At 45.8% G+C, this 144,179-nt stretch overlaps 3 protein-coding genes and 1 pseudogene across 6 annotated transcripts; 1 reads left to right on the plus strand and 3 right to left on the minus strand.

Annotated features, from left to right (window-relative positions):
* Positions 1–4,887: 4,887 nt before the first annotated feature.
* On the minus strand, positions 4,888–92,200 carry APOD (apolipoprotein D). Of its 4 annotated transcripts, none has more exons than XM_060150344.1 (7): positions 92,049–92,200; positions 18,460–18,634; positions 18,220–18,324; positions 14,769–14,921; positions 10,667–10,788; positions 7,063–7,151; positions 4,888–5,384 (listed from the first exon to the last, which is right to left on the minus strand). In XM_060150344.1, the coding sequence occupies exons 4-7, from the start codon at positions 14,892–14,894 to the stop codon at positions 5,149–5,151; spliced, it is 573 nt and encodes a 190-aa protein (XP_060006327.1). In that variant the 5' UTR covers positions 14,895–14,921; positions 18,220–18,324; positions 18,460–18,634; positions 92,049–92,200; the 3' UTR covers positions 4,888–5,148. The 4 variants fall into 4 exon arrangements, with proteins under 4 accessions (XP_060006327.1, XP_060006328.1, XP_060006325.1 ...); XM_060150345.1 differs by having other exon boundaries at positions 18,220–18,335; XM_060150342.1 differs by lacking the exon at positions 18,220–18,324.
* LOC132520552 (ubiquitin-conjugating enzyme E2 L3-like) lies at positions 32,982–34,248 on the minus strand (annotated as a pseudogene).
* LOC132520553 (small integral membrane protein 29-like) lies at positions 67,902–68,705 on the minus strand. Its single transcript, XM_060149286.1, has one exon. The coding sequence runs from the start codon at positions 68,592–68,594 to the stop codon at positions 68,274–68,276; it is 321 nt and encodes a 106-aa protein (XP_060005269.1). The 5' UTR covers positions 68,595–68,705; the 3' UTR covers positions 67,902–68,273.
* On the plus strand, positions 86,521–120,470 carry BDH1 (3-hydroxybutyrate dehydrogenase 1). Its single transcript, XM_060149035.1, is given in 12 exon segments — positions 86,521–86,636; positions 86,853–86,932; positions 87,152–87,307; positions 93,305–93,431; positions 101,658–101,709; positions 101,712–101,732; positions 102,415–102,525; positions 102,626–102,799; positions 118,475–118,507; positions 118,509–118,624; positions 119,980–120,361; positions 120,363–120,470. Coding segments are annotated over 12 exon segments (1,476 nt in total).
* Positions 120,471–144,179: the final 23,709 nt, after the last annotated feature.

The raw sequence follows: 144,179 nt of genomic DNA on the forward strand, positions 1-144,179 counted from the left end.
CTCTGTGTGTAGGCCCTGACCTCACCAGTCCTGCTCTGACCAGGCTGCAGGCAAGGAATGAACATGTGCTTAGTCACAGCTGAACTGTGCTGATGAAGGAATGGGCACCTGCTTTTTCCAGTACTGCCCATTCTGGCTAGGGAGCTCCTGAGCCCATTTGTCACCTTCTGGGGACAGAGCAGATTCACAGATCACTGGCAGCTCTTTTGACCTGGGAAGGGTTGGAGACAGAAGGTTTGGATTAAAAGCAGGTGAAGCTGGTGACTGCCTATGTAATATGACTGGAATTTTTCTCCTCTGACCTGTCCTCACCTCAATGCCTGAAATTCTACTGCTAGAAGTTAGCATCCAATCCACTCAGTTTTTGAAAGTTTTTTTGTTTTTTAGTCTTCAGGTCTCTGAAGGCTAAATTTTGGGGGGAGGGGTCACTCTCTAAACATTTTAATTTAACATCTTAAAAGAGACTCACAAATTTGTAGTAATTTGTTACAGCAGCTACAGCAAACTAATATAATTACCAATGCAATGGAAGCTACCTATGTTACTGTATCCAATTGCAATTCCCTCTCTCCACCCTCTGGAGGTAACCTTGAATTTGGTGTTTAATATTCTCTGAATTCCGTTATACTTTTATTGCATACGTATGTATCCTGGAATAATATGCCATTTTATATAGAGAGTCATACCAGGACTTCCGTGGTGGCGCAGTGGTTAAGAATCCGCCTGCCAATGCAGGGGATATGGGTTCGATCCCTGGTCTGGGAAGATCTTACATGCCGTGGAGCAACTAAGCCCGTGTGCCACAACTACTGAGCCTGTGCGCCACAACTACCGAAGCCCACACACCTAGAGCCCGTGCTCTGCAACAAGAGAAGGCACCGCAGTGAGAAGCCCGTGCACTGCAATGAAGAGTAGTCCCCACTCGCCGCAACTAGAGAAAGCCCGCATGCAGCAACAAAGACCTAACGCAGCCAAAGATAAATAAATTTTTTAAAAAAGATAAAAAATAATAATTCAATGAGCTATCACTCCCCTGGGTCTCTGAAGAGGCTGAAGAGTTGACTTAAGTTTGGCATTCTTATACTTGAAATATAATTAGTAGCCTAGGAAAATTCAGGAAAGTTAAATATAATACTTCCAATGCATTTATAGAACATAACGTGTGAGACCTTTCTGGACTCTACTCTTATTACACTGCATTTCCGTTACACCTGAGATGGTGGTTTGATTTGTGAATATAGGACCTGTGATTAAAGCAATTTTTATTTACTACCAACAAGGCCCTCTGTACACTTCTAGGAGGCATGAAGGGAGATAAGTAATTTAGAAAGTTTTTGTTTACACAGTTGTCTAAATGTTGTGTTCTTTTATTTAAAAGTTTCCCCCCAGAGCAATCACTTTCATCTTGATGATTATGAGAAACTATTAACATTATGAATATTTGTTAAATATGGCCAACTTTTATGCTAAAATCAATATTTTGACTAAATATCAAATATGAGATGAAAATAGGTTCATCAGATCTAAGGTTTTCCAGCAGAGCAAGGTGAACTGAACTAGTTGGGAGTGCTGAGAGGTGATGTGGTGGAAAGCACACTAGGATGGGATCCAAGGACAGTCCCTGCTTCAGTCGACTTAGCCGCGTCCTCCAGCATCCCCTCCCCTCCCGCTGTTTCCTCACCTGCGCGTTATGTCATTAAAAGAACTAGATGTCATTAAAAGAACTGCCTCTAAGGACTCTTCCAGGTCAATCATTTATAGTTCTGTGCATTATAGTTTTGTACAAGATTAATTAAGTAAATTTTTTTCTACAAAGGAAGGGATACCTATACCTTTATAGAGAAAAGAAACCATAAACTTAAAAGACATAAGCAACTCTTTGAATTGTTTTGTTTCCTAATCCTTATCAATGTATACACACACACACGTACACACACTTTGTTTTTTAATCAATACGTGTATCTTTTTTCATACTATACATTATTTGGATGTATACATTTTTCCATAGGGATTAAACACATACTACTCACATAACTGAGGTAATTATTGGAAGAAGCCTGTTTCTTTGGGGTTTGACACTCGACTTGCTAGAGGGCCAGGCTGAACTAGGAGGAAGTTTTAGGGTCTAAAGTTTTAGGGCCTACATGACAAACACCAACAGCAAAAATAAAAAAGGAAAATAAATCATTCAGTAATGCCACCATTCTAACATATTAATTGCTTTCATTTCTCTGTTCACTTTTAGTCCTTGATTTTATGCCATCATTTTATGTAACTACAAGTACAACTTGGTACAATGCTGCCTTCTTTTTTTCACTCAAAAAGTGAACACTTTTGTCTTAGGGCTATTTGAGTTTGCAAGGAACATTTACTCAGGCAAGTCAAATTACCTCAAGAAAAAGGGGTGTGTGTGTGTGTGTGTGTCTGTGTGTGTCTGTGTGTGTGTCTGTGTGTGTGTGAGCCTAATCTTAAAGAAATCCAAACTCAGGAACCTAAGACAGCTAAGCTCCACAGGAACTGGAGCTAGGACACAGACAGCAGTCAGCTACTGAAGCTGCTGGTGGGACCTTGGGTGGGGTCTGGGCTTATCTTTGCACTTCTGTTCTGCACTCTCATAACTTCAGTTGTGCATCACCAAAAATGGCCACCCCAAACTACACGACCTTATGATTATGACTTACAGAGTTTTCAATTATCCTTTCTCTAGATCTCTTAAAGTCAGATTCTGATTAGATTGGCCTAATTTATCTTTTTCATCCAGGTAGGCCACAAAAATCAGAGGTTTCTGTTCAGCCTGTGGATTGGCTGTCATTAGCACTGGTGGACACACCTTGGTCTTATCGGATGTGGCTGGGTAAGCAGAGCACATGTTCCAGACTCTATCTCTGCAGGCAGCAAGGCCACATGCGGGACCCCTCCTCTTCCTCTCCTCCTCCACCTTTTTCCACCCCCCCCTACACACACACAGGTGGTAAGTGTGGGTGGGCAGGCACAGCTCCCATGTGGCCTTGTAGTCTTCATAACTATGAATTTTAATGAGTACACCACATTACAACAAGTGGATGTTCCATAATTCATGATCTCATTCCTCTGTTTTAGTTTTAGTTTAGCTCCTTTTAGTTTGGGGGCTGCTACGAGTAAAAGTATGATGAACATTTTTGTACATATATCTTCCCTTTCATCTGGATAATATAAAATAATCTTTAAATTACATAGATTAAATGATATTCTCTGAGCACTTGCAGGATATAAAACGTAACCTTGTATTTTTTGTTGTTGTTTAAGAAATGTCTGTACCTGCTAGAGATTTATCCTTAGGTAAGCTAACAGGCAAAATAATCGGATGTGCTCTTTAGGATTTGCTTCAAAACACTCTATGAAAAAAAATGGGGGTGGGTGGGAGATAGCTGAAGCAAGATTGGTGAGATGTTGATGACTGTTGGAGCTGATGATGGGTACATAGGCACAGGGGGATTTACTACTGTCTCTATTTGCTGTTTGCTTCCCATTTCCCTTCTCTTGCTCTCCCTTCTGGATTTTTTGTTGTTTTTCCCCATGTTTCCTCTAGATACGTGGTGCCCCCATGCTATCCTCTGAATTCCCCCCATTTTCTGAGGTTCAATCACCCCTGATACCTACACTGTAAAGGTGCAAAATGTAGCCATGTTCATTGTTTTAGATGCTACCAGACAGCTGTTAAGAGGAACACAATCATAGCTTGTCTTGTACCATGAGTTAAGAGAGAGGTAAGCAGCTTAACACTCTTGGGAAGAACTGTATGTTAGAGGAGGAGCCAGGTACCCTCTGGCGGGGTGGGCAGTGTGATAAAGCACAGATGCAACAGCAGGCCGAGCTTGTGGGAAGAGGCTCTTCTTCAATACCTACCTCTCCATCACCGCCTTTTTGTCCAGTGGTTTTCAGCCTTTAGGAATTGCAAATAGCAAGCTACATTTTGAGGTCATATTTATTTAGTAAGATGAAAATTATACATATTAAGTGTCTTGGAAATTTTATAACCTTTAATATAAAGCAGTGAAGCGTCTCAAGTGCTCAAGGAAATATTTTATACTCATGCTGAAAACGCAAAAAGCTAATCAAATGGCTTCATCTTCTATTCATTTCCCAAAACATTAGTGGATTACAAATGTTATGTGACCTAAGAGTAATCGCAGGGTGATGATTCTGAGATTGTTCTGATTTTAATAGTAAAATGTAAAAAAAAACAACAACAACAAACTCCTGGTGGTTCCTGACTCCTTGAAGCTGGGACACTCTGAGATGTGACTGTATAACCTTGTGGGTACCTATGCCTGGCAGGGGTTGAGACCTTCTCAGAGCTCCCATGGCTCCCTCCACATGCCTCTGCCTATGGACCCCTCAGCTTGGATTAAAATTGTGTCTTTACTTGTCAATCTCCCTCCCTAGTCTGTGAGCTTCTGTGGGAGGAGACGGAGTCTGTATTTTTCAATGCCTGGAATGCAGTTGGGTCCCAGTAAATATCAGTTGAATAAAAGACCCAAAAATTATTTTCTTAAAAAAATTCCCATAGCTTCACCCTCATAGATTCTCTTCTTCCTTGCACAGACCCAAGATGGTCCCATTCTTCACCTGACTCTGAAGACCTCCTGATAAGAAAGTAAATGCGTCCAGGAAACTGCCTGTCAGAGACTCAAAAACTCCAAATGATTCCCCGCTATGGACTGCCTACTGCAGGATGGGGCCACCTGGATTCAGGTCACCTGGTATGTGCCTTTGCCATCAGCTTTCCCTTTCTAGAAACAAGATTGTTACCTTTAAATTGTTCAGTGCTTTTTTTTTTTTCAACATAACTGCTTAAGGATTTCCAAACATAAGCTTAGAATTAAAAACTCCCATTAATTAGTCCAATTTGTAGTCTACTGTGAGCACAGCAGGTCAGCAGCAAATTTATTATCAGGCTTGCAAGGTAACAGGATGGTGCATGGCTAAGTGTTTGGGCCAACTTGCCTTGAGTTCCTCTCCACTAGCTTCTGCTGTCACATTTCCCTTCTGGTATTTGTAATAGTTTGCTGTGGTGGTTTGGTTTGTCTTTATGAGGGGGGTGGTGTAGGGGAAAAGCAAAGCAAAGGAAGGAACATGGAGTGAATGCAGCCTCCCTTTAGAGCCTGGTTATAGGAACTCGGGGCAGTTCACCTGATCTGTGACAGCTATTTTCTCAATGTCAATGTCATTAGAGGTCAGGATATCTTTGAGATAGGTCACTGTTTCTGGAGGGAGATAAGGGTTTCTTCCCAAGATCCAAACATGATCCATGTGAAAAAGCCAGATGATTGTGGTACAGGAGTACACGAGGGCGTAGTTCTCATAGTCGGTGGCCAGGACCCAGTATGGAGCTGATGGCATGACTGAAAACCAGAGAAAGACAGTATTAGGAGGGACCAGGTGAAGAGAAACCTTCACCTCTAGGACCCTGGAAGCCAGGCTCTGGGGTTCTAATTCTTCTACATCAGTGGTTCTTAATTGTGACTTCACATGGGAATCCTACGGGAACTTTGAAAAACACCAGGCCCGCCTCCCCTCACCCTGACTCCCCAATTCTGAACTGGAGGCTATTGGTACTTTTGAAAGCTCCCCAGTGATTCCAGTGTGCAGCCAGAGTTCAGAGTCATAATTCTGGATCCCCCCTCTTCCCTGATTGCAGGTTGGTACCTGGAAGTCCATAATACCTGGGAGGTTTGGCTGTACCCCCGGACCAACAGGCGGCTCTAGTGCGTATGGAACCACCACTTAGCTAAACAGAGTCAAGAATGTAAGGTCAGGGGCCCCAGGCTTTCCAAGTTTGTACCACTTCCTCTAGAACCCACCTACGGAAGGAGGTAGGGGCTAATGTTGGTCTGCTTGTTTTTCTTCTTGTGCGAACTTTGAAAATCCCACCACTCTTAAGAATACGGTAAATCAGGTGGTCACAGGTTATGATTCACTGATTGACATCTGTATAGTGTTGAAAGCTCAACATTGAAATGGTCCTTAAGAGAGAAGGAGGATTGACTTTCCCCATCTGAATCCAGAAACTTCCTCTGTGAACGTGACCTCCACAGCCAAGCTCCATTTTGTCAGCTCCATCTTAGGCCTGCGGTCCTACCCTCTCCCTTTTTTTGTGAGTCTGAGCTTTAGCTTACTCACAAGGAATACACCCAAGCCAGATTAGTTCCCTATAAACTTCATCTGACATGAAAACTGGACGAATGCCTTTTGCTGACACAGGTGGTTAATGGTCACGAGACCCCCTGGGGTGAGAGTGCAGGGAGGAAAACCCCTCAGTTCCTGTCAATGTGGACATACTTCTCTTTAGTAGTCATTCTATTTTTAGCTTTGGCTCCTTTAAGTGCCCCTGTACCCCTTTTGGCGGAATGCAGTGCAGCTGTGAATGCCTCTGAGGGTCGTCCACCTGATTCTACCCACACTAGTTCTTTATGGAGTTGTCCGCTTTGTTTCCAGTCTCAAAGTTCCTTTTCAGTTCAGAGGATATTATTCAGTAACTCCACTTCCAAACACCAAGGAAAACTCACTGCCCAGCTTGTTAAAGTTAAGGGGAAGGTGGACCCAAATGAAACTCCAACAATTTGGCTAGACAATGGCAGACAGAGCCAGGACTCCAACTTACCTTCACTCTTATCATCACTTACCTCCAAGATTTCTCACATGTTAGTTGTTCTGCTAATAACTACTAATTTTTCAGTTATTAGTTTCCTCTGGGAAACAAGACTGGCTTGGGTCTCCTACGGCTCATGCCCAGTGGCCTCCAATCTGTACTTCCTCTATTGACACACTTACTGTAGTTTTATAGTAAGCCACACTGACATGTAAGCTTCTCAGGGACGAGGGCCAGCTCTGTCTTGCTCATCTTTGCATCTCCAGGGCCTAGCTCAGCGCATGGCAGGTAGGAGGTACTCAACGAATAATTATGCATTGAATCAATATGGGTGACACTCAGATGTGATGGGAGTGCTCGGACCCAGGGCTCTAGTCTTCCGTTTGCATATCTCCTGTCCCTGACACCTCCTGCGAGAAGTGTATACTTACACCAGAAAAACTTAACTGCCAACTTGGCAGGCTCCGTGATGTTCTCCTGGGTGGCTTCACCTTCAATTTGATTCACAGTTCCATCAGCTCTGCAATGAGTTAAAAACAAAAACCAAAAAACCTGAACTCATGAAAAGCCCCAAATCAAGGAAAAGCAAGATTTGTGACACCAACAATCATGGTGGCCAACACTGCAATTTCTGGGTAGGAGGTTCTTGAAAACAGGTTGGATCCTAATTCCATTCCCTCCCCTTTGCTTTCTTGCTGTCTCTGAGACAGAGCAGAGGAAGACAGCTTTTGGGTGATAAGAATCAACAATTGCAATGCCCCAGGACTGGATAATATGTGAGGCCCTGGTATTTCAACACTGTTTTTTGGAGTGTATGTAGTAGCCTGCAAGGCCATTTGCTGCTCCTGGGCTCCAAACCAAGAGGGAGGAAAAGGGAAGGGAAAAACAAGCAAATAAAACAACCCAACACAGAACAAAGATTCGCTTCTTTAAAAATGAGAAAGGGGGGCTTCCCTGGTGGCGCAGTGGTTGAGAGTCCGCCTGCCGATGCAGGGGACACGGGTTCGTGCCCCGGTCCGGGAGGATCCCACATGCCGCGGAGCGGCTGGGCCCGTGAGCCATGGCTGCTGGGCCTGCGCGTCCGGAGCCTGTGCTCTGCGGCGAGAGAGGCCACAGCAGTGAGAGGCCCGCGTACCGCAAAAAAAAAAAAAAAAAAAAAAAAAAAAAAAAAAAATGAGAAAGGAAAAAATAAGGACTGACTGGATTACTGAAAATCATGTAAAACGTGGAATCTGGAGATCTGCCAAGTCTCCCCCTCTTTGGGCCTCAGTGATATCACGTGGCATCATTTGTCCCATAAAGGGGTTCATATGCCTGGGTTCATAGCTCTGAGACCCCATCCAGTTCAGCAAGCTTCTGATTGAGTGTGGGAGGTTCTGACGTAGGCCAGGTCAAAGCAGGCAGTGAGGAAACATTTACCTCACTTCAGGGATTCTACCAGGCATCCAGATCTCAGAGACATTAGATGTGAAGAAATGTGCATCTTACAATTAATGCCACCTTACAATTGCTAGTGTCGTTTCTTTTTTAGTGGTATATAAAATGGTGGTGTCTTAAAAGCGATGGTCTTTTTGCTTGGATGGATGAAATACTTTCACTCTTTTGAAGGGAGCTGGCCCCATTTCTGGATAACTTCCAATGACCTCCTGGATCTAAGGGAAAGACCTAGGGATTGAGGCCATGAAGGAGGGTGCTCTTCCTAGCAGGCCAACAGAGGAGTTTCCTGTTCATCAGTTCTCAGAGGGGCAGACAAACTAAAATTGGAGCAATGGCATGTGTTAGAAAGTCAGTAGGCTATGGTTAGTGGGGATGGATATCCTAGAAACCAGACAATAAGCAGCAGGTAAGGGGGTTGGGGGTGGGAAATGTTCTCTGATGCTCCTGGATTGCATAGTCTGTTTATCACTGAGTAGGGCTGGAGACCGTGCCCCGCTCTCACCTGGGAGTCAACCTGTAAGACGGAAGACGGTCCATTTCTATCTGCATGCAGTTGCTTAGCAACAAACCAGTCTCTTCCCAACAGACTTTCCCCCTTTTCACCGTCATTTATGTTTTGCTCCAGGACAGTTTTCAAAATACCAGTCTCTGATCATAAACTCACAATTTGTTCATAGGAAAAATGCATTTGTATTTTCAAGGGTAGCAACATATTAGCAATAATAGGTAATATTAAATGATTACCACATGCTAAACACTGTTCTAAGTGCTTTACACGTGTTACCCTATTTAATGTTCACACAGCCTTATGGATGGATGTACTATGATTATTGTCAATTTACAGAGGAGGAAACTGAGGCCTAGAAAATTACCATAACTAACCTAAGATCACATCATTAGTAAGTGGTAGAACCAGGATTTGAAACTGGGCACCTAACCCCTTCAGCTCCCAGCCCTGAGCCAGCTGCTTTGGCCCCAGCATTCTGACACTGGCTAAGGGTATTTTGCTCAGGCTCCCTGCCGTGCCCCCTGCTTGTTCTGCAGAATCTATATCATTTTCCTGACTAACAAACCTTTCTCCATATGCCTTTGCTCTTAAGTAGAAGTGACCCTAGAGGCAGAGTGACCTAATACTCTGGGTACAGTTAAAGAGGATTCCTGGCCAACTCAGAAGGAGAGCTGGGGGCATCTGATGGGTTTTGGGATCTGTGTCATTGACTCTTGACCTTAGAATGGGACAAAATATTTCAAATAAAGTCATTGTTACTTTGGAACCTATAAAATTCCTGTGAGACCTTCTGGGGGTCTGCATCTCAATTCCTGTAGCCCTTACTGGGCTCTGAAATGAGTGGGATTTTTCTTTAGAGTTGCTCAAGATTCTTACTTTATTTCTTTGGTTTATGCGGGGTCAGAGAGTCAGCCCACTGTACTGTGGCTCACAGGAAGCTTAATGGGTAATAGGATGGCCATGCAAAGCCTCTCTGAGCCCGAGTAACTTCTAGGCTGGGTGGTAGTTGTTTTCTTGCAGTTGAACACAGTTCTTAGACAACTTAGGAAACAGGAATGGCAACCATCCATGCCCCGCCTCTTTCATATATCTTCTGGTCTCTTCCCCATTTCACTTCTCCCTGGTGTTGAATCTCAACTTCATCACTTATAAGCTGTGTGACCCTTGGGCAAATTACGTTACCTCTCTGTACCTCATTTTCCTCATCCATAAAAAGAGGGTTAATAATAGTACCAACTTCAGGTTGCTACGGGGATTAAATGAATATCTATGCTCATTTACGTGTACATACATAAATAGATGTATATGTACACACATGTATATATACATACACATACAGAACAGTGCCTTGCATATAGGAAATGCTTAATTAATATTCGTTACCATTGTTTATTGTTACTCTTATCTTTGTTGATGGCAGGTAGGTAGGAGTTCTTCCTAGGTTTCTTTTTAAGTTTATATTTGCTTTCTAAAGTATGAATTTTGGGATCAAATATCAGTCTGTTAGAAGTAATAGAAAAATATCTTTCTGGAGGTTCTCCTGTTCACACAACCTAGAGTGTGACTATGTATCTGATTCTTGCTTAATAAGAAAAGGAGTTTTCTAAGAGTTAAAGCTGTCTGGAGATGGGATAAATTGTCATGGAAGATGTTGAGCTCCCAGTTTCTGGAAGGATTCAAGCTATGCTGGATGCCCTCAATCAGCAGATGATATAGAAAGTGCTTCTCTCTTGGTTTGGAGGTCAGACAAGAGGGTCCTTTGCTGTCCTTTGCTACCAGAGGGTCTGTTTTGCAATGAGAGCAGGAACCTTGCAGTTTGTGTTACCATTGAGTCCCTAGGACCTCTCACAGGGTGTGGGACACAATAAGGTGCTCAGCAAGTGGTCATGGAAATGAATGAGTGACTTCTAGTCCCTACCATCCTGCCTGCCAAAAGCTTTCCTCTCAGGACCTGTCCTGAGCAGGCAGCCCAGACCCAGCAATGTCTGCATCCTCCCCACACTAGACGGCAAGGACACCAGTCACCCCAGGACAGTCTCTGCAGGGCTCCCTCCCGGACGTGCGTTGCCTTTGAAAGCACAGCCTCTCACCTCAGCTCCTTGTTTATCACTTTGATGTTTCCGTTTTCCATTAGCGAGTAGTTGGCTTGGATGCAACTTCCCTTCTCAAAGCTCACTGGGATCTTCTCAATTTCATACCATCTTCCAAGATACTGCAGAGACAACGACAAGCGGAGCAAACCCTGTGGCTCTCTGGGGACCTGCAAACTCTTCCCCATTGTTGTCTTTCAGAGCAGAGCCCTTTCCTGGGGTAACCAGGCAAAATGGGCTGCATTGTTCCCAGCAGCCACTGAGCAAGATATTGACTCAAATGGTAATAAGTGAATCGGATGTGTGGGCATTGGTTGAATGCCACAGTCCATTCCTAAAGTGCTTTTTATTTAGCTATGCTTTCAGTGTCCCCTTCAGTCAAAATCTATCTGAAATTCTAAACTCCGTAAAAGGAAGGGATTGGTTTAGATGATGTAAGGTGCCAGCTCAAATATTTTATGATTCTCCAAGACGTCTTTGAATGGTGTGCAAAGTCAGATGTGTTTACTGTGGGGAGCTGGGTCTCCAGAGTTGGTTAAATTCTCCTCATATAACCCCACACAGGGAGTTGGTCACAAAGGCTTTTGGAAGGTGGTCAAGATTTAGAAGACCTGTATCATTCCTCCCCTGAGGGCTTGCTCTCTGTCCATAATTTCGGTGCACAGAGTCATCTTTAAAGGGAGTGAGCAACTGCACGGGTGAGGGTGAGGGGAGAGAGGCACACTCCTGCTTCCATACGTTGCTGGGCATAGAGACTGCTCTAATCTACAGCCTTCATGAGGGCAACTTGGCAGTATCTAGCAAAACTAAAACTACATATGCTCTGGCCCAACAATTTCACCTCTGAGAAGGTATCCTCCTGAAATTAAGAAACGATGTATGCATAAGGTTATTCATTGCAGTCCTATTTGTGATAATAAAAGACAGGAAATGGCCTAAGTGAGCATTAGTAGGGAACTGGGTAAATAAATGATGGTACATCCATACAATGGAATGTTATACACCCTCTTTTAAAAGAGCTATATGTAATTATCTCCAAGATACATTTAATGGAAAAAGAGCCAGGTGCAAAATAGTGTATATATTCAACTAACTTTTATGTAAAAGTGGGGGAAAAGGTTATTATATCAGTTCTCTATTGCTGCTGTAACAAATTAACACAAACTTAAAACACCACAAATTTATGGTCTCATAGTTTTGTACATCAGAAGTCTGACACGGGTCTCACTGGGTTAAAATCAAAGTGCTGGCAGTGCTACATTCCTTTCCAGAGGCTCTAGCGGAGAATCTGTCTTCTTGCCCTTTCCAGGTTCTAGAGGCCGTTTGCATTCCTTGGTTTGTGAATCCCTTCCTCCATCTTCAGAGGCAGCAAAAGTAGGTCAAATCCCTCTCACACTGCATCTCTTTCACTCTTCTTCCATCATCACATCTCTCTGACCACAGCTGGGTAAGGTTCTTTGCTTCTAATGATTAGATTGGACCCACCTGATAATGCAGGCTACTCTTGCCATCTCAAGCTCCATTACTTTAATCACATCTTCAAAATCCCCTTTTCCATGTAAAGAAACAATTTGCAGATTCTGGGGAATATGGCATGGACATCATTCTTCCTACTGTACTGCAGTTATGTATGTGCTTTTTTATATATGTACATATTATCTCCCAAAAGATACACCATAAGCTGTTTTTACTGGTTGCTACTGGGGAGGAAAACAGGCTGGGATATAGGGGTGGAAAGGATACATGTCCTTTTGCATCTTTAGAATTTTGAACCATGTGAATATATTTACCTAGTCAAAATACTGATTGAAATTATTTTAGAAATTTAAAAATGTATTACTCAACAAAACAAAATCAAAGAGATGCAGTCACCTTCAAAAAAGTCAAAATTTGAAATGAGAGCATACTGCAAATAGGTAGAAGTATTGCTTCGGTCACCTGGCTCTCTGCTAAAATATCTACCCACATTTAGGGCATAAATTTTCCACTCATTTGTTAAAGGACATCTTTCAATTAAAGTCACTGAACTTAACAGGCATTTAAAGCACTGAAGAATAAGTTTAAAGGTCAGCTGGTTTCATAGGCATTCTCAGAAAATCTCCATTATATACAATGCATTTAAAATAGTTCTATTATTGTTAAGGTGACTTTAATGCTCCATAATTAAAAACGAGGATACACGATTTTCCAGAAAGGAAGAAACTCAGAGGTGGAAGATTGTTTTTCATGTCATGTTCCCTCATGATCTCATAATATTTTTGTGAAGGTCTTTTTGTCTTTGGGGGTCTCCGTTTCTCTATCTCTATGAGGAGAATGCAATGTTTAAAGATAATTATGAAAAGGAAGAAGTAAAACTATCTCCATTTCCAGATGACAGGGTTTTATATATAGAAAATCCTAAGGAATACACACACACACACACAATTATTAGAACTAACAAATGAATTCAGCAAGGTTAAAGATACAAGAATTAATATATAGAAATAAAATGTATTTCTATTCTTACAATGACCAATCTGCAAATTAATTTAAGAAAATTCCATTTATAGTAGCATCAAAAGAATCAAATTCTTATGAAAAAATGTAACCAAAGAAGCGTAAAACATACTCTGAAAACTACAAAACATTGTTGAAGTAAATTAAAGGAGACGTAAGTAAATGGAAAGACATCCTATGTTCATGGATAGGAAGACTTAAAATTGTTAAGATGGCAATACTCTCCAAATGGACCGACAGATTTAATACAGTCTCTATCAAAATTCTAACTTGCTTCTTTGCAGAAATTGACAAAATGAGCCTAAAATTTATACGGAAATACAAAGGGCCCAGAATAGCCAGAAGAACAAAGTTGAAGAACTCATATATTCTGACGTCAAAACTTACTACAAAGCTACAGTAATCAAGACTATACTGTGCTGGTATAAGGATAGATATATAGATCAATAGAATAGAATTGAGGGTCCAAAAATCAACTCTTACACATATGGTCAATTGATTTTCAACAAGGGTGTCAAGACTATTCAATGGTGAAGAATAGTCTTCTTAACAAACCGTCCTGGAACAACTGGATATCCTCATGCCAAAGAAAGAAGTTTGACTCCTATATCACATGATATACAAAATTTAACTTAAAATGAATCAAAGACTTAAATGTAAGAACTACAACTGTAAATCACTTAGAAGAAAATATAGGAGTAAATCTTTATAACCTTAGACTAGGCAAATTTTTTTAGATAGGCCACCAAAAAGCACAAGCAACAAAAGAAAAAATAGATAAATTGGACATCATTAATATTAAAAAGTTTTGTGCTCAAAAGACACATCAATAAGGTGAAAAGACAATCCTTACCATAAATGGGGAGTTGATTCTATCAATATCTTTTTAGTGAAGGTAACAAGAAAGCCCGTTGGGGGAGTGCTGTCCTCTCCTGGGCTCTGTTTGCGTAACCTGTGGGGGTCCTGCACTCCTGGCTAGTTTTGAATCCTACTCTGCATTTACTGGCTGTGTGAACTGAGTGGGTTGCAAGCTCTCTGACGTTCAGCTTCTTCAGCTGTAGAGTGAGGATAATACTTCTGCAGCAGCTGCTGTCAATGCCCTGTCCCATGTCCTTTCAGCCCACCTCTGGGCTCACCTCCATCACAGCGGGCTTCCCATACACACTGCCAGCTTCCCACCTGGAGCCCCTGGGTCTCCTTCTCTGCCACAGGCTTGGCCAGTGCCATGGGAGCTCCCACTGCCCACCTACATCCGTCCGTGGGACAACCTGAGGCACATTCTACATATTTCCTCAGAGGATCCCCAGCAGGATTGAACCCCATTGTTCACAGAGTAACCTGCTCATGAACTCACGCTTTACTGCTTTCCTGCCTTCTCTGTCTGTTTCCCCGCATGCCCACTCAGGCTTCCTGGGATCATCTTCTAAAACATCTCTGCTCCCCAGTTCTTGTCTCAGGGTCTGCTTTGGGGGAGCTCCCAGTAAGATAAGTACCTACCCCAAGGCTTGCTGTGGCCATTAAAGCAGAAAAATAAAACCGAACCTGGTAGGATGCTTATGCAAACAGGAGACAGCAAAACAAGCGGGAGGTTAGCCTTTTACCGCACCTTATTCACGTCAAAGTTCTCCTGCACTGGAGGATTTGGGCATTTCCCGAGATGGAAAGCCTGTCCCTCAGCTGCTCCTAAGAGTCCAGCCAGGGCAGGAAGCAGCAGCAGCAGAGCTGGGACCATCTTGGAGCTGGGTGGCTGGAGGTGGACCTGGAATGGGGAGAACAAAGCGGCTGGAGGCACTCGGAGTCTCCTGAGGGGACAGAGTCCCTAGAGGAAAAGTTCTGGGCTGGCCGGTCCCTCTGTGCGCAGCCTCCCACTCAGCCCATCTGAGCCCGTCATCCCCCAGGGCCACCTCAGTCCTCAGTGTCACTGTGAGGCCCTCCACCCCTGTGAGCCTCTCTAGAAGCTTTTGTGCCACCATTTGAACACATTCTGCCTGGTATTAGAGTTTGTTGGATTTATTTTCCCAGCTCCCCCTGACCCTACACACCTAATTATGCATTTTTCAAGGACGGGCATCGTTTTCGATTCTCCCTGGACTCACCCACAGAACCTCGCAGTGCCAGGTGCAGTAGGTACTCATTGTATGAACAGAAACAATGTGTGTGTGTTGGGGATGGGTAGGCAAAGGGGTAGAGTGAAGCCATCAAGTGAACCATGAGAGAAAAAACCAAAAACAAACCATTCACTACATTTAGTGCCCTGTGAGATTCATCAAAGAAATGCCTCCCTGACTCCACTCCCCACCCTGCCCCCATCTGCTTGGCTGTTTACCAACCCAAGAGTAGGCCTGGGAACTTTTTTTTTTTTTTTGGTGGTATGCGGGCCTCTCACTGCTGTGGCCTCTCCCGTTGCGGAGCACAGGCTCCAGACGCACAGGCCCAGCCGCTCCGCGGCATGTGGGATCTTCCCGGACCGGGGCACGAACCCGTGTCCCCTGCATCGGCAGGCGGACTCTCAACCGCTGCGCCACCAGGGAAACCCTAGGCCTGGGAACTTTAACAGGGAGCAGCGTGCTGGGGACTCCAGGGTCACCCTGACTGGATATGAATTCTGGCTCTGCACATACTAAGTATAATAGTGTCCAATGGATGCTTTAGTTTCCTTGGCTATTAAGTGGGAATAATAATCATACCAACCTCATGAAGTTTCATGAGAATTAAATGAGAAAATATAAGGAGAGCATTTAGAGCAGTGTCTGACAGAGAAAATGCTCAATAAATGCTAGTTATTATTATGAAAAGCAGAAGCAAAATATTGTGTTTCCTGAATTTCTTTTTCTTTCTTCCTCCCTCCCTCCCTTCCTCCCTCCCTTCCTTCCTTCCTTCCTTTGACATGCTGTTGAGGGTATTTTTCATAGATGCTGTACATTTAACCAGAGAAGGACCAGTAGCTGACTTGTAATTGTGCAAAAAGCATTTGAGCCCAGCACCCTTGGGCGTGGAAGCTTCTTTGAGGAGGGGCAGTGGGCTGGGGTGAGGGCTGCAGCGCTGTTCACAGGGTAGGAGCCTGGGCTGCTCCCTGCTTCTTTCACTGACTTGCTCTCAGTCTGTTCTCCTCCTTGCAACTCCTTGCCTGTAGCTGCACGGGAGCTATTTCCAATGCTTTGCTTTGCCTTTCTGCCTGTGATGAAGAGTTCTGAATCAATGCAAGCAAGATGTTCTCAGATCTGAATATTTAAAAGGATGTGTCATAACAGGAATAATTATAACCACTTTCTTATGAATCTCTAAACCTCCAAATAACCTTTAATAATCAATAGCTTTTCTTCTGGAAGTTTTGTTGCCCGTTTTTCAAAAGAACAGTTACCTAATGAGTAAAAGCCGATGTGAGGTTGGGGGGAGGAAGGGTGGTCCCTGAGTCCCTGCCTTGAGCACGTCTGCTGTGGGGCAGACTCCACTTCCTGTCAGCCCCTACCACCAGGTAAACAACACTTGTCTTTTAACCTTTTGGGGGATGATGGATGCCAAAATCCAGCCTAAATCCACACAAATTTGCATTTCTTTCCAAGAGGTTCTTAGAACCACTGAAGTTCTGCTTTGGGCCCCTAGTAGGCTCCAAGCTCAGTGCCTTGCCCAGGAATTCTAAGCCCAGAGGATGGCCACACATTCTACACATTCTACAGGCACCCCCTCCCCCAAACAGGACAGGACCTTAGAGGTCATTTATCCAACCCCACCCCTCAGGTGTACAGATGGGAAAGTTGAGGCCCAGAAGGGGCAGAGCGCTGGGACTCGGGCCCCATCTCCACTTCTCCATTCTGTCCCAGCCCTGAGCCATGCTTCCATCTGTGCTCACCTTCGGTGGCTTCAATAAACACCCCTCTGTACCTGATAAATCTCATGTCACCACGTGACAGTCCCACCAAAAGTCAGTTCGCCGTCTTACTCTGACAAATATCTTGTTACAGAATGTTCTATTGTGGGCTGAAACATGTTCTTTAGCTCTGTAGGAGGATTTCAGAGCAAAACTAATTCCCCTTGCCTGCTACCCTTCCAAAGATGCCTCTTTATTGCAGTACTTTTATTCCTATGATGAAAACTTTTTGTGAGAGGAAGAGTCGATAACACCCATCCTTTTTTTGCAGTACCCCTTGCATTCTCCTTCACCCAGTGCTTACTGAGCACCTTCTGAGGGTAAATCACATTATTAACATATATCTATGAACTTGGGTACGCATGACTTATTTTTGCATTGTCTCCTAATACTAATGGGAAGACTGTCCTAACAAGGAGAGTTTAAATACTTTAAAAAAAAGATATAATTTAAATATTATTTTAACTAAATATTAAATAATTAAAAAATAATTCTACTAAGGTTATGGTGCATCCACACGGGGCCAGAATTGACTCGTGGACCACTGCTCACACTCACTGAGCTTCTCCAGGGAGGAGCCCTGGCTTCAGTATTTTATATGTGCATTGAATCTTCACAACACCCTAACTGGAAGTGTCCTGTGCCGACAATTCTCTGTGTACTCAGTGAGGTTACTTCCTGACAAGCGGTGAAGCCAGAACTTAGGTCAGGTTTCCTAAGAGTCTACACACCTGCATGTTAGCCTGGACCTGGTGCCTGGTCTCAAGGAGCTGCAGGATATTAAGGACTAGGCTTTTAGATTTCACGTGACCAAAAAAAAAATACATTTCCACAAGTAAATGGGTCTTAAAAACCATTTCGCTATCGAATCTAACAAGAAAACATATCTTCTGAAGAAAATATTTTTGTATTTTCTATTACTTTAATTTAATTTAATAATAATTAATTCTATTAATATTAAATGCATTTTCTATTCATAGTGCATTCCAATTCACTTTTCAGTCAATTGTACTGTAATGCACAGTGGATAACAACCCCCTGAGAGTTCATCTATCACAGTATTGGTGTATGGAACAATTCCTCATTGTCTCATATAGTATAGAGGGGGGTGCGTAGTGCCAGCAGAAGACTTTGAGGTGAGTCAGCACTGCGTTGGCACCCCAGTTCTGGCATTTGTTGGTGGTCTTACCTTAGGCCTGTTGCTTAGGATATCTGAACTTCAGTTTCCTCGTCTGAAAAATGGCACTAACAGTATCTTCTTTGTAAGGTTGTTTATGGAAAAATGAGACCAAGTCTGCAGAGCAACTGGCCAAAGGCCCTCAGCTGTGTTAGTTACAATTTTTAGCTGAAAAGGGGCAACGAAAACTCAAGACTGTCTCTATTTTAAGCATTATTTATTATAAATGAAAATTAATACCACAGTACATACCTTTTTTATCAAGATGAAAGCAGTTTCCACATGCAAAATCATCCAATTCGAGATGCCTTCTCTTGGTGACTGGCTTCTCCCAAGCTATTTTATAAGCTTCTCAGGTCATTGATGTTTAATTTTAATGCATGCCACACCCCCTCCAGTTCAGGAAGGCTGGCCTAAAAGCTTCGCTCTGTATGAAACACAAAGATGGGATGTTATGTTCATCTCCCTCCCCCAGTTTCCTTCACAGCTGCTCCCTGAAGAAGAAACGAGATATTGTTTGTGTGTGTGTGAGAGAGAGAGAGAGAAAGACAAAGTGCATTTCATTCAAAACATCTTTTTTGCTGTGTGGATTTTCTAATTTAACTTTCTCAGTCAGAATGCACTTTTAAGTTCCAGTAAGATGAGTTGCAACATGTGTTCAAACATCTGTTATTTATTTTTCATTTTTGTGTAAATGAAAAAGCAACAGTCACATTTCCTGAAAATGGAGCCTGAATTCCACCCATGTGGTCCCTGGCCTGGAACATGACGCAGGCAACAGAGAGAAGGTTAGCAAACAGGGTTGGCTTTCTGTGTGATCCTGGGCAAGCCACCCACTTCTCTGAGCTTCAGTCTCCCCACTGTGAAGGATAGACTGTCATTTCTGTCCCCGCCAGAGTTGGGTCTGTAGGGGCTAAAAGCTGAGAACACCAAAGGTGTCTTCTGCAGCTCCTCTCTCTTGAGTCTGGGATGACTCTCCCAGCTACATATTCTAGGCAGCCCGTTCTGCTTGGGGTGGGAGTGGGGACGGGGAGCAGATTTAAGCCCAGGGGCACTTTTGGTTGGGCCTCGTCTCTCTCTGTGGAATGAACAGCTTTGGAAAGACTCTTAGGCGTTGGATTCTGTGCCTTTGTGATAGGCAGAAGGTTTTTAAATTTTATTTTATTGAAGTATAGTTGATTTACAATGTTGTGTTAATTTCTGCTGTACAGCAAATTGGCTCAGTTATAAAAATATATATACTTTTTCATATTCTTTTCCATTATGGTTTATCATGGATATTGAATATAGTTTCCCCTGCTATACAGTAGGACTTTTTTTTTTTTTTTTTTTCCGGTACGCGGGCCTCTCACTGTTGTGGCCTCTCCCGTTGCGGAGCACAGGCTCCGGACGCACAGGCTCAGCGGCCATGGCTCACGGGCCCGGCCGCTCCGCTGCATGTGGGATCCTCCCGGACTGGGGCACGAACCCGCGTCCCCAGCATCAGCAGGCGGACTCTCAACCACTGCGCCACCAGGGAAGCCCCGGACCTTTTTGTTTATCCATCCTGTATATAATAGTTTGCATCTGCTAATCCTGAACTCCCAATCCTTCCCTCCCCCCACCTCCCCTCCTCCTTGGCAACCACAAGTCTGTTCTCTATGTCTGTGAGTCTATTTCTGTTTTGTAGATAAATTGGTATTTTAGATTCCACATATAAGTGATATCATATGGTATTTGTCTTTCTCTTTCTGACTTACTTCACTTAGTATGATAATCTCTGGGTCCATCCATGTTGCTGCCAATGGCAGTATTTCATTCTTTGTTATGGCTGAGTAATATTCCATTGTGTGTGTGTGTGTGTGTATATATATATATATATATATACCACACTGGCAGAAGGTGACACATAGATAAGACACTACTTTTGTACCAGACTTATATTCCTAAATAAAATTCATTCTCAAATTTGTAAGCAATAGAGAGAAATTTACAGCACTAGACCTTTAAACCTTATAACAACAGCAGCAAGAGTGAAACCTTAACATACCAAACTTTGAGAGCTCTTTCTTTGGGATGTTCTTTACCTTTTCAGGAAAAGAAGGAATTCTTCTTCCTGTTCAGGGCACTGACTCTGACTGTACTCCTGTAATGCTTTCCCCTCAGAACTCTGCGCGGCTCCCTCCTTCGTCCAGGTCTCTGATCTAATGTCCTTCCTTTAAATGCCTTCCTGACCTTTCAAAAATAGCACTCTTGTCACTATCATTTTACTTGGTTCATTATATCCTTACTATATCTTTACCTGAAATTATATCCTTTATTTATGTTTTTTCTTGCTTATGGTGTTTTCCCCACTGTGATCTAAGCTCCACAAGTACAGAGAATTTGTCTCATTTTCTTACTGCTGTACCCCTAGTGGCTAGAACACATCGTAAGTGCTCAGTAACTACTTATAAACTGAATGGAAGGGACCTATCTATTCAAAGAATTTACTGAGTATTCTAAGATATGCACAAGGACTAGAGGTAATATTCAAGAGACTTCTATTTGAATTGTTTTCTGGGGAAAGTACTGGCCTGTAACTATTACAATAAATTGTTGCACAGTTTTCCACAAAGCAATATTGCTAAATTTCCAAATGTGTAAGTTAAGATTGATATATTTATATATTTGAGTCCTCAGCATGAAATCAAGAACTGTGGAGCTGAAGGTACTCGTCTAGGAGTCATAGTGTGAGAAAAATCACATTATCTTTCTGGGTCTCAGTTTATTTTTTTCTGCAGGTGTTAGCAAACGATATAATTTAGGGAAATCCTCTTTTTATATGTTTCTGGAATGTAGAGACAAGCACAAGTTCTTAAGCATTATAAAACCAATCAGAATTGTGTTCTAAACAAGTCTTTATGTTTAAATTCCAAAAGAGTGCAATTTGTTGTAAACAATTAAAATAGTACCAAAATGTAGGCCTCAGAAAGTGTGTCTCATAATCCCATACCTCAGAGATTGTTACATTTGCACTTATTCTTCTCCATAGTCCTAGACAGATCCCAACATAATAACAATAATAGCAACTATATCCAGTGTACTGAAGCTTTCTTGTCTTTATGTAATAATGTATCTCTTGATATCAATTCACATAGATCTACTTCATTCTTTTACTTGCTGTAAAACCTTGTTTTTACATGACAGCACATTTCTTCAAGGGGATGGCCTGTGGTTTTATAGGGAAGTAGTTCTTTAGTTGGGTGATCTTTCATCATGTAGGTAATTGCCTCAGTGGTTTCACCATAAGACCCTCAGGGAAGATGAAATTGTTTTTGTGGACTTTTGTAGCAAGAAATAGAGAACTATCCCATCTTAAAAAAAAAAAAAAAAAAGTTTCCCAGATGGAAATCTCTCTGTTTATTAATACGTGGTTCTTTCAACTACCAGAGTCATCCTGTATGCCTTTCTAAAGTGATTTTTCTTTTGTCAAGTAAAATGAAGGGGAAACACAACTGTACTTTTCATGTGAAAACCCAGACTATGAGTTATCAATAGCAGGTATTCACTCTTTAAGACTCAGTTCAAAAGTTCCACTCTCTGGTTGTCTCCCTGAATTCTTGCCCACTCCATGCAGTGTTCATCACTCTCTACTTTGTGTTTCCACAGCACGTGTTACTTTGGTCTCAGGCCCATCACACCATGTCAAGCATCACCACTAGGTCCACCATCTCCTCCTGGAGACTGTCAGATCCTTCAGAGTAGGTTTGTCTTTTCGTCCCTGGTAAATTGCCTAATGCCTGGTAGGTAATAAGTGTTTACTAAATGTCACTGGATGATTGAGTGCTTAATTCTCATTATTTTGGGGGATGACCACATACTTCATGATTTATTCAGATGCCCTCTTTCCTCTCCTTCCTGCTCCTTTGTGGCCGTTTAGTTTATCACTAGGATCTGGAACCAGCTGAGAGTTGAAGGATGCCAAGCATCTGCTGAACAGCAAGAAAGCAATCAAACTGGTGAAAACTACAACTTGACATGGCATGGGGGGGGAACACGGAACTGGAAGGCGGGAGGCCTGGGTTCTTGTCCTAGCTCCGTTACTAACTCATTTATCCATTCATTCACTCTTTCGACAACAGATATCAAGCACTGCCATGTTCAGGCACTGTTCTAAGTCCTGCAGATGTAATGGTGAAGAAGAAAGACAAGGTCCTAGCCCTTGTGGGACTTACCAACCAGAACAGAGTCAGACACACAGAGAGGAAAACATATATGAGAGAACAGGGTGATGTGATAGGGAGTGACTGGGTGGGCTACTTCAGTTTTGTGGTCAGGAAGGGCCTCTCTGAGTACTGACATTTCAGTGAGATGTTAATGATGGAAAGGAAACAGTCATTCAAGGATCAGGGGGAAAAGCATTCCAGGAAGAACAGCCAGTGCAAAGGTCCTAGGGTGGGAATAGATTTCAGGTTTTCAAGGGACAGAAAGACCAGTATGGCTGGAGTGGAGAGATGAGGAGGAAAGTGATTCAAAGTGAGTTTGGAGAGGTAGGCAGAAGCCATGTTACATCTTGCTTTGAGGAATTTAGGTTTTATTTCAAGTACAATGGGAAGCCATGTACTTGTACATGTCTACAAGACAAGATTATTCAGTCTTCCCTGTCAAGTGTGGATTGTAGAATGGTTCCAGATGGATCAGCTGGGAAGCTATTGCAGTCATTCAGGTAATGGTGGCTTGGACCACAGTGACTGACTGTGATGAAAATGGAGAGAAGTACATGAATTTGGAATATGCTTTGGAGATAAAGTGGACAAGATTTGCTGATATATTGAATATAGATAATGAAGAAAAAAGGGAATCAAGACTGACTCCTAGATTTATAGGTTGAACAACTGGGTGAATGCTCACGCTAATGACTAAAACTAGGAAGCCTGAGGAAGGAACAAGTTTGGGAGGAAAACTCAAATTCTTTCATGGATAAATTATATCTGAGTTGCCTGTTAGACACCCATGTGGAAATGTGAAGATGGCAGTTGGATAGTCAAGTCAAGATTTGGGGAAAAGTCAGGGCTGGAGGCAGAGATTTTGGAATCATAAGCACATAGATCAGCGGTCCCCAACCTTTTTGGCACCAGGGACCAGTTTCCTGGAAGACAAGTTTTCCACGGACGGGAGGTTGGGGGGATGGTTCAGGCAGTAATATGAGTGATGGGGAGTGGTGGGGAGCTATGGGGAATGGTGGGGAGTGGTGGGGAGTGAGGGGGAGCGATGGGGAGTGGTGGGGAGCGATGGGGAACAGTGGGGAGCGGTGGGGAGCAATGGGGAGCGGTGGAGAGCAAGAGGGAGCGGTGGAGAGCGAGGGGGAGCGATGGGGAGTGGCAGATGAAGCTTTGCTCACTCACCTACCGCTCACCTCCTGCTGTGCGGGCCGGTTCCTAACAGGCTGCAGACCGGTAACGGTCCGAGACCCGGGGGTTGGGGATCCCAGAAGTAGATGGTCTTCAAAGTCATGGGACTCGATGGGGTTACAAAGGGAGAGCACACAGTAATGGGAGAAAAGGATGCTCAGGACAGATCCTTACTATGCTCTAACTTAGAGAGACTGACTAGAGGAGAATGAGCCAGTAAAGGAGACATAAGTAAAAGAGGACAGTGGGCTATCACAGAGCCAAGGGAGGAAAATGTTTTAAGAAGGAGGAAATAATCAACTTTTACTGAAAGTTCAAAGAAGATAACGAAGAAGCGGCCCCTGGATTTAGCAAATGGAGGTCACTGGTGACCTTGACAATAGTAGTCTCTGTGGATAATGGGAATAGAAGTCCAATTTGAGTGTGTTGAGGAAGGGAATTGGAAACAGCAACTCAGTTTTGAAGTTGAAGGAAAATAGAGAAATGAGTTTAGTAGCTGACAGGAGACATGGAGGTTGAGGAAGATGCTCAGGGCATGCACATGGGGCTGATCCAGTAGAGGAGGAATATTGACTCTGTAGGAGAGGTGGGTGGAGACTGCAAGAGCAATCCTGAGCAGGAGAGAGGGAGTGGGATCCAGAGCACAGGTGGAGAGGCTGGCTTTTGAGAGGAGCAAGGGTTCTGGGCCCATAGAAACAGGAGGGGATGCAGAGGGGAGGCAACCAGATTCAGGGAGGTATGTAGATCTGGTGGTAAGAAGATGTGGGGTTTTCTCTTTGTGTGACTGTGGTCAAGTCACTTATCTTGCTGAGATCTGTTGGAGAAACTCAACAATTCTGCTCTGATCATGGTAAATGGGTTTCCTTGAACACAGTCACTCTGCTAATGACACCTGCCTTAACACCTGCTTCATTTATTAAGGGACAGAGTGGGGAAGGGGTAGGGTTCAACCTAGGACTAATTGTAATCATAGCTCCTGACTATTTAACACTGCAACACCAGGTCCTGTATAGGTGTTTTCCATATATTAGCTCTAATTGTTACATACCCTGCAAGGCAGGCATTAGTACTAGTCCCATTAGAGGGATGAAAAAACTGAGGTGGGAAGATGTGGTCATGCAACTTTTCTAAAGTGATGAAGTGAGAATTTAAATCCTAACGTGTAACTCCAAAGCCATACTTTTAACCATTATGTTCTATTGGCCCAGCAATAGAAAGGGGTGAAAGGGTTCACTGAGAGATTGGCCAGGGGTTTAATACCTTCCAACCTTCTCAGCAGAGAAGGATGATACCAACTGCTTACTAATTCCTGAGAAATGCTGAGGCAAGCAGGAGGGCTGAGTTTTCTGCATCAGGCTCAGAAACTAGTGTTCCAGACTCCTTGACAAAGGCCACCTGAAAGCAGAGGAATTGAACCCGTACATCTAGTCCATCATCCAACACTGTCATCCAACAAATTCCAGGAGCTGGGACATCTGCTACCAGTTACCTCAGTCAACTTATTGTGGCTTTAAGCTTTTCCAGATGTTTGCTGGGAAACAATCTTTGTCCAGTTTTGTAATCCAATATAGACTGAGGCCAGTTCTTATGAAGATATATGGGGCTGGCAGGGCCACCTCCAAGCCTTCCAATGGGACCAAAATTCAGGATTTTTTTTTTAATTCAGGATTTTTTAATGCAGAAGCAGTAAGAGCTCTGTTTTGATTTTTTTAATTTTCTAAGATAATAAATAGATTGGTGGACAGAGCTCGGGTTCCGGAACAGGGCGATGGGGTTCTTGCCTCGGCTCTCTTACCTCTTAGCTGGGTGACTTTGGAGAGTTTCCTGAGCTTTCAATCCAGGGTTTGACTATCAGGTGTTTGTAATATGGAATCCATGGGTCTCCATGGGAGGTTGACAGAACCCCATTTCAATAAAATTGAACGCTTTTGCGATCCTGTTTTGTTTTACGCATTTATGGACATTTTTGCTGAGTTGTCAGTGAGTCCATGGCACAAAAAGGGTAGGAACTTGAGAGAGGATGTCTGGAGTCCCTGCTTGATTCGACATAATTTCCATGAACATACCTTCTGGGAGAGAAATTTCTTTAATGAAGTCCAACTGAGTGTGCAGGAGTGAAGGGCAGTTTCCCAATGCTGGTGAGAGAGGTCAATAAATAGGAGGTGATGGAGCATCACATTTGGGCTGGGGCCCAGGTGACAGAGGGAGAGAGCCAGACTCCAGGCTCTCACATGCTGTCTTCATCTGGGTAGAGGGGCTGAACCATCACACACTTAGACGTGTACTTGGGGCGCACCCCCGAGAGGCAGGAGCAGCCTGCAGACTTCGAGTCTCAGGTGCCACGTGCTGCCTCGAGTGAGAAGATAAGAGGGAGGGAGAGGGTGGCAGCAGGAGAACCATGACCTGGCCCATCCTTCTATCTCTGTGTTACTTTCGCTCCTGTAACACAGTTTCCGATAATAAAGTGATGGTAGAATAAATAGAGAGTTTTCACTGACTGATGAGCCAGCTCTCGGGTACTAGACACTTGTTATGCTGGGTACTCTACATATATTATCTCCTTCAAGCCAAGAGCAACCATGCAAGGTAGATATAATTATATCCATTTTGTGGAGCAGAGAACTTGCTCACAGGTTAGGACTTGCCCAACATGGTGCAGCGAGTGGCTGAACTGGGATTCGTAACCACTTCTGAATTCACCTTCTCGTGAATGGGAGCTATTGGCCAGTCTCTTGGTCCAAGGTAGTCCCTCTTACAATGGGACATGCCCCAATTTGAAGAACAGGATTTCTATGTCTCCATCTAAGTCTTTAAGAAAATGACCATTTGATTTATTGATTTATTATGTACTTTGTCAAAAGTGGTATTGTTGTACCGTGTCTAGAGTTTTGTGTTTGGCCTTGGAGCCTCCTTTTAAGTTTTCTGAAATACAAGTAGGTCCTCATTACAGCGATGAAGAGAGTATTACTGGATTTGAGAGCCACAGCATACTCCATTAAGAATGGCAAGTGGTTTTCCATGGGCTACATCTCCTGGAGGGAGCAAGTGGGTGTGGGGGAGAGGAGGTGACTGAGAACCACAGATTTCATTGGTTCCTGGATTTGGGTGGAGGCTGTATAGTAGATCTGTTACTGACTCGAGAATACATCAGTGCATCCCTTGGTCTTGCATGCTTTGCATGGGGTCTAAGAGCCTCTATTTTAGAATTATTGATGGAGTGAAATAGTATTCTTTTGTGCTTTCTTTCCCCCAAATATCTTGTGTTAGTGACTCTTCCTTAGTTCAGTGGTCCTTAACTCTGGTCACATATACCTGGGGTGCTTTTAATAAGACTGATTCCTGGGCCCTGTCTCCAAAGATTCTGACTTAATAGAGCTGTGTGAGGGCCTAGGCATCAGTAACTGTTAAAAGCTCTGCCAACATAGAAAACAAACTTATGTTACCAAAGGGGAAAGCAGGGGAGGAATAAATTAGGAGTTTGAGATTACCAGATACAAACGACCATATATAAAATAGATAAACAACAAGGTCCTACTGTGTAGCACAGGGAACTCTATTCGATATCCTGTAATAAACCATAATAGAAAAGAATATATATATCTATATCTGAATCACTTTGCTGTACACCACAAACTAACACAACATTGTAAATCAACTATACTTCAATTAAAAAAAAGAAAAGAAAAGCTCTGCCAATGATTTCAATGTGCAGGGAGGTGAGAACCACTGAGTCATTGTCTTGCTTGCCTTTGGCCATCCTGCTTGCGGCTCCCTTACCTGGAAGGCCTCCCTGCCCCCTTCACCTGGTCAACCCTTGCTGGTCCTCCAGGAACACTGAAACACTGGTTGGGCTCTGTGGCCTCCTCTGTGCTCCCAGGACTGTTTGCAAAATCTCTCTCTAACACATCCCCCAGTGTTCTAGTGTGTGGTTTGTCTCTCTTCCCTACAGGGCTGTACGTGGGAAGGGACGTGGCCTTATTTCTTTGAAGCTCCAGCTTCCAGCACGGTGCCTGGCACAAAGTAGGAGCTTGGTAAATGTTTGTTGAATAAGTAAGGGCATGAAAATATTTGGAGGGAAAGAATCAGAAATGTGGCCAGACATGTCTGGTCCTTTTCTGTTCTCTGGGGGCCCTGAAGACACATCAGGAGAGCTTAGGATGACTGTGTTTGGAGAGGTCTGAGGCTGCATGTGAATCTGACGTTCAGAAATACACGTATTCGGTTTTTAAAAAGGTCCCCCCCCGCACCTCATCATAGTATATACCACAACAAACACTGAAGTCTCAGGGGTTCAGCTCCAGCTACCCCATGTAGCCATCACTCAGCCCATAGCGTCTGCTCGGCTTATGAGTCAAGCTGCCTCTTTGTCCTTTACAGAGATGTTGGTTCTATCTCAGAGGAACAAAGAAAACATTCTGACTGTGAGAGAACGGCTTTCGGGGTTTTCCTGACGCAGCCCTGGAGAGAAGACACTTTTATTTCTATCTGTTCAGTGGGGATCGGTAGAGACACGGGTGTGTCCATGGCCTTCAATCATGACATTCACATAAAGACACGGCTGGCAGATCCTCCTTGGGGTGGGCACTCTGAGGTTTTCAGGTGGGATAGTCTGATCTTTAATGAAAATAGAGAGGGATGAGGAGGAGGAGAAAGCTCTTTCTATTAAGAACCTACCTAGGGCTTCCCTGGTAGCGCAGTGGTTGACAGTCCGCTTGCCAATGCAGGGGACACGGGTGCGTGCCCCGGTCCGGGAAGATCCCACATGCCGTGGAGCGGCTGGGCCCGTGAGCCATGGCTGCTGAGCCTGTGCGTCCGGAGCCTGTGCTCCGCAACAGGAGAGGCCACAACAGTGAGAGGCCTGCGTACCGCAAAAAACAAACAAACAAACAAAAAACCTACCCAGTGGCACTCAAATACTATTCCAGAGACTCTGTGTTAATTCGTCTACTCCTTACAGTAACCCCATGAAGTAGATATTGTCTTTATATTATTTTTACCTTTGAGTCACTTTTCTTCAATACCTACATACTCTGTCTCCAAATATTCTCCATCCAGCCTCCTAAATTTCTATTTCATCCCTTCTCTGTTTCCCCAGTGGCAATACCTTACCTCAGGCCGCCATCTAATTTGACGTGAGAAGGTGCAAGAGTCACTAAGCTCATACCGTATGTCACAACCATAGTGGGAGCTGCATTTGGACTTGGGTCTTGGAGTAAAGGGACCTCCTCTGTTGAGTCAATGATTCTGAGACTTACCAAGATTCCCTTGAGGTTTCTGACTAATCCCCTTAGACTTCCTTCTGTCTCCCCCACCCCAGGCCTAAATCTTTGACCTGTTCTCATAAATCAATAATTTATTAATTTAACAAATGTTTACGGAGCACTTCGCAAGGACTAGTCATTTTGCTAGGCACCAGGAAGATGAGATGTACAAGATCAAACCCCTGTCCTTGTGGACTTTGCTATTCTGGCTTCTTTCCCCTCTGAGTAGTTGCTCTGGTCACTTGTTTCTCAGCTTCCCTCACCTGGGGGATCAGTGACCTTTGTAGCAGAAGCTGAACATGGCCATTAACCAGACAAAATCCTGAAGACTCAGGATCTCTGCACCCTGCCGTGAGGGGCACTGGACAGCTCCATTCTGCCTGTCCAGGGGCTTCAAATTGTCTCTTACATTCCCCTCCCACAGCCATATCCACTTGAGAGATGGGCAAAGCTTAGGGACTCTTAGCATCTCAGGGCTCAGCCTTGCAGGTACCACTCTGGGTATCTTGGGACCACAGGGGACCCTAGTCTCCAGGGAAAGAAGCCTGTTGACCTGTCAGCCAGAAATCCTTTTATCTTTGGTATCATGAACTCTCAAGTAAACATGTCTTGTATACATTTTGCCCTAAATGATCCAATGTCTGCTTTCCTAGCACATTCTATGTCTTTGGACTGGGATGCTTTGATGTAGTTAGAATAACAAAAATTTAGGAAAACAAACTCAACTTTTAAAAGAAAAATATGTGAACAAAAGAGTTGGTTCATCAAATATGCTTCAAATAGGGAGATTTCAATCATGACCAGAAGGCCTGTGATTTTCTTAAAAGGGTCAAGGAAGGGCTCCCCTAAAGAAAGTCTGCTGGGTCTGAAGGAAGGTCCCACCTTACAACAACAAGGGATGAACACACACACTTTGCCTTTTTTCTCTACATTTGGCCTGAGATGATCTTCAGGTTGTCATAACTATTCCAGGTTGAGAATTTCACTTCATTGAGATTCACCCTAACTCACTCAAAAGAACCCAACAGATGGTCTAAAGATTTAGGCATCAATCTAATTCACCCCCTCCCCTTTTCTCCCACTAGCCAGGGCCCAGAGCTGTGGAATTTTCCAGAAGCTGGTGCTTCCAGTTGAGGGGAAGTGACTGGATTTTCCAGGACCTTCCCACTTCAGGAGGGTTATTTGAAAAGATATCCATGGCCTGCTTAGGGAATATTACAAGTTGTAGTGTGGGGATGTGCTTGGGCAGGGATGGGCTTCAACTGAGGCCCTGAGGGACTGAGTTTGAAACAGGGGAGAAGGAAAAATTTAAAAAAAAAACAACCAAAAAACAAAAAACCAAACAATGGTACAAAGGAAGCACTGTTCCCATGAACAGATGGAGTGGCGGGGTCAGCTGAGCCCAGGTCACTGTACCAGGCCTCCCATAGCATCTGTGCTGGGTTGGGAGGAAGCACATCTCTGGTCCAGGGACAGAGTGGGCCAGGGAAATGGCCCAGGGGATAAATGGCTACATTAGGACGTCGTGCAGAGCAGAGGGATACCCTTAGGACTTTAGATTGGGAAACTGGATAAGTGGAGGGGAATTTCTAGCTCTACTATAGGAGTCCTGCGGTGTAGACTGCCAAATAGAATAATGCAAGTGGCATAGTGAACATTCTGGCTTGAAATATACAGCTTAACTGCTACCTGTTCAGATGAACCAGATAACGCCAGATCTTCAAGTCCCACAGGGATCTGTGGACACAGGCACAGGAGGCTGCCTTTGGACTTGCAGCTGCTTCTAACATATGTGATACACGCAGACATGTAGTTATTCTGTATGCTCTTTAAGGCCTCTTCCTTTCCTGAGCATCTAAAATTTTAGAGACCTACAGCTAAACATGTTAGGGATGAGTCATGCTGTGAATGGTCACTGGGTGGACAGCAGAGGGAAGGAAGGATTCATGTGACCAACCTTGTCCTCCATGATACTAGACCCTACTCAGATCCCTGAGAGTGTCAGGGATGAGGGAGTTTGTAGTCTCCTCTCAATGATGTTGTAGCCAACAAAGGTTTATCCTATTTTGTCTTATTTCAATTTTGGTATCTTGACAGGCCATTACTATTTACAGCCAAGAATCAGTGAGAATCTCCATAACAGCTCAGTTAAAGAATCCTCTTCATGTTAGGACTTCTGGAAAGAGCACAGGTCTGTGAATCAAGACAGACGGGTTCTAGGCCCAGCTTTGTCATCAATCTGTGGCTGACTTTGGCAAGGAACTTCCTCTGCCCAGATCAAGGTTCATCCTTTCTTGCCACTAACATTCTATGACTGTGATTTGGTACCTAGTATAGGAAGAAGACAAGACCCCAGGCAGGTCAGGGGAGTCAGAAAAGGAAGTTGGGAGAAGGTTGTATTAGCTTAGGAACCATTAACATCGTTGGATCCCTACATAACTCTGCTTGCATCTTTAAGTCCACTGGCCTCACTCTACCTCCCAAACTGTCAGCTCTGATCAGGGCCTGTGGGCTTCCGCAGAAGCACCAAGACTCACTGGGTCCCCATTTCTTTTATGCACCCACCATGGGGGTAGAGAGTCAGAGAGATAGGCTGTAAGGTGAGAAAGGAGGCCATGTGGAGAGTGCAGCTGGGGAAGATGCTTCCATTTTGAAACCATTTGCTGCAGGCCCTCCAGCCTCAGCACCAGGAGAGGACTACAGTCATGGATGAATAGCTTATGCTGTTGTCTTAGATGAAACTGTTTATATGAAACAGGAAATGCAAACACAGGTTCTGTTTTTCTGCACTGCATTTCTCTGATGGGGATAATAATAGTTGTGCAACCCGGAGTGTGGTTATTAAACCCATCCTATGGTCACAAAGAAGCTGTGAGAAAGCCAACAGGCACAGACTCCCCAAGGCAGGATTTGGAGATTTTGCAAATTTCAAACTATTTTCCTGATGAACTGTAGTAACCCACCACGAAGACAGAAGAGATGGAGTCGAACTCCAAGTACATTTTGTCCTCACAGAGTTTGTTTTAACACCAGAAGAATTTCTTCTGTGTGTTTTTCTCATGGTCTTACCTCTATGAGCTTGTTTAGCACTCAGTCTAGTGGACACTTGGTGAATATGAAAGTCTCCAGCACAAAATAAGTGGCTGAGAATGGGAACATTCCAGGATTCCATGGGTTAATTTATTTGCAGGACCCAAATGGTCCGGTTGGTTCTTCCACCAAATTGAAGAACTGATTATTTGAGGAGGGTTTATCATAGATATATTAATTATATATCTATGTGATTGTGTGTGGCCGAGAGCTGAGGTCCTTGGACTCCGGGAGAAAGGCAGACTCTTTATGATAAGTCTCTAGTGGTCAGATCAGAACCAGCCTCGCGAAGTTAGTGAGAGCCCTGAGCTGATCTGGAGAGCGTAGAACGAAGTGCCTGGCTGATTTTGGACAAGCGTTCTTTGTGGGAAAAAGAGGTCACTCTCTCATCTAGTGCAAACCAAACTTGGGACACAGACACGTACATACAGCGTTCCTGCAATTCTCCCCGTCCAAGAGGACTGCTCCTTTCCCTTCCACATGCTTCTCAGGCAGCCAGTTTCCCTTTGCTGACTCTCCCTCTGTCTCCATCCTTCACACCCTTCCCAAGACTGCCCTTGATGCTCATTTCACCCACTTTTGCCTGGATACAAATCATGGGAGATGGCAGTGAGCTTGTCCTCAGTCCAAGCCTTCACTCCTCAGGAGGGCCCTGGGCCTTGCTTGGCTGAAGCACTGGGGATAAAATAAGGAAGAAGTCTGAGAGAAGAGGAGAAGCAGAGGAAGACCAGGACTGTGACCTGGGGACAGAAGTGAGTTTTCCTCTTATTGACTTACCTCTACCAAGAATTAGGGCAGGAGGAAACATAAAATTTAGCTCTCCAAAGTCTAGAATGATCTTAATCTCTTAATCTTACATATCCACTTTACTGAGGACATCTCTAGTGATTTGTTTGGAGATATTTGGGTGAAGAAACTTTGATACTTTTTTATTGTCAATGGGTTTTAACCTGCTACGAAAATAGGGATGAATCATAAAACTTGGTCCTCAAATATGCCCCAGTTATAATTTTTTTAAAAATAAATTTATTTTATTTTTGGCTGCGTTGGGTCTTTGTTGCTGCACGCGGACTTCTCATTGCAATGGCTTCACTTCTTGCAGAGCACGGGCTCTAGGTGTGTGGGCTTCAGTAGTTGTGGCATGTGGGCTCAGTAGTTATGGCTCGCAGGCTCAGTAGTTGTGGTACATGGGCTTAGTTGCTCTGTGGCATGTGGGATCTTCCTGGACCAGGGCTCGAACTCATGTCCCCTGCATTGGCAGGCAGATTCTTAACCACTGCGCCACCAGGGAAGCCCATGCCCTGGTTTTAATTTAAAGCCAAGTATTCAGTTCAGTTTTCTTTTCTGTTTTTTTTTTCATTATACCGCTTATTAGATCCATGACACAGTGGTAACCACATTTTTCATGTCCACTGACACCATTTATTGACATCTTTTCTTTTCTTTTTCTTAGAACATCTTAAAATTTTAATCCTATCTTTACAGGTTACCTAGACCACTTTTGATTATGAAAATTGTAGAAAATTAGTAACTGCCACAAGCGGATGCTGGGCAGTGGCCCATGTCAATCTTCCACAGAGTCCTGCTTCTTGGGATATCTGAATGCACTGCTCAGGGTCTCTGCTCACACGCTGGAATCAGCTGTGGCAGATTTTAGTCCACAGGTCGCTTTTCCCCATATTTCTCTGTAAACTCTTCAACGTTCTTACAGAATTTTTTACTGTCCTTGTGCTGGGGGGTTCATTTGGTTGGTTTTGGTTGCTGGCTTCCAGTTTTCAGCACTAATGACCAGCAGACAGACCTGCCCTTTTCATCCATGTTCCGGGTGATAGATCTTCGGTTTAAATGTGATCTTTGGTAGCTTGAATGGGTAGTCTGCTGGAAAGCTGATTTCGATTCGGAAGGCCCCCTTATCAATATGGAGGGTTGTCAGGAACCATAAGCCCTTGCCAGGTCAACCAAGTAGCTTCATCAACCTAGATGTAAAGGAATTTTTTCATCTCACATTTGAGGATGTCCTCAAGCCCCTTCATCAGCCTCCTGCTGGCTGCCATCTTCAATCTGCTGCTGGCACCTTGACGTCTTTTCTTTAATATTTAGGTCTGTAATTCTGCAGATACCACACATAATAAGTGGAAAGTTATCTCATTTTCTTTATTTCATTTTTGTGGACCAATAGAGAGTCTTTTAGTTTATATCAGGTATAAAGATCAGAGAAAGTCTAATTCAAGTTGAAAACCAACAACATTTGGCTGATCATAAACTTTCCCAGGGTGCGACATCTAGAGGAAATTCAGTACCAAGTACAAGTACCGTATTGTTGCTATATCACAGGTATCTCACATATCAATGATATTGTAGCTTAGAAGCAGCATCTACACTTTAAGTTGCTCATGCTGAGATGTAAGATGTTGCTGGCAATATTTATTTTGAAAACATACAAACAATAGTTCTCTTTTTCATTGCTCCAGTTCCCCTTAGTTATAGTACTTAAAAGTACTTTTGTACTGTTTTGTGTGTGTGATTATAGAAGTAATTCATGTTCAAAAAAAGTGGAAAACACAGGAAAGCACAAAGAAGAAAAGCATATGAAAGCCAGTAATTCCACCAGCCAGAGAGAACCATGGTTACCATTTGGTATTTCTGATATATAGGGATAGGGTTGTAGAAGAGTTATAGAGAGGAGGCACGTATCTTTTGAAACAAAAATGAGATCATATGAGGGGCAGGGAGACAAAAGGTGAAAGAGATGCTCCAATTGCATCAGAGTTCATGTGAGACCTTCCGACAGAGACCTGCCAACAGAGAAGTGGAATATTTGAGCTAAACCTTGAGCCCTCCCAGGACTAAGTTCTAGGAGCCTGCCTAAGGGTATAGCCTGGTTGTAATTGAATGACTCTGGCCCTGGGGTATCCATGGCCTGTCAGGTTTCACAGCAGGTCAAGGCCACTTCTAGGATTTACTCTGCTTTGTAGCTTCCCACCTGGACCTGGAGAAGGCTGTGAATAAAATGTTTCTAACTCACTTTTCCTCTCCCCTCTCATCCCCCTTAGCCAGGATTCTTGGCTCTTAGTAGCCAAGCTTCTCTATAACTGATATATTATTTATGATATTTGCTCCACTGTCACCACAACGATTTTATATTTTGCTCTCTTGAGATATGTTGCAAGAGAAGGAAATATGGTTTTGCCTTTGTTTCACGTCATGCCCATTTATGCTAAATGTATAAAATGGCTCCTCATGCATTTCCCACACCCTGTACCAAAGAAAAATTTTCATTCAGTTGTGTCTTCTAGTGACTCCACACAAGTCCTTTTGACGTTGGGCCAGAACCATTCAATATTCGTTCCACAAAATTTTCTCAAGCACCCACATGGGCCAGGTACCATTCCATGTATTGGGGATACAGCAATGAACGAAACCTGCAAAAATCCCATCCCTCACAGAGTGTTCATTCTGGTGAGACCAGATGGCCAAATGCCTCTTGCTGCCATGCCAGCTCATTCAATCATTCATTTGTTCAAGCATTCATTCATTCAAGCAGTCCTTCAACAAACAGTGAGTACCTACTATAGTGGCTTTGTAATGTGTTAACTTGGCTAGGCTACATCACACTTTCCTTTCCTTCATGTTTTTGGATAGGGTGGGCCACCAGGGGGATTCTCATGTGAGATTTGGAGGGTGGAAGTGAAGCAGCAGTCATTTTGTAGCTCACACATATGGTCGTCTATCTGCTGGCCCACCTCCTTTGCATGAAGCAGGGACCAGGCCCATATCTGCCCTCACCTCCCCTAGGTCCTCCCTCAGCTTCCCTGACCCCTGGGCAGCTGTGGGCATTTACACCCACGATGACAGGTGCCTTTGTTTGACCCGTCAGCTCTGTTAGCTCCTATGTACTCTGCTCCACTCTCCTAAGACTCAATCCTGACAAAGCTGGCATTGCTTACCCTCCACTCTACTTCACCCTGCATTTCACTTTTAATTAGCTAAGGAAATTTATTTAAATTTGTTAAACTTATTTAAAATTAATTAGCTAAGTGATATATCACTTATTATGTACATTCTACTTTATTTATCCATTCAACAAAAGTTCTAACAAGATTCTCCTACATGGCAGGCACTCTGCTAGGTGCTGGGGGTACATTGGAGAGCAGAACAGATGTGGTCTCTGCCCTCATGGAGCTTACAGCCCAGCAGGGGAGGACAAACCAAAAATTCAAGTAAACAAACAAAACTTGATTTTAAAAACGAGTGGGGCTGTATAAATAGAGAAAGGTGAGCCAGGGTGGACAGGAGGGTAGGACCTATTCCAGATAAGATAGATAGGGAAGGCCTTTGTATCCAGATGCATTTTTAAATATTAGAAAGTCAAAAGGATATGGACCCATCAAGAAAGCAGTTTTTGTTAGAAGTGTTCATCCGTTTGAAAAATACTCCACAGTGGTTAAATTTCTTAAGAAGAAATATGAATAGAGATGGAAAGCTAGCAGTTTGAGAGAACCAGGTTCAGGAGGAAAGAGACAGTCATACAAGTTCACTGGGAGAACAGGGGATGGTGAGTCATCTTTTTCCTTCCTTTTGATCTGATGTTGAAAGGGGGAAGTATATGGAAAGGAAGTCCTTCATTCTAACAGAGACGATTTACTAAGAATGAGTTACTGAGAGTGAGTCCAGGCTGTACCATCAGAAACCTCTCCATTAAGATAGTAGTCAGGGGAAGGGATGGGACACAAGGTGGACCCTGAGAGAATATGCAGCACGTGCTCGCGACAGACAACTGGGGTGTGTGTGTGTGTGTGTGTGTGTGTGTGTGTGTGTGTGTGTGTGTGTGTGTGTGTGTGTGTGTGTGTGTTGTGATATGATGCACTTTCTCCTTCACAGAAAATCTTCTACATTAGTCCATTCTGAGGAAACAAGTGTGGTGATGGCTCTGCATTTTCTTTGACGCTGCCCGGGAACCCAGGATGAAGCCACTCAGACTGGCTGTGAACACTAGGTACGACCTGAGCTGGAAATGCTCCCCAGTTAGAGTCAGTTCCCTGGTCAGGGGTTCCCAGTGATCCTGGAATAAGTCACATCTGTCACCAGAGGGTAAGGGTCATGACTTTAATCCTTTTGTGTTCCCTCAGCATGCTGAGCAATGTGCTATGCCCCCAGCAGGAGAATCAGTACTTATTGATGCCTTTATACAAAAGCTTCCCACCTGAGCCAAGTCAACTTTTAAAGCTTTTAGGGGCTTCCCTGGTGGCACAGTGGTTAAGAATCCGCCTGCCAACGCAGGGGACACGGGTTCGAGCCCTGGTCCGGGAAGATCCCACATGCCGCGGAGCAGCTAAGCCCATGCGCTACAACTATTGAGCCTGTGCTCTAGAGCCCGTAAGCCAAACTACTGAGCCTGCGTGCCACAACTACTGAAGCCCGCGTGCCCAGAGCCTGTGCTCCACAACAAGAGGAGCCACCGCAATGAGAAGCCCGCACATCGCAACGAAGAGTAGCCCCTGCTCGCCGCAACTAGAGAAAGCCCCACGCAGCAACAAAGACCCAACACAGCCAAAAATAAATAAATAAATAAATAAATTTTAGGGGAAAAAAAAAAAGCTTTTAAAGGTTTGGGCCTGAAGTGTGGACTCAAGACACAGAGACCCCAGCAGGGAACTAGTGGTCTTCTAATGTTTCTCATGATGTTTCCAGGTCAAGTTACTGGTTTTGGATCCAGAGGAATGATGCTCCTCATGTTTGGAATTCTACAGAGGAGAGGAAGAACTCAAACAAAAAGCTAGGAGAGGAGCCAATGTGATGAGGAAGAGATTAAAGCCCCTTTCTTCTCAAATGAGGACATTGCTTTCAAAACAAGGATGAACACTGTGTTGGGAAATTTCAAGTTCTCCTTACTGTTTTGCTCTCAGGGCAATTTTAGTAAATAAAGCCCCACTGTTATTCATTGGATTTTCCAGATTGGCTTTAAGCTCCTTTAGCTTGGTGGTGGCAGGCTGATAGGTTATAAAGAAAACACAGCAAGAGAAATCCAGGTTAAAATATTTATTTAAGTTAGCCTCTGCGTATCTTTCCATATACTCTATTATTTCTGAACTCACTTTACCTATATGTCCTCAAAATACCCATGAATATCCACTCCTTCCTAGATGGCATTACATTTCATTTTAGATTTTAAAAAAGAAGAAAAGTGCCTTGTCCTGGAGCCTGACATTTTCTTCATGGGTCAGAATACCCAGAGTTTCTGTGCTTCATTAACACCAGGGAGACTAAGCACCAAACATTCCACAGATTTCTGTTATAAAGGTTCTTACAAACATGGACCTGTGCAAAGGCTCAGTTGTCACCTCTAAAGACAATGGTGTTCCTCAGCCTTACTGTCTGGCCCTGATTAGCACATATGACATAAATAGTATAGCCTCTGGTGGGACCTTGTCACAAAATTCACTCACCTTGGCTATTAGTGGCCTTTACCTGACATAAAACAAATGACCTGTCACTGATCAAGTGAACAAAAGAAATCATAAAAATTCAAGCAAAAGGGGAAAAAATATATGCACACACGTAAAGTTTTAACCTAAGGTCACCCAGCCTAAAGCTCTCAGCCAGAAAATGTGTCTCCATCTTTCCTCCCACAAGGCATTACTGGGTGGAAAACACATAAGCATCATCAGCTGAGTGTGCCCTGGGATAGCTGTCTCACAGTTCTGATAGAGGAACAACAGCCTGAGACCCCATCTCCAGCACCAGGCATGCCTGTGACCTGGCTTCCATCTTGCACTCAGAGGCCAAGGCCTGGATTCATCACCCCTCACTGCAGCAGGAGCTCGAGGAGGTTGTGCTCAAAATTCAATATTTATTGCTTGAAGCACTTTTAAAGTCCTTTGCTATCCAAAGCCTTTCCCTTGAGCCTTGGAGAGGATTACAAAGTAATGCTTTCTTCCTTCACCTTATTTCTTAGGAAATTGCCTTCAGACCTGCCAAAGTCACAAAGAGATGCAGGATTTCATTGGTGTCTTCATACATGGAACATTTGGTCATCCCTCATGATTTTTTCCACTCCTATTTCCTGAAGAGAAAACAGAAGCTCTGGGAAAGAGGGGCTACCTGCCTCTGGTCTCTTGGCTGCCCTGGTAGGAAGAGTCCAAGTGACGGTTCCAGGAATGAGGCTGGGACTGTGGGCAGATCCATACCTGTTGCTTCACCTTCTCATTTCACAGTGTGTGGCCCGCTGTCAGGTGAGGGCCACACTCCTTCTGTCCAGGTGCTTTGCCTTCACCTTGTTTTGTTACCACATTTTCCCTTATTTTCTGCCTTTCTTCCATCCATATATCATAAATCCATTCACTATCCATCCATCCACCCATCCTTTTACCCATTCTTCCCAAACTGATGACTTCCTATGTGCCAGGCTTTGTGCTAGACGCTGACTCTGAAGAGGAGTGAGAATGATTCCTGCCCCCAATCTTGTGGGAGAGGCATATGTAAATATGTTATACATATTTAGCATATGTAAATAACTCTAATATGGTGCAGAGGTTGAGGTGTGCATAAGACCAAGGGACTGCCTGCATGCAAAGGAGAAGCATCACCTCCAGCTGTCACCTCCTGAGGTGGACTTTCTGTCAAAATGGCCCCTCTGATCCCACCTCCTGGTGTTCACGCCCTTGTGTGATCCCCTCCCGTTGAGTGTGGGTAGAACTTATGACTTGCTTGATTCTACCATAAGACAAAGGTGACAGGATGTGGGTGACTATGTGTATGTAATTACATTATTCTGTTACATAAAATTGTAGTGCCCATCTTGCTGGAGTTTCTGTCTCCCTTGCTATAGCTTTGAGGAAGCAAGTGACCACGTTGGGGAATCCCACGTGCCAAGAAACTTAGCTTTAGGAGCTAAGAACAGCCTCTGGCCAACAGCCAACAAGAAACTGAAGCTCTGTGTCACGTAGCTGCAGGAACTGGGCTCTGCCAACAACCTGAGGGAACTTTGGAATTGGACCTTTCCTCAGCAGAGCCTCAGGTGAGACTCAGCCCCAGCTGACACCCTTTTCTTTTTTTAAATTGAAGTATAGTTGATTTACAATGTTGTGTTAATTGCTGCCGTACAGCCAAGTGACTCAGTTATACCAGCTGACACCCTGATTACAGTTTTAAAAGACCCTAAACAGCAGATCCAGATAAGCTTTGCTGGGATTCCTGACGCACAGCAACTGTGAGATAAAACACGTGTGTTGTTTTAAACCCCTAAGTTTGTGGTAATTTGTTATGCAACACTAGAAAACTACCATACCTCCTGAGGAGCAGCTATCAGAAATGTAAAGTTCTGGGAAGGGGCTGACAGCTGGGGGAATGTCTCCAGCTCCCATGTTCATCCATTCAGCAAATATTTATCGAGCATTTATGATGCACGATGCACTGGTTTAGATACATTAGTAAACGGAAGAAAATCCCTGGGACTTCCCTGGTGGCGCAGTGGTTGGGAATCCGCCTGCCAAAGCAGGGGACATGGGTTCGAGCCCTGGTTGGGGAAGATCCCACATGCCGCGGAGCAACTAAGCCTGTGCGCCGCAACTACTCAGCCTGTGCTCTAGAGCCCGCGAGCCACAACTGCTGATGCCCGTGTGCCTGGAGCTGGTGCTCTGCAACAAGAGAGGCCACTGCAGTGAGAAGCCTGCACACCATGACGAGGAGTGGCCCCCACTCACTGCCACTAGAGAAGGCCCATGCGCACCAACGAAGACCCAATGCAGCCAGAAATAAATTAATTAATTAATTTTTTAAAAAAAGAAAGAAAATCCCCGCTCTCATGAAGCTTATATTCTAGTCAAGGAATAAAAACATTAAATTAATAAATAAATTGTATATAACATGTTATTAGGTGATGAGTACTATAGAAAGGATAGAGGGGCTGGGGATGCCAGGGGGTGGGTTGAAGTTTTTCATAGGGTCACTGGGGTAGGCCTCACTGAAAGGGCAAAAGCTGGAAAGAGGTGAGGAAATATTACACAAGAAACTCCAGGCATCCTCCACATGTACAACTTCAAGCACGGATTCAAGGTCTAATCCTGCCCTGGGGGTTCATGCAGGTCATAACTGCCCTTTTCAACCTCCTTTCTCACCACTACTCCTCCATGCCCAGGTCCACCCTGCATCCTCACTTCCCAACCCTCTGCCATTCCCCAAACCCACCTACCAAGAATCCTCACTCCTCATTCTGTTCCCACAACAAAATGCTTCTCCTCCCTGGTCACCTCAGTGGTCGCCTCCCCCGAAGCCTCTCCCGGTGCTCCCACCTCACCCTCAGAACAAAGTGCGCCCCTCCTCCACGTTCCCTCCAGCTTTGCTTGTGACTTATTGTGAGCTTTCTACTTTCCACACTTGTTACAGCTGGTGGCCTTTGTCTCTTGGAGAGACTGTGGAATGCAGGGACCTGGACTTGTTATCACTGAGTTTCCAGGCTCGGGCATATTACAGGTGGGATTTGTTGAAAAAAAAAAATTAGCTGGAGATCAGTCCTCTGTGGGTTTTTTTCTCTTTCCGTCTACCTCTCGCCCGACTCCCTCACTATCTGTCTTTCTCTGCACATCTCTTTCTGCATTTCTAAGTGTCTTTTTCTGTTTCTCAGTCTGTCTTGGCTTCTCTCTCACACACATGTAGACACATGCACATGGACACTCGCACAACCATTATGCAGAAGTTTCTTTTGAGCATCTTGTTTTCCCACGGCACCAGGGAGACAGGTGGGAAGGAAATGAGAGTGGGATGGGGTAGAATTGGGGTGGAGGAAGAACCTTTGCTTCAAGGAAAAACCTGAAGTATACAACGGGCCACTCTTAAATATAGGTTAAAATAACCACATTACTACCCACACATCCACCTACGGAGGAAACTCATTCCTCTTATCTTCACTTTGCCCAGGGTTTCTCAACAGTGGCACTATTGATTTTTTGGATCAGATAATTCTAACATGGAGCATGTCCTGTGGTTTAGCAGCATCTCTGGCCTCTAACCGCCAGTAGCAGCCCCCAGTCATGACAATCAAAAATACCTCAAGATGTTGCCAACTGTCCTTCGGGGGCAACCCCTTCCCCCTTCCTCCATTGAGAACTGCTGATGTAGCCCTTTTCTCTGATGTCACTCATGTGCAATCTCTCAGGCAGCCCCCTAAGCATATCATTTCTACAAGGTGCAATAGAACAGCAACCTGAGCCTGTTCTCATCCTTCCCTAAGCCCTGGGTCTGGCCCTCTGGGATCCAGCACTGGCCCTGTGGGGGCCTCTGGTAGCTTACAGGGCACCTTTGTGCTGCCCCTTTTGGGAAGAGCCATCTCCAAGTCAGGACACTCAGCTTGGATTTCAGTCCCCATTCACAAGTTCTACTGGCCCTTTATGTGCAGTGCACCAACTGCACAACTGTATACTGTGGCCCTGTACAAACATTACCCTTCTGCTACTAAACACTGGAGTGGCTCCCAATGAGATATTCTTCTGAAACCAGGACAGCCCTTTTCTTCTTGAATGTATCCATAGCTGAGGTGATGTGCATCAATGGGGGTGAGGTGTAGAGATGCACATTTTTTGCTTCTTAAAGCATCAGATTTTCCTTGCTAAATGTAGTACCTCGAGTAGTAAAATGTGGCCACCTGTGCAGGAGATGAGATCAGACTAGAAGGAGAAGGAGACTATACTGTGGGTAGAACTCAGAGAATATCCAGGATGAAAATACAGTCTACAGATGACCAGAGAAAACGATGACCCACACTTGCAAAACAGTTTCTGAGATGATGTGTGACAGGATCCCAGGGACTCTCAAAGGGAAATCTGACTACCCTTTTGACCTTACAAGAATCTACCCCTGAAGGGTTTATGTAGCTTGATCCTGACGCTGCTTAACTTGTGCAGTCAGCCTGCAGTGGTCTAAGCACTGGCATTTTAGTATAATACCTAAAATGTTGTTTATAATTGTTAAAGTACGTAGAGGAGGTTTATATCATTTTTTATTTGGCTTGTTACTGAGAGAGTATTTGGACAGAGTATTATTCGTTTTCCAAATTCTACTTTTGAGCCTACTTCTTCCACAGCATAGGCCTGACCTGCCTCACAGAATTGCACACATGTTCAAGACAGAGCCTTGGACTCTAAAACAGATAATTCATGTAGCCACATCTGTCTTTCCCAGAGAGGAGAAAGACGGAATAATGATGACTTTCCAATGTTATTAGCAAGGAGCAAACATCTTGAGAAAGGAATGGTTTCCCTTCTTGAGTACAGAGCCCCAAATATGATGTCTAAAAAGTCTGGCTGTTGCATTACTTGTTGCAATTAAAAAGAAAACAAACACTGTAGGAGCAAAAGCCCTACTGATGGAGGCTTCCTCCTGAAATTCAGGCACCTGCTTGTTCATGATACCACTCACCATGTAAGTCAATGACTGGGGGAAAGAATTAGTTTGCCTCTGATTACATCTGATTGCCATCAGTGATGACAATAAACAAGGCAGAAGGACCAAATGATACTTGTGGGAAGCTCAGAAAAGGGCCTGGGAAACACTTTCAACTGAGGATACACAAGAGAAGAAAATCAACTGGGAGTCACATAGATAACAGGCACACTGACTTAATTCAGTCATCAGAACAGTACAAAGTAAAATAACAAAGCAATATCACTTTTTACCTATTAGACTGGCAGATGTTAGAAAGCTGAATAATGCCAAACGTTGCGGAGCTGTGGGTTAGAGGAAACCTGAGCTGCTGGTGGGAGGGGCCACGTGCAGCTATTCTGGAGAGAGTCAGGATTCAGTCAAATCATATTCTGGCCAAAAGCCTAGAAGAAAACGTAGGCCAAAATCTTCATGAGCCTTGGTTAGATAAATTTTTTTAGAACAGAAAACATATGGGCCATAAAAGAGAAATTACCAACTGGACTTCATCAATTTTAAAAAAATTTACTCTTCAAAAGACATTGTCAAGCAGGACTGGGGGAAACAGAGACTCCACTCCTGGAGGGCACACACAAAGTAGTGTGCGCAGTGCGACCCAGGGGAAGGAGTGCTGACCCCAGGGGAGACTGAACCAGACCTACCTGCTAGTGTTGGAGGATCTCCTGCAGAGGCGGGGGGTGGCCGTGGCTCACTGTGGGGACAAGGACACTGGCAGCAGAAGTTCTGGGAAGTACTCCTTGGTGTGAGCCCTCCCAGAGTCTGCCATTAGCCCCACCAAAGAGTCCAGGTAGGCCCCAGTGTTGGCTTGCCTCAGGCCAAACAAACAACAGGGAGGGAACCCAGCCCCACCCATCAGCAGTCAAGTGGATTAAAGTTTTACTGAGCTCTGCCCACCAGAGCAACAGTCAGCTCTACCCACCACCAGTCCCTCCCATCAGGAAACTTACACAAGCCTCTTAGACAGCCTCACCCACCAGAGGGCAGACAGCAGAAGCAAGAAGAACTACAATTCTGCAGCCTGTGGAACAAAAACCACGTTCACAGAAAGACAGACAAGATGAAAAGGCAGAGGGCTATGTACCAGATGAAAGAACAAGATAAAACCCCAGAAAAACAACTAAATGAAGTGGAGATAGGAAACCTTCCAGAAAAAGAATTCAGAATAATGATAGTGAAGATGATCCAGGACCTTGGAAAAAGAATGGAGGCAAACATCGAGAAGATGCAAGAAATGTTTAACAAAGACATAGTAGAATTAAAGAACAAACAAACAGAGATGAACAATACAATAACTGAAATGAAAACTACACTAGAAGGAATCAATAGCAGAATAACTGAGGCAGAAGTACGGATAAGTGACCTGGAAGACAGAATGGTGGAATTCACTGCTGAACAGAATAAAGAAAAAAGAATGAAAAGAAATGAAGAGAGCCTAAGAGACCTCTGGGACAACATTAAACGCAACAATATTTGCATTATAGGGGTCCCAGAAGGAGAAGAGAGAGAGAAAGGACCAGAGAAAATATTTGCAGAGATTATAGTTGAAAACTTCCCTAACATGGGAAAGGAAATAGCCACCCAAGTCTAAGAAATGCAGCGAGTCCCATACAGGATAAACCCAAGGAGAAACACACCAAGACACATAGTAATCAAATTGGCAAAAATTAAAGACAAAGAAAAATTATTGAAAGCAGCAAGGGAAAAATGACAAATAACATACAAGGGAACTCCCATAAGGTTAACAGCTGATTTCTCAGCAGAAACTCTACAAGCCAGAAGGGAGTGACATAATATACTTAAAGTGATGAAAGGGAAGAACCTACAACCAAGATGACTCTACCCAGCAAGGATCTCATTCAGATTCAATGGAGAAATCAAAAGCTTTACAGACAAGCAAAAGCTAAGAGAATTCAGCACCACCAAACCAGCTCTGCAAAAAATGCTAAAGGAACTTCTCTAAGTGGGAAACACAAGAGAAGAAAAGGACCTACAAAAACAAACCAAAACAATTAAGAAAATGGTCATAGGAACATACATATCCATAATTACCTTAAATGTGAATGGATTAAATGCTCCAACCAAAAGACACAGGCTCACTGAATGGATACAAAAAACAAGACCCGTATATATGCTGTCTACAAGAGACCCACTTCAGACCTAGGGACACATACAGACTGAAAGTGAGGGCATGGAAAAAGATATTCCATGCAAATGGAAATCAAAAGAAAGCTGGAGTAGCAATACTCATATCAGATAAAATAGACTTTAAAGTAAAGAATGTTACAAGAGACAAGGAAGGACACTACATAATGAACAAGGGATCAATCCAAGAAGAAGATATAACAATTATAAATATATATGCACCCAACATAGGAGCACCTCAATACATAAGGCAACTGCTAACATCTATAAAAGAGGAAATCGATAGTAACACAATAATAGTGGGGGACTTTAACACCTCACTTAAACCAATGGACAGATCATCCAAAATGAAAATAGATAAGGAAACAGAAGCTTTAAATGACACAATAGACCAGATAGATTTAATTGATATTTATAGGACATTGCATCCAAAAACAGCAGATTACACTTTCTTCTCAAGTGCGCATGGAACATTCTCCAGGATAGATTACATCTTGGGTCACAAATCAAGCCTCAGTAAATTTAAGAAAACTGAAATCATATCAAGCATCTTTTCTGACCACAACACTATGAGATTAGAAATGAATTACAGGGGAAAAAATGTAAAAAACACAAACACATGGAGGCTAAACACTACGTTACTAAATAATCAAGAGATCACTTAAGAAATCAAAGAGGAAATCAGAAAATACCTAGAGACAAATGACAATGAAAACACAATCCAAAACCTATGGGATGCAGCAAAAGCAGTTCTAAGAGGGAAGTTTATAGTTATACAAGCCTACCTAAAGAAACAAGAAAAATCTCAAATAAACAATCTAACCTTACACCAAAAGGAACTAGAGAAAGAAGAACAAACAAAACCCAAAGTTAGCAGAAGGAAAGAAATCATAAAGATCAGAGCAGAAATAAATGAAATAGAAAAAAGAAAACAATAGCAAAGATCAATAAAACTAAAAGCTGGTTCTTTGAGAAGATAAACAAAATTGGTAAACCATTAGCCAGACTCATCAAGAAAAAGAGGGAGAGGACTCATATCAATAAAATTAGAAATGAAAAAGGAGAAGTTACAACAGACACCACAGAAATACAAAGCATCCTAAGAGACTACTACCAGCAACTCTATGCCAATAAAATGGACAACCTGGAAGAAATGGACAAATTCTTCGAAAGGTATAACCTTCCAAGACTGAACCAGGAAGAAATAGAAAATATGAACAGACTAATCACAAGTAATGAAATTGAAACTGTGATTAAAAATCTTCCAACAAACAAAAGTCCAGGACCACATGGCTTCACAGGTGAATTCTATCAAACATTTTGAGAGGAGCTAACACCCATCCTTCTCAAACTCTTCCAGAAAATTGCAGAGCAAGGAACACTCCCAAACTCATTCTATGAGGCCATCATCACCCTGATACCAAAACCAGAAAAAGATACTACAGAAAAAGAAAATTACAGACCAATATCACTGATGAATATAGATGCAAAAATCCTCAACAAAATACTAGCAAACAGAATCCAACAACACATTAAAAGGATCATACACCATGATCAAGTGGGATTTATCCCAGGGATGCAAAGATTCTTCAATATACACAAATCAATCAATGTGATACACCATATTAACAAATTGAAGAATAAAAACCATATGATCATCTCAATAGATGCAGAAAAAGCTTTTGACAAAATTCAACACCCATTTATGATAAAAACTCTCCAGAAAGTGGGCATAGAGGGAACCTACCTCAACATAAGAAAGGCCATATACAACAAACCCACAGCAAACATCATTCTCAATGGTGAAAAACTGAAAGCATTTCCTCTAAGATCAGGAACAAGACAAGGATATCCACTCTCACCGCTATTATTCAACATAGTTTTGGAAGTCCTAGCCTCGGCAATCAGAGAAGAAAAAGAAATAAAAGGAATACAAGTTGGAAAAGAAGAAGTAAAACTGTCACTGTTTGCAGATGACATGATACTATACACAGAGAATCCTAAAGATGCCACCAGAAAACTACTAGAGCTAATCAATGAATTTGGTAAAGTTGCAGGATACAAAATTAATACACAGAAATCTCTTGCATTCCTATACACTAATGATGAAAAATCTGAAAGAGAAATTAAGGAAACATTCCCATTTACCATTGCAACAAAAAGAAATACCTAGGAATAAACCTTCCTAGGGAGACAAAAGACCTGTATGCAGAAAACTATAAGACACTGATGAAAGAAATTAAAGATGATACAAACAGATGGAGAGATATACCAGGTTCTTGGATTGGAAGAATCAATATTGTGAAAATGACGCTACTACCCAAAGCAATCTACAGATTCAATGCAATCCCTATCAAATTACCAATGGCATTTTTTTTTTTTACAGAACTAGAACAAAAACTCTTAAAATTTGTATGGAGACACAAAAGACCCCGAATAGCCAAAGCAGTCTTGAGGGAAAAAAACGGAGCTGGAGGAATCAGACTCCCTGACTTCAGACTATACTACAAAGCTACAGTAATCAAGACAATATGGTACTGGCACAAAAACAGAAATATAGATCAATGGAACAAGATAGAAAGCCCAGAAGTAAACCCACGCATCTATGGTCAACTAATCTATGACAAAGGAGGCAAGGATATACAATGGAGAAAAGACAGTCTTTTAAACAAGTGGTGCTGGGAAAACTGGACAGCTACTTGTAAAAGAATGAAATTAGAACACTCCCTAACACCATACACAAAAATAAACTCAAAATGGATTAGAGACCTAAATGTAAGACTGGACACTGTAAAACTCTTAGAGGAAAACATAGGAAGAATACTCTTTGACATAAATCACAGCAAGATCTTTTTTGATCCACCTCCTAGAGTAATGGAACTAAAAACAAAAATAAACAAATTGGACCTAATGAAACTTAAAAGCTTTTGCACAGCAAAGGAAACCATAAACAAGATGAAAAGACAACCCTCAGAATGGGAGAAAATATTTGCAAACGAATCAACGGACAAAGGATTAATCTCCGAAATATATAAACAGCTCATTCAGCTCAATATTAAAAAAACAAACAACCCAGTCCAAAAATGAGCAGAAGACCTAAATAGACATTTCTCCAAAGAAGACATACAGATGGCCAAGAAGTACATGAAAAGCTGCTTAATAATAATTAGTGAATTATTAGAGAAATGCAACTCAAAACTACAATGAGGTATCACCTCACACCGGTTAGAATGGGCATCATCAGAAAATCTACAAACAACAAATGCTGGAGAGGGTGTGGGGAAAAGGGAACCCTCTTGCACTGTTGATGGGAATGTAAACTGATACAGTCACTATGGAGAACAGTATGGAGGTTCCTTAAATAACTAAAAATAGAATTACCAGACGATCCAGCAATCCCACTACTGGGCATATACCCAGAGAAAACCACAATTCAAAAAGACACATGCACCCCAATGTTCATTGCAGCACTATTTACAATAGCCAGGTCATGGAAGCAACCTAAATGCCCATCGACAGACAAATGGATAAAGAAGGTATGGTACATATATACAATGGAATATTACTCAGCCATAAAAAGGAACAAAATTGGGTCATTTGTTGAGACGTGGATGGATCTAGAGACTGTCATACAGAGTGATGTAAGTAAGAAAGAGAAAAACAAATATTGTATATTAACGCATATATGTGGAACCTAGAAAAATGGTACAGATGAACCGGTTTGCAGGGCAGGAATAGAGACACAGATGTAGAGAACAAACGTATTGACACCAAGGGGGGAAAGCTGCGGAGGGGTGGTGGTGGTGGTGGGATGAATTGGGCGATTGGGATTGACATGTATACACTGATGTGTACAAAACTGATGACTAATAAGAACCTGCTGTATAAAAATAAAATTAAATTAAATTTTAAACTTTAAAAAAAAAAGAACAAAAAAAAAAAGACATTGTCAAGAAAATGAAAGACAAGCCACAGATTGGGAGGTAAATATTTGCAAATATATCTGATGAAGTTCTTATATGCTTTATACATAAAGAACTCTTACAATTTAGTAAGAAGAAGACAAACAACTCGATTAAAGAAATGGACAAAAGAATGAACAGACACCTCATCAAAAAAGTTATATGAACAGCTAATAAGCATGTTCAACATCATTAGTCATTAGGAAAATACAAAGTAAAACTGAAATGAGATGTCACCATAGACCCACTAGAATGGTTAAAATTAAAAAGACTTACCATACAAAGTGTTAGTGAGGATGTGGAACAACAGAACGCCCCGGATATTGCTGGTGGGAGTGCAAAATAGCACAGCCACTTTGGAGAGCACTTTGACAGTTTCTCATAAAGTTAAATACACACATATCATATGACCCAGCAATTCCACACCGAGGTATTTACCCAATGGAAATAAAAACATATGTCCACATAAAGACCTGCTACATGAATGTTCACAGCAGCTTTATTCTTACTGACTCAAAGTGGAAACAACTCTAATATCCATCAACTGGTGAACAGATGAATATCTATGTGGTGAATACTTCAAACTGTGATAAATCCATACAGTGGGATACTACTCAGTAACAAAAAGGAACGAACTACAGATACATACAAGAACAGATGAATCTAGGGGCTTCCCTGGTGGCGCAGTGGTTGAGAGTCCGCCTCTCAATGCAGGGGATGTGGGTTCGATCCCTGGCCAGGCAACTAAATCCCACATGCATGTTGCAACTAAGAGTTCACATGCCACAACTAAGGAGTCCGTGAGCCGCAACTAAGGAGCACATGTGCTGCAACTAAGGAGCCCATGAGGCACAACTAGGGAGCCCACCTGCCACAACTAAAACCTGGCGCAACCAAAAAAAAAAGCTTTAAAAAAAAAAAAGAATAGAAACTCCTAGAAGATATGACGATAGAATAATATTCATTATTGTTACCTTTTGGAATATCAGCACTAAAAAATAAATGTTGTAATAGTTTTACAACTATAGGCTCATATAAATTTGAATTTGTAAGGATCTCAGCAGCAGAAAGGATCTTGTAGGTTACCTAGCCAACCTCTGACACAGAGCAAGAATGCCCTCTACAGCATCCCCAGAGCCTGGAAGATCAGCTGCTCATCCTTATCACTGCTGGGCAAGGCATCCAGAGTCCCACAGCTGTGGCTCTGAGGGTGAGTGGGATCTGCCCCTCTCCCTCCCAGCTTCTACCCCACTTCCTCCTGTGGGACCACACGGGGTATGGAGGATGCTTTCTGCCCCACTTGAGATATTTGAAGACTGGGGTCCTATGATCCTTTGAATCATCTCTATTCCAAGTTAAACATTTCCTGTTCCTTTAACTTTCCTCACACTAGAAAGTTCCTGAGCCCTCCAGCATCCAACCCACCCCCCCTCCACACCCCTTGGGCTCTGATTTGTCAGTGTTCCCTGGGGCATGTGGTGCCACCATATGGCAGAATTGAGAGACTGATCCTGTGTCTAGTTTGGGGCGCACTGCTTTTATTAGTGCAGCCTAACCTTCATTTAAAGCTCTCCCAACCCCTGTTGACAAAGGGCTTTTCAAGTTGTGAAATATATCAGGTATATAAGAAGCATTGAGTAAAATAATCACTTAATAACCCACCCCTCTGCTTTGGCAATATACTATGATGCTACATTTGCTGCAGACTTCAAAAGTCACCTTTTAAGCCACACTTACATCAGATATTACAGCTACAATTGAAGCCTCACCCCTTTCACACTCCCTTCCCTGTCTCCCCTAGAGAAACCATTATCAGAACTCTGAGTTTAAATCAACTATATTTCAATAAAAATGAAAAAAAGAACTCTGTGATTAATCCTTCCCATGTATGCTTTCATATGGTTAAATGTATGAATCAACAGTACTTAGCATTGTTTTACACGTTTTCAGCTTCAAATAAATTGTGACACACTGTATGTATTTTTCTATACCTTAAGTTTTTGAGATTTGATTCATTTTAACTGTGATTCAGCAATCCATTGAATTTTCTAAAATGTGTTTATTCATGCCCCTGTCCGACGGGCATTTAGGTCGTTTCCATTACAGGCAACGATGAGATGAACACTGTCGATCACGACTCCTTGTGCTCATGTGTGGGAGTCTCTCTAGGGTCAGTAGCTGTGACTGGAATGGCTGCGTCATGGCATGTGTGCAGTTTTTCCTTTACTAAATATTGCACACATACTTTTTTAACCATCTGATTCATGCTAAGCTTGTGACCAGCTAATGTTATCATATAAACACCTAACAAGCCCAATATGTTTTGTTCTTAAAAAGCCAACGTTGTACTCACTGAATGTCTCCTACATGTAAGACACTGTGCTAGGAACCATGGGCATGCAGAAAAATGGTAGGTCCTCTGCCTTCCAGGAATTTACACATATATGAAAGCAAATCTAGGGCAGGATTGGGTCTGTATATGGAGCATCCTCACTGACGCTCCTAATTACTTATGAAAACCCACGGATGAGATGCATGCTCTGTTACTTGGGAAAGGAAGCAGAAAAGTGAAACACGACGACTATATGCTGCATGCCTTACAGTGCCTTTCCTTCAAGGATCACCTCCTTCATAATTGCATACACTTGTGCAGTGCTTCATAGTTTACATACACATTACCTAACTGCTTCTCATAATCTCTTCCCTGGGAATCTGATAGGGCACCTCTAATCACCCCACAGTAGAGATGGAGGAGCTGGGACGCAGAGGGGGAAGTGAACTGCCCCACATAATGAGGTCAGAAATGGCAGAGCCCAAGCTAGAACTCAGGTCTCCTGACTCCAAATCAGGGCCTTCTCCCAAGTATCACCAACTGCCCAGGAAAACCCTTTGGGGGCTCTCTCTCTCTGTCCTTATATCAGACTGAAAGTTAGACATGTTATCAACAAAAGTTCACAATATTAAATCCAGGCTCCATGGCTGGCAAAATGCCCTTGACAGCCAGTCACAGGTGTTTCTAAGGTCTCCTTCCCCTCTTCCTCTCCAGGCCTGGGTACTCAAGTTCCCATGGGAAAGCACAACCCTACCTGTGACTGGAAGCATCCATTTTCTAGGAAACACAGTCTTACTACATTTATAAAGCTAGGGTTCAGACAACTGGAACTACTCACTGTCCTCCAATGCATCTCCTCCTTCCCTCTATTGAACCTTTGCTCAGTTCCCTCTCCTGAGTGCTCTCACCTCCATTTCTACCTATCAAAATCCTGTCCATACTCAGAATAGCCATCACGACATTGAAGAAGAACAAAGTCAGAGGATGGACACTATCTAACTTCAAGACTTACTATAAAGCTGCGATAATCAAGACAGTCTTGTATCAGTGGAAAAGTAGATACATAGATCAATGGAACAAAATGTAGAGCCCAGAAATAAACCCACACTTAAGTCTTTAATCCATTTCAAGTTAATCTTTGTATATGGTGTAAGATAAGGGTCCAGTTTCATTCTTTGGCATATGGATATCCAGTTTTCACGACACTATTTATTGCAAGGACTATCTTTTCCCCATTTGTATTCTTGGTGCACTTCCCAAAGATTAGTTGACCACATATGCGAGGGTTTATTGCTGGGCTCTCTTGTCTGTTTTACTGGTCTATGTGCCTGTTTTTATCCCAATACCATGGTGTTTTGATTAGTATAGGTTTGTAATATAGTTTAAAATCAGGACGTGTGATTCTTCCAGCTTTCTTAAGATTGCTTTGGCTAGCCAGCAATCCCACTTCTGAGTATACACCCAAAAGAAATAAAATCAGTATCTCAAAGAAGTATCTGCACTCCATGTTTATTACAGCATTATTCACAATAGCAAAGATATGGAAACAACCTAAGTGTCTGTTGACAGATGAATGGATAAAAAAAAGTGATATATATATATATATATATATATATATATATTCAATGGAATATTATTCAGGCATGAAAAAAGAAATTCTGCCATTTGTGACAATATGGATGAAACTGGAGGACATTACACTAAGTGAAATAAGTCAAACACAGAAAGACATATGTTCTCATTTATATGTAGAATCTGAAAGAGTTGAATTCATAGAACCAGAAAGTAGAATGGTGGTTGCCAGGGGCTGGGGGTAGGATGGGGGGAGGTGGAGAGATGTTGGTTAAAGTATACAAACTTTTAGTTATAAGATGAATAATTTCTGGGGATCTAATGTATGGCATGGTGATTATAGTTAATACTGTATTATATACTTGAATTTGCTAAGAGAGTAAATCTTAAGTGTTCTCACCACACACACACACAAAGGTAATTATGGGGGGTGATGGATGTGTTAGTTAACTTGATTGTGGTAATCATTTCACAATGTATACATATATTAAATCATCACATTGGGGCTTCCCTGGTGGCGCAGTGGTTGAGAGTCCGCCTGCCAATGCAGGGGACACGGGTTCGTGCCCCGGTCTGGGAGGATCCCGCATGCTGCAGAGCGGCTGGGCCCGTGCACCATGGCCACTGAGCCTGCGCGTCCGGAGCCTGTGCTCCGCAACGGGAGAGGCCACAGCAGTGAGAGGCCCGCGTACCGCAAAAAAACAAACAAACAAAAAAAACACATCACATTGTACACCTTAAAAAATCACATTGTACAACCTAAATATATACAATATTTACTTGTTAATCATACTTCAGTAAAGCTAGAAAAAAATAATAAAAGCAAGTGAGATGATAAAAAAGAAGTGGGTCCACATACATGTAGTCAATTGATCTTTGACAAATTGAATTGCAAAGGCAATTCAATGGAGAAAGGATAGTCTTCAATAAATGGTGCTGGAATAACTGGACATTCACATGTAAAAAATGAATCTAGACACAGATGTTACACTTTTCATAAAAATTAACTTAAAATGGATCATGGAAGTAAATGTAAAATGCAAAACTTTAAAACTTTGAGAAGATAACATAGGAGAAAATCTAAGTGATCTTGGGTTTGGCAATGACTTTTTAGGTACAACATGAAAGAGAAATTTGATAAGCGAACTTCATTAAAATGAAAAACTTCTGCTTTGTGAAAGACACTGTTCAGAGGATGACAAGTCACAGAATGGGAGAAAATATTTCCCCCAAATATACAAAGAATGCTTAAAATTCAACAATAAGGAAACAGCCAACCTGATTTTAAAATGGGCTAAAGATTGGGCCAGGGGCATCCAACAGTTCCTGCCTAACCTCTCCACAGGTCCCTGAAAATTAAAGGCCAGTGATCCTAGGAGGGGTGTATTCAGCTCCTAAGTGAGTTTTCTGATAACAAAGCCAGCCTGTCTGCAACTGGAACTATTCTTGGGTCTAAGAAGGATCAGGCAACGGCCCTCTCTGGCCCCCCAACTCCTTGCTGTTGTGGAAAACGCTTCACGTGCGTGGCTAACACATGGTCAGGATGACTACTGCCGCCACCCTGAGTCTTAGGACAACCCACCTGGGACCAATTTTTGCATCAGAATTGTGAAGCCAAAAAGATTTATTTTTGACAACGCTCCCAGTGTGTGCTTCACTCTAAAGTAGGCATAATATCATTAGCTACTTCATGGGATTGTTATGAGGCTTAAATGAAATAATACATGTACAACGTTTAGTATAGCACCTGGCACATAGCAAGTACTTAATGAACATTAGTGATTAATACTTCTATTATCAGGGCATGAGACTAGGTTTGGGGGGAGACTGTTGTGTGTCTAGAATTATTACATTATTCTCAGTTAGAAATGGCTGGTCCAGATGCCCCCCTTTGTTTTTGTAAGGAAAGGCTGGGGGAAAATACCCTAACATGAGAGGGGTCTCTGTGTTTCCCCTAAGGCAAATGCCCCTAATCCAGGGGCACATGTATCACCAACCCCAAGGCTCTATCAGTTCCCTTGGGATAGCAGCCTGATCAGTCTGAGAACTAAGAAAGAACAAAGAGACATCCAGGAGAGCCTCTTGCCTCTGAAACAGAGGGACTCAGACACTGGCAGGTGGGATGACAGTCATGCCCTTCCCGCTGGTGGGGAAGAGAAACAATTGTCAGTGACAACCTTCTCCTTGAAAAGATTCACGACAAAAGATAAAGATTTCTGAGACAGGGAAAAATGATTAGGTTCGAACTAACCATAACCCACCCACAGAGATGCAAATCCTATTTCGAGCAGGCAAGAGGTGGAAACAACAGGAAACAGAGGTATATTTTTTTCCCTGGCAACTGTATCAAATCTAAGCATTCTCTGCAGGCTTAATTGCCATGTAACCTTCAACTTTATAAACATGTTTTAAAAATAATAACTGTGGCCAGAATGAGAGTTTTGAAAAGCAGCAGCCAGCAGGTTGTAAGCCTAGGTTAAATCGTTTAAAGAGACTGAAAGTGGCCTGGGACAAGGATGGATAGCCCAGTTCCAAGGAAATGAGGCCTGGTTATCATGCTGATGTCATGCATAGGATCACTTATTTGAATGAATCATTTCATCATCAAATAATCATCTCACACTAACAGATCTTGGAAGAAAATGAAAAATGCAATCAATTGTAATAGAAAGCAAAAGAGAAGAAAGAAAATTTACCCTAGATTCTATCTCCTCCAAATTTAACTCATTTTCTGGGTTCCCCACATATAATCTTACTCAGTTAAGATTATGCAGTTAAATGGGTTAAACTCCTTTTTTTCCAGGCAAAGTCCTGGGAAAGGGGTCATTTGGGGGTTATGTTTATTTTGGTGCAGAACTGATTTAGCAGAGTGGTCATGCCTGGTGAATCCTTTCTGGGATCTGTCTGGTTGGGTGATGAAGCCAGAAAGCCATGAAGCCCTGGGGCAGGAGCGTGAACAGTGGCTGGAGGGCAGTGTGTGAGGGAGCTGACCTTAAACAGGTCTACCACTCAGGGGATTCCCAGAAATGAGTGGGGGTGGTGGGAGATGCTGGTGGAGTTGGCTGAGATCCTCAATCAGGTGGGTGTAGGTGAGAGAAAATTAAAATGTGACTTTTATGTTACCATGACCTTCCTTGTAGCCACAGGCTGGAGCTTGGGGACATTTCGGCAATACGTAGAAGAAATCTTACTTATATCCACCAGCAAGGAAAACACATCAAAATCTCAGGGATATTTTGTCTTATTCCCTGACAGTTTAAAGATAAGTCAAGTCAAAGTCGAGAAGAGTGGAGTAACAGCCTGCTCTCAAGAATTCCCTCCCTCTGGTACAATCCAGCTTCTCAATGGTGGTGCAACACACCGAGGAAGGCACTCTCTTGGGGAAAAAAGAATTTTTGGTTCTTGAGAGAGAAACAGAGAAGAAATATGACAACATGTGCTCTTGGTAGACGCTCAGAACCGTATATGAAGGGCTCTTTCTTTAGGAGTTAATTAAAAATAATAATAAACAGATGCCTTTTGATGGTTTTCGTGGTTCAAAATGTTGACTTGTTACATCCAAGGATCCTCCCTGTGTTCCGGAATAACAATTTCTCCCAAGAGAAGTACTTAATTCAGTTCTGCAGTGAGGTTAAGAAGCGGTTGGATTGGAAGAGTACTCCCTAAAGCGCCCATCTGCCTTGTGTCCAGGCTTGTGGGAGAGACACATCTAAGTGAATTGCCACACTAAGTGAATCGTCCTCAAGACACTCACACTCTAGCGGTAGAGAGAGCTAGTGCTCAGCTGGGTGAGTAAATTCACATGTACATTAAACACTGGTTCTGCCACTACATAGACCTTCATTATGTGCCACAAATCAGCATGACTCGTAGCCCCTGAGGATGCCTGGCTTGGATGGTCTGTCGAGGGAGGACCTCTAGGTCACTTTACATGTGGGCAATGGATTGCGTTGTTCCTCCCAACGGGAAGAGGAGGGGCCGCCGTGTGCCATATTTGTGGACCTGCCCGGCTCCCTTGGGCTTTATGTGGAAACATCTCCTATCTCTTCTCCAACTGAAGACACAAATGGCTGCACTTCACTTGGGACGCACAGAGCACGGCTGGTGCATAACCACCCCACCTGAGCTCTGCCATATGGTCTGGAGGAAGAATCACTTGGGGTGCTATAGCGCTCTACAGTATAGAGGCAGGCAGCTGACCTTTTAGTCCATCCCGAAGCCTCAAGTCAAGAGCTGGTGGCTGTTAGTTTGGCACTGCCTCAGGGACTGAGGGGCTGCTCGCAGGGCCCAGAGGTATGCTCGCTTCTGTTCGTTTTCTGTTTGGGTTTTGTTTTGAGGCCCTTGCCGAGTTTAAAGTTTTTCAGCCCAGGCAGTTTTCTTCTCAGCTCTAGTAGCTCTCCAGTGAGAAGAGGCAGCCGGGGCAGTGAGGGAGTGCCGCTTTGGAGCAAGCAGGAGGGAGTTCTAGTCTGGTCCCAGCAAGGTATTTAACCTCCCTGAACCTCAGTTCCCAACTACTCACAGAAACAGCCCTGCCGGCTTCCAGCTAAAAACGGCTGTGACCAGAAAACTAAAGATTGTAGAATTGCCTTTTGGAAGCTACCCTCCCTTTTTACACAGAAAACTAGGTCTCTGGGAAAACCTTGGCCAAGAACAGCACAAGGGGGAAAGAACCACAGGCAAGCCAGGCTGGGGGCCCTCCTGTGAGCCCTGGCCCAAGACGGCCTTTATGGGACACCTGGGCCTCCCTTACACAGTGTCCATATCTGCAGAGAATAACAGACCACTTAAAAGGGTGTGGGTAGCACTTTAAAATTCACACACACACTTTATCTCATGGGCTTTTCAGACTGCACGGGCTTTTGTTGCTCCTGGAAGTTTCATCTCTTGTGCAAAGTATTTCTACCCGGATTTGGTCTTTTCCTCACCTGCTCACACCTCACTGTTCAACCCAGCGCTGCATCTCCTCAGAGCTTCGTGGCTCAGCCTCCTCTTCAGGCCGGAACCGCGCCTTCCCACTTGGGACGCGTGCCGTCCAGGAACTGGCCCGGAATCAGGGCCACTGGGCCCGCCCACCGGGCCCGCCCACCAACGTGCAATTTAAGCAGAAGCTGGACCGTCTCCTTCCGCGTCAACTTGCCTGACGCTGGAGAAAGGCGACCTCTAGTGTTGGTTCTTGGAAGGGACGCAGCGGCTTTCCGCAACTGAGGTGAGGCTCTGGGGGCCAGCCCGGCAGTGAACCGAGAGGGGCAGAGTTTAACTGGACTTGTTAGGGAGATGAGGAGGAAGGACAGAGGGGATTCTTGAGCTCCAGGAAGCCCAACCGTGCACATTTGGCCTCTAAGGCCTGCTCATTGTCCAAACACATCTGCCCCTCTTTTGTTAACACCCAAGACTCAGCCCATCCCTCACCCCTGACTCACCTGGCTGAAACAAGCTCACCTGCCTCTGCTACCAGACCAAACTTGGGTCAACTCACCTGTGCACAGTAAAGCCAATCCACTGACACCTGGTTGTGGTGAAGGAAACTGCAGTGTTTATTGCAGGACACCAAGCATGGAGTCCAGGCTGCTTATGCTTAAAAGCCCCGAACTCCTAAAAAGCTTTTAGGGAAAGGTTTTTAAAGACAGGGTGAGGGTGAGGGGTTGGGGGTGTGTGATTCGTGGACATTCTTCTGATTGGTCGGTGGTGAGATAATTGAGAGTCAACATCATCAACCTCCTGATTCCAATTGGTCTGGGGTCTACGTGCTTGTGGTCAGCATGCAGTTAACTTCTTCCACCTCGTGGGGGTTTTGGTAACTGTCAAACAGCTCAAAGGATATGGCTCAGGATGTTATCTATAGCCCTGAAGGAGGAACTAACTAACGATCCTTGACTTTGTTTAATAGCTAAACTATTATTATTTTGTCTTGCTTGACTGTTTTCTTTCTGCATTTTCTCACTTCTCTGATTAAATTTATTCTTTGGAATTTGGGGAAGGCCTAGGAGGCTAAGGTTTTTTTTACAGACAAGAGGCAGGCAGAGGACATGGGGGGGGGTCTCTTTGTGGAAGACTTGTTCAGTTACACTTCTGTGACTGGAGAAGGGGAAGGTGGAAAAGGCATCAAGCAATGTGTCTGGGTATGAACCAGGGCACCTGGTTGAACGCACCAATCCTCGGGTGGCCTCCATCTATGTCTCCATGGTCCTGCCATGACCAATCAGTCAGTCCTGTCTTCGGCAGGGGTTGTGGTGGGGAGTGTGTGAGCAGGCAAATACTGGGTGGCTTGCCCTTGTGAGGCAGTGGGACTGCCTGGTGACTGTGACTTTTCAGGGCTCCACCAACTTCATCAACACCACCCCATTCTTTGAGATGGAAAATCCACAATCTTCAGTAAAGTGCTACACTGTTCGGCTTAAAGCCCTCCTTCCCCCTTTCCCTTCTAAACAGACGACCTTGCTTAAGACCCTCTTATAAGGAACTGTAGAGCTGCCACTGGCCACAGGATGTGACGCCCATGGGGCTTAGGAGGCAGAGGCTTTAGGAAATGAAGGGTTTGCAGATGCTTGAAGGGAGAAGTGTCCATCCTCAGCACTACGCCCTCTCTCTTCCCAGTCTTGCAAGTATATTTAGAACCTATTAGTTGCTGTTTTTTCTTATGAGTTATAATCTATTTTCATTTTTATGTGACTTTATTGAGTTTAATGAGACCCCAAACTGCCACACTTACAAGGTCAAATTGAGTGTTTTTTGTATATAATTTTTGCCAAGTCTATTTCCAACCATAGGTAGGGTGACCACCCATCCCAGTTTGCCTGAAACAGTCCTGGTTTACATCTGTCACCTGGGCATAATTATTCATGGTGTTCTCTTTCACTCCGCAAAGGGCCCCGCTTAGATGGTGAATTACACTGTCACGCTAATCACGGATAATCTATGTAAGAAAACATTTAGGCATTAGGATTTAGAGGATGTGAGAGATAATGTTACCAGGAATTTGAGATTTAAATGGTTATTATAATCTTGGCATAATTAGCTCTAAGCTTTCTGGCAGCTGAAACAGAAGAAAAATATGAAGAGTTAGGAAGTTGATTCTGTCCTGTAAAATGATGCATATTATGTCTTTTGGAGGGACATATTTATCAGGCACTTAATTTTAGGAGCAATTTTTCACATAAATTGTTACAAAAGGGACACTGAGTAACATAAGGGACTGTGTCTTCCATGTTAGTTTTTGCAGAATTTTCTATGTGGCCATTTTTAATACTGGTCCTTAAAATTATTGTGCTTTTCCAATTCTCTTTCTCTGTGAAAAATGGGGAGGGAATAAAAATTATTTCACAGGGGTTAACTGAGATAATACGTACGCAAGTGCCAAGTAAACTATAAATATCAAAATACTGTCATTTTCTTTCTTATTACCTTGTTGAAAACCCTCCTTTTATTGATGGGGAAGCCAAGGCCCAGAGAGAGAGAAGTAATGTGGCTACTTAGTGACAAAACAGGGGTTAAGGTTCCTGTTTATCCCTCAGTGCTAATAAAATCTCACAGAGCTGTTCACCAAGACATTCTGAGATTCTGTCAGGCCACCAGTGTGGGCTGGAGGTGGGGTGGGAAGATGAGGCAGAAAGGCTTTGGACAGTAGTGGCCCAGATGGAGATGCTAGAAATGGTGTTTTAAGTCATCATCATAAAGAGATGTTATTAACCTAATTTTCTTTTAGCAAGACAGAAAGCTTCTCATGGTGATTGTTTGAGTCACTCTCAGGTGAAAGAATAAGCCATCTATATTTTGCAAGTTAAAAAAAAAGTTGCTCCCAGTCTGGTTTCCAGGGGCACAGCCTTTTGGGACTAGTTCCAGCAGAGGGTTTTCCAGCATTATGGCACGACCTTCTTTTCAGCTTCTCCTCCTCCCAGCCAGTAAGTCTCAAAGTGTGGTCCCAGACCGGCAGCATCTCCATCACCCAGAAACACGTTAGATATGCAAGTTCTCAGGCCTCACCCCAGACCCACTGAATCAGAAACTGGGGGTGATTCTGTTGCACACTAAGGGTTGAGATCACTGCTCCAGGCTGTTCTTAGGGCCCTGTCTGGCTTCCTAAGAGAAGAGAAACAAAATGTGGCAATCCTCCCCCTTGTTGCTCTTCCTACCCTGCGGGCAGGCTGTCCTTTCTAAACTCCTAGGAACAATTGGTTTTTCAGGTATGGCCCTCGCACTTGCTCAAAAATCAAGTTGCATGGCCTCTGTTTGATGGTTTGCCTAGCCAGTACCAGCTCTGGATAATACACACTACCTTTACCAAGCATTTCACCTGTGCCAGATTTGACAGCACTATGATCTGATGGCCCAAGTGCATTTTGTTTTAAAGAAAAAACACTTAAGTCTTCCGCCTCTGACATCTATGGCTGATTTCCAGTTGAGATAAGTTTAAAAGGATCCCATTTATTTTTTTTTTAAAGGTTAATCAGGTCTCCAGGAAGTGAAATCTATAGCCTTTTACTTTTCACTAGAATGTAGAATTCTGTAGAAACTGCTGTTCCCTTCCAAAAGAGCTTTTCACTTTTCCAAATGGGTCTCAGCAGAAATAGTCTGTCCTAACCTGAAAGAATATTGATTCACTTTTCAAGGCATAATGAGCCTAACAGTTTTACCTGCTCAGCCCACCACTGCAGCAGACCACTCTTATGGGTGTGGACTTATCTACGAGGAAAGAACCCTCAACCTTCCATGCTGAGGGCTTTTCTTGACTAGACGTAAACTGAAAAGGAACTGAAGAGGATTATGGTTGCATAGATCTCAAATTGCCCTCTGCCATGTAGTTCTTCCTAGTGGAACTTTCTGGACTACTCAAGGCACTCTTCCCCAAGCTTTGTTTTGTAGGCAGCACACTGCCAGGAGAGTGGAAAATTTTTCTACTTGTGTGGCAGAGGAAAGCTGGAGGCTGGGAGGCTGGGGCTGAGTCCCTGCACTAGTAGGCAGGAGGGTACACCCCAGAGCCGACTTCCGCTCCTTGACCTGAGCAGTCAGCACAACCCCTCCGAGCTCTGGGCAAGCTGCCTTGACCAACAGCAAGGGGGAAAGACTCTTAAGAACAGGTAGTGTAACTGAGCAGGATCCTCTGGGACCTTCCTGGGACAGAACCCCCCACACCATGTCCTCCTCCTGCCTCTTGTCTGTAGAAAACTTTAGCTTCCTAGGCCTTCCCTGAGTTCCAACGAGTAAATTTAATTGGAGAAATGAGAAAATACAAAAACAAAGGGAAACAGTCAAGGAAGACAAAATAATAATAGTTTAGCCATTAAACAAAGTCAAGGACCTTTAGTTCCATCTCAAGGGCTATAGCTAATATGCTGAGCCATATCCTTTGAGCTGTTTGACAGCTACGAAAACCCCCATCAGGTGGAAGAAGTTAACCCTATGCTGACCACAAGCATGTAGACTCCAGACTGCTTGGAACCAGAAGGTTGATGATGTTGGCTCTCAATTACCTCACCACCAACCAATCAAAAGAATGTCCATGAACTGATCATGCACCTCCCAAACCCCCCTTCCTCACCCTGTCTTTAAAAACCTTTCCCTGAAAGCCATGGGGGAGTTCAGGTCTTTTAAGCACTAGCTGTTTGGACTCCCTGCTTGGTGACCTGCAATAAACACTGCAGTTTCCTTCACCACAACCCGATGTCAGTAGATTGGCTTCACTGTGCATGGGCGAGCTGACCCAAGTTTGGCTTGGTAATGGGAGAGAGTAACAGAGGGAGATAAGTAAACAGAATCAAGAACAGAAGTATCTTTCCTCCAGAACACTGGTTCTCAGCCTTGAGCTGACATTAGAATCACCTTGGGAAGATTTTAGCATTTCTGACAACCAGGCCATACCCTAGACCAATTAAATTAGAGTCTCTGGGAGTGGTAACCAGGCAACAGCATTTTTTTAAGGCTCCCTGGATGGTTCCAGTATGCAGCCAGGCTGGAGAGCCATCTTTCTAGCATTCACTTCCTCCGGTAACTGCTGTTTTCCTGCCTTCTCTCAGGGCATGGACCCCTTCTCATTTGTCTTGCTTGTATTTCTTCATTCTTCTGGCCTTGAGGACCATGATGTCGAGTCAGGGACATCTTATGCTAAGTGAAAGTTTAATCTGAATTTCTTTTGCTTGGACCCCTTGTTTCCCTTTGGATCTTTTATCTTTTTCAAACAGAGTTGAGTCCCAGTAGAAATGATTGGTTTCAAGATTCAGAAATGAGACATAAAGACAGATTTATCATTTGATGTTGGACTTCTGGTCACTTCTGGTTGAGTATGATGAACAAATGAGCCTCTCCATAATAAGACATTGCTTCGTGGTAGTAGTTAAAGAAAAGGAGAGCCTCAACAACAGAATAGACTCTTAATGTTTTGCTAGACAAATATAGTTTTTGTTTTCAAAGGTATGTCACCAGAGACCCTCCAAACAGCCATGTTAAAGTTTGCCAATTTATGACCACACGATCTACCTCTCTCTCTCCTGCCGGGCATGATGGGGTCTTATCTCTTTTACAGGTCCTCTCCTCCCTTACTGACTACAAAAACATTCTTGGAAAGGGTCTTGGGTTGACTTTGTATGCAAAATAAAGCCTGTGACTTTGGACACTTAAGGAACCTGGGTGTGGTGGTCACCAGTTTTTGTCTAACCAACCCTCCCCTCCTTCTTCCTTGCCATGCAGCTCTTCTAAACAATAAAACCTTTTAAAAATTCTGAAACAGGTTCCCATACTCCCTCCCCCACCTCCCGATCCTCCCCAACACACTGATTCGCCATACTTCTGTCAGGATCTGGAGCACCATGGACCATGAGAAAAGGAGAAATACACTACAGATGGTGAACCAAGTAAGCATATGGTATCCTCTGCCCCTCTCCTTTACTCCCCTCTGCTGCCTGGGGATGCCTTGACTAAGTACCATCCTCAAGCTGTTTTCAATGAAAAAATGCTGTGATATTAGAGAGAGCGACTAAACTTTGAAACTGTTAAATGTCTATTTAGCCTTTATGTTACCCTTCCTAACGTTTTATATCTTTCCATGAAAGTTGGGTTTTCTGCTTTCATCCCTAGGCTAGATGGACTTGCTCTGGGAACTCCCCAGGGCAAGGGCCAGGAAGAAAACCTCTCCTCTTCTCAGAACAGGTGAATTCACGAAGATCCTGGCCTCAGCCCAGTTTCCCCAGAAAAAGGAGCCTGAGACAAAGCTTGCATGCTAAATCTCTACTGGGGAAAGGTACTGAGTTCCAAGGAAGTAAGAATAAGGGGAAAAGGGAAGTGAGGAGACAATGGAAATACAAGGTAGCTCATTACCAAATGGGCCTCAGCTTCTTCTTTTTTTTCAAAAATTTATTTATTTATTTTTGGCTGCATTGGGTCTTCGTTGCTGCGTATGGGCTTTCTCTAGTTGTGGCGAGTGGGGGCTACTCTTCGTTGCGGTGTGCAGGCCTCTCTTGTTGTGGAGCACGGGCACTAGGTGCATGGGCTTCAGTAGTTGTGGAACACGGGCTTACTTGCTCCGCGACACGTGGGATCTTCCCAGACCAGGGCTTGAACCCATGTCCCCTGCATTGGCAGGCAGATTCTTAACCACTGCACCACCAAGGAAGTCCGGGGCCTCAGCTTCTTAAGCAAACACAGCTGGTTGCTTAGGAAACAGTGCTTGATCCAGGGGGCTGGGGTATAAGACCGGCTAAGCAAGAGCTGACTCGGGGGCACTTTCTCAGGATGATGGGTTTAACATCCTGGCAAGGACCCCAGGGGATGAGGCAGGCTGTAGGGTGGCTCCTAGAAGCCTGGAGACAGTGATAGCCAATGCTGAGTGCTGCAGTGGACACACCTGAGTCGCCCCAGCAGATGTTAGTGAGGGAATAAAAAGACTGAGGAAAGTGGGCACCTGGAATGGATATATAATATGAAGGCAGGCAATCCACAAGGGGAGTATGTTCCACGGAGGTTTCTGTTGGAGCAGGAAGGTGGAGGGAAATATAATTTTAATCTCATTTGACTAGTAATTTTTATTTTCTAAATTTTCTAGAATAAACTGTCATATTAAAGCGAGCAAATCATCAAGAGTTCCTCCCTTGGTGAGTTTTCCCAGAGGCATAGTGCAGCTTCCTCAAGAGCATGGCCCACCTTTAGGAGTTGAGTGTTCCAAAACCAAAGGAATGAAGCTCAGGAACAGTCAGCTCTTTGGAGAGGAGGTGTCATGTGGCGGGAGAGGGGACAGGCCCGACATCAATTCAGCAAACGTGCCTGTGGTACAGAGATTAATCCAATCTGGTCCCTGCGGTCCAGGAGCTCCCAAATCAATAATCAAGAGCTAGCCATGGAGGACTTCATGCCTGGGTAGAGATCATCTCTTTGGGCCTCTCTCAGAATTGGGGGTGTTGATGTTTACTTAGTGCTGGGAAGGGTTGACTTTGTTTTCCTAGTAACAGAAAAGCCCTCTGATCCACTGCCCACGTCAATGAGACTAGGCCAGGTGAGGGCCAGAGTTTGTTCCTAAACCTGCAGGGCCTTGTGCGTGAACCAGGGGCTGCTGACCCACTGCTGCCCAGCTGGCAGACTTCTAGAGAAATCTACAAAGGAAGCACCTATGTGACATATTTTCTCCAGGGTTTCTGTAGGGTTCCTGCCACCTTAGAAATGAAGAAGGAGATAAAACTGGCAGCAAATGGCTGAACAAAATTCCACTGAACTGGAGAGAAGATTCTTGGTTGTGTTGCCCAGTGCCTACACACTGCCTGCATGTGACGGATTCTCAGTTGCTGTCACTGATTGAGGCAAGGTTGTTATTGGATGCATCTGGGAAATTTTAGAGTACCGTTTTTGTTATTGTTTTAATTATGAAAGTACTAAATGCACTGACAACAAAGTCAGACAGACAGAGGTGCAAAAACTGGCCCCCATCAATCCCTGCCCTTCTAATCGGAGGTAGTTACTTGTAATAGTTTCTTGTAATTCCTTCTGGAAAAATTTTTAACGAATGTAAGCATAACACACACACAGTTGGTCACACTACATAAATATTAATTTGCTTTTCTCACTTAAAAATATATATGGAAGATCTTTCGCACCAGCCTAACCTATTTAATGGCTGCAGAATATATTTCAGTGCACGAGTGTACCATAATTTAGTTACCCATTTGCTGTTAGATATTTATATTGTTTGCAGCCTTTTGATTTCATAGTGTTATAGTGAACATAATTGTGCATATGCCATTGGGCACTTCTACAAATAACTCTAGATGATTCATGACTAGAAATGGAACGGCCAGGTTGAATTTTAGAGGATACTGCCAAATTGCTCTCTCCCTCAAATTTATCTGTAACAACTATTGTATGAATCTGCCTATTTCCCTGTATCTAGCACCTCCCTAGGACCAGGGCCAGAGGATCCCTGCCATGGGCCCCAAGCTATAGAAAGCTCCATTCTGGCTCTCCTCTGGTGGTGACCTTTGCACAGGGCATGGGCTCTATTGGGTCAAGGGGGTGTGCCCACCTAAAGCCTGCACCCCCCCCCTTCTTGACCATGCTCTGGGTATCTGAGACCCTAGAATTTCTTTCCCAAAGAGCCCTAAGCCTACCTCTGGGGACTGCATAGGCGTCTTCCCAGATCCATCTTCCAGAATGCATATGGCTGATACACTCATCCTTAGGCCCTAAGGTGGCCAAGGGGTAACCATATATGGAGTGTAGAGGGAGCTTGGATGTGTGGGCTGGATGTACACACACACACACACACACACACACACACACACACACACACACACAGCGTGAGGCATCTCACAGTGGAGGATGGAGCGGGGGTGGGAAAAGAAGGGGCAGCTATGAACTAGGGGCTGGGTACCATCTTTGGTGCAGAAGTCTGAGGAGTGTAAGAAGTCTAAACCTGAACCTGGCCTTTCAGATTATGAATGAGATATATTAGTTAAGGTAAGAGAAAAAAAATATTTGATGGTTTACTTGTAGTTTGTTTGTTGCATTTGTATTGTTGCTTTAACCCTGCAAATGTTAAGGGCGGGTCCCTTCCAAGTTTTTAATCTCTGCTAAGCTTTTGGGGTGGGGCAGGGGGGAATGGTATATGCGATGGGCATGTCTTTAAAATTAGTAATGATGAGCACATTTACATGTTTCTCAGACATTTTTCTCTGTGAACTACCATTTTATATCTTTGCTCCTTTCTTCTTTTTTCTTTTCTTTCTCTCTTCCTTTTTCTTTCTATCTTTATCTTATTTATTTGTAAATGTTCTCTTGTGTATTAAGGTAATTAGCTCTTTGTTACCTGTGCTGCATATGTGTTCTCTCTTTTTGTCATTTATCTTTTGAATTTGTTTAGGGTATTTTTTTTTTTTGCCAGTGTTTAAACATTTTCTGCTTTCATATGTATCTATCATTTTTCTTCTTTTCTCCTCTTTCTTTTTAATGGCTGTTGTTTACATGTTATTTATATGTTTTTCCAAAACCTATCTTACTCTAAGATCTTCTTTTCCACAAAATGCTTTATTTACAAAACATATATACTGAATATTATACATCAGGCCCTATCACCATGGAAACGACTCCAAAGCAAAGGCAGGGAGGGCTAGCGAAAGTGATGCCCGTAGAAAGGGCAGAGCTCTGTCTCTTGGCCAGCCTTCCACTTCAGAAGGAAAACTTCCCATTAGCGCCTGGGAGCGTGTGGTGGGCTTAAAGCCCACAAAGATTGAAGGCCTAGAGAGGAGTGAGGTGAAGGTGGGGACTGGTTGCTCTGCTGGGGCTTACGAAACAGATGCTGCTGGGAACGGGTGGGAGGAGGAATGGACACCCAGAATCCGGCAGGGGGCGCTGGATGAGTGCAAGCTGGAGGGGAAGCAGCAGCTCACAGGGTCTTGGGCGTTTCAGGCCCAGAAAGTTCTGAAGATCAGGGTAAGGGGGTCAGGTCGTGTCTTGACACCAGCAAGAGCATTTGCTTGAGCTGGTAGTCACTCTGCCAGCCATGTACCACCTTTCCCACGCCAGAGAGGAGCTCCTGCTCAACCTTGTGTAGCTTCTCAGCAGGGCTGTAGCTGCACACGGCGAGCAGGTGATGATGAAGCCGATCCACCTGCTTTTTCTTCTGGACGTACATTACCACAGCCCCTACTGCCCCAGCCAGGGTGATGAGGAAGAAAGGCTCCCACACACGGCCCCCCATGGAGTCACTGTTGACCTGGGGGGGCATTGGGACTGCGGTGTTACTCATGACATCAGCAGCCAGAGGACTGGGTAGTCAGCGTGGGAAATAGTGCCTCCGGAGGGCGCCCCACTGGGCTCCCTTCCGCCACTGCAGCCCCAACAAGAATGCCCTGGGTTGGCTCCTAGACCTAAGATAAACGAAACAAAAAACTACATATGCTTTTTCCCCCAGCAAATTTGGACACATACACTGCCTCCTGAGCCAGTCAAAGATCAGCTTCAGAGAGAAGAGATGGAAGGCAGAACAGAAAAAAATATTTGAAGAAATAATGGCCAAATTTTTCCCAAATTGGATAAAAACTATAAACTCACAGATCCAATAAGTTCAATCAACTCCAAAGCATAAGAAACATGAAGAAAACTACACCAAGGAACATCATAATCAAATTGCTCAAAATCAATGATAAAGAGAAAATCTTAAAAGTGGCCAAAGGGAGAATGAATGCAGGATGACAGCAGATTTCCCACCGAAAAAAAATGCAAGCAAGACAGCAGGGGAGCATCTTTAAAGCACTGCATGAAAAAAAATCAAACCTGTTAACTAGAATTCCATAACCAGCACAAGTATCCTTCTAAACAGAGGTGAAGTAAAGGTTTTGTTTTCAGACATACGAAAGCTTCAGGAATTCATTACCAGCAGACCTGCACTACAGGAAAGGTTAAGAGGTCCTTTAGGCAGAAGGAAAATGATACCAGGTGGAAATACGGATCGACACAGAGAAATGAAGAGCAGCCACATGGGTAAATATCGAAAATCTTTTTCCTTATTATCTAAATCTCTTTAAAAGACAATCAAACGTTTAAATAAAAATAAGAACAATGTAGTGTAGGTTTTACAGCGTATGTAGAGGAAAATGTAAATAACACAGCAGAAAGTTCAGGAGGGGAGAAATTAAAATAGACTACTGTATGGTTCTTATATGTGTATTATATCACTTGAAGGTAAATCGTGCTAAGTTAAAGATATACACTATCAACCTTAAAGCAGCCTCTCCTTAGCCTTTCAGTTTACTTTCTACCAACTAGGCACGTTAATTTAGCGATCACCTATTTTTACTTGGAAAAAAAAAAGAACTTTTGTAAACAGGTAAATGTAATGTTTGAGCTATCTTCCCACCAACTTGCACTGTCATTGGGGTCATCGATACAGTCCTGTAACAGCTAACTCACAATGTAAAGGCAGTGTTTATTTACTGACATCAGGAACTAAAAATGGGCAACTCATTTTGCTTCAGGTTTAATTCTTTTTATCTCCTTGTTTCTCTTGTTTTTTTTCTGTCTGTTTTTCCCACATAGGGGATTACAGAATCTCAGCCCTCTGGGAGATGAGTGGCTTCCAGTATGTGAAATGTTGGCTCAGGTGTCTGAGTTCTATTTGTGGGGTTGGAGAGACCCTGGAGGCAGGAACAGCCTGAAAGTCATGGGTGAAGGTAGAAGGTCCCAGGGAACAGACCAGGTGGTGTGAACTGCTCACTGGGGCTAACGGCAGAACAGCCAGACATATCAGGCTGAAGATTTAATTGTGGTTTGGATTCTCACTAATATGCCTCCTGCTCTTGTCAAGATCACCAATGATCTCCATGTGTTACATTCAGTGGTCAACTCCCAGCCTCATGTTTTGACCTATCAGCAGCCTTGGAAGGCTGATCGCTTCTGCCTCTTTAACATATTTCGTTCACCTGGCTTCCAGGGGATCTCTCTTTCCTGGCTCTTCTCCTTCCTCCTGCCTGCTCTTTCTTCGTCTCCTCTGCGGGTTCCTTCTCTCCTCCCTGACTTTTAAATATCAGAGGGTCTCAGGGTTCAAATCTAGGGCCACTTCTTTTCTCTATCCACATTCACTCCCTTAGTGATCTAACCCAGCTTCAGGAATTTATTTTTTTCCAGCCCAAATTTCTTCCAGACTGCATTCCACACTCCACCTCTCCCTTTGGGTATGTAAGCATCTCGATATTCACATGTTCAAAACTGAACTCTAATCTTCCACTTAAAATCTGCTCTCAAATTTCCCCCCTCATCTCAGTTAATGAAACTACATCCTTCCAGTTATTCGGGACAAAATCCTCAGTCATCTTTGACATCTTTCTCTCTCTTACCCTTACATCCCATCTGGTAGCAAATCCTGCACACTTTATCTTCAAAACATTCAGGATCAGGCCACTCCTCACACCTCTGCCGCTACCAGCCTGGTCCGAGCCGCCATCATCTCTCTCCTAAATCATTCCAACTGGCTCCTAACCGGTCTCCCTGCTTCCATCCTTGACGGACTTCAGTCTATTCTCAAATGGCAGTTAGGAATTCTTTCAAAATCCAGGATAAGTCATGTTACTCCTCTTCTCAAAATCTTCCAGTGGCTCGCATCCCACCCAATAAAGCCAAAGTCCAACGTCCCCTGTAATCTGGCCCCAGCTCCCTCTGACTGCAACCCCACCCCCTTCTCTTCCTCTCATTGGCTCTGCTCCAGCTACCCCGGCCTCCTCGACCTCCCTGTGCGCCCCGAACTCACTGCACATGCTCACGCCTCTCTTGCCCTTGCTGTTCTCTCTGTGCAGTTGCTATTCCCCCAGCAAGGCAGAGTTACTCTTGAGCTAATGGAGCGGAAACTTCCCGCCCTTCACTTCCACAGGCCTCTGTAAGGCCCGCACCTACTTTTATACTGATAATTTTATTAAAAAGGGTCTCAAAATTGTATAAACGTCAGGTCCACAAACCTTGGATCTACTCCCGTTCCCCAGACATCTGCATGGATTGCTACTTTACCTACCTCAAGTCTTCGTTCAAATATCACCTTTGGAATGAAACTATTTAAATTGTACCTCCCTCTCTTCCTGTCTGGCAACTACGCATCCTCTTTTCCTACTTTATGTTTTTCCTTAGCACTTATCACCCTTGGCAATGCTAAAATTTGTTTATCTTGTTTATTATCTGCGTCCCTCACTAGGATTTAAGCTCCATGAGAGCAGGGATTTTTATGTGCTTTGCTCCCAGGCATATCCCTGGTGCCTAGAGCAAATGGTAAGCACTCAGAAATTTTTTTTGTTGAATGAGTAAAGCTCAATTTTTGGAGTGAGGGGGTGGAATAAGCTAATTTGTATTTGTGGACTCAAAAAGAAAGGCGGCAGCACCCTGGAAGGAGGACAGAGGTAGGAGGAATGGAAAGACAGGTGGCTCTGCTTTCATCCAGGGCCTGACCCTACAAGGTTGGTGTTTGGTCTGGATGTGCTGAGGCCAATAGGGTGTGGATATTCTGTGAGGGGCAGATACCTAAAGGCAGGAAGAGGTTTGAGGGCCCATTTCTGCTCCATTGCCTCTAAGGCACCTCCCCATGGAAAGATGCTCCACTTCTGAGTCCCTCTGCTTCAGAGACTTCTCCCATGATAAGAAGTCCCTCTTCCCCAGTAATGCCCCAGGGGCACTTGCTAGCCCCAGGGGATCACTAAACACCTAAAAGGAATGGGGTTGAATGGAAGAAAAGATAAAGAAAGGGTGTCAACATTAGATATAAAGGATAGGTAAGATTATCCTGAAGACAGGAAAATAAGACACAGAGGGGAAGTCCAAGACAGGTCAGAGTGGACTTGGTCATGGGTCAAGGTGCATGGCTCTGGACAAATGCCATGAATCGTGCAAGAGTGCTCAGGGCTCAGCAGAGAGTGGTACAGGCTGTGTGGTGTAGGAGCCAGGAGGCTTGGTGGTGGCAGGAAGCACAGGTGCATCTTGCAGGAGATGCCAAGGCCTAAATGTCCTGCCAGTTGTCCCTACCACCAAGGACCCATCATCAGCTGACCTGGATCTTTGAGAAGATCACTGCCTTTCTAAGGCAGTCATTTGGCCTGGGTCTGAATCGCTGGCAGAGTCTTACTGATATTTGAGGGAGTATTTATTTACCTAAAATGTTCAGGGATACACTGTTGGATGATAATATTTAATTAACCATCAACTCAACATACAGCTTAATTCTTTCTCAGTTAAGTAAAGAGCTCCACCTCTAGCCAGTTTGGTTCATTGCAGTTTCTCATAAGTGCTGGAACCACTGTTGGGAAGGATGCTGGACTCTCTCCTGGCTCTCGGGCTTGTGTTCCCTGAATCACAGGTCTTGGGAGCTTAAAAGGGCAGTGAAGGAGTCAGGAGGGCATCACACTGGATAAAAATGTTGGAACATGAGAGCTCTAAGCAATCTTCAGTATTACCCAAGCCTGCCTTATCATTCTATTATGCAGAGATGGAGGTCCAGGGAGGAGAGGTTGTAAAGTCACATGGCAAGATAGTGGTAGAAACTGGATGCTGGTGTTTTGACTGTAAGGTGTTCAGACCTGCTACCTTGCTAATTTCTTATAAAATTGGAGTTCCGGGACTTCCCTGGTTGTCCAGTGGTTAAGAATCCGAGTTCCAATGCCAGGGATGCGGGTTCAATCCCTGGTTGGGGAACTAAGATCCCACATGCCGTGGAGCAACTAAGCCTGTGTGCCACAACTACTGAGCTCGCACACCTCAACTAGAGAGGCCGCATGCTGCAAACTACAGAGCCCACGTGCTCTGGAACCCGTGCGCCACAAATACAGAGCCCAGCGCCCTGGAGCCCAGCGCCACAACTAGAGAGAAACCCAGGCACCACAAGGAAGAGCCCGCGTGCCGCAACGAAGATCCCACATGCTGCAACTAAGACCTGACACAGCCAAAAATAAATAAATAAATAAATGCTCTTTAAAAAAAAAAAGCAGACTTAAAAAAAATTTCAGTGGATTCATGATATACACATTGTTCTGCACCCTGATCTTTTTCATACTACAGTATATCCTGGATCTCTTTCCTTGTCTTTACATATAATTGATGTCAGTCTTTTTAATGGTTGCACAGTGTTCCATGATGGAAAATCATAGTAGTAAGTGCTTGTTTGGTTGTAAGTGACTGAATGCCAGCCGGAATTAGTTTAAGCAAGAAGGAGAATTGAGCATAATACCAGCGTGTCTCCGGAAACACATGAGAAAGAGGGACAACTGGAGACAGGGCAGGACTCTCTCACCTTCTCTGTTTTTAGGTCTTCTCTGTGTTTCAGCGTCACTACTCTGTTCATACTTCCTGTGGCCCGACCAGTGTATTTGTTGGGTTCATGGGGCAGAAATGCAGCTTCTGGGAGAACTCCCCAACTACCTCCTGAGGTTAATATTTTACATCTTTAGACTGGCTCTCCTTCTTACTTCCAGTTCCAAAATTTCAGAGAAGGGATCCGATTGGCCTGCCATGGATCAGGTGAGCACCATAAATCAATCAGCTGTGGCCAGGAAAGCAGACTTGTTCTAGCAAGAATCATGTTTCAGGGGATGGAGAAGGCCAGGACATGAGGAAGCATGATCCCGGAAAAGCAGCCATTTGGGGTAGATAATATTTTGGGAATAGGTGGACCATAATTTATTTAAAATTCCATTATTAGGTTATTTCCCATTTTTGTTTTTCTGTTACAAATAATGTTGCATCAAATACTCATGTACGCACATCTTTGTGAAGTATGTTAGTGTTTTTGTAGAATAGAGTCCTAGAATGGAATTGCTGAGTCAAGGGGCATCATGCATGCTGCCAAATTATTCTCAAAAATGATTGCAACTTTCATACCTGCTAGCAGTGTGTGAGGGTGCTGCCTCCATGTGTCTTTCCAATCTTTTAATTTTCACCAATGTGATTAATTAAAAATATATTTATTTTTGACTTGTATTTTAAATATTGATTATCATACCTGAGTATATGTTCTTATGTTTATTAGCCATTTGATTTTCTTTATTGTGATTTATTTACCCTTTGTGTATTTTTTCAACAAGATTATTTATCTTTTTCTTGTTCATATGTAGGAGCACTTTATATGTTGTGGATTTTTAGCCCTTATCTGTTATATATGTTACAAGTGTTTTCTCTAAGCCAGTGATTTGAATGGTGGCTATCCTTGTATAAAAGTTTACATTTTTAAGTTTCTAATCTTTTAGTCTTTTCCTTTATGTCTCCTGGACAACATGTTGGGGTTAGGAAATCCTTTTCCAACCTCAAGATTATAGAAATAGTCTCATATTTCCTTCCAGTATTTTTATAGTTTCAGTTTTCATTTTTAGATATTTAATCTACTTTCATTTTTATGTGTGTGGTATATACATACATAATTGTTCCTATACCATTAAATAATTCATCTTTTTTGATTGACAGTGCTACTTTTATTGTATATTAAACTTCCATTAATTTGTGGTTCTGTTTCTGGACTGCTTATTTGTTCCATTAATCTGCTTTTTCAATTCATGCATCAGCACCATACTTTTCTAACCAGCTTAGCTTTGTAGTATGTTTTAATCTTATGAGGCATTTTTCAAAATTTTCCTGATTAATTCAGAATCAGTTGGTCAAGTTCTCCCTCCCCGCCTCTGCCTTCCCCTGAACCAAAACAGTATTGAATTCTAGATAAATGTGGGGGAAAGATCCATCTTTATGATATTGCCTTCCTAACTGGAAACATGGTCTGCCCCCTCATTTTTCTGTCCATCTTTCATCATTCTCAGTAAAGACATATGGTTGTTGTTGTTTTTTTATAAAGACTTTGCATTTTCCTGTTGTCTACAAGTAATCATAGTTTTTATTGTATTGTGAGTCTCAGGATTTTTTTTTAACATTAAAATTTCTAAATGGGAAAGCTTTTAATTTTCTTCCTATATTTGTCTTATATTCAGCCAAGTTACTGAACCTGTTATTATTTCCATAATATCCTAAATATTCTAGATTAATAATTATAGTGCCTGGAGTAATGGTAGTTTTGACTCCTTTTATTTAAATTTTTTCTTTTTCTTGCCTTTCAGGCTCACCTTTGAGGTATCTGGACGTGGTTTCTCTCTTTGGGACATGATGCTGAGACTCTGCCTTTCAGCTGCAACCCCTCAAGCATGGGTGGAGTTCTATTATTATTTGTGTGTGTGGGGGGGGGGACTCATCCCCTGAGTCAGCCTCTACTTATCAGAATACACCCTCTCTGCAAGCATGGCTTTCACCCTTCTCTGTTGTGGCTGCCGCAGCCTCACATCATGCAGGAAAATGAGCAGCCATTCAAGTAAAAACCTCTAAGGATGACCTGGTTGCTCTGAAGGCCAGTAAACAACTGGGCCGCATCACAGCTCACTTCTTTTCACACTGCCAGTTCTGCCTTTCCTTCTAGCTTGGTCAAAACTGGAAGGCTGGGCTGTTCCGTCTGCTGTTCTTTTGTTTCCAGCTCACCCCATATGCCTTTGTGCATCCTCTCATGTCCCGTGCTTTCCTTGGCTCTTCTCTAATTGACCCACTAGGACCCCTTCCTGCACCACCCCAGACTCGATCCAGTGATGGGAGAGAAGAACTAGCATGCTGGGGCCAGTAAACTGAATTCCTCCTGCATAGGAGGCTGGCTGCAGAAACTGGTGAAATGGGAGGGATGAAGAAGCAAGGACAGAAACACTTGGTCTGCCTCAAGTAGTCTCCAGCTATGAGGAAACATTGTACTAGGATCACCCAGAGATACCCCAGCTGGCCAGGGTCCCCTGAAAAAAGACATGTTGCTGCGTTAGTTGTGTAACCTTAAGAACACACCTATCATCACCCAGCCAATCTTCCATGAACCAGAGGGATGCTGCAAACACCATGAAATTCAAGAATGAAGCTTCCTAGTGTCCACTTCCTCACCCTGCCCCCAGCCATTCTTCAGCCTCACCTCTTCAGACGCTCTTCATTTTTTAAAAAAATTGAAGTATAGTTGATTTAGAGTGTTGTTAGTTTCTGGTGTACAACAAAGTGATTCGGTTAGTGATTCAGTTCTATTCTTTTTCAGATTCTTTTCCATTTAGGTTATTACTATATTGAATATAGTTCCCTGTGCTACACAGTAGGATCTTGTTTTTTTTATCTATTTTATATAAAGTAGTGTTTATCTGTTTATCCCAAGCTTCTAATTTATCCCTCCCTGTTCCCTTTCCACTCTGGTAACGATAAGTTTGTTTTCTATGTCTGTGAGTCTGCTTCTGTTTTGTAAATAAGTTCATTTGTATCATTTTTCAGATTCCACATATAAGTGATATCATATGATATTTGTTTTTCTCTGTCTGACTTACTTCCCTTATATGATAATCTCTAGGTCCAGCCATGTTACTGCAAATGGCATTATTTCATTCCTTTTATGGCTGAGTAGTATTCCATATTGTGTGTGTGTGTGTTTGTGCGTGTATCACATCTTCTTTATCCATTCATTTGTCGATGGACATTTAGGTTGCTTCCGTGTCTTGGCTTTTGTGAATCGTGATGCTATGAACATTGGGGTGCATTTTTTTTTTTTTTTTTTTTTTTTCCGGTACGCGGGCCTCTCACTTCTGCGGGCTCTCCCATTGCGGAGCACAGGCTCCGGACGCGCAGGCTCAGCGGCCATGGCTCACGGGCCCAGCCACTCCGCGGCATATGGGATCCTCCCGGACCGGGGCACGAACCCGTGTCCCCTGCATCGGCAGGTGAACTCTCAACCACTGCGCCACTAGGGAAGCCCACATGTATTTTTTGAATTAGCAGACTCTCTTCATTTCTACAAGCTCCTCTTCCAGTTTGGCCACTGGCTTGGGCCACAGTTTACTTCCTGGCCAATGCTGTATCCCCATCCTGAGTCAGGGCCTTTCGAAGTGATCTGCCTTTGGGCATATCCCAAGGCCCCTAGGTGGAGCTGCCCTAGAGGTCAGTCTGATAGCCAGTACCTGACAACCTGGTCCTTCTCTGACTTCTCCCACAGTCTCCTGCAGCACCGGCCACAGGTGGCTGGACCAAGCAGGCTGGATGTGAGGGGTGAAGGGGAGGACATCTGGGGGAATCTCGGGTTTTTGGCCTGGGTGACTGGGAAGGAGAGAGAAGGGAGAGGAAAGAATGTGAGGGGCTGAAGGAAACACATCTGAGGAAACACCTCTGAGGAAAATGGCTAACGACAGAACTGTAGAAAATAGTGAAAGAAGAGGAATACAACACATGAAAAGTAATTGTGCTCCTTTTTATTTGAGATTTTCTCTTTTTTCCAATTAATAATATGTTGTATACTGGGGGGTGCTTGGGAAGGCCCTATTGTTCACAGTCTCTTCCGAGGCTAACATCCCACAATTTGAGACTCATTTGTTTGGGTCTTGAAGGCTTTTTGGTCTTTGAGGCTCTTTTATGAAAAGCTAATATGCCTCCAGAGGCTGTGATTACCCAGTGCCCTCTGAACAGAGGCCAGTGAATATGGACCAAACTTCCCTGACTGTCCCAACGCTTATCCTTCTCCTGCCTACTGCCCACATGCCCCATGCCACAGTGCAACTCCCTGTGGCCACAGCTATTCCCAGACATGCTTGCCTTTTTCACACCTAAGGGACAAAATATTTGCTCTTCCTTATGTCTGGTGTATCCTTCCCCATCTCAGTCTGTCCAAATTCCACCTATGTAGTAGGTAGAATCACCTATATAGTATGCCTACCAAGGATGTTTAGCCTGGATCCAATCATGAGGAAATGATCAAACAAATCCAGATTTGGGATATTTTACAAAACAACTAGCCTGAACTCATCAAACTGTCAATGTGATGAAAGACCCTCCCCTCCAAAAAAGAAAAGGCAGGGTATTGTTTTAGATTAAAGGAAACTAAAGAGACATGATAACTAAATGTAAGCCATGGTCCTTGATTAAGGGGAAAAACTATAAAACTATAAAGGACATTATTGGGATAATTGAAGGAATTTGAGTATAGATTAATTAAATCATATTATTGTTATCAATATTAAATTTCTTGAATGTGACAATAGTGTCATGACTGTGTGGGAGAATTGCCTTGTTCTTTTGAGATACACGCTGAAATATTTGGGAGTGATGTGTTATGATGTCTGCAATATATATTCAAATGACTCAGCAAAGTGTATATGTGTATGTGTATGCGGATATATAGAGAAGAAGGAAATGTGACAAACTGTTAACAATTGGTGAATCTAGATTATCGCTATATGGGTGTTCATCATATTCTTCCTTCATCTTTTTTTTGTGTTTAAACTTTTTCAAAATAAAAAATTGGAGGAAATAATATCCTACCTATTTTATAATCTGAGATCCAAGGCAGTCACTTCCTCCATGAAGCCTGTTCATTGGCCCCAATCTGAAGGAATAGCTCCCTCTTCCATCCTTCCAGAGCCTCATGGTTTTGCCTGTTGTATCACCTGGCCCAAGCCACCCTGGAGTGGAGTAAGCTGAGGAAGTGTCTGTCTGTCCACCCCACAGAGATCTCAGGGGATGGAGAGAGTGAAAAGCAAGCTTTGCCATGTCCTGCCTTGGCCTGGGACCAACCCTCCTACTTCTGGCCTGTGCTCCAGGCCCCTGAGCAAGGCCCCTCCCTGCTCCTGTTGACTTCTGCCCTCCCAAACAGAAAGAGGGGCCAATCCCAGAATAAAGGGATCTATTTCAATACTGTATCAGGGTCCAATCAGGGAAGCAGACCACTCTGAGTGGGTGTATTAGTCAGCATTCTCCTGAGGAACAAACCAACAGGCTGTATATGGATGTTAAGAGAGAGAGAGGGCTTCCCTGGTGGCGCAGTGGTTGATAGTCCGCCTGCCGATGCAGGGGACACGGGTTTGTGCCGCGGTCCGGGAAGATCCCACATGCCGCGGAGCGGCTGGGCCCGTGAGCCATGGCCGCTGAGCCTGCGCGTCCGGAGCCTGTGCTCCGCAACGGGAGAGGCCACAACAGTGAGAGGCCCGCGTACCACAAGAAAAAAAAAAAGAGAGCGAGAGAGACACACACACACAGAGATTGATTTTAAGGAGTTGGCTCACGTGTAGAGACTTGGCAAGTCCAAAATCTAGATTATGCTGGCAAGGTAGAGACACAGGGAAGAGGTGCAATTTGAGCCAGAGGTAGTCTGCCAGCAGAATTCCTCCTCCTTCTGAGGAGGTCAGTCTTTTTCTACTAAGGCCTTCATTTGGTTGGATGAGGCCCACCCACATTATGGAGGGTAATTTGCTTTACTCAAAGTCCACCAATTTAAATGTTAATCTCATTCAAAAACAATTTCACAGAGACATTTGGGGTAATGTTTGACCAAATATATGGGCATTGTGGCCTAGCCAAGTTGACACATAAAATTAACCATCACAGGGCTTCCCTGGTGGTGCAGTGGTTAAGAATCTGCCTGCCAATGCAGGGGACACGTTCGATCTCTGGTCTGGGAAGATCCCACATGCTGCGGAGCAACTAATCCCATGCGCCACAACTACTGAGCCTGCGCTCTAGAGCCTGTGAGCCACAATTACTGAGCCCGCGTGCCACACCTACTGAAGCCCACGTGCCTAGAGCCCGTGCTCCGCAACAAGAGAAGCCACTGCAATGAGAAGCCTGCGTACCGCAACGAAGAGTAGCCCCGGCTCGCCGCAACTAGAGAAAGCCCGTGCGCAGCAATGGAGACCCAACACAGCGATAAATTTTTTTAAAATTAAGTAATTAATTTTAAAAAATAAAATTAACCATCACAGTTCACTCCCTGTCAACTTGGCACCCATATACATCTCCTTAGACCATACTTATTCTCCAAATAAAGACAATAACAAGGTCATAATTCAAACTACATGATACAACTCTCCTGTGTACAACTAAAAATGCACTAACACTTTCCCCGAAAGAGGACACAGAGTCCTTGGGTGATGTTCACTCTTCTTGATGTCCCATAACTTAAATACTATGATGTGAAGTTAACAATACTATGATATATGAGTCAAAGTATCTCATGTTACATGATAAGGGGATAAGAGAGAAAAGAAAGGAAAGATATTACACACACACATATTCATAACAAAATAAGAAATACTTATGACAATTACAGTCCTTGTTCTGCAACTGGTCACATGGTTGTACCTGGTATTTATAATTACTTTTTGCCACTGCCCATTCCATATTCCCTTTGCCCTCGGCAGGTCATGGTTCTTTACCATGCATGGGGGGGGGTGACCCAAACTTTATTTATGAAGAGTCTAGACCATTAGTAGTACTGCCTGAATTCAGCTGTTGTAATTTTCCATTGACTTTAATTACAAAGTATGGTAATACTAAGAAACACCCTGAAGGGATCTCCTGTATTGCATACATCCTCTTCCTCACCTGACTGTGATGTTTAAGAGGTATGTTTCAGCCCTACCTTCTTGCAGCTGACCCTGTCCAGAGCAATCTTACAATCTTTCTCAGGTCCCGAGTCTGGGTTATGCTCAGGGCACTCTCTGGATAGTTCTCATTCTGTTCAGGCCAGTTCCTATGCTCATTTATGCCCACACATCCTGGCAGGGAGAGCTCACCATGGAGTCAGCTGGAGCTGCCCTTTGGCATCATTTTTTCTTATGCATCCCTAGGCAGTGGCATCCACCCTTGACCCTCCACTTGTCAGAGGGCCGAACTCACAGATATTTTAAGCTCAAAACAAAGTTATGAAGCTGAACTTTGCCTATTCAGCGACAAACACACAAACATCAGAACTCTAAATATTGTATTTTATCAGTAGTTGGCCTTGCTTATCATATGAATGTGAGAGTTTCCCTTCCCAGCTAAAGACAAGCATTGAAATAATACACGTAAAGCCTGGAAGAGGTTTCCAGGGGTGTCTATTACATCTTATCAACTGAGAATTAAGAGGATTCCAGGTGTATCTGGCTTGTATCTTGCCTGGACCTGCGTGCTGATAGTGCTGAGGGAGCCTTGCTACAGCTGGCCAAGGTGAGCAAATGCTGAGCGTGTAGACTCTCGGCAGAAGGAAAACCATCCAGTCTTGGGAGGAGCCTGGTGTGAGGGGAGGGCGTTGAGGAGGAACAAATAGGCCTTTTTTTTTTTTTTGGTGAGCTTTTAAAATTAATTTATTTCAGAACAAAGGTAATTATAAAGTGAAATTCTCTAGTGAGCAACATAGAAATATTGTTCTGTGTTCATTAATTTCTAGATATTATATATTGGTCTTGTCTCAAAATTTACTGTTAGAGAAATTGCTAGCAAGAGAATATCCTTGGCCCATTTGTGTTGAAAAGAAAATAAGACTAGCAAAGTGAATCTGAAGTATAACCTTCTCAACAAATAGACCTTTGGAAAGAGGTACTGGCAACCCAAAAGTGGGAAGCAGCAGCTTTGTAATTTGATTTCCCTTTTGAAATAATAGGCTCTGTCACTGGTAGCAACAAGCAGAAAATATAAATAATACACATTCATTGGGGAAAAAAATGAAAAGATATTAATCAAAATAAGCATGTGGTTTTAAAAACATTTATATTAACTATACATATTAACTATTATTTAAAAAATAGATTTGAAGTTCAGAAAATTAAATCAGCTTTAAGGGTTGAGAATTTTGTCCCATATTTTTGTCTTTCAAAGTTTATAAGTCCAATTAGGACCTATAATTTCTTTCCCTAGTTGAGTGCATCAGATCTTGGCTTCTGTACTGTACTCACCGAAAGGAACTTCAATGTAACAAAGCAATTCCAGCTTCTGTTAGGATTACTCACAAAACAATGCCCAACTGGTTATAAAAAATTCTGTACTCCAAACAGCCTTATAAACTGGAATTTTTATCCGTTTTGTCAAAGCAAGAACCTTAGAACAGTTGGCGATGTGCTAAAAGAAAGTCTTTGGAGTGGGACAGACTTGTGCGCACTCTGTCTCTGCCACTTCCTAGCTGTGTTGCTGTGGGCAATTATTTGACCTCTCTGGGCCTCAACTTCCTCAGATGGAAAATGGGGATATTCTTAGGTCACTTTTAGGACTGCTGCAGAGATTAAGTGAAAAAATGCACACAAAGCACTTGGCATAGTGTTTGGTACGCAGCGATCAGTCATTAGCTGCTAAATTGTATTACTTGAAGACAGAAACCCCGCACTGGGTTATCACTGCATCCTCAACACAAAGCACAATGCCTGGGATCTAAGGGCTTGATCAAGCTAAGCTGCACAAAGGAAGGGGTTTCATGCAGTGCTGTAGCTTGGGGTGGATGGGCAGAGGTGGGGACACACTTGTTTTTTTATTTCCTCATACTTTTCCCTCTTCAAAGGTCCCAATTACCTCAAAATAACTTTGGTTAAATTTCCAAACTACTCCCCCCTCTGCAATACACACACAAAAAGAAAAAAACCCACAACTCTGTGGCTTAAACAAACAATCATTTTAATTAAATACATTAGAGTCAAGAGGCAGAAAGGGAGTGGGGATGTGGGTGTCCGATACACCCCTTTATTTCCCCATAAGGTCCAAGCCCTCGTTCTACTTGCTCAGTCACTGCAGGGAGAAGGTTGGGCCTCCACTTCTCATCCATGGGCAAAATTCAGTGTTATGGTCATGTTAGGATCCAGGGCTCTTCAGCACACAAGATTCTGAGCATCACAGTTTGTTTAGAATAGTACATTGGGCTTTTTCGTTCCTTCACTGTAAATTATAGAAAAAGCTACTTGACACTTCTAAAATTCTGCAGATTAAGGACATGATTTCTAGCCAAAAAAAAAAAAAAATTTTTTTTTTTTAAAGAAAATTCAGTTGCATTAAACAAACGGAAGACCTGTAGTGTTTGGGATGGTAAATGGTGTTGTGATTCTCTATCCCCCAGTAGAACTCAGCACAGAGCACTGCACTCGTGGGCTCCTGGAGAGTTCCCACGTGGCTGGCTAAGGGCAGGATTTAACTTGCACCATCTGGTGTTAGACACAACACTGAAGACAGAGAAGAGCAGAGGTATTCAGAGATGGGGCAGGGCCAGATCTAGCAGAGGAGGGCTGGGGCCTAGGAAGATGAATGATTAGTCTGATCTGGGATTCAAGAAGGGTGTGAGCTAGGAGGCAATTAGGAGCTGATAGAAGGACAGGAGCAAACACTGTGGCTCTCTGGACAGGGGTCTGTTTCAAGGGGGAACCCAGACTAAGCCAATGGTTAATCCAAAAGAGGCATCTCAGCCCACCTTTCAAGGTCCTTCTCAGCAAACCTTTCCCAAGTCTGCTAATGAGTAATCCATTAGGAGGGGGATCTGTTGAGGGGACTTCATTCTGAGAGTCTTTCAGGATGCTACCTTTCTACAGATCCTGTCCTGAAGCCTCACCAGAGCTCCCACTACACTTACAAGTCCCTCTTTTAGAAGACTTACAGGGCTTCTAAGGATTCATTTAGCTTATGTACATGTCTCATTTCCCTTCTTGAAGGCTGGGACTAAGGGCTCTTTCCTCCCAAACCTAGCTTAGTAATTTGCAACAGCACCCTCTTGGTATTGAAATGAGATGAAGTGTGCTAGGTGCCAAAGACCCTGGCCTGAAACCTTGTATCTGGGCAGAGGAACTGCTTTTACAGCAGGGGCAAGGGGGAAAGGGAGGGCAAAAAAGAGACGTATTCTGGGCACATGCTGTGTTGGGAGTGACCTGGGTCCCACCCTGTCTCTGCTTCCATGTTCAACCCCAGAGCTGAAAGTTTCTCGTTTCAAGGTCAGCAAACAGGACCTACCTTGGAAGGAGGGAAAACGTTTAAGGTAAGGCCGAGAATGGCTTTGTCCAATGCTAACCTAGACCCAGCCCTTCAGCTGGCCCTGTCTCCTGGGAGTCTCTGATACTTCCTGCCTGCCTCTGAGAGTTTATTAATGATGCCCTAAAGGGCAGGGCAGCAGGGCAATAAAAAGAGCAACAGCTCAAACAGAACAAATGGATTCCTCATTAGCAGACTTGGGAAAGGTCTGCTGAGAATGACCCCGAAAGTTGGGCTGAGATGCCTCTGGGGTTTTTTGGGTTTTTTTGGGGTCTTCTTTGTGTGTGTGTGGTTTTTAATTTATTTTATTCGAGTATAGTTGATTTACAATGTTGTTAATTTCTACTGTTCAGCAAAGTGATTCAGTTGTACATATATATACATTCTTTTTCATATTCTTTTCCATTATGGTTTATCACAGAATATTGAATATAGTTCCCTGTTGAGATGACTCTTTTGGATTAACCATTGGCTTAGTCTGGGTTCCCCCCTCACCCCAAAACAAACTCTGAACAAGAACTTGTTCAGAGTGCATCCTACCTTCATGATACAGGTAGTTTATTTTGGGAATGAATCCCGAGGAACAGGAGTGGAGGAGTTGGAAGAGTCAAACAGTCAAGACAGGAAAGAGAAAAGCGATCCAAGGGTGCATTATTGAGCTGATCAAGTTGGGCACTACTGTGGGCAGCCAGGGGTCTATCATCTTAGGTGCTGTACAAAACGTACCTTGGAACTGCCCACTGGAAGAACGAAAAGGGTGGCATAGTTCTCCACCAGCTCCTGTCTGCCTTGGTCAAACGTCGTCCTAGGACCTGTTAATTCCTTTGCACTTCCAAGTTTATGCATGTGTCAAAATGGGCTTCGGCTTCCTGTAGGGGGCCCAGGCTGCAGTGACAGAGAAGCCCCGAGTGGGGAAGATACCAGGTACAGCTGAGGCAAGGTGCTCTCAGGTTTCACCTGTATGCAGCTGGTTGCCAGAGCAAAACTGGAATAAAAAGTGGGGCTGGGAAGGTGTGAGGTCAGCCACAGGTGGAGTCGGATATAACCGTAGACAGATCAACTGTCCTGTCCTTGTCTTTCATGAATAGAACTTTATTTCCATTAATTCTCAGTCCAAAGTCAGGATCTATGGTTTTCCTAGTGGAAATATTAACTCTTCCTTTAGTTAACTGCTTTTCTAGCAATGCATAACCCTCAAAGTGTAACCTGGTGACCCAATATAAGGATTTGTTATGGCTATGGCATGCTGTAACAGTGACTATTGTGAACCACAGCGCTGATGCAAGCTTGAGTCGGTCTGTGAAATGGGTACGGAGAACCAAGTGCATCCTACCTTCATGATTCTCCTGGTCTTCAAAGCTCTACATGCCAGGAGCCAGAGATAAGGAAGATACAGCCTCAGCCCTCAAGAAGCTCACGTAACGGAGCTGACAGGTTTCTTTAAAGCCCCATCAGGCCCTTCCTTCCTTCCTGTTTTCATCTGCCTGGTCCCTTTCCAATCAGCCCTTCTCTATAATTTGACCTAAACATAGCTCTGCCACTAATTTGCCCTGATAGGTTCCTTCTCCTCAGCCGGTTTCTCATCCTGGAAACTTGGCAGGGGAGCCTGATCTGTGACAGATTGGCCTCCGATGTTCCGTTGTTGAAACTCTGGGAAGCTGTGCTATTCTTAAATTATTTTTTAAAATCGTAGGAAGAAAATTTTAAATAAATTTCATCTGACCAAAAGACAAATTTAAAAACAAACCAACAAACCAACCCACCCCAATAAGCTCCAAAGACAGCAAGTAGGCGTAGGACCTGGAACGGCGCCTCAACCTCACCAGGTTTTCTCACTTCCTGGAGCGGCACCTCCACCTCCCTACCCGCAACCCGCTGGGTAATACCGTTCTCCGCTCGTTCCAGAACCAGGATGGCGGTGGAGGAGATCAGAGCGCGGTTTAGACCTAAAATGGGCGGCAGTGGGTTAATCCCGGGCCGGGCGCCTAGCGAATAGGAATACCCTCTGCGGGAGGAGGGCCAGGCCTGACGCCGCAAGGCGAAAGAGGCGGCACAGAGGCTCCACGCCCAGCCGTCGGGCTCCGCCCCGCGCTGCCCTACGGAGCAAAGCCCCTGTGCGCAGGCGTCAGCCGTCGGGCTCCGCCCCGCGCAGCCCTACGGAGCAAAGCCCCTGTGCGCAGGCGCACCCCGGCGGCTGAGGCTGGAGGCCGCAGGAGTGGGAGCCAGTAAGGCGCTTCGAGAAGGAAACGGCGGTAGCGCCCGGTGGTACAAGAGGCGAGCGCGGGTACCTGCGAACGCACCAGCTGAGCCTTCAGCAGCTGGAGCCCCCGCGCCAGTTTGGTTTGGGGTAAGAGGAGGGGTCCGCATCTCTGAAGCTCGGGCGTGATGAGCCGGCGCCCCCCTAAACCGGCGTGATGCTCGGTTTGGTTTTGACTTGCGCTGCCCTTTACTCGGGTCGCGGGGATGCGAGTGGAAAAGGGGGCACCAAGTCCTGTAGGCTGGGCCCTGCGGCCGCGGCCGAAGTAACGATGTAAAGATGGACCGATCCCGCCCAGAGCCTTCTCAACCCCAGGTGATCCTTATCATCCGCCCTCCTGGGGCTTCCGTCCGTGCTCTGGGAGCCCAGCCTGACGTTTGTTATTCAGAAAATGTGCTTGTCAGGGGGAGGCCTAGGTTGAACACGCGGCCCCGAGTCTCCCAGGTGAAACCCTCAACACTTATCCTTCTCTGCCGCCGCATTTTACAGAAGACGAGCCCAGCCCCGAGAAGGGAAGAAACCGGCCCAAGGTCACATCGTAGTCAGAGGCCGAGCCAGGACCGAAGCCAGTAGCCCTGCCTTCTAGCCTGAGATCTAGGCACTGCACCCTTACTCACCGCATCTCTCTGGTTGTTCCCTCATCCCTCGTCCTCCTGCCGCGTCCTCCACGAGGCTCTGTTCTCGGGGACTTGGTTGGGGGGGAGGGGGAGTGCTTCCTCCCCTCAAGCTGCGCCCTCGGGAAGGATGCTGGACAGCAGTCAGGCCGCCGGTCCAGTTTCCTTGAGCAGGAGCTGAGCCGGCTGTTACTGGAGGACCGCAGAGGCCGCAGGACCGGGGGAGGAGGAGGACCGAGCAAGTTGGGGGCGCCGCGGGAGCAGGCCGGAGATGCTGGGTTGGTGGTGGGCCCGCGGCCGGGGAAGGCCCGGAGCCTCTGCCGCTCACAGGTGCGGGAACAGCTCAACTTGGTCTGGGCGGTGCGGTCTCAGCCAATGGGAGCGTGGCTCGGGCCGAGCCCCCTCGGCTCCCAGCCTCTGGTCTGCCGGAAGGGGCTGCGGCCCTGCGATTGACCCGGACGCGGGGCTGCCGGCGCGCTGGGCGAGTTGGCGCCGGCGAGTCTCTGGCGTCCCCCGTCTCTGACAGGGCGTCCCTGTCAGAGACAGAGACCCGGGCGGTCTGCGCCCTGCTGGGGGAAGGTTTGGAGCCGCGCGGGACGTTGAGCTCATTTGAGCTCTGCGTGGTGTTTTCCAACCAGTCTGCCAAAATCTGCCCAGAGTCATCTGATACAAAGTTCCCGTCTAACCCTGCCAGGGGTTACAGAGGCACACGTTTCGGTACGGTGGGCTTCCGGCTGCCAGGATCCTTTATGACGCATCAAATATCCTAGCACTTTCTACCAGAGCGTTGCAGCCCGGCCGTGCCCAGGGCATATACCCGTGGCGGGCGAGGAAGCTGAACTTTGAAATGAGTGTAGCTCGCATAGTCTCTCAATACACATTTACAGAGTGGCTGCTTCCTGTCAGACACCAGAGTAGTCATTTTGGATGAGCCGGAGGTCAATGAAACAATCCAGGTTGAGACTGGTGGTCAGATGGCGGAGCGGGGTGCTGTGAATGGTTATAAGCAGAAATACCTCTAATACTACCCGGCCTAGGTTAAGTGCTATTTCAGAGGCACATAAGGAAGCAGTGAAAATGCAAATATGGAGCGCGGCGTCTTAACCACTGACCTGCTAGGGAAGTCCCGCAACAAGAGATTGATTTTTGATTTAGGGGATCAGGAAAGGTTTCTTGAAGGAGGTTATTTGAATCAGTTAGGGCTTAGTGGATGAGGGAGACCTCAGATTTGGTATAGGATGAGCAAGGCACAAAAATTGGAAAGTACAGGGCTTATTGAGAGATGGTGGCAAATGGTATAATGAGTAGATGAGAGAAGTATAGTTGGAGATATGACTTGGAGGGGCCCGCTGAGGACCAGGATGCTGGGCTGTACGCTCTGATTTGAAATGTGGTAAGCGCTTATGAATAGGATGGCTCCTTAAACCGTCAGTTGTACTAATGTCATTTTTTTACATCTGCACGAAAAATCTTGGAAATATCGTTGATTCTTCCTTCCTTCATAGCCTACATTTAATTGGTCAGTAAATCACAGTGGGCTTTACCTTCAAAACACAGCCAGACTCTGACCACATCTAATTAGCTCCATGGTTTCCACCGGGGCTGGCAGCCCTTTTATATATGTCCAGGGAGTACCTCTTCACATTTTGCTGGAGTTCTGCAGTGCACAACCTGCATGGCTGTACGTTATGGTCCTGGGTTACTGCCATAGCTTCTAAATGGTCTCCCTGCTTCTGCCCTTGTCCATCCTCAGTCTATTCTTAACCCAGTGAGAGTTATCATTTTAAAATATAAGCCTGATATGGTATTCCTCTGCTGAAAACTCTCTTAAGTCATTCAAATATTATGTGCCTACTGTGTACAGGTCTGACTTGAATTTGGTAGGCAAGCCCTGTTCTCCTAGGGATGGAATGCCTGCTTAACCTGGTGGTTGTAATTATGGCCATTTTGATAGCTCTGGTAACACTTTCTCTTGGGGAAGGACAGATGTTTCCTTGACAGAAGTGGAGAGGGAGAGGCTCCTGTTCCTGTTATCATTATGAGGTCTACAGTGTGGCATTCTCAGAATATCAGGCAAGCTTAAGAATTAATGATAATGATCTACAGAAAGAACCTGCTTTCAGTGTGTTTTCACCAATATTGTTTTGGCTGCAACTAACAGAAACATTAAACGTGCTTAAATCAACACAGAGAATAAAGACATCACATGCCTTACAGAGCTGAAGACAGGAGGGCAGCTGGGTCTCGGGAGCAGGAGGCTCTGTTGCTGTTTTTTTCTCTCTTCTTCACTTCCATCTCTGCTTCTTTCTACATGTGTGCCTGACTCCTTTCTCTCTTTGCAGATTGGCTTTCTCCATCTCTCTCTCTCTGGCTTCAGGCTCAAGTGTCGCACAGCTGCCCACCCCCCTCCCCCCAACTCCAGCAACCAGATCACATGTCTCTGCCCCACAGAGGCTGCTTTGCATTCTTTCACAGTGCCAGGGGACAGACCGATGGATTCATCTGGTGTCAGGTGTCTCTCCCTGACCCACTCTTCCATGGCCAGAGGGTGGGGGGGAGGGTCTCACTGTACAACTACAGCTGCAGAGGCCAAATCCTGTGGGCAATAGGCAAGTCTGAAAGGGACAGGGATCAGCTGAGCAAGACAGACACCCGAAAGATGGCAATTGCTGAGAGTGTGGTGTGTTCTCTGAAGAGAAATGGCCATCGCCTAAGTCTAATCTGGTGGCTAGTGTCTGTCAGACTAATCCAAGTGTCTGCATTAGGTTTGCCTTCGCTGAACTGGGCTATAAAGTTAAATCCTTGGCTTTTATTGAAGGTCCCTGTTAGAGGCAGCTATATAAAAGTCACTTCTGCATTTACGATAAAATGGTAGTGGGAACGTCACCTACAATATCATTTGGTGTTCCTGTATAATGTCTTTAGACTTTCGTTTCAGAATAGTTATCTCTCTAAGGGATAATAGGCATCTTATGTGAATAAGGATTTAAAACTTGTCAGGTTTCCTTTTTGCATGGCCTCAAGGAAGCCTCCAATAACTGTAGTTAACACGTATAGCTGAGCTGAGCTGAGCTGGAACTTCTAGGCAAGATTATGCTAAGTGATCAGAAGGGAAATAGCCAAAGGATAATAGACATCTATTTGGTAAGAGATCTCAAACTCCAATGCCCACAATGTCCAGGCAGTTAACAGAGGTGGTGGGTAGGCTTGAGATAGTAAGTGACAACTTTTTGTTATTGAGTTCAAGCATAAAATAGCTGCCTCGTTACGTTGCCTTTTAAAACACTAGGCAGGCCAAACAAAATAGCCAAGTAGAGTATGTTGGAAACTGGCTGCCAGTTGTCAGACCTTGGAGTCTCTCACACAGGTTACGGGCTTTGAGCGCCTCAGTGTGGCATCCCTACACAGGATGGTTCTTAGCTTAAACCCAGCTCACCCTCCCCAGTGAAACAGGACCTCCCTCTGCCACTTGGTAGTACCAAGGCCCTTCCAGACTTCATGTCCAGAAACTTGAATTCTCTTTCCTGCCTAAGTCCTGCCTCCTGAATTCCTATTTGCTGCCGATGCCCTGCCTCTTCTGAGGATGTCAGTACTGGGAATGTTTGCCACTTGCAGGGGAGACCTTGACCCTGACCCACAGGAATGCAGCCAGCTGTGTCTTCTGCAAGATAGTCCTGTCAGAATGCAGCAAGTGAGCCCAGCATCAAGACAAGGATGCACACAGGTTTTTTTTTTCTTTTGGAGAGGGGATGCTTTCCGTGGGCTACACGTGGGTTTTGCACTGACAATGGAAAGGAGGTGCCCTTGAGAACAGACCTAAGTGTTCTTAGAGTTCGAAAAATTTCTCCCAGATTCCAGAATAATACGTGAACATCTTGATTTTGCAACAGTATCATATAAATTTGGTCACACTGGAGCAGCTAATTGAATCCAAAGCTAAAGAGGTGGTCCCCGCCCTCACAGGGGCTCTGCCTGGCCCCTTGCAGCACCCGCCTCCCACGGCCATTTCTGTTTCCAAACCAAAAGGCAACCGAGTGGCATTTCAAGTTTGAGAAACTAATGTTTATAGAGACTAAAGCCCAGCACAAGACATTAAGATGACAAACAGCCCTGAAGAGTACAGGAATTCCACTGCCTATAGCATTGTGTTTGGGGTGAAAATAGCAACATATTGAAGGAATGTAAAAAAGTAGTAGAAGAAAAAGATATCTAAAATTCTAGCATTGTGTATATGAGAGATTACATTGTGAATAGTGCATTATTAAAGGGGCTGAGTTTTCATGCAATTTAAGCTATTTTGACACCAGTGCTTTTAGATATTGCTGACTCGAAGGAAAATAAAATTAAAAGCAGCTCTCTGTTTGGAGAGACATTGAGGCAAACACTGAGGCATTCTGTGCCACAGGCATTGAGCAGAAGGGGTGGAAAGCGCTTGAATTACAGACGACTGGATTTTAAATCACCCAGTGGTGGTGACCTCAGACTCCAGTCCTGGAGGGAGGAGGCAGAGATGTCTGTGCTCAGCCAGCCGGTCAGTACGTGGGAGGGGTGTGGGGCACCCACAGCATGGGTCTGTGCCTTCCATGAAGGGCCAGTCTGTGTGTGGGGATGGGGGTGAGGTTCAAGCACACAGCTCACGCCCACTCAGCAGGGACTCACTGAGTGCCTCCTTTGTGTCAGGTTCTTCCAGGCATGGGGGATTCAGTGGTGACTAAGATGGACAAGGTGCCTGGCCTCACTGAGCTTACGATCTGGAAGGGGGAGATAAGTAAAGAAACAAGGGAATCTTGGATTGAAGGGCAATCTTATGGAGAGCAACCCCTGTGTGTTGCATGGGGGATTGGGCAGCCTCTCTGAAGTCAGAAGGGTCCAAAGGACTCAGCCCTCTATAGAGAGGAAAGGCAAGGTCCACGGCCCTGAGGCGAGAAAGAGCTCCGTGTATGTTCAGAAGGTCAGCGTGGCTACAGAGCAGTGAGCACAGGGGAGGGGGTACCGGATAGGAAGGGAGGCAGAGGCCAGCTCCAAAAAGGCATGGAGAGGAGGCTTTTAGTCAAGGGAGTCACGTACGTACCTGACTGGTGTTGGAAAGACCTTTCTGGCTGCAGTGCTGAGACTGGAGTGTGGCGAGTCGGGGCCGGAGCGGGAGCAAGAGCCTACTGCACAGTCCAGGAAGGATCACGCAAGACAAAAGAGCCCTATTTGTTTTCCTCTCCTGAAGATTAAACAGGTGAAACACCGCCACCTACCTTCTGCAGTAAATACTGTGGTTGTTGGCTAGTTAGTGAACTTATCACAGACCCACTGGCGCAGGTGACTGGTGGTCAGATTAGGGACCGCAGCAAAATGGCAGGGGAGGAGCTGCCTCTCAGGCAGAACCTTGTTACTGTTAAGGGCAGTATAACAAACCACAGGCAGGTGTGCAAAGAGAGACTAGGGCGGTTCCCCAGGAAAAGAGCAACAGCTCCCAGGGCTGGGATTGCCTTGCTCAGCTCCCTCCCTACCTCCCTTTCCTTCCCTTAGGCCAGGAGGGATCACTAGAGGGGAATTAACCAGAACAGGAGGACAACTAATGCACACACCCATCTACAACTCATAATGCGAAGCTAGTCACTATGCTGAGTAGCCTTCCTGACACATGGCCTTGCTGCAACAAGTTTGATTTAATGTGGAAAGGGAGTGGTAGGGTGGTGGGAGAGACAGTGTGTGTGTGTGTTTTAATTTAGGTTGATTAGAGTGTGTCTCATTTTGTAGCTTCAGTCTCCATGCTGTGATGAGTTACTGATGAATTCAGCCCCAGAGCTGGACCCTGTGCACGGTGGGGTGGAGAAAGGTGGAGAGCTGAATCCAAAGATACCTGGCCCAGGACTGAAAAAGCTGCCTGGAGGCATGTGGGCAAATTGAGATGGATGTTTTGCTGGATATGGGGAACACTGAGAATGGGACTCATGGAGCTGGAATCCCTGAGGGGGTGGGACCCTGGGCACCCCAGTGGTTGCTGCACAGCCTAGTTTGAGGGTCACTGGTCACTGGTGCTACACCCTCCTCATGCTACAAAAGCGTGATGACTCACCCAGGGTTACCCTATGAGTGGGTGGCACAGCTGGAACCAGAACCCAGGTTTCTAGATGTCCCAGCCTCCTGACTCTTTTCATCACATGAGGCTGTAGCTTGAGAGGAGGGTGGCAGGCGGGGACTGCCTGGTACCTTGACTGAACCTGGGTCGAACAGAGCCCACTTTAACTTTCACAACCTGGAAGGAAAATGGCCCCTTCTGCCTAAACTCCTGAAGGCAGCAACACAATGCTGAGGACACATTTTGTGTTTCAGAACCCACCCGGAGGAGCCTGGCCATTCTGCCTCTCGTGGCCACTGTGCTGACTGCCCGCTTCTCCAGACCCCTGTCACAGCTCCCGAGGAAAACCCTGAATTTCTCTGATAGAGTAAATGGAGCAAGGTAAGAAAATGAAGGGTGGAGGTGACCTTGAGGGTTACACTTTCTGGGCAAAGCAGAGCTCTTCACACATAATAAGGCTTGACTCTCAAAGGTGTCCCTCAATAGCGGCTGTCCACCAGCAAAGGACACTCAGAGGTGTTGTCGGAAGACAGACCTTCCCATGTCACACAAGGCACCGAAGAATATCTTTCATCAGATTTTTGTTTTAAACTTTTTATTTTGAAGTAACTCTACACTTATACAAAAGTTGTAAAAATAGTACAAAAGTTTCCCGTAACCCCTTCTTCGCCTAACTTCCCAAGTGTTAACATCTTATAAAACCATAGTGCAGTTATCCAAACCAGGAAATTACCACTGATATAATACTATTAACTAATCTGCAGACTTGATTCAAGTTTCACCAGATGGCCCACGAATGGACATTTTCCTGGTCCAGGATCCAAACCAGGGTTCCCAGTACATTTAGTTGTCATGTCTCCTTACTCTCTTCCTGTCAGGGGCAGTTCCTCAGTCTTGACCTTAACACCTTGGAAGAATGTCTCTCAGTGTGGGCTGTGGGATGTCCTCGTGTTTAGATTCAGGTTTGTGTGTTTGGAAGAAACCCACTCAGGTGAGGTGGTGCCCTTCTTAGTGCATCACATCAGGAGTCACAGATCTCATTACTTTAATCACCTGGTTAATGGCTCTTTTAAAATCTCGCACATGAAACTATAGTTAACTAAAATGTCGTGAGACTTCACTGAACTGCGTGATTTAGAGAAAGCATTAAGTACAAAGTAAACAAGCAGCTCTTCTTCTTTGAGAGCTTCTGGAAATTGCCTTTTCCAAGGGAATTTAGTGTGCTCTGCTACCTCATTTTCTTCTTTTGCAGCTAAAGCAAGGAAAAACATAATGCCCTTTCTTTTATATTTGAGAGGAGTGAAATCAAGTGGCAGGTTAAATTCAAAGACCCAGCAGCTAGAAAATTGATGGTTATTTTCTGTGCCAATAAATATATCTAGAAGAACATGCATTGAGGTTTTTAGCAGCATTTGCTTAAAAGCATTTCCATAGGATACAGAAGCTTGGTTGGAGGTGAGGCTTCAACTGCTGGAGGACATCATATAAGAAGAGTTGATATCCCATCAAAGAGGGAATGTAGCTTGATTCTGTTAAAGGGCTTTTGAAAGAAGATTTGCTGTAATTTTTCTCAGTGAATGACTCACAGAAATGATAAAATCTGTCTCAAAAATGGCTTTCAGAGATTTCTGGAGCTTTTTTTATGGAGGAGAAAATAATCCCAAAGGAAGTTTAAATACTTTTACAAAGATTTTATCCTCAAATTAAAGGGAGTGATACAACCATTCTGTACCCATACAAACATTCTTTTTTTCACTTTAGTACAGTATTCAATAAATCACATGAAATATTCAATGCTTTATTATTTTAAAAAATTAAAGGGAAGTAAGGCATTAGTCAAGCTTCTGGCTCATTTGAAGGGAAAGAAAGGCTATCCCAGGAGACTCTGAGTCTTCTGGAAGGATTGTAGAAATCACCTGGTTAGGCTGAGGGGTTGGGCACAGGGTGGTCAGGGGCAGAGCTGAGTCAGAGTGCATTAGCTGTCCTCCAGGAAAAGTTGTCAGCAGAGGTCAGGGAGGGAGACCCAGATGTGTGAGGTGGAAGGAATGGTGGGTGATCACTGTGCCTGGATCAGACAGGAGGTCTTTGGGTGGCCCGATCATTTTGCTTGAATCTCGATTGGAAGGGGCCTCATGCTCCAGTCCCCACCTGTGGGTGATCCTTTGATCTCATCCTTAACAAGTGACCTTACAGCCTCTATTTGAATATCTCCAGCCATGGGGTAGTCAGTACCTCTCACAGCAGACCTGTCTTTGGACAGTGCTATTATAAAGTCCTTCTTCATACTGGGCACAAATCTTTCCTCTGTAAATGCCACCCCTTGTTCCTGGGTCTGCCTTCTGTATTCATACTGAACAAGTTAATCTCTTATTCCTGGGGATACTATGCCATCCTAATACCCCTGACTTCTCTTATTGCATCTGCATGTTTTTTCATCGCTCATCTCCCATGGTTTTCCCACTCAGCATCCAGGTTTCCCACGTGAATGATGCCCATTTGGCCTGAGCTCTTTCTTGAGATGTGGTGCCCGAAACAGAACACCCCCCTCCCCTACCCTACATGGCTCAGAGCAGCAGTCACCTGGTACACAGCACCTATCCAGATGAAACCTCCCCCAGAAGTGGCCGGATGCGGTCCCTGCCCTGACAACCTGCTCTGCTTCCTGGCTCTATATAGCCCTCAGATTTTGGATTTCTCAAGGCTCTGGCTCCGCCCAGGATACTACTTCCCGGATTCTGGTTACACACACCAGCTGGCTCAGCCCCAGTGCTCAGCTCTGCCTGCCCAGGCATGGCATGTAATACTCCAGGGCAGCCTGACCTGGGCAGAATGGAGAGTGGCCCTTGCCTCCCTATTCCTGTCCAGCCTAGGCTCACATAGCTTCTTTTGGCAGCCACATCAGTTGTGATTCGTAGTTGATCAGACTAATTTTTTTTCACAGGTGCTGCTGTGTGAGACCTCCTTCCTCCCCAGCTGCCCTTGCGTCATCCACATTTGTCCTTCCTAAACCCATCTTGTTAGATTCAGGCTGTCAAGCTGACTCCTGACTCCTCTCAGCAGAAAGCTGGGTAACTGGTTATCGTTGCTGATTCGTGACGGAAGGAACAAAAGGGATAGAGGCATAGACTGGAAGGAGGGAAGAGAAGCCAGCATTAATGCCTTGGCCAGCACAGGGTGGTGTCTCAAATGTGGCCCGGTGAGTTCCTGGATGCCAGTGCTCCGGGGGCCAGCTGGTTCTTCCACAGGCCTGTGGGAAAATGCCGGATTGCAACCTCTCCACCCCATCTGATTGCTCTTCTAAGTTAGGATGGAAATCAGCAAGCTCTCGTTCTCTGAATCTGGAGGCCACCTCTTTGGGATTCACCCCTTGGCAAGTTTACTGCCTACCCTGAGTATAACTTGTACCACCTGTGAGACTGGCATAGCCCTTAGAGTAAGTGGTTTGGGCAACCAGCAGTTTGCTGCCACCATAAGACCCTCCCGGGGAGAGGTGACCCTCCAGGGCAATGCTCGCTATTTTGTATTATGGGATTCGGACTTAACCCCTCAGGGGCATTCTTAGCCTTGATAAGCCAATGTATCAGGACTGCATCGCAATTAGAAGGGCAAAGACTTCCAGAAGGCCAGGGCTGGAGAGGTATCAGTGGACCCAGGCTTCTTATCTCCTTCTGCTCTGTCATCCTGATGGTGGCCCTCACCTTGGCTGCCGCGATGTTCCTTCACCTCCAGCCTCAGTCCAGGCAGGAAGAAGCAAAGCAGCATGGAAGAAGGGAGGAGCTGCCCCTGCCTCAGGAGAGCAAAACTCTCCCGGCAATCATTGCAGACTTCTGCTCGCACCTTATGGACCAGGGGTAGGTCACATGATTGCTGGGTAGGCGATAGTCTGGAAAGAATTGGGCACATTGGTACCCCAGACAACATTTTGGTATTGAGACAGATGAGAAGAATAGATTTTAGCAGCAAACAGTAGTGTCTGCCTTGGCTGGGCTGTGGCCTAGGGCTGATTTTGTCCCCGGAGATATTAGGACTTGGCAGTCAAGAGGCTTGAAAAGGAAACCCCATGGGGAAAAAGTCCTTTTTCTCTTTTCCTAAGGCAGCAGTTACAAACTCTGGTTGCAAGTTAGAATCACCTAGAGCGCAGTGGGGAAAAAAAATCCCCGTGCCCCACCCCTGGGGACTCGGATTTCATTCATTAGGCGTGAGGCCAACCATGGGAATAGTTTAAAAAGCTTCCTTGGTTCCTTAGTTCTTCTTCAACTATTTTGGGAAGAATTTCAATCGCATACAAAAGTAGAAGGTGGTAAATTGATCCCTGGTGTACCTGGGCTTCAACAGTTATCAGCTCATGACCAGTCTTGTTTCATCTGTGTTCCCACCCACTTTCCTCCCCCTCCCTCTACTGGATTGTTTCAAAGCAAATCCTGGACATCATGTTGGTGTTTAGGTATCTATTGCTAAATGGTAAGATCTCTTTTTAATAACGTAAGCACATAAGCATGATCGTTTTACCAAGTGATTCTAGTAAACAATCAGGGAGGAGAACCTAAGAACAGCTGCTCTGGACCTACATCAACCAGGTGTTTCCCAGTACTGCCTGTACTGGAATCAGGTGTTGGTTTAACATGCAGATTTCCGGGGGCCACCCCATCCTACTGAATCAGAATGTCAATCAGGGACTTGGGAGCCTGCATTTTAACAAGCTTCCCAGGTGCTTGTTAACTAAAGTTAAAGAATTGAGGTGCTAAGGCCTTCCTAGCCCCAAGGGCCCTCTGAACTGAGAAGTAGCCCCAAGCCAGGGATCCCGTAGCACCTGCAGGAGCTGCAAAGTGAGAGAAGAAATAAGAGCAGGATGAGGCAGTCCCAGCAGTGGCCAAAGGGAAAGGCTGAGAAACCAAGTGGTGTCCAGGAGGGCGCTCCTGTGTCAGCTGGAGCTCCCCAGCAGTGTTCTTGGCCCTCACCTTATCAGGGTCCTGCCTCTTGGGGATTGGGTGTGGAGGGATGGAGCCTAGTGCTCTCTGGAGAAGTAGAAATATGCCATTGATAGCTGGGTATGAGCAGTAGCGCCTGGTATAATACACCCCGAGATAGTCAAGTTTGTGTGGATATATTTGAATATGGGGAAGTGGATTAGAGAAAATCTGGCAACAAATCAGTTTGAAATAATTTTTTTTCTTGCTGTGACCTTTTTGTTACTTTTTAAAATATCAAATAGTACAAAAGGATGGCAGGGGACAAGGACAGTTCTGCCAGGGGCACCTTGTCCTTTTTGTACAGCAAATCCTGGGGTTATGGTAAAACAATGATTGATTTTAGATAAAGTCATTTAACTAGTTTTGGGTGTAGTGACCTTACCACTCTGCTTACTTGTGACCAATGCCCCCACCAGGGGTAGTGTCAGAGAGAGCCAAGTAGGAGCCAGGACTTACATTCTCACCCAGTAGTAATAAGGAACCCTGCCTGCTTGGGGTGGGGAGTGGGGGGTGGAGGAGTGTCAGAGGACACCTAGTAGAGACGGAGAGTTAGGACTTCCTCCATCTCTCAGCAGTAATGAGACCATACACCCCCATACAGTGGAGAGCAGTAGTGAGGCACTCCGACCTCTCACAGCCAGGGAGGTATTGGTGAAGACCCAGTGGGAAGCCGGAACTCCCATCCGTACCCAGCAGTAACTCCTTCCAACTTACTTTATGAAGCTAGTATTAGCTGATTCCAAAACCGGACAAAGACCGTACAAAACAGAGGACTGCAGACCAATAGCCCTCATGAATATAGGTGCCAAAATTCTTAAAATATTAGCCAGTAGAATTCAGCAATATGTGAAAAGAATTGTAAGCCATGAAAAAGTGAATTTGTTCCAGGGCTGCAAAGATGGCTTGTTGCTAAAAATCAGTTAATGTAATCCACCAAACTGAAAGCCAAAGAAGAAAAATCACATGAATCTATTATTGAAGAAAAATCACATGAATCTATTATTGCAGAAAAAGCAAAATTTAACATTCATTTGTGATAAACACTCTCAGAAAAATAGGCATAGATGGAAACTTCCTAAACTTGATAAAGAGCATCTATGAAAACCATGCAGCTAACATATTTCCTGGTGAAAGACTGAATGCCTTCTCCCTAAGATGGGAGCAGGGCAAGAATGTCCACTCTCACCACTGACTCACCATAGTGCAATAAGGAAGTGCAATAAAGCAAGAAAAGGAAATAAAAGTCATACAGGTTGTAAAAGAAGAAATAAAACTATCCCTATTTGCAGATTACATGATGGACTACATAGAAAATCCCAAGGAATCCACAGAGCACTCCTAGAACTAATAACTGAGTTCAGCAGGACACAGATACAAGATAACACGCACAAGTCAGTGTATTTCTATATCCTAGCAATGAACTGTGGATATCAAAATCTAAAATAATACCATTTACAGTTGCTCAAAAGAATGAGTTACTTAGGTATAAATACAACAAATTATACAGGATTTGTACATTGAAAACGATACAATACTGATGAAAGAAATCAAAGATCTAATAAATGGAGACCCCACACTATGTTCAGGGTTTGAAAGACTCAAAAAAGTAAAGATGTTGACTTTCTCTAAATTGATATACAAGTTTAGCACAATTTCTATCAAAATCCCAGTCAGATTTTTATAGAAAAAGACAAGATTGTTCTAAAATTTATATGAAAAGGCAAAGGAAATAGAATAGCAAAAACAATTTTGAAAAAGAAAAATAAGGTGGGAGCGCAAAGCTCAATGAAACAGAGAATCCAGAAATAAAAGCACGTGGATATGCCCAACCAATATTTGACAAAGGTGCAAAAGCAATTCAATGGAGGAAAGATAACATTTTCAAAAAATGGTGCTGGAGCATGGATATTCATAGGCAAAAACGAAAACAACCAACTTTGACTTATTTCACATTTTATACAAAAGTTAACTCACGATGGATCATGGACTTAAATTATAAAACACAAGACTAGGGACTTCCCTGGAGGTCCAGTGGTTAAGACTCCGACCTTCCAATGCAAGGGACACGGGTTTGATCCTCGGTTGGGGAACTAAGATCCCACATGCCTCGTGGTATGGCCAAAAAATGAAAAAACAGAAAAAAAACAAACAACCCAAGACTGTAAATCTTTTAGAAAAAAACAGGAGAAAATCTTTGGGTTGGGGCATAGGCAAAGAGTTCTGAAACTTGACACCAAAATATGATTGATCCATAAAAGGAAAAATTGAATAATCAGACTTCATCAAAATGAAACACTGTTTCCCTACATAAAGGTCCTGTTAAGAGGATGAAAAGACAAGTTATAGACTAGGAGATAATATTTGCATACCACATATGCAACAAAGGACTAGCATCTAGAACATATAAAGAACTCTTAAAACTCAAGTGAAAGAACAAACACTCCAATTACAATAGAATATGCACAAAAGACATAAAGAGACATTTTAATCAAAGGGGATATACTGATGGCAAATAAGCACATGGAAAGATTTTCAACATCATTAGCCATTAGAGAAATGCAAATTAAGACCACAGTGGATAGCTTTACACAGTTACCAGCATGGTTAAAATAAAAAATAGTGATACCACCAAATGCTGGCAAGGATATGGGGAAACTGGATCACTGCTGGGAATGTAGAATGCTATAGCCACTCTGGAAAACAGTTTAAAAGTTTCTTAAAAAACTGAACATGCAACTACCGTATGACCCAGCAATTGCTCTTCTGGGCATTTACCCAAGAGAAAAACAGGTTCACACAAAACCTGTACAGGAACGTTCCTGGCCGCTTTATTTGTAATAGCCCTAAATTGGAAGCAACCCAGATGGCCTTCAATAGTTGAATGGTTAAACGAACTGTGGTACAGGATACCATAGAATACAATTTAGCAATAAAAAGGAACAAATTATTGATACCTGCGACAATAGACAATCAGATGAATCTCTAGGGAATTACGTTGCGTGAAAAAAGCCAATTCCAAAAGGTTAATATTCTATGACTCCATTCTTGAAATGACAGAATTATAGAGGTGGAGAACAGATTAGTGGTTAAAGAGGATGTGGGAGTGGGTGTGGCTATAAAAGGATAACACAAAGGATCCTTGTGGTGGTGGAACTGTTCTGTATTTTCACTGCATATGTCAATATCCTGGTTGTGATATTGTACTAGAGTTTTGCAAGATGTTACCATTAGGGGAAATTGGGTAAAAGGTACAGGGCATCTCTCTGTATTCTTAACTTCATGTGAATCTAGAATTATTTCAAAATAAAAAAACTATCAGGAAGCCATATAAAACCTAAGGGTTAAGACGTTGCATTTGCAGAAGGCTTTGTTAACAGAGGTCTATCACTGGAAGGCTCTTCCTACACAGTGGCAAAAATGTCCACTGCAACAGCTGGCCCACTTTGTCCCAGACTAGTAACCTGTAGGAAACAGGCCCTCCTCCTAAGTGGTACCAGCAGGTTGTCCTCAGGGGTTTGGGGTGGGAGTAGTGAGTAGGGTGGGTACTGGTGCCTGAGGGCCTGTTGAGTTGCTTCCACCCCAGAACAGGGTCTGGTGTGACCACAGCCTCTGCTCATGGCTTTCTTTCCTCTTGCAGAGGCTCGCTGCTGTTCCACTCTGCCTCCTTTGTCCCTGTTGACCGTCGGACTTAGACGCTGCTTCGGTGAACCCAGTGAGTGGCAGCCCGGCTACCTGGGAGCCAGCCAGCTGGTCGGAGCCCTTCTCCCTGGGCTCCCACGCCCTGACCCACCCTCAGAGTAAGGGCTTCAGTGCTTCGAGGGCACTCAGAGCCACTCTCTCACTCGCTGAACAACCCCTGCCCCATCAAATGAAGTTAGGGGTTAAGAGTTTAGACTCCGAAATCTCTCAGTCCTTCTTTCAGTTCCAGGTCTATCGCTAATTATGTTGGGCATTTTAAAATGTCTATTTCCTCACTTGTAACGTGATATAATTATCATACTTATTATATGGAGTTACTGTGAGAATTAAAATAATGCATGCACAGTGCCTTGCCCATGGTAGGTACTCAGTACTTGACGATGAAGATGACAGTGATGATGGTGATGGTGATGATGGTGATTGTAGATGAGGAAACTGAGGTCCAGAAAGAGGAGGTCACTTCCCCAAGCAATATTGCTAGTTGGTGGTAGAGTCTGGGTTAGAACCTGGTCTCTTGATTCTGAGTCCAAGCATTTCTACTATACCAGGATGCTTCTCCAAACAGCAAGAGACAAGTGGGGAGGGCCAGGCCTGGCCCACTCAGGAAGCCCTAATTTTTACTGCCCAGAGGAGGCCTGGTCATTCAGCCCTCAGGATCCTGGGTTCCTAATGTGGGGTCTGACCTATTAAAACAGGTTGCCAGCAAAGCTGTCTTGGTCACAGGCTGTGACTCTGGATTTGGGTTCTCCTTGGCCAAGCATCTGCATTCAAAAGGCTTCCTTGTATTTGCTGGCTACTTGATGAAGGTAAGAGATGGGTCATCTTCATAATCATTGTCCTTTTTTTTTTTTTTTTTGCGGTACGCGGGCCTCTCACTGTTGTGGCCTCTCCCCTTGCGGAGCACAGGCTCCGGACACGCAGGCTCAGTGGCCATGGCTCACGGGCCTAACCACTCTGCGGCATGTGGGATCTTCCCGGACTGGGGCACGAACCTGTGTCCCCTGCATCGGCAGGCGGACTCTCAACCATTGCGCCACCAGGGAAGCCCATCATTGTCCTTTTATACATAGTCATTGTTTGGTAGGGTTTTAAAATTGCAATCAAATACATACAAAATAAAATTTACCATCTTAACCACTTTTAAGCGTACTGTTCAGTGGTGTTAATTATATTCACATTGTTGTACAACCATCACCTCCATCCATCCCCATAACACTTTTCATCTTGCAAAACTGAAAGTCTATACCTAATATAAACAATAACTGCCCATTCTCCCCTCCTCTCCAGTCCCTGGCAACCACCATTACAATTTCTGTCTTTATGAATTTGACTACTCTAAGTACCTAATATAAGTGGACTCGTGCAGTATTTGTCTTTTTGTGACTGGCATAATGTCCTCAAGGTTCATCCATGCTGTAGCATATTACAGAATTTCCTTCCTTTTTAAGGCTGAGTAATATTCCACTGTGTGTATATGCCGTATATTGCTTATCCATTCATCTGTCAATGGACATTTGGGTTTCTTCTACATTTTAGCTATTGTGAATAATGCCGTTATGAACATGGGTGTACAAATATCTCTTCAAGATCCTGCTTTCGATTCTTTGAGGTATATACCCACAAGTAGAATTACTGGATCATATGATGATTTTATCTTAAATTGTTTGAGGAACTGCCACACTGTTTTCCACAGTGATTATACCATTCTACATTCCTACCAACAGTGCACAAGGGTTCCAATTTCTCTATATCCTTGCCAATACTTGTTGTTTTCTGGGGTTTTTTTGTGATAATAGTCATCATAATGGGTGTGAGGTAATATCTCATTGTAGTTTTGATTTGCGTTTCCCTCATAATTTTTGATGTTGAGAACCTTTTCATGTGCCTACTGGCCATTCATAGATCTTCCTTGGAGAAACATCTATTGAAGTCCTTTGCCCATTTTTTTAACGGTATGTTTTTGTTGTTGTTTGTTGAGTTTTAGGAGTTCTCTATATATTCTGGATATTAAATCCTTATCAGATATGTGATTTGCAAATATTTCCTCCCACTCTGTGGGTTGCCTTTTTACTCTGGGGATAGTGTCTATGATATACAAAATTTTAAAATTTTTATGAAGTCTAATTTGCCTATTTTTAATTTTGTTACTTGCACCTTTGGTGTCATATCCAAGAAATCACTGCCAAATCCAATGTCATGAGGTTTTGCCCTGTGTTTCTTCGAAGAGTTTTATTGTTTTGGTCTTACATGTAGGTTCTTGATCCATTTTGAGTTAATTTTTGTGTGTGGTATTAGGTAAGGGTCCAACTTCATTCTTTTACATGTGGATATCCACTTTTCCCAGTACCACTTGTTGAAAAGACTGTCCTTTCCCCAGTGAGTGGTCAAGGTACACTTGTCAAAAATCATTTGACCATATATATGGGGGTTTATTTCTGGGCTCTCAATTCTATTCCATTTGTCTGTCTTTATGCCAGTACTAGACTATTTTGATTACTGTAGCTTTGTAGTAAGTTTTGAAATCAATAAGTCTGAGTCTTCCAGTTTTGTTCTTCTTTTTCAAGTTTGTTTTGGCTATTTGGAGTCCCTTGAGATTCCATATGAATTTTAGGATAGGTTTCTCTTGCTCTAAAAAAAACATCATTACGATTTTGACAGGTATTGGATTAAATCTGTGGATTGTTTTGGGTAGTATTGACATTTTAACAGTATTAAGTCATCCGATCCATGAACACAGTATGTGTTTCCATTTATTTCTTTCACCTTTAATTTCTTTCAGAAATGTTTTGTGGTTTTCATTGTGCAAGTCTTTCGCCTTCTTGGTTAAGCTAATTCCTAAGTATTTTATTCTTTTTTGATGCTATTGTCAATGGAATTGTTTTTGTCATTTCCTTTTCAGATTGTTCATTGTTTGTGTGTAGAAATGTGCCTGATTTTTGTGTGACTTTTATCCTGCTACTGTGCTGAATTCACTTGTTATTTCTAACAGGGTTTTACTTTTGTGGAATCTTTAGGGTTTTCTACATGTAAGATCATATCATCTGCAAGCAGATAGTTTTACTTCTTCCTTTCCAGTTTGGATATCTTTCATTTATTTTTCTTGCCTAATTGCTCTGGCTACAACTTCCAGTAATATGTTGAATAGAAGTGGTTAGGTTGGCCAAAATCAACCGCAGTTTACTATCCATACAGTCTCCTGGAAGTTGCAAGCCTTCAACAGATTCTAGAATTCCAAAATAGTTACATTAGACAGATTCTGCCAGTGCACTTATTGTCTAGGTGGGGAGACAGATTCCTGGTGGTTCCTAGTCTGCCATCTTCCCAGAATCTTATTTCAAGCTGAGTATTTAATATCAGTACTGCCCAGAACCTGGGCCAGTGTTTGTAGTTGTTTTTTAATTGCCTTCCCAACAACTGGCTCATCTGTTGCTTACAACAGCTGATATCTTTTCCATTCACTTCAGTGTCTCTTGTTCTTCATAGCTTCATTCATTCATTCATTCATTCATTTGCCAAATGCCAATGATGTTCCTGACACTTTGCTAGGTGCTGAAGAAGAGTAAGACCTGATCTCTGTCCCCAAGGAGCATTTTCCAGTGGTGATGGGACAGCCATGCACAGACACAACTGGAAGAATTAGAGTGGAGAGTGTTCTCAGGGTTGTGCAAAGAATGTTTAATGAGAATGCACAGAAGGAAGGGATTGACTCTGGCATGACAAAAGGGGTGACATTTGTTCTGGGCCATGGAGAATGAATAATGCTGTCATAGGTGGAAACTGGGAGGAATGACCTGTCAGACAGAAGGAGTAACCTAACCATAGGCTTGGAAGTATGAGGCTCCACTGGGACTCATAAAGTGGAATTTAGGATGCATGAAAGGAAGCATTGGGACATGAAGCTGCAAAAGTAATTGGGAGACAATTCCCCTAATTTAGCAAGTTCTGCAACATTTACCACAATCCATTTTTAGAACATTTCCAGCTTTCAAAAATTTCCCTCTTGATCATTTGCACACCTACCCACACCTACCTCTAGTTCTAGGTAGCCACTGATTTCTGCCTCTTTAGATTTGCCTTTCTGGACTATTCAAATAAATGGAATCATACAATGAGTAGTCTTATGTGCCAGGTTTATTAGCATAATGTGTTTGAGATTCATTCATATTGTAGAATGTATCAGTAGTTCATTCCTTTTTACTACTGGTTGCTATTTTATTGTATGGATATGGTACATTAAAAAATTCACTAGTTGATAGATATTTGGATAAAAATGTTTGGATTTTTGGCCATTGTGACTAATGTCACTATGAACATTCACATACATGTCTCTGTGTAGACATGTGTTTTTACCTGGTTCCTTTTAATGGAATTTAGACACCAACATCTGGGCATTAGATGTTCTCATTGCTAATGGAGCATTGCTGCTCCTTGATCTCCTCAGCGGACGAAGCTAGAAGACGTATATATAATCATACCCACATATATACATATACCCACACTATATCTATTTATATCTATCTCCTATATACATTTCCTATAAATATCACACTCACACACACACAGTTCATGAGGTTATACTGACCTATTCCAATTCAACACAACAGCATTCTTCCTGCTTCCCTCATTCCATATTTGTTTCTTCTTTTCCTGCAGTTAGCATGCTGATTCCCAACTATATTGATATATTTACTAATTTAGTTAATCCTACAATATATACACAAATGCTTCAGAATTGCTACATTCATACCATTACAAACAGCAAAGCTACTAAGTTGTTGTGTCAGGCCAGATCCTGCAAGAAGCAGGTGCCGAAATAGGATTCGATGTACAAGAGCTTGATCTAGGGAATGCCTGTAATGGCTGAAGGGCAGAGAGCAGGAAAAGTCAGGGCAATCCTTTAGACTGCAATGCAGGTCTGTGAAAAGAGGAATAGGTAGGCGCAGGTCAGACTGCAGTTCAGTCTGAGAGTCTCGGCTGGGACGATGGGGACGTCCCCAGCAAAGGTTATTTGTTAGAGGAGACCTGCCTTGGGCAGGAATGGCCCTGTACTTTTGTCATGCTTGGCCATTGGCTGAGAGTAACTCAGGCACATATGGCCGTGGCCATGGCATTCATGCCGCAGTGGATCTGAAGTTGCGGCAGCTGGAGACCTTCTGTCAGCTGCTCCCACAGCAGGTTGTCCTGAAAGGAAGTCTACTGTGGCCACCACAGTAGAGCTTAAGATTTCTTTAAAGTGTTTTTTGTCTATTGACCAAAGGTATACAAAGCACTGTGTTTAAAGTTACTTGGATTAATTATTATTAATTTGAAAAAGTTTGATTCATTTGTTTGTATTTTGTTCCCCCTATTCTTCTTGATTTATTTAATCTTAGAAGATATAAAACATTAACAAGTATCTAAAGTCAAAATTATATAAAAAGGTAAACTCAAAGTAGTGTTACTCTCCCACCTCCTGTTTTTTTCTACTCCACTCCATTCTTTCATTTCCCCCTTCTTACACAAATGTGTATACTCTTTTGTACTTAAGAAACTTACCAATATAGCTTGGAAACCACTCCATGTGAATTCACAGGGATCTTCCTCCCTTTTTTTAAACAGCATCATAGTACTCCATTGTGTGGGTGGACCATAGTTTACTGCACTGGTTTCCTATATACGCATGAGCATTTAGGTTGTTTTCCAATATCTTGCAATTACAAATAATGCCACAATGAATAACCTTGTGAGTATGTATTTTTCACATATTTTTTGGAGGTTTACCTTTAGGGTAAATTCCTAGGAATGAGATTACTCTTAGGTCAAAGGGTTAATGAAATAAGTCATCATTTTAAAAGATATCCCCCAATTTCCTATCATAGGGGTTGTGTAATTTTATATTCCCACCAGTAATGTATGAGAATACCTGTTTCTGCATACTTTCACCAACAGAGTGTACTTCAAACTTTTGATTTTTGCCAATCTGTTAGGTGAGAAATGTATCTCAATATAGTTTTAATTTGTATTTCTCTTACTGTGAGTGCTTCTTTTACTGTTCTTTAAAGGCATGATCCAGAAGTTGCACATATAGCACCCATGCTGTCACTCTCTTGGGCAGAGCTTAGTCACATGGCCTACCTGACTGCTAGGGATTCTGGGAAATGTAATTGGTATTCTGAAACAATATGTACCCTGCTTTAAGTCAGGGGTTTTACTCCTATAGAAGAAAGGAAGAATGGGTATTCAGGACAACTTGCTGTCTCTGCTCAGTGGATGAGACATTTTTCTTTATTTTGAAGGCAGTAGGAACCCTGGGAAGGAATTTTTTTTTTTTTACTAGGTTTAATATCTATAAAACAGTATCTGTTCAATGTAAAAAATTCAAGAATATGAACAAGTATAAATAGTAAAGTAATTTGCGTTGTCATGGTCTGAACATATTTCTAGATCAGAGAAGAGTTTGTCCTTTTAATTTTTACTTATTTTGCATTATGGAAGTAGTACATATTCCTAATAGATTCAAACAATACAGAAATATGTGGTGTAAAAAAGTGAAGTCTTTTCATTTCAGTCTCTTGCCCCCAAGTAACTGCAATTCATCTGTGCACTGTATTTCTTACTTTCGTTATTATAAACGAAGCCACAGTGAATAGCCTTGCACCTACCTTTCATTAGTAATTCTTAGGAAAAATTTCTAGATGTGAAAGTGCTAGGTGGAAAGGTGTGCAGACTTTAGAATTTATTCAAATCTGCCAAAGTGCTCCCCTCGAAATCTATACCAGTGCCTACTCCCTCTAATGGTGAAGGGATTTGGGGGGAAATGGGTGTGGCCATGCTTAAGGTTGGGTTCTCTGTATAATGTGGACCTGCCTTAACAGGTCCTGGCAGGAGTCGTGATGCCTCAAAACGCTTTGTGCCTTTAAAATTCCTCCTTCATATATTCAGCACCTGTGCCATTGTGCTGGCCTGTCCAGGGACAAGGTGGGAGCACACCTGGACCTAATGCTGCAGAGGAGCTTTCGAGAGGGAGTCAGGGCCTTGGGTGCTAGTCCTAGATCAGCCACTAACCTGGGAACTGGGCAAGCACTTCGCCTCCCCAAGCCCCAGTCTGCTCTTACTTATAACGAGAGAGTCCGACTGGGTGATCTTAGGTCCTTCCACTCCTGCAGCGGTGATTTTATGAGTTAGTGACACGTACTTTGAGGAGAATACCAGGCAAATCACTGCCAGGTTATGTCTGGTGGTGTCTACCTCTTGACTATTACGGTGTCATGGTCTGTCTGTTCTGGTTAAGAGCTAGAGGGGGCAGAAGTCACTAGAGGTCTGAACTAGTTATGCAAACCAGAAAATGGTCAGATCCATTAGGGACTATGGATAAAGTGCTGCAGGAGTTGAAAATGGGAGCTTAGTCTTCCAAGCTGGTTCTGAGATGTTAAGCCACATGATAGATTCTAGCTACCTCTGCCAAACACTCTGCCTGCTCTTATTTAGTTACCCCTCCTCTTGTGCTTCAGATCTCAGTGCCTCAGGCCAGCTCAGGGACTTGGCTCCACCAGATAGGTGTCTCCACCCTCCCACATCATTAACCCCTCACTCTCTACCAAATCACTTTGGCACATGTACATGCTTGTGCGCACACACACACACCATGACACAACTCCACTTCCTGTGTGTGCTACCACCCCATTTCTCTGCTTTCCTTTATAGAAAAGCACCCCGAGAGGGTTTCTTGTACTAGATATTTTCATTTACTTTCCATTTTTTTCCCCAACCTAGTTAGATGGGGCTTTTGCTCCTACCACTCTGTTTATTTGTTTATTCACCAAAAGATGTTTATTGAGCACCTGCTACGATCCAACAACATTCTCTGTTGGAGCTACAGCATGTACCAATTCAGTGACAGGTTCTTGCCCTGTGGAGTTTATGTGGGGGGAGGAGATAGACAAGGAATACAGTAAGTAAGTAAATTACTTCTCTGTGGGATGATAAATAAAGCAGGAAAAGAAGATGGAGGGTGAATGTGGTGGAAGGGTTTTAAAGAGGGAAGAAGGACTTCACTGAGAAGTGAGGGAGCAAGTCATGCAGATGCGTGTGGGAAAAGGGGACGGCCAAGCCAAAACCCCCAAGGAGAGTGTGTGCCTGGGGGGCTAGAGAAACAGCAGGAGGCCTCTGTGGCTGAAGCCCAATAAGTGAGAGGGGTGTAGTGTGAATGAGCATGGGGGGTGGTAGCGGGAAGATTTGTATCGGAGGAGGAAAAGATTGCCTCTCTGGGAGCGCAGGGAAGGCTTGGTGGGCCGAGATGGCATTTCATCACCATCTGTAAGGACGAACAGGAGCTGCCCGTGATGGGCGGAGGTGGCATATCCAGACATCACTGGTACTTTGAGGTAGCTGAAGCCTAGTGCCCTTTGTGGAGGAAGAGGAAGCTGAGAAAGGAAGGCAGGACCAGACCAGGCGGGGCTCTGAATGCCTCTGATATGGCTTTTATCAAGGATGCCAGCAGCCCCTATTTTGTCAGATCCATTGGCTACTTCTCAGACCATTTTCATAGGCAACCTGTCAGCAGCTTTGACCAAACAAACCACTCTCGCTTGTAACGCTTTGTTTCTTGACTTTGTGGACACCCTGCACTCTTGGTTTTTCTCCATCTCCTTTGCTGGCTCCTCCTTTGGCTCATCCTGTAATATTACAACACTCCAGACTTGTTCCTCTTGTCACCATGTTTCTAATACGTGTGATAGATGCTCACATATAATATGTGCTGAGTGTCCTCACATTCTGCCTTGAGGTGCTAGACTGCCTAACGATAAATGCTGAGAGACTGTGAAACCTTTCTGCTGGGACTAGCCCATGACCTGCCTCGATGTTGTAATAAATTGAGGTAGAAGAGGTTGAAAGATTGGAAAGGATAGTTAGGGTGCTGTGCTGTTTTCCCTCTGGTCTCAACTAAAATGAGGTGGGCTTCAAGAGAACTTACTTGGAGAACTTACATTTTGTGCCTTGGAGTTTGGAGGTCACAAAATGGTGTGTTAGTGTTTACCAAAAGAAGTCTAAAAGCCCCCAAATGAGGATGGAGTGGCTCATGTGGAAGCAGAGCAAAGAGAGCCCCTAGAGAGAGGGCTGTCCTTCTACCCAGGCAGGACACTGCCGCCTGGACCTGATATGCACAATGGGATAGCTGCCTGGAGTCATCTTAAGGGCACCTATGCAGTGAGACCTCTAGGAGGGTGCGTGTGACTCAGCCAGAAGGGTGTCCCACTGAAGCGCCCAGGCTGAGGGAGGAGATGCCCAGGTAGAGGAGGGAATGGTCCAGTGGAAGGATCTCTGCGGAAACCACAAAAGTGTCCTAAGAAGGGAGGACCAGCTCTTGAGCACCTGCTGTCCAGGGCTCCAAGAACAGACAACAGTAGCACCACCCTCAGAAGACTACATCTTGCCCCTTCATTAGCCAGCCCCTGCATCCAGCCCTGGAAGGGTCAGAGATTAAGGAATAGGAGAGGACGGCGAACTTGAAAATAGTGAGAAGGCCAGCTTCCAGCCCTGCTACCTGGCACCCCACTCCCACTTCCCACAGCCCTGCCAGGCCTGGGTCAGGGCAGGCTCTAAACTGGATATAAATTGTTGTGGTTTTTTTGAATTTTATTTTATTTTATTTATTTTTTTATACAGCAGGTTCTTATTAGTCATCCATTTTATACATATCAGTGTATACATGTCAATCCCAATCTCCCAATTCATCACACCACCACCACCCGCCCCCCACCACTTTCCCCCCTTGGTGTCCATACGTTTGTTCTCTACATCTGTGTCTGTATTTCTGCCCTGCAAACCAGTTCATCTGTACCATTTTTCTAGGTTCCACATATATGCTTTAATATACAATATTTGTTTTTCTCTTTCTGACTTACTTCACTCTGTATGACAGTCTCTAGATCCAAACTGGATATAAGTTTGAGAGTTTGGGTATTCAAGCCAGACTGGACAGGAGTTATTTGATTAGTAGACTGAACTGGACTCCCTGCCAAAACAAAGAGGTTCTCTGTTATCTGAGAATGAGTGGAAGAGCCACAAGACTTGCCTGGAATTTCATCCAGGGGTGGTAAAGTAGCTTACAGACGAAGTTTAAAGGGATAGTGAAAGAAGTGGGTTTATCAATAAACCGGTTACACGGGCACCAACACAGTAGGACCGAATGCTTGTCCCTGAGCAGCAAGACAGACATGGACAAAGACAGAAACCCTGGAGCCAGGGAGGCAGTGTGGCCCGGGCAGTGCAGCCTGGGCCCCAGGACAGGTGGATCCGGAAGGGGACAGACTGCCATAGTCTGCGGGCTGCGGGCTGAGGGGGGTTGGGACAGCTGGAGGCAAACTGACAGCAGGACGTGCAGGCTGCTCAGAGGCAGATGAGGACTCCTGGGAGGAATGTCTGGAGAAGGTAGGAGGGTGGGGTTTCTCTCCTGGGGCCTGAATGCTGAGCCTGAAGCTGTGGGCTGTGAGACTAACCCCCGGTTTCCTCTGTGAGAAGGCTCTTAGCTGCCAAGCTAAGTTCCTGCCGGGACCCTGGCCTAGAGTGAGGGGCTTCCCCGGGAACTGCAGGGACATTGGCTTGATGCTGGCAGGAGGCACAGGAGAGGTCTGGCGTGGGGCCCGAGAGCTGCTGCCAGATGGCAGCAGGGTTAACGAAGTCCAGAGGAGGAAATGTCACTCAGCTCTCGATAGCAGCTGGAATCCATGCTATCGGGAGTAGACATCAGCGTCCCTCAGAGACTCAGGCCACGCGGGCTTTACCCCAAGGGGCATTTGAGGAACCACGATATGAAGACTGAATTAAAACAAGATATGTGTTTTCCTAATGTCCACGTGCTGTCTGTGGGAAAGAGAGGTGTCTGTGGGCACCAGCCCCTCCAGCCTCTGGACTTGAAGATGGCGTCCAGGGAGCTCTTCTCTGGTGCAGCCCTCTGTGGGGACGGCAGCAGGAGCTCCAGGCTCATCTGCTCCCCCATAGCTGGAACACCATGTCGTTTGGGAAGGCTGGCATACCAGCGGGGTTCAGCGTGGACTGAGCCTCACACCTGGCTGCTCTGTGCAGAGGTGACGCTGGATGTGGCTGGCATTCCTGGTGCTACACCGTGCTGCTTCTTCCAGGGCCACTGGGGAGGCCCCCTGGAGAACCTGGGGTTAGGATCCTCCTGGTTCAAACCACTGACACTCAGCCCAGCCTGCAGAGAACTTTCCACCGGTGTATGCTGACCATCCTCGTGCTTCCCGCCCTGGCCTTCCTGGGGATGTTTGTTTCAGTACCAGATGTAGCCCAGGCAAGCCCTCGGCTGACAGTAGGCATTTCTCCATCACTTCATCCTCTGGCAGCTACTCCTTTCCTCTCATAAGATGCATCACTGTTCTGTAGACCACTGAGAAAAGTCACTACCAATTAAATTATGACTGACAGTGTTTGATTTTCACATCGATCGTAGCTCATCCCTGTGGTGAAAAAAGTATGTGTCATAGAATCCAGGAAATACGGTAATACAACCTGCTTAGGGCGTGAGGACTAATGAGATAATGCATGTCAAATGCTTAGCACAGTGTGAAGCACAGTAAACAATAAATGGTGTCTAGTTCATTCAAATCCTCCAGCAGCTCACCCCTGACCCCAAGCAGACCGCTGCCCACCTCTCCTGCTTCATGTCCCACCACTTCCTCTGCCTCTGCCCTGCCTGCAGTGGCTTACGGCAGGACCGTAGTGCCCCTCCTCCTGAAGTGCCCCATCCCCAGGCCCCCTCTTGTTAATGTCCTCAGCTGGCACTGCCTTTGGAGGCTCTTCCCTGCCCACCCCACCTTCTGTGCAGCCTCCCACCTCCCACAAGCTTTCATACAGCAAAGTCACCCCGTATTCTTTGCTTACCCATCTGCCTCCTTCCCTAAAACTTGACTCTTTGCGAACAGAGGCTGAGTTATTTATTTTTGTGTCTGTGTTCTTAGCACAGTGCTGGAACATGACAGAGGCCCAAGAAATGTTTGCTGAGTGAATGACACTTTTCTCCTGTTTAATAATACCTGAATTTGCATAGAGCTTTGTCATATAACAGGTTTTTTTAAAAAGCAATTTCCTCATTGCATTAACCTGAGCAGGTCAGGACAGGTGGCGATGCCCTTATTTCCAACTGTAGCTGGAACAACTGGGCACCTCTTAAGGGATGCAACTGAGTACACAGACCCTGGTTCTTGTTGTCCTCTGCCGCCAGGGCAGAATCACCTCCATTCCCTGTACTAGTCTGGCCAGTTAGCCTAACCGGGCAAGGCAGGGAGGACCCTGGGTTGCAGGGGGAAGCACTCACCCCCTGCCCTTGGATTGGGCTTAAACCCCAGCACCACCCTGACACACAGACCTTTCCCTGCTGCTTTTTTCTGCTCGATGCATTTCAGGAAGGGTTGTTAAACCACTCACCATGACCTTACTTAACCAATACTGCATTTTTTGGAAGAAAGATGTGAAGATTTTTAGGTCTGAAAAAGAAAATAAATCTGTCAGATACGTGGTTGTACATGTCTCTCTCTCCCTCTTTCTCTCTCTTCCTGCCCCCCCTCCCAACTGTCTTTTTCCTGGTAAAACAGCACAAATTCCCGCCTTCTCAGGCAATACTGTCTTTGACCTCCAGGTGGTGCCCTCCCTGAGCTTTCAGACCAGATGCTTTTCCTAAGCTGGTGGCCGCTCTGACTCGTACTCCACCCATCGACCCCAGCAGGAACCTTCCGGGAGACAAGTGCATTCTCCCCACTCCCATTGCCCGCACCGTGGAGGGCACATTTTGATGGCGCGTTTGATGCCTTTCACTCTGGCTCTGTGAAACAGTTGCTGCCAAAGCCAGGGGAGCCAGCCGTGGTGGTGAGATGAAGGGCGTTGTCCGATTAGAGCTGGTGAGCCATCTGCCACGAGCCCCTTTGCTCCCCAGCAGGGCTCTGAGGGACTGGACATCCAGAGCCTGTAACCAGCCCTCTCCTCCCCACTGCAGGGAAAGGCCAAGTGAGTAGACCAACGAGCAGGCTGTGGGCCTGGCCTGATCTTGAAACCATCCCTTATCTTGCATTCAGTAAACATTTATTGAGTGCCTACTGTATACTTGGTAGTGTGCTGAGCACCCGAAAGGGTATGAGCGGGGAGGAGAAGTTTGTAGCTGGGCACCAGCCAAGTGGAAGTCAGTGGCTTCACAGTGGGACCTATGAGGAACAGTTATAGCACTGGAGACATTATGCCATGGACAGGGAAGTCCCTACATCTGGGGCATCCTTGGTCTGGGAGTGAGAAGACTGGAGTTACTCTGGGCTTAGCCTCTTACTAGAAGTGTGATCTTGGGCTTGTCCCTTCACCTGTGAGGGTCTCAGCTTGTCCATCTGTGAGGCTCACATGTCAATCTGACCATGGCAGGGGCATTTCAACTAAAGCTGCTCTCAGGCTGAGGGGCAGGGGAGCTGAGCGAAGCCAGGAAGCAGTGGAGGCAGGAGGGGCTGTGATGTCAGAGGAGTGGCAGGCTGTTTAGGCTCAGAGAGGGCAGAGTCCTTGGTGGAGAGTGGGTGAGAAACATGGGAAAGGAGGCCTCGCACGCCCCACTCCGGAAGGGAAGCATAGGAGCAGGAAGTGGTTGACTGAGGAGGAGAGTCTGCCGGAGGGGGTCAGATCAGGATGGAGGAGGAGGAAAGAGACTGTGACAGGGAGACCCGGGAGGGCTTCTCCAACAACATAGGAGGGAGGCAACAGGGACCCAAACTAATGCTGTAGACACAGGAAAGAAGGCACCGATTCTGAGGATGCAGCAAAGGAAGGCAACAGCAGAACAGGGTTAAGTGCCAGGGCTGTGTCCTCACACAGACCTGGGTCCTAATGCCCTCCTGTCCACTGGTTAGCTGGGTGACACTGAGCAAGGTGCTTAACCTCTCTGAGCCTCAGTTGCCTCATCCAGATATGGAACAATTTAGTATCTATCGTACTTTTTTATAGGTTGGTTGTGAGGATCAGGAGAATGAATGGATGCAAAGTGCCTAGTTCAGGGCCTGGCAGCTGTCCTTTTGATCTTTCTCAGTAATATTAATAGTACTCTTGACTCATTAGATGGGGAAGAGACAAAGGGGCTGGAGGAGTTGAAGATGACAGTGAAACTATTAGCAAGCAAAAGGAGCAGGCTTGGGCCACTGGGCGCTTGGTGTGTTGGTTGGTTAGGATGAGTTGGGGACCTGTGGGACATGCAGGTAAGAGCGATGGTCTGGAGGAGGAGGTGGGGTTGGGAGGAGCCATGACTCCCCGGGGGTACATTGGAACAGTTACTCGGAGGTGGCGATGGGGCCGTTGCAGGAGAACAACTGTCACCCAGACCAGCAGGAATGTCATGAGTTTATTCAGAATGCTGGCTGAGGACTCCAGTGAGCTCCTTCGTCCACAGACCGTTGCTACTTATCATGTCGTCAGAGTTGTGATCCAGGAACAGTGTGCTTCCACAGGTCAAGTTCAGTTAAACTTTTTTCGTTATCGGCATCAGATGTAATTAAATTTTAGCTGGATAAAAGGACTGTATGTATTTTATGTTGTGTGATACTGTGCCATATGAATCAAACACAAAGCAGCTGGAAATTTTCATGAACATAAAGAAGAGGAGGCTGCCTAAGCATTGAGTGTCATCTGAGGGAAGGTGCACTAGGACAGGACATTGGGCGGCAGGTGGAAGAAAGGGGTCAGGGAAGATGGAGGAGATGCTTGGGTATCATTAATGCGAGGGAAGGAGTGAGGGTCAGGATCCATAAGTGGTGTAAGCACACCAGGTGCAGGGGGAGAGGTTGAGGCCAGTGAAGATGGCAGGGGTGAGGGATGAGGGAGACGTCCTTAGCATGGGCCGCCCTCGACACCCTGGAGCAGCATGGGGCTGGGATCCAGAGTGGCAGAGAACTGGGAAACTGGAGAGTGTAGCTTGTGTTCTCAGAAGCCTGGCTATGGAGGGAAGGAGAGCAAGACAGTGGTGTGAGGGGGTAGTGTGATAAAGAAAAAGTTCTTTAGGATGTGGGGACATGGTATTTACAGACAGTCATTCACCTGACAAACATTTATTGAGCATCTGCTGTGTACAACGTTGAAGGGCGGGAGCCGGGGCAAGGGAGGAGTGGAAGTTGCATAAGAGAGAAAATGCATGGCTGATGGTGTGGAAGGTGGAGCGTGAAGTGGCAGCATCGACAATTGGTGAGAGGCCTTCTGCTTCTCCTGGTGACAGGAGTGGGGCAAAGACTTGCAGGGGACAGTCTGCAGTGGGGGGGGGGGCGGGGGGGGAGAGGGAGTGGCTGCGTGAGGTCAGCCCTGAGAGCTGAGCCGGGGAGGCTTCGGCTTGGCCGCTGTGGGGAGTGGGGGTGAGAGCGTCATGAGCGTCATGTTAACCAGACATTTCCTTCCTCTAATAAATGACCTTAATTTTCCATAATTGAAGGAGAAGGCACCAGAGGTCAGTTGAGGAAGCTTTAATTTGGGTAACACGAAGGAAAGAAGCTAGAGACCAATTACTCTGTCATTTACACAGACTCATTTCCATGATTAACTAGGGGTGACGCAGGGCCAGAGTTCCCACAGGCAGGGGTCAGCCCCCCAGGAGGCAGCTCTGTCCTGAGGCTACGCCTTGGCAAGGAGCACCTTCATGGCCACGGGAGACTAAATCCTGAGGGATTCCACAAAGAAGAGGCAGGGCCCCGCCGTCCTGAGGCTCCAGCCCACCCAGTCCTTACACCCAAAAGACAGCTCAGAGGGGGCCCTGCAGCACAAGGCTGCCTCCTCATTGCCCCGTCCCCCAGTTCAGCTCTGCCTCTGCCTCAGCCTCACTGGTCACACCAGAGCCAGGCTTCCCCCTTGGGTCCTCTGTTTCCCTAGCTGTGAGAGTAGTAATCAGGCTAAACGGACTCCAGTGATCCTTCTAGCACATAGTTCTCTGAGTCTACTTATCTGGCCCTTAGCTGGCCTTGCAGGAAACAGTCAACCCAAGTACACTCAGAGAGTGTATGTTTGCTCTGACCCCGTACTAAGCCCCATGGGACCACACAAAGCTGAGGGGTGTTCGCTACCTGCAAAGACCAGGTGTGTCCATTGTTCATATTGATGAACAGCTTACCAGGTGCCAGGGGCTCACCACATGACACCCAGCCAATAGTGCATGGTTCACAGAGGATGGAGTAGCGGTTAGGAGGGTCTTGGAGTGGAGCTGGACTGGGGGCCCCACCCGACACCGAGGCTTGGCTGAGCCTCTAACTTGCTGTGTGACCTTGGACGCCGCGTCCCCTCTCTGGTCCTCCAGAGAGGGCTTGGCCTGGAAGACTCCTGAGGTTCCCCTGGTTTCCGGCGAGAGGGAGAATACAAGTGAAGGCTCAGAGGCAGGAATGAATAAACAGGTGCCCAGGTGCAGGGAGTGGGATGAGACTGGAGGGAATAGGGTAGAAACAAGTGAGGTGAGGTGGGGCTCCAGGCTGGAGGAGGGCTGGGTCACGATGGGTCAGAGAGTCGCTGCAGGCAGAAGTGAGATGAGAATTGGACACGAGACTGAAGAGACGGTCACAGCCAGCAGCTTAGGCCTCTCCATCTCCTGTCATTCCTGGGTGACTCTAGAACGTGTCCCGAGAGCCTTGGGCAAGAAGCTGGCAAGTTATGGGGGAAAGGAATGAAAGTGAGGAGGGGAATGGCCTGCAGGCTGATGGGTGATATCCAGAGGCCAAGCCCTGTGATGAGTGCGGTTCTGTCCCCTCCTGTCCAGGCTTGTAGGGCTTGGTTAACAATGTGGGCATCTCAGTGTTTGGGGGATGTGGAGTTCACCAGCATGGAGACCTACAAGGAGGTGGTGGAAGTAAACCTCTGGGGCACAGTGCGGGGGACAAAACCCTTTCTCCCCCTCATTTAGAGGGCCACAGCTGAGTTGGAAAGGGACCTTCTTCCTGCCCCCTGGGCCTGCTCTACCTTTTCATCTGTGCTCAGAATGGAAATAGGTCTCATTAGACTCAACATCCACTGCCCTCACTGGCTGAGTGCATGACCCCCAGGGGCCACACTGGGCCGTGGATGGTGACCAGTGGGGGTGCCCTGGACGGGGGGGCAGAAAGGGATGTGTGATTTTCAGAAAGCAGAGCAGGTAAGAGGTCAGCAGTCTGCACCAAAGGCTAAAAGATTACATTTGTAATCCCCGTCTGGGAACCTAATCTAGACAAATAACCACCTTTGTGCACAGAGCTGTGTGTACACATCAGGTATGGACAGGGGTGTGGTTAAGAAAATGTTGGTACATCCATTCTATGGGTTACTATGCCATAGTTAACCAATGAGACAATTGTGGTAGTAGGTGAAAATAATAATAGTGATAATCAAGATTAGAAATTGCTGAAACAAACGCCCAAACCACGTTAGGTGGCCAAATGTAAGCAAACCACCTAAGTCACTGACTCAGATTTTCTCCCAATAGTAGCAAACAATTACGGCAAAAAGGGGAAGACCCATACCGTCCGTCCCAGTGTCCCAGCAATGACAGGAGGAACCCAGAGAGCAGCTGTAGGGTTTCGGAAGAAAACCCCAATCCTTCAGCAACTTCCAACATAGAGGTTTCTGAAAGGTGTCTCCTCACAGTGCCCAGGTGGGGCTGTGCCTTAACTTCCTGGGTGCACACCCAGGGCGAGTGGGTCTCAAGTCTGCCTGGGCTTACTGGGCAGGCTGGATGGCTCCTCCATCCCCTGCCCCACGGCTGGGAGAGGCTGTGGTCAGCTCCTAGCACCCCCAGGCGGGGCCTATGGGAGAGCTTCTCCAGCTCCCCACTCTCTCCCGGTGCCTGAGACTCTGTCCGCATGTCTTAGATCTGCAGTCAGGATCAGAGCCCTGCCCCTGCCTGCCTGGCGACAGAGCCCGGCCAGGTGATAACAATTTGGGGTTACTGGCAATAGGAGAACGTGGCAGGCGAGACAGAGCTCGCTGTGTGTTGCTCATTTTACTGTGCCCTCCCACTATGTAGGCCTGCTTTCCACTCTTTCCTCCTCCCCTGTCCTGCCTGGGAACAGCCAGCTACCCAGGAAATACCAGAGATGCTGACGCTGATGTGTGGGCCTGAGCTGTCCTTCATTATAAACGAGGGGGGCCCCCCCCGACCCTGGCTGGTTCAGAAGGCGGAGCCCCAGCCTGACAGGCCGCAAAATAGCTGTCGGGGGCCAGGAGGCTGGGTTCTGGCCAGACCTCCAGAAGCATGCCAGGCCCCAGACCCTCTGCAGGTATTGTTGCGTGAGCAGGAGTTTGCTGTCTTGCTCCGCAGGCTGCGTGGTCAACACCAGCGGCATGCTGGGCCGCATGGCGCACGCGGCCGGCGCCCCGTACTGCATCACCAGGTTTGGGGTGGAGGCTTTCTCCGACTGCCTGCGCTACGAGGTGCACCCACTGGGAGTGAAGGTCGGCGTGGTGGAACCCGGCAACTTCAGCGCCACCACCAGCCTCCACGGCGCTGAGCGCATCCATGCCATCGCCAGTAAGATGTGGGACGAGCTGCCTGAGGGGGTGCGCAAGGACTACGGCAGGAAGTACTTTGACGAGAGGGTCGCGAAGATAGAGACCTACTGCAACAGCGGCTCCACGGACACGTCCCCCATCATCAGCGCTGTCACCCACACCCTGACCTCCGGCTACCCCCTGCACTCGCTACCACCCCACGGACTACTGCTGTTGGGTGCGAATGCGGATCACGACCCACTTGCCCGGAGCGATCTCCAACAAGATCTACATACACTGAGGAGTTTAGCACTGGCCTCTGTTGTGCAGCCCTCGGGGGAGGGAAGAGGACGGAGGGAGGGAGGGGGAGGGGCTTGTGTCGTTACCTCTTGATTACCCACTTGATTACCCAGTCCCAGGAGGACCCACTACCAGTCTGAGCGTTAACCAGAGCAGGCAGCCCAGCTCAACTCGTGTGCCCAGTGAATGGCTCAGGCCTTCTCAACTGGGGTGCAGAGTGGTGGGCAGGGCCCACAAACCTCAGGGCAAACATGGTGAATCTGTCTTTCTGGAATTGATTTTATACAACGATTTTAGGTAGACATCTTTATATTAAAAACAGATTTATTATAAAATAGAATCCAAATCCTTTATATTTTAAAGCCAAAGCATCAGTTCAAAAAATTTATCTCAGGGCTCCCCTGGCGGTCCAGTGGCTAAGACTTCGCCTTCCAGTTCAGGGGGCGCAGGTTCAATCCCTGGTCAGCTAAGATCCCACATGCATCGGGGCCAAAAAACCAAAACATGAAGCAGAAGCAATATTGTAATAAATTTAGTAAAGACTTTAAAGAAATGGTCCACATCAAAAAAATTTATCTCATTTGATCCTTAAACCAGCCTCATGAGTAAAAAGGGCAGCTTTTATTTTCTTTTGTACGAAGAATTTTTGGCTCAAAGAGGATACATGAATTACCCTTTTATTGCTTATAAATCAATTTTGCTTATATTGCTTTATATAAAATATAAAGGTCCAAGTTGTGTGTTCCTGCCACTGCTGTAGAAACATTTCACATTTTGTGTTCCGGGGCTGCTCTGGATCCAGTTATCTGAGGATCCTGTGATGAGCTCTATACCCTCACCTGGGCCATATATACCATGTGCCCACCATGCACCTCTTTGCATGTCCTTGGTGCTGCTGTGTACAGCCTGCAGCCAGTGATTCAGAGCTGAGTGGGGGGGGGGGTGGCAACATTCTGGAGATTTCCATTTGAGGTTTCTCCAGCTTATCTTAGGACAAACTTGTGTGGAGGTGCTCATTGGCTAAGAGGTAATTTGTTTCTGGTTTGGGTCTGCTTGGTCTTGCCTGGGGTGGGACCCCTGTTGATGGGACATTCTTGGCAGGAGCCGTGATACATAGGACGGGCACTGTGGCCTCTCCTCCCCCAGGGGTGGGTCCAGGTTCCCTGTCTGTCTCACCTGGTGCTTATACACACACACACCTGTTCTATGGTGCTCAGGGTGGCCTTCATTGATGGCTCACCTTCCTTCTATGGACTTATTTTTAATTAAACCAGGTCACTGATCAGCAGAGTCTGTGTTATCACTTCTTGGGTTTGGATTTTTGTGTTTTTTTAATAAATTTATTTATTTTACTTGTTTTAATTTTTGGCTGCGTTGGGTCTTCGTTGCTGCTCGCAGGCTTTCTCTAGGTATGGCGAGCGGGGGCTACTGTGCATTGCCGTGCACGGGCTTCTCATTGCGGTGGCTTCTCTTGTTGTGGAGCACGGGCTTTAGGCGTGCAGGCTTCAGTAGTTGTGGCTCGCGGGCTCTAGAGCACAGGCTCAGTAGTTGTGGCGCACGGGCTTAGTTGCTCTGTGGCATGTGGGATCTTCCTGGAGCAGGGCTTGAACCTGTGTACCCTGCACTGGCAGGCAGATTCTTAACCACTGCGCCACCAGGGAAGCCCTTGGGTTTGGGTTTGAAAGCTAGTATCCCTGCAATTGCCCAGAGCCTGCCTGTTTGGACCAAAACCAGGCAACACCCTCCTCCAGGTATCTGCAGGCCCTGGAACAGGTTCCTGAGTACCAGCCCTTCTGCCTCGCCCTGGAAGGGCCAGGCCTGCCGCTAGAGGGTGCCCTATCTCCTTTGCAGCCGGAGTGGCCTCAGCTCCTGATTTGGGAGCTCCCACCCAAACCTGAGGTCTCAAAGGGTTGGTGATTCCCCACCTTGGAAGTGGTCCAGGCACAAAGACACAAGGCCCCTTTAGAAACAACTCTTCCTTCTCTTCTAGTAGCTGCCTGGCTTAATCGTGGAGCCTGGTGCCAGGAGGAAGCAGAACCTGGAGAGCTGGAACCAGCCACGGGGCTCAGGCAGTGCCAAAGAAGAGGGGGTCTCACAACGAGAAAATTCAGCCTGTCTTTTGGGCTTTGATCCCCTCTGTCATCAAGCAGGGATGCCCTGCTCAGCTCCCTATCTGCACGGTGAGGCCCAGAGGGCCTGTGTGGATGACAGGGTGGGCAGGGAGACTGAAACCCTCCAGAGCCCAGGGAGGGACACTCGATGGTCATTGTCTTTACAAAACAAGAAGAGCTTTTTGAATCACAAGGCTTGCCATTCAGAATCTTGTTTTTATATCTCGGGAGATTTTGTTTCCATGCTTAATTTTATTAAAGGAAAATGTATGCAGAACTTGAAGTTACTCGTGTGCATGGATGCCTGGGAACTGGCAGGAAAGGGAGATGGTCATACGCTCTGGGTCAGGATCAGCAGTAAACCGAACACTGGAGAAGACGCATCTGCGTCTGCTGGGACCATCAGGCGTTAAGTCAGGACTGCTAGGCTGGCCTGCAGGCTGCCCTGATTTTTCATTTTTATCCCAGTGATTGGAAAGCCCAGAGCAACTTCCCTCCAGATCATCTCAGCGCTAATGACAAGCTCACAATTACTATTCACCTTTTGGCCGCTGAGAGCCTCCTTGGCGGCAGGTCTCATTTTGATCCTTACGAGAGACAGCTGAGGTGGGCAGAACAGAGGTGGTTGTTCCCATTTTATAAATGATATAACTGAGACCCAGAGAGGGGAAGTGACTCACCCAGCATCACAGTGGGTCTGAGCAGATCCAGGGCCAGCACGAAAGTCTCCTGAGTGGTGCTGTTCACCATCACCTCACTCTGTGGCCCCAGGAGCCCTGGGAACCAGGTGGATGGGTCAGGGTCGCCTGGTACCTAGACCCTCACTGCCTGTCAGCAGAGCTGCCCCTGCCTGTGGGGGTGAGGGGAGGCTGCTACCTGCGCCCACTGTCTGGGGCTGCTGGGGACTAATGGTGTCCACGAGCACTGCCTTGGGTGGCAGCATTGTCTCTAGCACCCTCCCCTTGGAAGGATTCGCTCAGTCGGTGAGGCCTGAGGACCCATCACCTGTTGTCTATTCAGGCCTGCAGCTCTGGGCCTGGGTCCCTTGGAGTATAACCCCATCTCCCAAGCAGCAGGTACCGGTCAGCTATGCAGGGCAGGGCACGAGTGAGCAGGCACCTGCACGGGGCCCTGGGCCAGGAACCAGGCATTCACTGTACCATTGGATCCTCCTCAAGGCCTCTGAGATGGAGGGGGGAGAGTCCTACACCCCACTCCCACTCTGTCACCCCGTGGTGTAATCTTGAGTAAGTGGCTCTGGTTCCAGGGCCTCCCTCGAGGCCTCAGGCAAGAGGAGGGGAAGCGTGCAGACAGAGCCTGGCACTGCGGGCGGGGTGTGTGGGCTGGACTCGGCTTGCACCTGGGACCTTGCCCAGTGGTACCTCTGTCTGTGGGGACCCACGGACGGGTGCCTTCAGCCCGCACTCCCCTCCCTTGATGGCTGGAGGCTGGGTAAGGGCTTTATGCAAGACACTCCTGACAGTGCCTTGTTACAGAACACGTGCTGCGCTTTACACTCCACCCGGGGCCAAGGGCTGTGCAAGCAGGTGACAAGCCGGCCTGGCCCTCCCTGCCATGAGCTGCTCCGGGTGCCTCCGCTGCCCGGGGCGGTGGGCCCTGCCAGACTGCCCACTCGTGAGGCCTGCTCGTTTCCTGTATTTCAAGCGGGAACTGGCTCTGCAAAGCTGCACCAGGTCTTTCTGGTGCAGGTGCAGACACGAGCAAGCAGAGGCTCTCTCGGCTTACGTAGCGCCAGGCCCGGGCTGCCAGAGAGCATCCAGACACACCTGTGCAGTGCTGGGCCCAGTCCGCAGCCAGCTCTGCCCCTCCTCTCCTCTCATTCTCACAGCAGCCTTGGGAGCCAGGCAGGCTGGGGTTATTTTCTCATTTCACACAAGAGGAAGCAAACTACCCCAAGTCTCTCACCAAGAGAGGGATAGAACCGGGTGGCCAAGTCAGATCTAACCTCCAGCCTGGAGCTAGTGATGCATGAAAAGCAGGGCAGATGGCACCCGGATCTAAAATAAGGAGGGGAAAAAATACCTCAATTATGTAACAGTGAGAAAGATCCGTGGGCATACGCATAGTACAACCACGGAGTGCTGCCCCATAAGCCATCTCCTCCTTCCCTCCCTCATCTCCTTCTTCCCTCCCCCAGGCTCTGGGCCCTGCTTCCTGGGAGGGGATGTGCTGGAGGAGCCCATCAGTGACCCTCCAGGAGGAAATCTGCCTGGCCTGGGCTCACACCGCCCCATCCTGGGCGTTTCTGAGGGCATGCTCTAAGAACACCAACACCTAAACCTTGGACAGAAACAGATTCTGGAGCTGTCCTCAGAGAGCTCGAGGGTCGTCTGAGCACAAGACTTGAGAATCCTCAGGTACGGAGGTGGAACAAGGAGGGCTCTGGGGACCCAGTGCTCCGATGTAGAACAAACAAGAAAACAAGCAAACCCAGAGCATCTAAGGCCGTCCTGGTGTGTGTAGGCACCAGGGAAGGTGGTTTGTGAGGTTTGTGGCTTCAGAGGTATAGGGTGAGCACATACTGGTCAGGGCCCAGGGCCCAGGGCCTGGGATTAGGGCTGGGAGGGCTGCCAGGACTCCTGGAACCTCAGAGAAGGAAAAGGGACTCAGCCATCATCAAGCATGACTCCCAACCTCCAGGAAGCTGGCCAGGCTTTGAAGCCCTCCAGTGACAAGGATCTCCTTACTTCCTAGGATGGCATTTCCTTGGTTCGGGAAAATTTACCCAAAGACTGAGCTGAAATCTACCATCTCTGACTTAAGTCCTTTGACACTTGGCTACGACCCAGAGCTGCACAGAACACTAGGTTGGACATGGGCAAGTCAGGTTCAGAAGCCAAGGTCCCTCATTTGACAAGGTTTCCATACTCCTCACTGTCTGAACAGAAGGTTTCAGCTGTGATTATCCCATCTCTCATTATTGATGACACACATCAGGCTGAATGGTCACCTAAGTCCCCTCAAGCAACAAGAACTTTGAGACAGGGTATAATACACTTGTAGAGATGCTGACGATTTCTTACACACATGTGCCCCCTCACAAGTAAGTGGGCTCCCAAATCATCTCTCATCTGATCCTCATAAATGGCTTATGAGTTAGGCAGGGCTACTGTTCCCACTTGACAGATAAGGAAACTGAGCCTCAGGGAAGTAGAGTCATTTGCCCAAGATCACAGAGCCAGGAAGTGGGAGAGCCAAGACAGAAATCCAGGCCTGGCCTCCATCCCTAGGGCCCCTTCCTTTACCCCAAGTCTGCCTCAGTCTCTCCATCAGGGCCCTGGAGCTGGGCTGGACCAGTCAGTCAGAGGCTGACCATGGAGCCTGTGAAGGAGTGAGTGATGGGTGGGAAGCATTAAACTCAACTTTCTTCCAGCCCACAGTTTTGCAGAGAACAACGGGGAAAGGGAGGCTGAGCCTTTCCTGCATCTCACTGCGGGTGTGTCCATTGTGTCTGGATCTGCCAGTGGCCTGGGCTCTGTGGGAGGGCCTGAGGGGGAGAGAGCAGGGCCAGGAGGGATTTCCAGGGCTGTGGCTGAGGATGATCCACGGGCATGCGTCAGAGGGGAGGGAGTGTGAATGTGGACCAACCTCCAGGGATGCTGGGGCCCAGAAACTCCTGTGCTGCTCTCTCAGTGAGAGTTAATTACTCTATAAAATGTGAGGCTGCTCCCACTTATCAAATTATAGATAAGCTTAATTACAGCTCGCTGAGTGACCACACTGGGCACCTTCAGAAATAGCAGGGGGCTGATTGCTCTTCTCAGCTTCAGCTGTAGCCACCTGGGTTTCAGGAGGAAGTTCTGCTGCTCAACTCCGCTCTCAGGCTGCAGGAGGGACTGCACCGAGCATGCTTCTGTCCTGGCCACTTCCTGGCTGGGCCGGTTCTCAGCCAGCAAGTGCCCTGCTGAACCATCTCTGTTCCATTACTGGGGTATTTACTCTGCTGGGGCCTCTCTCTCTCTCCTACTCATGTTGTGTTCTAGCCAAAGGTTTTGGCTCATAATGTCTGACTGAAGGTGTGCAAAGTAGTGCAGGACATGCCTTAAGAGACAAGGAAAGGGGGCTTCCCTAGTGGCCCAGTGGTTGAGAATCCACCTGCCAATGCAGGGGACACGGGTTTGATCCCTGGTCCGGGAAGATCCCACATGCCGCGGAGCAACTAAGCCTGTGCGCCACAACTACTGAGCCTGCGTTCTAGAGCCCATGAGCCACAACTACTGAGCCCGTGTGCCGCAACTACTGAAGCCCGTGCGCCTAGAGCCTGTGCTCCGCAATGAAGAGTAGCCCCCATTCACCACAACTAGAGAAAGCCCGTGCACAGCAACTAAGACCCAACGCAGCCAAAAATAAGTAAATAAAATAAATAAAGAGACAAGGAAAGAATATGGTGCTGGATGGGAAAACACACACTTTGTGGAGTCTCAAGAGCAACAAGTGAAGGAAACAAGTGAAGAGGAAACAAGTGAAGAGCAGCAGGCCACTAGGGATTGGTGAGAGGTCTGTGACATTGTGAAGGGCACCACAGGCCTTCCCTGGCAGTCCAGTGGTTAAGACTCCGTGCTTCCACTGCAGGGGGTGCAAGTTCGATCCCTGGTCGGGGAACTAAGATCCCACATGCTGCAAGGTGTGGCCAAAAAATAAAAAAATAAATGAAGGGCACCATAAACATCCCTGCATACTGGCAGGATTGATGGACTTGCTCCAGTGGAAGAAACTGGCAGAAGGCACAGTGTGATTTCAGGGCATTTAGTGGGAATGGAGGAGCAATACTGAGGATAATACAAGTGCCCTAGGTGTTCCCACATTCGGAGGTGCACCTGGGACCTCTGTGCTTAATAGCATCTGCTCCCTCTCCCTCTGCCCCCTTTATTATTTGAGTCTCTGCTTTGTGCCAGGTGCTGTACTGGGCACAGGGCATCCAGTGGCAGGCAGCTCACTGCTCTCCTAGGAAACTTTAACCCAGGGTGACAGATTCCATGGTTTGGGGGAGGAAGTGAAATGCTTTATTGTACCAGCAATGAATAACAGTAGTCATTTTCAATCTACACACAACCTAAATCGTCTTCTTCCCTTTATAGCCTCAGCGCCCCAGGTCGACCGCAGATGTGAGGGGACAGGAATGAGCAGGGGTCTTTTCCTACTTATGGAATCACCCAACTTTCTCAAAGGAAAAATAAAAAGTGAGTGTCCCTGGAAAAACACTGCTGCGCCTTGCCCAGATGCCAACAACATGAAGTGGCCATCAAACAGTGCTATGACCACTTGCAGAATGATCAGGCAGGAGCTCTGTGACACCAGGGGTTGGGCACGTGGTCTAGAGGCTGAAGGTAGAAGCAGACCATATGCTCAGGCTGAGCACAGACATGGAGGGGCAGACGCCGACTCAAGGAATGCGACAAATTGGAATTTTCGGCATTGGGGGTTGACTTTCTACGAGGTTAAGTGTGCAACAAAAGAATGCAACAGAACACTAAAAAGATACTCTTGGGGAAGCTCTTGTTTTCCCGCAGCGGAGAAAGAAGGGGCAAATCTGGGGGTCCCTGAGCAGACAGATCCTGGGGAATGGCGCCCACTTGTGATGCCCTGTTAGAGATGGAAGGAGCTCAGAGAGCCTGCAGCCAGAAGGATGGGAAAGAAACAAGACTTGCTGGAAGTTTCATTCTGGGAAAGGTTGGGTAGAAAGAACACAAGTTCTGGAGCTGGACAGACCTGACTTTGAATCCTGTTCTGCAACCTTCCGATTGCCTAATGCTGTCAAATGATCTAGTCTCTCCTAGCCTGTTTCTGTATGTCTGAAATGGGGGTAACGATGGGTACCTTGCAGGGTTGTTAGGTGCGTGTTTAAGGTCCCTAGCACATCACCTGGCGTGGGGGAGGGACTCAGAAGGCATGCTGGCCAGTGTAGCCAGGGCCTAAATAACCCTCTCCCATCCCTACCCGACCCCATCCCAACCTTTCTGAGAAATGCCTAGGCCTTACTCCAAGGATGTTCCAGAGGCAGAGACAGAAATCGGGAAACACTCAAAGTTGAACCCTAGCAGCCAGAGGCCACCTTCCTGTTCACCTTGCTCCTTCCAGGGGCCTGGGGCAGAGGAGGTAATTTCTTCCTTCAGGTGCCCCTTTCTGACTGTTAAACGCAGAACAAACTCTACAGCCCTACATCACCTCCTTGCTGGAAATCCCTGAAGAGGATGGCAGGTGGATTAAGGAATTACCGGCCAGAAGGGCTTCAGCCTCAGAGCCTGGAAAACAAGTGCATCCCAGGCAAAGGAGGTATTTTCTGTAGCACAAATCCTTGAAACTGTCCAGGGGGATCAGCCTGGACAGTTTTGGCTTTGGGGAGGATGGGAAGATGGACCTGTTCCTCCTGCCTCCAGCTCTCTGCGTTTGGGTTCTTCCTGTTACCTCTCAGTTATGTCTTAGCTAGGCCTGGCTTCCTCCCTGTCTTTTTTCCTTTGGCATCCAAGTTCTGAGGGTTAAGTGCTGTCTATAATCAGGCTTCCGGGGATCTGCACTAAGATTTTATTCCCAGCCTCTAGGGGTTCCCAGTCCTGTGGGGCAGGTGGGCTGTGTTCCAACCCAGGGGAGCTGGCCATCACTTGGGACATCCTGTATACAGTGGGTGTACACTGTTTGTGGGAGCCCAGGGAAGGTAGAAGAGAATTCAGACTGGGCAGATTACAGGTGCTCCCTACAGGGAGATTGTGTTTCGGTGGAGCCTTGATGAGTGAAGAGGATTTTGATAGGTAGAAACAGGACGTGGGGTACTTGACAGGGTGTTCACACTGAAGGGAACAGTGTGGGACTGGCCCAGCATCTGGGAAGGACAGAATTCTTGAAGGGAAAGTGCAATAATTTGGCAGAGCTTGAAGACTTCTGGTCCCTGGGAATAAAAGGATGCTGGAAGGAAGGGGTGTGAGATCTTAGAGGGCAGTGTTCAGACAGACCTGACCCTCAGCACCATATCACTACAAGCTGAACCTCAAAGTCATCCAGCCTCTTGGTTCCCAAACTAACTGCATGTGAATCTCTTGGGGATCTGATTAAAAAACAGAACCGGTGCATCTGGGGCAGAGCCTAGGAACCTTACTTCTAAGAGGTGACTCCAAGGTACAGTGAGGAAAGGGACGGTGAAAGAGGAGGGAACACCACACCCTGAGTTAGTGACAGATCTGGGCCTAGAAGCTGGGTGTCCCACCCCTAGTCTGTGCTCCTCCACTGTACACATGAGGGGAGAGCCAGGGCATCTGTGACTGTGGGTTTGCCTGTGCCTTCGTAGTTACTCGCAGGGAAACTCCTGAAGCAGAAAGGGCCTGAGGGCTTGTTTTCGAAGCACCAGGGTAGGGAGATGCTGGTGAACTTTCCTCCATTTTCAGAGACCTTTGTGGGCTGAAGTGAAGGCTAGGAGGGAGAAAGAAAGATATTCCCTGAGCCCTGGCGGAGGCCACGTGGCCTGCCGGAGTGTTACCATTATCAGGAAAAGAAGGGTGGAAGGCCCCAGTGCAGATCTGTCTGTCCAGTTTGGCATTTGGATTGTGGCACTAGTTGGGGGCCCAGCCTCGCCACAATTTTCAGGTGTGCGTCCTACCATGGAAGATTCCATTAAGCTGTGCCGAGCCCACCTGCTGTGTCACTCTGCTTCCCAGAACCCCTGTTTTGCTCGGTGTTCTCTCCTTGGCCAGGAGGGGGCAGTCAGCTGCCTCACCAGTTTTCTTCCTGCCTTTAGAGCTGAGGCCTGGAAGGGCCCAGAGGTGGTTAAACAGGATAGGACTTTCTCTGACCCATGGCAGGAGGCCTGAGTTCCAGTTCCACATTTTCATTGCAGACTGAGCCACTGGGGATAGGTGAGGAGAAGCAACATGCTCCCATCCCTGTTTTTTTTTTTAGTGCTCAGGGACCTGGCTCCCAGCTGCCTAGCTCTCCTGCATAAGCCAGAGGCTTGGGGCAGGGCCTGCTACAGGTCTCTGTTATACATTCTCCCCTGCTATAGGAACATATCTACCAGTGTTTAGCTGGGCACACGGTTGCCCATAATAAAGATTACATGTCCCAGCTTCCTTTGCAGCTATAGGTGATCATGTGACTATGTTCTAGCCAATGGCACATAAGCAGACATGGTAGTACAACAGCTTTCAGGAACCTTCCTTAAGAAGTAGTTTATAAGCATCCTTTGGCTCCTTCATTTTGTCATTCTGCTGCCTGGAACTTGGATACTGCCATCTTAGACCACGAGGTCAAGGCCATGTATGGTGTTACAAGACAGTGTCTGGATCCCAGACACTAGGGAACTATTTTCCACCCTTAATCACCTATTCAGATTTTATGTGAGAAGAAATAAACTTGTGTCTTTTCTGCATTACCACTAGTTTGGGATTCTTTCTTTGGAGGCAAACCAAATCCCAACTAATGTAGGCCACAGCTAGACAGAAGATGCGGAAGCCATTGCACACACATGGGGGCAGGCAGCCATGTTTGATAATAATAGTCATGAGCATTTACTGAGCACTTCCTAGTGCCAGGTTCTGAGTTAAGCACTTTATATGCATTATCCTATTTGATCCTCCTGATGATACTATGAGGCAAGATTTATAATCCCAATTTTATAGATGATTAAACTGAGGCTTACGTTTAAATACTTGCCCAGTCAGTCAGAAAGTGACAGGATTCCGAATCAGAATCTCTTTAACTGCTGGACACAAGCCCCGATTGTTCCTCAGGCTGTGATGAGGGTCCCTGCCAAGCTGGACTCAGCTGAGATTGAGAGGAGAGATTCAGGAGGCTGTGACTGCATGGAAATTGACCATAAATCAGGCTGAAGACTCTGGGCAACACAAACTCTAGTCCTTATTCTCCAAACAAAATTCTTAGGCTTTAAATATTTTTGAGGTCTAGTTCCTCCACCTAATGAAGGTATCCCCTCAAGAGCATCTCCAATGTGATCAGATGATATGGTCTGAATGTTTTTGTGCTCCCCAAATTCATATGCTGACATCCTAACCCCCAAAGATGATGGTATTGGGAGTTGCTTAAGTCATGAGGGTGGAGTCCTCAGGAATGGGGTTAGTGCCTTATAAAAGGGGCTCCAGAGAGCTCCCCAGCCCCTTCCACGTGAGGACACTGTGAAAGGCACAAGCTATGAACCAGGAAGAGGGCCCTTCCTCACTAGACCATGTTGGCACCTTGATCTTGGAGTTTCCAGCCTCCAGAACTGTGAGAAATAAATTTCTGTTGGTAATAAGCCCCCCCATCTGTGTTATCTTGCTATGGCAGCCAGAGCTAAGACATCTCCTATTTAGTGGCTTAGAGGGCTCCAGACACCTCTTCTTCCACCCCCTCCTCCTCTTTTCTCCCTCGTTTTCTCTGCACTCCCCCCCACTGCTTTACTTTCTGAGGATCATGGAGGTTGTTCCAGAGGCTTCTTATACAGTGTGGCCTCCCCCAAATGGGCTTTTGTTTATCTTCAAAGATTTCCATGGAGCATCAACCCCAAAATGTCTAAGACATAAAGAACTCCATCTAGACAGGAAAGCTTGGTACTACTCCCCGCTTTACTACCAAGTTCCCTTGTCACCTGGGCAAGTCCCTTCTCCATTCCAGGCCTCACTCTCCTCATTTAAAAATAATAGTAATGATAACAATAATAACAACCCCTAACACACTGTGACCCAGGCACAATACGTTCTTCCTTTTTTTTCTTTTTATGGCTGCGTTGGGTCTTTGCTGCTGCGCGTGGGCTTTCTCCAGGCGCGCTGAGCAGGGGCCACTTTTCGCTGCAGTGTGCAGGCTTCTCACTGTGGTGGCTTCTCTTGTTGCGGAGCATGGGCTCTAGGCGCGCAGGCTTCAGTAGTTGCGGCACACAGGCTCAGTAGTTGTGGCTCGTGGGCTCTAGAGCACAGGCTCAGTAGTTGTGGCGCACGGGCTTAGTTGCTCCGCGGCATGTGGGATCTTCCCGGATCAAGGCTCGAACCCGTGTCCCCTGCATTGGCAGGTGGACTCCCAACCACTGCGCCACCAGGGAAGTCCCAACACAATACGTTCTAAGTGGACTACATGCATTAATTCACTTAATCCTTACAACAACCCTATTAAGGAGGTAGTACTATTCCTATTCCTGTTTCACAGTTGAAGAACCTGAGACACAGAGGTTTTTAAGTTGTCCAAGGTCATGCACAACAAAGTAAAAATGAGAGAACAATAGACTTTAAAGAGGACCTCAAACTTGTGTTCAGTTACAGTCTCTCCTTTAACAATGTCTCCTGCAGTCTCAATGCAGTACAGATGAAAGCGGGGGTGGAATGGGGGTGGGGTCTAATCTCTCACCCCCGCGGCCTCGCTCGCACTACCCTGCAGGCCTCGCCTTCCATCTAGAGCAGTGTGAAAGCCACAAAACTCCAGAGCTCTAGTCTCTAAGGGCCCCTCCCACTGGAACATTCTGACTCTCTCTTGGCCAGGAGTCCCTGGGGTTTGGAAGGCAGGGCGCCCTGCCATCTGCCAGATGACAGTAGGATTAAGGGCTTGATAAGAACCTGTCTGCGAGCTCCCCTGCACGGTGATGAACCCCCCAGAATGGCCTGTTTCCCAGGGGAGCAAAATCTCCCCCTAGGAGAGCTGGGGCCTTCTGCTTGACCTCAGCTGCTTTCAGAAAGCATCTCTGCTTTAAACTAGAGGCGACACCCACCCCCGAGAACAGAGGAAGGGAGGCTGCGACGTCCTACGGGCAGAGCTGGAGCAGCCGCGGTCTGTCCCGGCGGTCGATGCGCTCCGGCCGCAGTCTTGGCGGTCCTGGCGTCCGCTCAGCTGATCCGAGCCACGGGCGGCCAGGGTGACCCCGCCGCGTTGGCCCCGGGCGCCCAGGCGGCTGCTCGCGTCTCCTCCCGTCTTGTCCAGATCCCGCCTCCCCCAATCTCCCGCCCCGCCACGGCGGGCGCTGGGCTGCGTTCCGCCCTCCTGCGCTGGTGACCCCCTGCTCCAGCTCTGCAGGAGCGACGTGGGACCTTGGTCGAGTCTCGTAAAGCTCTTTGTGATAGAGCCGCGTGCCTGGCCTTCAGCCCCTGCCGGTCCTCTCCCCACTCTCCCCCTCGCCCCCCCGACCCAAGTGTGGATTGTGCCTCTGTTCTAGCACCTGCCCCACATCAACGTGGTGCAGTGATTGGCTTGTCTGACTCTGCCCTCTGCCGCCCCTAGGCTGTCAGCTCCCCGCGGCAGGAAGCCAGCCCCAAAGGTCCACCAAAAAGCCACTCTCTGGTTGATGACTCATGCAAGTGCCCTGTTCCCATTGTGAGAAATACCTGGGGACCTTCTGCGTCTGGGTCGGTCTCCTCGTGGCCGCTGGCAAAGCCTGGCCGCCAGCCCTCGGGGGAGCAATGCAGAAGGCGGAGCTAAGGCAGCTGGAAGGAATTTCCATTTGTCTAGAGTTGCCGTGCCTGCTTCTGCCTTATTTCAGCAAGGGACTCAGTGCCTCAGAAAACAGCCTGCCAAACATTCTGTTTTCAAAGGAGACCATGAGTTCCCTGCCCTGCAGTGAGATTTGTTTATTACAGCGATGTCAATACATCTCCCTATGTACCTCTCCACACCCACTTTCTGAGCCTCTTCCCTCAGGGTATGTACATGGCCTGGAAGTGAAGGAAACTTTCCGTTTTTCTTTGATGCCTTACTGAGCTGCAGACACCTGTGCTGAGGGTTAGAGACCTGCTTTCCAGGTGGTTTTTGAAATTTGTTTGTTTTAACCACCCGTTTATCGTGTGGCTTTGATAGCATTCCATCCCTGCTTTGAGCTTTGTTTCCTCCATCTGCACAATGAATCAGTGGTGCTTCCTAGGGTCTCAATGATTCTTCAGAAGTAACTGATAAGGGGTTTGCTTTCAGATCTTGTGAAGAATGGGATCTGCTAAAAAAAGGGGGGGGGAGGGAATGGTTTGAAAAGCACTTGCCTAGGTGACCTCACACCTGTGTCAAGGAAGTGTCTGCTTAGGTCTCTGATGGAAAACTTTTCTTTAGGCTTCATCATCACGAGGTCCCTGAATCTGGCATGCCTTCTCCTCTCAGGGTGGCCAGGACCTGCCACCCTGAGACAGCCCCAAGAGAAGACAGGACTGAAATCATCCGCAGAGATTTCCTGCCCCCTGGAGCTGAAGGTCATTTCTATGCCTGCCCCATCTCCCTCCCTGTCCAGGCCTCCTCTGTCTGCTTCTCCTACAAGACCATGAAAACAAAGCCCTCCCTGACAGTGTTCTCATTTGACACAGCAGACCTATGATGGAGGGAGGGACAGGAATTATTTCCCCCATTTACAGATGAGAAAACAGGCTCAAAGAGGTGAAGGGTTTGAGCAAGGTGACAAGGCAAGTTTTTGGCAGAATGGTGTAAGAATCCTGGCATCCTGATAACTTAAGGTAAACTGGGACTCCTGCCAGCTGGGGAAACAGTTCTGAGAGGTGTGATTTGATGAGAAAGAAAAATATACTGTGAATGAGCTAATCCGCCCTCTTGAACCTGCTCTAACAGCCAAAACAGGCATGAAAGAGGCCAAGCTAGCAGCTCCACACTAGCTGTGCCTTCTCTTGGATCCCTGGGGGTCCTCTGAACACTTCCTACTGCTCCTGAGCCAGGACACTTTAAGAAATGGACAGAGGGTCCTGGCAGTACCAGGCCAGCGGCAGGAAGGCCCTGGTCCAGTGACTCCCCTGCCCACGACACACGCACCTGGAAATGAGGGGGTTCTTCGGCCATGGCAGGTTCTGATGCAGAAGGGCTCTCCCTGCCAGCCAGCCCGTAAGGCTCTGAGAATCTACCCTAAGCATCACCGGCAGCTTCTTAGCTTCCTCTGCTGTTTCTGAGATGGGCCCGGCACATCCTCAAGGGACCTTGAGTGGAAATCAGTATTCCAGTCACATCTCCAAGTGTCTGTAATCCCGCCTGCTTGGGCAGCACTTGGGTGTCTACAAAGCACCCTCACCCCAGAGGTCCACGGGGTAGGCAGGTAGATAGCAGATCGCAGATTTATCTCCATTTTATGAACTGGACACAACAGAGACTCGGGGAGGGGAATGACTTGTCCAAGGTCGCGCAGGGCATTGAAAGACTCAGAACTGGAACCTGGGCCTGTGACTGAGTCAGGCTGAGTGAGGCCCTTGCTGTATCAATTCCTGGCTTTGCCCACAGGGTTTTCTCCTCAGCTAAGGCCACAGCAGCCTCTCTAGCAAAGACCAGAGTGGGGTATCCATCCTGATTTCCCCAGGACAAGCGGCCCCTCTTACAATCAGAAAAGGGAGGGCCCTGTTAGGGGAACAAAATCACGTAAGCAACTTGGGAAAGATGCAGTTTCCATGCCCTGTCCTAGCCACAGCCAGTCCAGGTGTGTGGGAATCAGGAGGCCTGGGCTTGGGGTCCAGGTCAACAACTGATTCTCTGGGGGACTTGGTCAGGTAGACTTTTTTTTTTTTTTTGAGTCTCAGTTTCTTCCACTGTAAGATGGGGTGAAGGACTAGCCTAGGACCACTGTTCTCACCCAACGCATGTTAAAATCGCCTGGGAAAGTTTGTACAAAGCCCACATCTGGGGGCTTCACCCTAGGCCTAGTAGATCAGCTGTGGGGTTGAAGAAATCTGTGGGAACCCACAATGTTAACCTGGTGATTCTGAGGCCCACTGACGTCTGAGACCACAAGACTAGATGGTCCCAAGGGCCTTTCCTGCACTGACATCCTATTATCTGAGGCATCAGGAAGTGTGGTAAGTGCACTCTGACTCTCTGCTTATTTCCTCCCATGTTTTGTTCTTTAGAGTAGACTCAGGGTCCTACAAGTGGAAAATATCTTGAATAGATTCCCAGAGTACAGTCTCTTCAGGAAAAGTACAACAAGTATGAGAAGGCCCAGGAGGGGCCGGATTTTGCTTTCCCAAGGGGGGCTGTGAGCCAACTGTGGGTTTGCTGGGCCTCCAGTCTGCAGTGTACTAGGTGACCCGCCCCATGGGCATATCCCAACAATGAGATGATTTCTCTGATGTGGCCTCTACCCACAGATCCGTGGGAACCCTGACTCCATCCAGAGGCTCTGTGTGGCTCACAATGGCCACCTTTCCCCCCTGTTCCTCAGGAGGCCCTGACTTGTGGGCTGCCAGGGTAGTCCTGCACCTCTTGGGGTGTCTGCATGCCTGGCAGCCACATACTTGGCTACACAGACAAGCCAGATGTCACTGCCCTGCTGGCACCAGACTATACCAGTTATGGTTGTTGGCTGAAAACAAGAAAAACGAATTCTGGCTGACTTAAGCAAAAAAGGAATTTATTCAGGGATATTGGGAAGCACTGAGACTCACCAGGAAGGCTAGAGAACCAGCCTTGGAAAACAGATAGAAACAAAGCTGGCTGCCTCTCAGAAAGACCCGTGCTATGGGTCTAAAGAGGGGATTTAGATGCTGTGCATCCCACAGAATGACAAATTCTCTACTCACCTGACGAAAGACTCTACACCCAGAGAATTGCTGTTGGTGACTTTTGCTGTGGCTGGTGCCAATAATAGCATTTCCTGTTCTTCCAACCAAGTTTCAAATCCTGTGTGCCTTCCATCTGAGAAGGTTCCTACCAGGTATCACCTCCTTTGCTCTGCCCTATTTATTCCTCATGTTGCTACACTCATGTTTCACACACGGCTAGTGTGGAGCTGCTGGCTTGGCCTCTGATTCCAGACCAACCCTTGCTCCCCCTGCCCCAACTCATACATAGACACCCTAACCCATGTCTGCCTGGTCTACCCCACTTTCCCAATTTCCTACCCCATTTGATCTCCAGAACCCTCTAGTAAGATTGCACCTTTTCCCGCAATAATTTTTCTCCTTCGTCCAGTCAATCAGTAAATATTTACTGGGCATCTACTATGTGTCAGTGACTGTGCTGGGTGATGAGGGATAGGAGAACCCTATCTTTATGGAGCTTAGAGTCTAGTGTGGGACACAGGCACTAACCAAAGAACCATACAATATCTTATTACCAATTGTGATAAATACTATGAAGGAAAAGCTCACCAAAACCTTGAACGTTTTAGTAGGGACACCTGATCTGGTCTGGGATGCTTCCCTGGAAGGGTGACGTTTGAGTTAAGATATGCGAGATGAGGAAGAGTTAGCCAGAGGAAGGGGAAGGAGGGAGGGAAGGGGGAGGGAGGGAGAAAAGAAGGAAGGGCATTTTAGGCAGAGGGAAGGGCATGAGCTAGGATTCTGAGGCAGAATGAAGCTTGTGCCCTCCCAGAAGTTAAAGAAATTAGGGGGGCTGGATTCCCTACTGTGAGAGGGAGAGTCATGATGCCCAAGGCTGGGGAGGTAGGCACGGGCTAGACCAGCAGAGCATTGGACTCGCATAATGGATTTTAGTTTTTATCAAAGAGCAACAAGGGACTGTTCAAAAAAAAAAAGTAAGGAGGAGTTGGGCCTGCAGCGTGGAGAACAGATCGGAGATAGCAGAAGTGGATAAGGAGGTCTGTGAGGATCCAGTGAGAGATAATAGGGTCTTGGCCTCCTGAGTAGTGGGCATAGAATGGAGCAGAGGACAGATTCAAGACAAGTTTAAGAAGTGAAATGGACGGGACTTGGTGGTGAGCAGGAAATGGGGAGGGGTCGGGATGAGGGAGAACATGTGTCTGAGATCACGCTGAGGCTGGTGACCTGTGCAGCCAGGTGGAGGGTGTTAGGGGGGCGCTTGTTCCCCACGCCTCATGTTTCCAGGTGAAGGAACTCCTATTAGGTAGCACTCCTGAGCTCCGTCCCCACGGCTATGATTGGTGCATCAGGAAGGAGGAACTGGGCTAGTGCGGCTCAGGGCCTTCTGGGTTTTCTAGTGAGTGCCCATTCCCTGCCACAGATGGCTGTGACCCAGTTTGTTCTCAAGGCCACCAGCGAGCTTAGCGGGGCTGGCTCTGCCCCCGGTTAGAAGCCTATAGTTTGGGAGGCACGTTCAGTTCAGGGCCGCCTAACCAGTTAAACCAGCCCCAAACCATGGTTCTGGCCTGGAAATGGAAGAGAACTGGCATTTTCTTGCCTTCCGCCCACCTCCCCCCAGCGCTTCAAAGCCCCAACACTTAGAGGCATATTTACTGAGATAGGGAACACTTAAGCAAGAGTAGGTTTTAAGGGAGAGATCATGAATTCAACACTGGATCCCTTTCCTGGCCACTTTGATTTCTTTCCTTTGACGAAAATGTCCCATGAAAGCCATACACTTGTCCATGTGCCTCTTTTTTATTATCTCGGGGGCATTAAATACATCAAACTGAAACTTTCTAAAATTTTGCTTTGCTTTGGTAGATCAGCCTGGACTTAAACTCTGAATCAGGTCTCCTCAGAGAGGTTATGAACCTACACCCCATCCCGAGGGATAATAATAATAACAGTAACAACTACCACGAACGAAGCCTTCGCTGTGCTCGGACCATCTCACTCAATCCTCACAGCATCCTCCGGGAGAAACACTTTTGCTATTCCCACTTTACAGGGGGAGAGACTGAGGCCCAGAGAGGTTAAACGGCCAGAGGCAAGGGCATCTGGCTAATGAGAAGTGACTGAGATTCCAGAGCTCTTGCTCTTAAATACCGTGCTGACCTGGAGGGTGTGCTGGAACATTTTTAACTGCCATGTGAAAGTAAGAAGCGCAACTGCTTTCTGTGCTCTCAGCTGAGGGGTTCCCAGGCCCTATCAGCCTCTGCTTTCCTCTCCCGTCCACGCTGGTCCAGGGAGCCTTTGAACTCAGAGCTTCTCTCCTTTCCTCTCTTCAGGCATTTTCCAGATGTTTCCCCCCAACCCCACCCTCACCCAACGCAGAGACAACCTGTCTGTTAAAGCCTTGCAAATCCAACCAGAACCATCTGAAAGAGTTTAGCAGGCAGGCAGGAAAGCCAGCCTGAAATTGAGTTAGCCGGGATTCTGCCCAAGGCCCTCACATCAGCTATGCAACATAATCACTGCCCGGTGCAGAAAACAGGTTGCACTAGAACTAGTCTGTTGTCACTGGCTTGTCCTATTTGAATCGGGAAGTAATGCTGTGGTGAGATTCAGTCTCCAGTAGTTTTGCACTGGAAGCGGAAAGAGCACATGGACCCCCTCCCAACCCCAGAGGCTCAAACCACCCACCTCCTGCACCTGGGCTCTCAGCCAGGTGCTTTCACAGTTGCATGATGAGCAGTGCTCTGCCTGGTGAACATTGCTCTGCAGTCTGAGCGCCTGGATGCAATCCTCCACCCTGTGCCTTCCAGGGTCTCCCCCAGGCCTCTGTGTAAAATGAGGATAATAATTGTACCAACTCCACAGAGCTGTCGTGGGAATACATGATTTAATACACGTACAGGCTTCTGGTACATAGTAAGTATTGCGAAGCGGGTTGCTGTCATCGTCATAATCACCATCAATACTTGGTTTCCCACCTTCATGTTTTTATTTTTAAATCAAAACCAAGTACCATACATAACATCATTTAATACTTCAAACGAACTTTAAATAAACTCACTTTTGAAACATAGCCTCCTCCTAAGCAAAGTATCCTTGAAATCACAAGTTTGATGGTTTTAGTTACATTTTTAATGGCTCTTTGCAACAATGCAGGCCCATTAAAGTAAATGTGTCCACCCTGTAGCACTAACTCATCTTGTGCACAACCAGGGGTTCTCTGCCCTGGCTGTAAGGGACAATGCTGTGGGCGAGTGCTGGCATGTGTCTCTGTCTTCTCATCTGTAAAATAGGTGTGATGTGATGCTGCTGCTTCCTGGGACTGTTGTCCTGTTCTGCAGCATGTTGGTTGTGCCCATGCTTTGTAAAGTGCAGTTCACTAAAGTTGTTATCATGTGGCTCTCCTGTCCCTATCCCATTCCAGGTTAGCTGCTCACCCCAGGTTTACAAAAGGAGCTGCTAATGGAAAACCTCTCCAACCCCTATCCCACCTCTCCCTGGAATTTGTTGGAATTCGCAGTCAATCAAGTAGACTTTTTTCTCACGTGTTTCCTTTCCTCAGGCTAGAACAGACCCCAAATCCATTTTAATCCTCCATCCTCATTCAGCATCCCTCCTCCTTAGTGAGGGTGTCAGGCCTGGTTGCCATGCTCATGTGATGGCATCCCCAACCCATGCCCCTCCAGCTAGGCTCAAGCCTGCCCCAGGGTTCGGGAAGCAGAACTTCCAGGAGTTTTATCTCCATTGGCCCGTGGGCTCTCCCCCTGCTGCCTGTCCATCGAACTCATGGGTCTGGAAATACCCTTTCTCTGGATCTGACCGGCAGAGGCAGCTGCTGCAGTTCTGCATTTTCCTACTGCATGGTGACTCATTAGGCATTCCCTCTGACCAGAGCCTCTTCCCTCTCTTCACCTGGGCCAACAAGGTAAATCTCCACCAGAGGGCTTGGTGTAATTTCAGCTCCAAGGGGTGAAGGCTGAGGCCTTGGGGGCTGGGGCAGGGTGGGGGTGGGGGGAAGGGCGGTCCTGAGGGCAGAGGAGAGGATGGGAATAAAGTCCCAGCTGAGGCCTGGGATGCTTTGCATTTCCCTGACTCCGCCCTGTCCAGCCAGCGTGCAGGGCTTCACAAATGTCCATTTAGAAAGCTCCTCCCTACTTGTGTGGAGCGGTCCCAGTGACGGGCCCCCATCAGACACAGGAAAAGCTGAGGAAGCTGGGCACTGAGGACAGTATGATTCCTTTTATTTTATGGGAGAAAGGAAAAAATACCTATAAAACAAATCCAGAGCTTTTCCCTGAAGAGTGGAAGGGAAGAGCAGTTTTCAGTTTCTTAGACAGTTTTACTCTTAGTCTATCAATGTGCCATGGAACCCCGAAGAATGTTCAAGTAGCCCTTCAAGTGTGAGTTGTATCTTCCAAATCAGTTGGACGTGGCTCTTCTACTCCAGCTGGGGCATCTCTGGGCCCTCCTCAGCCCTAGATCTTTTGAGCCAGGGCAGAGGGCCCCTCCCATTTGGATCTCTTTCCTTTCAGCACTCCCTGCCCCAAATCCTGCCCCTTCAGATTTTCTCAACCCACTGCTCCTACTCCCAGGTCCTGCCTGGCATCCGCAGCCTCCAAGACAGGGCAGGCGTCTGGCCACCCTGGGTTCTGCTCTGCCTGGGCTTGGACCCAGGTGGGGGCTGGTCATTGGGTTCTGTAAGGCGAGCTGAGCTTGCTCCTGACCAAGCTGATACCTCGTATCTGCTCGTATCTCCTGTTTATTGATGCGCTGAGGGAATCTCTGCTCTCTGTCCCCCTGGAGTTGGCCTAACTTTGGTTTGTCAGCCCCCAGGAAAAGGCGGGAGAGTCGGGTGGGAGTTTGTTATGGAATCAATGTTTGTGTTCTTCCAAATTCATATGTTGAAATCCTAACCCCCATAGGTTATGTATTAGGAGGTGGGGCCTCTGGGAGGTGATTAGGTCATGAGGGTGGAGCCCTCATGAATGGGATTAGTGCTCTTGTAAGGGAGATCCCACACACCTCCCTAGCTCCTTCTGCCACGTGTGGAGCCCAGACCATGCTGGCACCCTGATCTTGGACTTCGAACCTCCAGTGAGCAAGAAGTCCCTGCTGTTTATAGGCTACCCAGTCTATGATATTTGGCATAGCAGCCTGAACGGACCAAGGGTTAGAGGGATATAAAAACCCATTCTGACCTGTACATATGTTTAATTATTTGGCCAGAACTAAATTTTATTTTTCCATGGCACCTATTTCATTGTACTGGCAAGTGTCATCTCTTAATAAATGGTGTTCACAGATCGTTGTTCCAGCTTATAGAATTCTGGGGAAAAGAGCTTCTAGAATAGTGATATGTTGTACTTGCCACAAAATCAAGCAAATTGAAGACGTCTGTGAGCGTTAACTCTCCTTATGACAGTCTCATCTGGTGGGATAGTTAGTAGGTAACATAGGGACCTTCACGACAGAGATTATAACAAGAATAAAATAATAGTTCTTATAATCAAACTACAGCTGGGCCCTGTGGTAGATGGTGAGGAGTCAGTCATAAACAGGACATGCCCTCTGTCTTCAAGGGCTCCGAGTCTGGGTCATTTTGACTCAAAAGAATTTGCGGTGACCCTTCAAGTCCACTGTTCTCTCTCCAGCCGCCCAGACTGATAGCCACCAGCACGCCATCATTTCATCGGATGGATGCAGATATGACTGAGGATAAGACACCTCACCTTTGATCGCTTCGTGATGCTGTGTGCTCAGATTTTGTACACGTGGTGCATGTCTGCACGTCTTTTTACATTTTTATCCACACCAGTTTTGTTTTTTGCTTCTCGGCTAAATTCCCAAAGATGATAAAGAAGTGTGTTTATTCATTTAAATTGCCTTGCACTAGGATCCACTCAGCCAAACACCTGGGTGATATTTTGATAATGATGGTGTTGATGCTGACAAACGCTTGATAATTCAATATCTATGTAAAGTGTCCTATTTTTAAAAGAAACCTTGGCTAGAACCTAACTAAAATCATAGGCAATTCAGAAGAGGTTTCTTTTAAGAAAATGGCAAGAGAAAAGGCTTTGCAGACCCATCAAATGAGAGAACAGTGGTGCTCCTGGCAGTTTTTTCTGCTTTTGGCACCGTCCAGGTCACCCCCAGAATGATGCAATGTCCTTGTGCACCTCGTCCCATCTGCCTTTGTCTGTATGGTCCAGGGCCCATCAGTCCTTAAGTGCTACGCTTCCTGCCTACCAGGCAGGCCTGGGCTTCCTCTGTGAGTCACTCTGTCTGAAGCCATGACCCGTGCAGCACCCCAGAGTGTCTCGATGCAACACTTCGCTATTAGCCTCCGTGCTCATCCAGCAATTTCAAGAAGAAACTGCAAGATATTGTTCTCTGCCTAATCAAAAGCTGTTCTGCCAAACAACAGGGCAGTGAAGATGAGAGTTGCTTTCAAACCTAAAAGGAAAGGCAAACAAATACAAGACCAAATTCTGTTGGTCAAGCTGGATGCTTTGATATCAGCCTGTCAGAGACGGCAGTGGAGCCTTCCTCGACTCCTTGTGACCAGGGCTGATATTCAGCTGGTGTGCAGGGTAAAGACAGCTCTGTCCCACCAGCTTCCACGTGCCCTCTCATCTCCCAGGGAAGAAGCAAGTATGGTTCCCTGTTGGACAGAATGGGCAGCATCCACACTGCAAATTTAGTGATGAAAATCTCTAGATGCATTTTTTTTGGCAAGACTTTTATTTATTTATTTTTTTTTCGGTACGCGGGGCTCTCACTGCCGTGGCCTCTCCCGCTGCGGAGCACAGGTTCCAGACGCACAGGCTCAGCAGCCATGGCTCACGGGCCCAGCCGCTCCGCGGCATGTGGGGTCCTCCCAGACCGGGGCACGAACCCGTGTCCCCTTTGGCAAGACTTTTGATAGCTCCACAATAATCCCGGAAGTTTTGCCTGGCCATGCCTCTGTCTCTGGCCTGATGCTCTGGCTGAACAATGCAATGAGAAGTGCTTTGGTGGTCCCTGCGTGCCCAACAGGTGTGTCCTCCTGAACCAGGGGACTAGAACTACCAGCTTATGGGAGCTGGGACTGTCTAGGACCACTTTCTCTGCAGATTTTGCAGTTGTAAGGCAAGGACCTTG

This window comes from Lagenorhynchus albirostris, chromosome 5, assembly GCF_949774975.1.
Source record: "Lagenorhynchus albirostris chromosome 5, mLagAlb1.1, whole genome shotgun sequence".
Lineage (NCBI taxonomy): Eukaryota > Metazoa > Chordata > Mammalia > Artiodactyla > Delphinidae > Lagenorhynchus > Lagenorhynchus albirostris.

Bases quoted from the DNA above. Each gene is read 5' to 3' on its own strand.
- APOD (XM_060150342.1), bottom strand. From the start codon at position 18,501: ATGATTTTGCATGTGGAAACTGCTTTCATCTTGATAAAAAAG. The intron at 10,789-14,768 runs GTGCGGTAAAAG...TTGTCTCTGCAG, and splicing joins AGAACTTTGACGTGAATAAG to TATCTTGGAAGATGGTATGA. The intron at 5,385-7,062 runs GTAAGTATACAC...TCTGGTTTTCAG, and splicing joins GGCAGTTAAGTTTTTCTGGT to TCATGCCATCAGCTCCATAC.
- LOC132520553 (XM_060149286.1), bottom strand. From the start codon at position 68,594: ATGAGTAACACCGCAGTCCCAATGCCCCCCCAGGTCAACAGTGACTCC.